This window comes from Bombina bombina, chromosome 2 (assembly GCF_027579735.1).
Source record: "Bombina bombina isolate aBomBom1 chromosome 2, aBomBom1.pri, whole genome shotgun sequence".
Lineage (NCBI taxonomy): Eukaryota > Metazoa > Chordata > Amphibia > Anura > Bombinatoridae > Bombina > Bombina bombina.
In genome coordinates, this window is record NC_069500.1 from 613136673 (window position 1) to 613263594 (window position 126922).

Genomic DNA, 126922 nt, shown 5'->3' on the forward strand with positions numbered 1-126922 from the left:
GGATTTTTTTTAATGTTATCTGACTTCCAGTCCCAGCACATGAAAAGCCTAACGTGTTAGGCCCCTGTTAAGCAAAACCTCAGTATAAACATGGAGAAAATTACACATGTTCCAAATTGTGCAACACAAATGAGTTGCCTGGCTTCATCACCCTTTATCTCCTATCCTCCCTGGTATTATATATCATACATAATGTCTTTCCTTTACCTGACACCTGACCTAACATTGCTAAACTTCAATGTGATAGAAGACCACATTTACTGCAGAAAAAAACATACTTTAAGCAATGACACTAATGCCACAGTGCCCTCTGTGGTGGGAGTACTGCATTACACACAATATTCATAAACTATATACAGACTGAATTAAACAAGGGACAAGCTTAAAAGGCAGGGACAGAAAAACAAAAAAAAGTGACTGTCCTGAAAAAAAACGGGACAGTTTGACGCTATGACATATTATTATGAACCATTTTAATAGTGTTTTATAATTTACTTGGGTTTTTTTAAGGAAAAGGGGTCCCTGCAACTTCAGTTCGAGCGTGTGTTTTTTTTCTGTGTTGCCAGATTGCATGATTCCATGTAAGCCCACAAAATAATGAAAGTTTTACACTGTTCATGTTTTGTAGCCCGGGCCAGTACACAATTTTGCTGCTATTAGTATACTCTTGTTAATTTTTCTTGCCAGCCTATCTAATCTATCACTTGGTTTATCCTTCTAATTTAAGTTACCTTTTGAATGGTTTATATATGCACTTACAGTTTAGTTTACTTATTTGTACTACATTTTTTCAAGGTCGATTTTGTGTTAGGTGACATCTATTTAAAATCCCCACATCATCAGTGTGTAAGGGTCAGGGAACAGCTGGGGATGGAGTTAGGATGAAGCCTTGGTATTGCTGGTTCGGGGCTTAAACTATGGGGTCAATTTATCAATTGCCGGGCAGACATGATTCGCTGCGGACCTAAAAGCTGGCGGACAAGTTAAGGAGCAGCGGTCTTACGAGCCGTAGAAAGCAGCATCCACTGCTTGTTAAATTTACCCCTATGTTTTTTTGGAAGTGGCACTGAATGTATCAATGGGCTGAAGCAGCATGTTCTTTTTGCAGCCTATGCATTTACTTTACATGTAAATCAAACATACAAAATAGTTTTAGAGGCAGTTTAAAAAAAAATTGGAATTAAGATGAAAATCAAACATAAGAACAGAAAAAAAATACTTTTTGAAGACATTCAACTACTTATTAAAATCCTGATTATAGATACTATTTCCTGGAATGGATGCACTCCTACAAAATGTTTTTGTTGCAAAGAGGTAATTGATAAGGTTAAAGGGACAGTCAACACCAAAATTGTTATTGTTTAAAAACATAGATAATGCCTTTACTACCCATTCCCCAGCTTTGCATAACCAACATTGTTATATTCATATACTTTTATATAACATTTAAACCTCTAAATTTCTGTGTGTTTCTAAGGTACTACAGACTTTTTTTATTAGCTTTTCCCAACAGGAGACTTCTAGTTCATGTGGGCAATAAAGACAACATTGTGCTCACGCCCATGGGTTGTGGATGACACTGCACTAACTGGCTAAAATACAAGTCAATAGATTATAAATAAATAGCCATGTTATCAGAGGCCTGTCAAGAGAGGCTTAGATACAAGGTATTTACTGAGGTAAAAAGTATATTAATATAACTGTGTTGGTTATGCAAAACGTGGGAATGGGTAATATAGGAATTATTAATCTTTTTAAACAATAACATTTTTGGAGTTGACTGTCCCTTTAACACATCTTTTTCCAGTTGTGCTTTGCTTGTAGCACTGGGGACTTCTATATATAAAAAGCTGTACTTCATTGCTACACTTAGATTAAAAATGTTCAACCAAGGGAAAGTAGAGCCCTGATTACATGGATATTTCATTATTTTTATTCTATAGATGTGAACTAGTGCATATGAGAATACAATGACATTAGATATTTTTCTATGGTCGCTAGTACTTCTTGCCAGTGTTACAGTTCTGAGTGCTGTCTGCTGGTAATGATGGAATTACAAGATGCATAATTGAATGTACCAAAATATACAAAGAACAAAACTACCAGTTTCTGCCAATTTTCTCTAAAATGAAAGGCTACAATGTTTTATTTTTAGAAACAGCATATATAATTTGCTATAATTTCTAATTAACTTCAACCTTTAATGACGTTAGACGAGACTAGCAATTTCCCTCCTGCCAGAAATCCTCCTCTCTCAGCAGTGATTTTCTTCAGCAAATAAAACTATTGCAAACATATAAAAGAAAATACAAATAGGAGTTTCATAGAAAACAGTAGTGGCACTCCTTTCTACACAGGCCTAGATTACAAGTGAAGCGAAAAAATGGTAGCACTATGGTGCAATAAAATTGCTAGAGTACAATCTATAGTGCTTCCATTTTTACTCCCATATTACAAGTTGAAGGTAAAATGTAAGTGCTGTAGCAAAAGCTTAAGGAGCCCTAATATCTAGAGGTCAGACAGTGTGGGTGCACTAAATCCCTCAATTAACAGACTTTTACAGGGTGCACTGAAAATCAGCAATAACGGTGTATTAAGCCGAAGGTGTGCAAAAACAAAGGAGAAATAGAGGAGTGTGCATATACACATTAATATACATACATATGTACATACATACATACATAAACCAATACAAATAAACATATAGATATAAACCTTTGAATCCTTCCCAGTCCTATATACAGTATATATATATATAATGGGTAATAAAGGGATTATATACCTTTTAAACAATAAGAATTTTTAAGAAGACTGTCTCTTCAAGTTCAAAATATGTCTGTGCCCTTATTTACCTGAAGGCGGGGGCTACAATGAGAAATTTTAAGTGCTCATTTTGCAAGAAAACAAGTAAGTTGTTTGCTGTTCTTTTAAATAATCTGTTTCTTATTTTAGGTTTACTTTGATTTAACATATTTGTTTTTACTGTAGGGGTACTGTTTAATTTCCCTTTAAGGGGATGTTAAGGAGGAGGGTGGTACTGGCTTCAAATTGTTACTCTGTCAGTGGACTAATGTACAGAGAGAACATTGCATGTACTATATACCAAGTCCTGCACTCATAGAAGATAGCATACAATAAATATGTGTTTAATTAATAATGATAATTTTACGCCCATACTTATTTTAATTTTTATAATTAAATGCAATATTAGTTCTCAAATCAGGGCAAATACAACACCTGATAGTGAAACTCCTTGTTTTATTTCAAATGATCTCTCTATGGACCCAATGATCTAATACTCTCAGCACTTGTGAGATTATCTAACTAGTCTCACCAGTGCTTTAGGCCCTTCAAACAATTGTAGAAAGGCAAATTGTAGCTTGATACCTGTTTATCTAGCTATGCAAGGTTTAGGGCATGAAGGAAAGACACATACATTACTATTTAAAGATAAAAAGAGCCTCTAAAGATTTTGCAAGATTTCTATCCATGCCGGTGAGTTTTTGATCATCAGGCACCCAGCTCAATTATTGACTTTTACATTACCACATAGTGTCAGTGGCATACAGAACTATTATTTAACCCTTTTGTTTTTAAAATGTAGGTCTTTAAATAAACTTTGTAGGGTAACCTAAGAATTGATTAGTGAATCTATTATTCTAATGTCTATAAGCCTTGGCTCTGGTGAAGCAATTATTACTTTAGGTCCATTGTATTGTAGGCTGTAGCATATGGAATGCTATGGCGTAACAACAGGGTCTCAACTGCTACTAGGCCCATCCTATTAGGGGGTCCACCTGCTGCTGCTCAAGCAGAATCAGATTTCAGAGCAGCTTGTTTACCCAGCTACAGTTTTTCTGATCACCAGTAGAGGCTGCTAAACTTGTGGTTACTGAAAAACAATCGGAAAAAGAAAGAAAGCTCTAAACAGAGTGCAAACAGCTTGCTGTTGTGTATTATTAGTGCTGAAGTGTTTTTATAGGTGTTTGATAGGCCGTGCATCAACTTCCTCTTGTGTACGTGTGTGCAAGTTCTGTGGGTTTTTATATAGATAGTTATTTATCCTTTTGTTTCTTCTCAACAGTTTGAAATTGTGGATTTTATGGTCCTCTGTATTTATGTTTAAGTATTGCAGATAAATATCCTCTTTTTAGTGCTGGAAGTCATTCATTATTATTACAATCAAAGCCAACATGCTTCCCCTGGAATTGTTTGGATTTAAAGGGATACTTGGAAGCATTTTATTTAGTTATCATTGGTTCTCAAGCAAAAAATAAAAAATAAAATAATAGTCAATATCCATATAAATTCAGCATTAGCAGCCATCTTTTCTTTTTTTCTGTTTTTAAAAAAATATTTTTTGTCATGTAGTCAACATTTTCTATGTTTGCTTCTTGCTTGTGTTATGACTGCTAAACACCAGTGCCTAATATATCTTATAGGTTACCAAAGAAAATATTAGTGGTATGGAAATAACCAATTGCTTTACTAATTGTACATTGGCAGATACTTTCAGTGAAAGACTTTCTGTTTCAATTTCATATTGGCTTCTAAAAAGCTATTGTAATTTTTATCTCTTGTGGAGTCTTTTCCCTCACCCACTAAAAAAAATCACCAGCTGCTACTGGTAGGAGTCAAGCGTAATTATGCTTGATATATACATGTACATACATTTTAAGAACAGTAATAACAGTGCCAACTGTTATTGTCATTATTTAATTTAAAATAACTGGTTTAAAACTCTACAACTCAAACCTAGTCTAATAATTTATCCTATGGTTTATGTATGTATATAGAATATGCAGCAGGAGAGCACTATTACTTCCCAGTTCAACTGCCAGGGTGCATGCAGTATTCCATAATAGACAAACAAAGCAGGCTTGCACTCACTGGACTTTAACAACAGGTGCTTTTAATGTGACATTTCAGGGGAACGTATCACCTTCCTTAGACAAAAGCTTTTGTCTGAGGAAGGTGATACTTTCCCTGAAACGTCACATTAAAAGCACCTGTTGTTAAAGTCCAGTGAGTGCAAGCCTGCTTTGTTTGTATATATATATATATATATATATATATATATATATATATATATATAACCACGGACAAAGAAGGCACTCTCTGGATTTAAAACAATCTTTTACTTACGTAAAAGATTGTTTTAAATCCAGAGAGTGCCTTCTTTTTCCGTGGATATTCATTAAAACCCCCGGTCTCCAAGGGATTACCATGAGTGCTAGGCCCTGCTGTATATATATATATATACATATATACTGTATGTATATATATATATATATATATATATATATATATATATATATATATATATATATATATATATATATATATATATATATATATATATATTATATATATCTTGTCCATTAGCTATGATTATGAAGGGGTGCTGTTCAAATGGGGTGGGGGGGTGGGCTGCCACAGACTTTGCTCTTGGGCCCAGTGAGTTCTAGTTACGCCTCTGTCGAATGCAGCAAAAAATTTACCTTCACTGCTATTTAAAAATCAAATCATTCAAAGTGTTAAGAAGATGGTAAGAATTTACTGTTCCTTCTATATTTTTAAAATAAAATGTTTCATCACTTAAGAGTTTAGTTAAATCAGTTAAGACATTGCATAAGTAATACATTTTAATTGCACTGCTGATGTTGTAAGACCTGAAATTTGAAAACGACGTCAGACTACTTCTAAGTGAGCTACACCATCACAAAATGCAAAACTACTCACATGACTACATTCATCTTATGCTGCACACCCTCACCCCAGCTGCAGTGCTTGGCACAGAATGTCAGTCTATTTTCATTCACTAAAAGCCTACATCGTTAACTCTTTGTTGGCAGGACTCTCATTGAACATTATATTAAATAAAAATTCCATATCTATTAGTATGATGCCGTTCAAAAAAGTGATGCTTCTTTTTAATCCTACTTCTATGTTTATTTTTTAATGATTACTTAGCTATACTGTTCAGTAGATTTCCTGTTTAAGATCTTTTATTTTCCCTGAGTTTGAATTTCATTACTGAAAGGAACCTGGGGGCTAATTATATGCCTGATAAATTCCATTACCTTAGAAGATTAGTAAGTAAGGTCTATCTCATTTTATTTACAAATCCAGTATTTATATCTACTTTTACTCACAGCAAGTGTTTGAGTCAAGGATCTACCTGATTACTGGTAAAATTCAACATATTATACTAGTAATGTTGTGCATCTTTGGGTAAATGAAATAGTAAGCTACAATAATGATTTAGAATCAACACTCAAAAACAACAATTCCAAGTTAGATTAAGGCCTTTCTTCCAGTGGATCTTTTTGTGCTAACTTGTAAATCGCAAGATTATTTTGTCATTTCCCTGCATGCCAGTAGTGATATTTAAGTCACAATTAAATCTGTTAATAGGTTTTGCAAATGTATATTCCATTTTAAATATTGGGCTCATTCTGGCTAGATCCTATGCAATACGCTAAAATTAATGCTAGCTTTTTTTTGTATACTACATCCATTTTAGTGACTAGATCATACTTGGGCCACTATTATTTAGTGATCACTCATTACTAGGGCTCACTTACCGCTGGTAATAGCAAATAGCCTATAAGGGAGTTTATCAAACATATCCCTATAATATTAGAGTGGTACCAGTTTTACAGATCATAACAATGTAAGGGGTCCACCCCATCACAAATAGTAAATCAACCCACCACAATTAACCCTATAGCCTCAAATACTTTTATCACCAAGACCCCACTGCTACAAAAGACCTGCAAATATAATAACCTCTCAAGCGTTAGGACCCCTAAAGCACCGCTAAAAATTGACCCTATCTGAAATAAAAAATTCCCCCAACTGATTTATTCTTAAATGCCCTTAGAACGGGTTTAAAAAAATTGTATAAAAAAAAAGTTTAAAAATTAAATATAACTTTTAAAAAAATAATAAAATTCCACCATAAATTAAATATAAACACTTCCAAATACCTACAGGTCTTCATTACCATTAACAGACTCTTTTTGCAAAGATCCCACACTGCAGTCTGGTTCCTCCTTGGTGCCACTTTTATATACTGTAAGTGTGGACTGGGAAATTGGTGGGTTAATGTTAAAACTTTTTGGGGTTTATGTACCTATAAATACCATCTACTAATTTAAGTACCCAAATACGGTTTTGGAGGAGAAATAAGAATGATGAAACAATAAGTAATATCCATTTAAATAACCACCCCCCCTTTTCTCAGAAAGACAAGCTGTCATGTCAAGCGTATATGCTACACGCTGTCCCTTTGAAAGATGGAGAAATAAGAACTACAAAATAAACAATATAAAAAATAACAACTATTTGGGATTTATATACCTGTAAATAAATAACATTTACTTATTTAAGTATCCAAATATGTTTTTACAAACACAATGTCCCTATAATACCCGCCCTTCTTTCTTCGGAGGGAAATACTGTCAAGCTGAGCGTATACTCTACATGCTGTTAACCAAGTCCCTACTAAGAAACAAACTATGCATCAGAGATAAGTAATAGGAGTGTGTAGAAACATTTGTATATAATGGTGGATTGAGGGTTAATAACCAATGATTGACAATATACATTTGATTGGCTGTTACACACACACACACACACACACATATATATATATAAGCCACAGCCTAGATCCTCACATCTATCATTGATCAAGTGCCCCAGGGCATTAAACGCGTCTGATTCTGAGGGTCTAGGCTCTCTCTCTCTGCCTTTACATTTTTGTTTTTATGGTGCAATGTCTGTGCCCTTTTTGCTTTTAAATCTTGTTCTAATAAAGCTTTATGAAGTTTTACTTGCGTCTATGGATTTTTGAGTGCTGGTGTTCTGTTGAAAACTCCAATTCTTCAAAAACTTTTATCTTCTATATTAATATCTGTATTGCCTCTGTCTGGGGGGGCGCACCACTGATCCTCTGGCATACACCCCAAGTAAACCTTGGGAATGAGGTTTACAAGGGGTCTTCGCCTCCTTGAACCCCCCAGGTGGAGGTAAAATAGATAGTGAAGATAGGCGATTACAGGGCCTATCTGATTTGTTGTGAATCTTGTCACTCACTGGAAACGGACCAATCAGATGTATGGAAATATCGGAAGTGACATCAGATTGGAGTTTTAGATGTATTGGAGTTCTCGACAGAACACAGGGACTTTTGGAAACTATGGCCATTTTATATCTACACAGGGGTGTGTCCCTGAGCACCTTGCCCGACCAGAACTAGTATCCTCCCCTTAGTGTCAATATTGAAGAACAACACAGAGGGGATAGAGCTGGAACATCCTACCTGGTTTTGTTGTATAATGTTAAAAGTTATCCTGGACATTATTCCAAATAGTTATTTAGTGTATTGCAGTAGGAGTATTTGTGGTTAAGAGTTTAGGGGTTAATAGATGTTAATGGTTAAGGCATAGGGAAGTTGGGGTCAGAGAAATTAGAAGTATTTATTGTGGTGATTTCAGGGACATTGCTGTTTGTGGTTAATAGTACTGGGGTTCACAGAAGGGTGGGTAGTGGAGATTTCATTAGTGCTATAGAACTTATATTTTGAGTTTAGCGAACAAACATCTACATTCAGACACATTAGTAAGTCATTATCAGCAACACTGATATATTTATTGTTTGTGTTATGAAAAGCCTTTCTTTTATCATGTTTCCACAATGCATGATTGGAATATAAGGTGAACAATTCCTGCGGCACTAAACGCAGTATGTAAAGTAGGACACATCAGCTGGAAATGGGATCCTAGCTAGCCAAGGCATAAGTATGCAGGTAAAGTAGCAATTAGATTATTATATAAGCTCAGTCAAGTAAATGGCAAACAGGGTAACTGTAGAAAGAGTTACTGAAAGGCTAGAACAAACTGTTGTAAATTGCTATAAGCATTATTCCACAATTAGATCAATGTAACACACAGCAATTCAGACAAGAAGTTAAACTTGTAGCAGCATATAATAAACTCAGTTCAGTATTCAGGCAGCATCAAACACAGGAATGTAACAGCAAACTAAAAGATTATGTTTAAATTACATAATTTGAAAGCCATTGTTTAAAAGTACAGCAAAGCAACTGAAACAGAAAAAGGGGCTAATTCCAAGGCCAGAGAAAGAAACAGTCAGAAATTAAAGAAAGAAGAAATAACATGGTCTTGCTTCTTCTAATAATGGAAGATATTTTAAATCCTTTTTCATTAAATAGATTATTTATACTTGTAATTCTTAAAATACTTAAAATGTTTATCTCACATTAATTCTAAAGTGCTTGTTAAATGATTAAATTAAGCTTTAACCAAACATCACACAGAGATGAATGTATCTCTCTAATGAACTTGGCATCTAAGGAATTAAAGAACCTGAAATAAGCTGCTTATATCCTGCTTAGGTATTGTATTATCTTGTGATTTCTTTTTTTATACAAAGTAGACAATTTTTCCTATATTTGTTAGTAGGGTGACCATATTGCCGCTTTAAAAAGGGACACATATGAAAACTACACGTGTCAGGGCTGTTTTTAGGGCTGATTAAAGAAATGTTTTGTATAAGAACCCTGACATGTGTATTTTTCATATGTGTTCCTTCTTAAAGCGGCAATATGGTCAGCCTATTTGCTAGGCACCTATAAAATGTATGTAAAACACAGAGTAATGCCTTAAGGATCTGTAAACACATTTGACCAAATCAAACCTGTTTTGACAACCAATATCTTTATTAGATTGTATTCACCCCTTGTATTTGGTTCTTTTAAGAGAGAGCAATTTAAAGTGTTATAACATATAAAATTGTAAAGGTATAACAAAAACAAATACTACAATTGCAGGAAGTGCCAAAGGGGGATATCTATCAAGCCTTCAACATTGTTGCATTCGATGGCACCAATACGCTCGCCTAACATCGCGGCTGCGGACCTGAATACGATCTCCATATTTATGAAAAAAGCAGGCAAAAAGCCATGCACCTAGTACGGGGCGGTGAGCAGCGGACTGTTGTTAACTAGCAGTCATCGATCTTGCTGCTATTCGGCTTTTTACCAACTTTATTTATACCCTGTCACTAAACGCTGCCACTATACTAAAATGTTTAACCCCTATCCTGTTTAACCCCGCCACAACTAAATACAGGAACTAACCCCTATCCCGCCGCTCCCAGACCCCACCGCAACTAAATAAAAGTATTAACCCTTATCCTGCCGCTCGCTGACCCCGCCACAACTAAATAAAAGTGTTAACCCCTATCCCGCCGCTCCCAGACCCCACCGCAACTAAATAAAAGTATTAACCCCTATCCCGTCGCTCCCGGACTCCACCACAACTAAATAAAAGTATTAACCCCAAAACCCCTGGCCTCCCACATCACTACCACTAACTAAACATATTAACCCCTAAACCGCCAGCCCCCCACATCGCCATAAACTAAATTAAGCTATTAGCCCCTAAACCTAACAACCTGCCAACTTTACATTAAAATTACAAAATCCCTATCTTATAATAAATTAAATCTTATCTTTAGAATTAAATTAAACTATATTAAACTATTAATTAACCTACCCTATTATACTAAAATTACATTAAACTAGCAATTAAATTAACTATATTACATATTAAAAAAAAACTAGCCCTACTCAAATTATTTAAATCTACAATAAAAAATCACTAAGTTACAAAAAAACCCCACTAAGTTACAAAAACAAACACTAAGTTACAAAAAAAACAAACAAACCACAGTATCAAAAATAAAAACGAATTACACCTAATCTAATAGCCCTATTAAAATAAAAAAGCCCCCCAAAATAAAAATACCCTAGCCTACAATAAACTACCAATGGCCCTTAAAAGGGCCTTTTGTGGGGCATTGGCCCAAAGAAATCAGCTCTTTTACCTGTAAAGAAAAATACAAACACCCCCCAACAGTAAAACCCACCACCCACACAACCCCCCCCAAATAAAAACCCTATCTAAAAAACCTAAGCTCCCCATTGCCCTGAAAAGGGCATTTGTATGGGCATTGCCCTTAAAAGGGCATTTAGCTCTTTTTATGCCCAGACCCTACTCTAAAAATAAAACCCACCCAAAAAAACCTTAAATAAACCTAACACTAACCCCCGACGATCCACTTACAGTTCTTGAAGTTCCGCTTGAAGGATGAAGACTTCTTGCCGGCTGGATGGATCGTCGGGCTTTAGTGTTAGGTTTATTTAAGTTTTTTTTTTGGGTGGGTTTTATTTTTAGAGTAGGGTTTGGGCAGTAAAAGAGCTAAATGCCCTTTTAAGGGCAATGCCCATACAAATGCCCTTTTCAGGGCAATGGGGAGCTTAGGTTTTTAGGGTGGGGTTGGTTGTGTGGGTGGTGGGTTTTACTGTTGGGGGTGTTTGTATTTTTCTTTACAGGTAAAATAGCTGATTTCTTTGGGGCAATGCCCCACAAAAGGCCCTTTTAAGGGCCATTGGTAGTTTATTGTAGGCTAGGGTTTTTTTTTATTTTGATAGGGCTATTAGATTAGGTGTAATTCATTTTTATTTTTGATACTGTGTTTTTTTTTTGTAACTTAGTGTTTGTTTGTTTTTGTAGGGATGTTGTAATTTTAATGTAAAGTTAGCGGGTTGTTAGGTTTAGTGGTTTAGGGGTTTTAGGGGTTAATACTTTTATTTAGTTGTGATGGGGTCCGAGAGCTGCGGAATAGGGGTTAATACTTTGATTTAGTTGTGGTGGGGTCCAGGAGCGGCGGAATAGGTATTAATACTTTTATTTAGTTGCGGTGGGGTCCGGGAGCTGCGGAATAGGGGTTAATACTTTGATTTAGTTGCAGCAGGGTCCGGGAGGTTAATATATGTTACGTAACAGATTTCAACTTTTGCCAGTCTGTAAGCTTTGATAACTAGGTCGAATCAAGCTCGCCACAATTACACTGCGGAATTCCAGCGTATTTGCGGTTGACGGCTTGATAAATATCCCCCGAAGTCTCATATAATGTCCATTCTTGTCTCTTCAGGCAACGAGGACACATTATATTTTCTGCTGCATTTATCTCAGTATGAATCTCTTTAGACAAACTATGCAGTGAGTTTATAGCGGTTTGTGAACTGTTGTCATCTCATGTTTGTTAGCAGTCAGTCTTTCATAGATTACCTGGGTTATATTATTTATATTTGTTCACAGGGCCGCCATCAGGGGGTGACAGGGGTGACTCCTGTCAGGGGCCCAATGGGCTAGGGGGGCCCCATGAGGCAAGAACTAAAAAAAAAAAAAAATTTTTTTTTTTTTTTTTTTTTTTTACATTTTGGCAGCCACCAGTGGGTACTACAGCAGAGAGCGAATTGAGGATGGGAAATGTTATTACAAGGAGTAAAGTATTAGCATTTGAGAGGATTTCTGAGTGTGCACTAAACCACTATGCACAGTGTGAGACAGACTTGGCACTTTGCTTGTAGAGTGTGTGCCTGAGTCAGGCGGCTGATCACTTTCATTTGCAGAGGAGGTAGGAATTACTTAGCAAATGTTTTTTATTTCTTTGTGCAATTTAAGATTGTAACTTCAGTGTGGTAGTAGTTGTATGGTGGGGCCAGGGGTCCATAAAAACACTTTTTTTTTAGCAGCAGTGTATTTATGATTATTTGACAATGCTGTAGAAATTCTATATTTAAAACCATGCAGAAATGTTTCCTCCTCAATACACAAATGATATATATTACATTCCAGTTTACTGCCCCTTTATGCAAGGACTTTCCAGATACAAGGAGGCATTTTATCTAAGATTTTTACATCTACATAACATGTTATACTCTCAGACTAAGATTGCTCAGTGTTGAAAATGAGACAGGTTAGCTTAAAACTGTTCAGTTTACTCTACAGCTGACTTAATTTTGAAATGCATACCAACAAGCTTAAGTCCTGCATTTAACCAGATCTAATTGTATGAGTACCACAGCTTATGGTTCCACCAAGACCATATAGAGTACAGCATTTTCAAAATCCACAAGTACAGCTGACAGATAGGAACATTTGCACACTATATTTAAAGTGGTGCTCTTGGTTGGGGGAAATGGGGAAAATATCAAACAAACATATGTCAACCTTTTAAAAGTACTTTTCTTCATCTAGCCATCTACCCAGATCATTAATGTACAATTTTGAATTCACAGAATTATTTTTGTTTGCACATTTACAAATATGATTCTTTAAAAAGTGATCTCTTAATTTCTGCATTTTTTTTTTATCATGCAATGAGACCTTTCCGGAAGTCACCAATCTACCATTTAACCTTTAAATTATTGTTTAGGCAGTTCAGGGCCCTTCCTTTCAGCCACTGCATGCTGTTGTCATCATTTAGTTGGCATCTTCCTTTACAAAAAGATAATCAAAAATCCATATTTTGTTTTCTAAATCTCCTTTTTTTACAAAACTGTAATTTACCTCATTACTTGTGGTCAATGTAAACAAGTGCTAAGTGTCTGTTTGGGTGTCTGTGTCTGAGTTTCTTTGCGTGTTTGCTAGAGTGTCTATATGTGAATCCTTATGTGTGAGTGTGTTTCTTGGCGTGTCTGCTAGAGTGTCTATATGTAAATACTTATGTGTGAGTGTGTTTCAGTGTATGAGTGTGTCTGTGTGTTTGTATGTTACTACCTTTACAACATTTCCAAGTTTAAATAGACACTTAAGAATAAAGTGCATATACGTTTTAGTCACTTGGTCAAAAATTTCACATGTCAAAGGAGGGGGGGGGGCCCTGATCAATGGTTAAGTCAGGGGCCCCAAAATTTCTAGTGGCGGCCCATTCCCTTTGGAGTATTAAACACAGTATGCAGCTCCTCTAAGACGGGCGATCAGCTTGTCACACAGCTGTAAGAGGTACAGACTGCATTTGTAACACTGTTGATTGTGCAGAAAATTTGTGAATAGTTCCTGGTTCATTTTTAATTCACAGTTTGTAAGATTTAGCAACATGAAGTGCCACTTCTTTTTTTTTTTCAGATTACTTTGCAATGTGCTGATTGTAGTTCCTTATACTTGCCAAGCTTGTGCAGGCTTGTCCCTATAGGCTAGTGAGAGATGGATACCTAGGTATCAGTTTGAAATACATATAAATCTGGCAGCAATATTGTCTGGAATTACTATTAAATAAAAGTGTCTCCTCAAAACAATCCAAGAGGGGGTCAGAAATTCTCTGTCTACTGTGACTTTCATTGTAAGTAATTGAGCAAATATAGGCAAGATGGAGGCACACATAACGAAGCGTCTACGTTTGTTTTATGGCACATATTTTTCATTAGATTACCTAGCAACAGCTATATAACTGATAAATAAAAGTGAACAACTGAGCAATTCAACTATGACTTTTGGAGAAAAAAAAATACTATATTATTTAAATATACCTTTCAAACTTTTGTGATTTTTCTGCCATATAGAATATTTATATAGTTTTCATACAAAGATGCAAGCTATTCATATACAATGTGAATTCATACATAGAATTTATGAGTCATGACTGAATTGTGCACTTGATGAGTAATGTTGCAAATTACATGGGCATTCATAAATGATATTCTTTTAAGTGAGAGTAGGTGTCTATAGTGTCAAACAACGTAAGATCTATGTTTATGTTATCACATGGCAGAGGGTCAAGCACTTTTTTCTTGAGTATAGACATGTGTGATTCGGTTCGGTCCGAATCGAAATTCGGACGAATTTTGTCGAATTCGGAGATTCGGATCGATTCGAATTCCGAATTGCGGTAGTGCCGAATCTACAGAATAAATCCGAATCGATTTGAATTTATTCAGTAGATTCGGATGGATTCGGATGGCCGTGTATTACACTAGTATTGTACAGTATACTAGTGTAATACACAGCACATCCAACTTAACACTGACCGAAATTCCGAATCGATTCGAACCGAATTGAACCGAATCGAACCAAACCGAATTTCCCACGAATCCGAAAGAATCTGAATGAATCCGAAACAAATTCATTTGATTTCTTCCGAATTCGAATCGATCCGAACAGAAATTCGAATCGGTCCGAATCGGTCCGAATCGATCCGAACCGAACCGAATTTTTCGCGGCTGCACATGTTTAGTAAAGTACAAAACAAACATGCACCTCCTGAGTCATACATCTCTTTACCTATAGATACTTTATATTCTATTGATGCTTTATTTGGGTTAGGCAAATTAGTTTGGGTAGGTCAGGTGGATCGTGAACCTCTTAAAAAAAACAAGTGTCACAGATACCTTATCCCTGAATGTTTAATGGGCCATAAAATTGCCATTTTAACTATTATTGTAATAATTTGAAAGGGAATTATGAATTGTGCAATTTTAACAGAGAATGTGGAAGCTATGGGGTCCATTTATCAAGCTCCGTAAGGAGCTTGTGGGCCAGTGTTTCTGGCGAGTCTTCAGACTCGCCAGAAACACAAGTTATGAAGCAGCGGTTTAAAGACCGCTGTTCCATAACCCTGTACGCCTGCTCTGAGCAGGCAGACAGGAATCGCCAGAAATCAACCTGATCGAGTACGATCGGGTTGACAGCTCCCTGCTGGCGGCCCATTGGCCGCGAGTCAGCAGGGGGCGGCGTTGCACCAGCAGCTCTTGTGAGCTGCTGGTGCAATGTTAAATGCGGAGAGCGTATTGCTCTCCGCATTCAGCGAGGTCTTGCGGACCTGATCCGCACTGTCGGATCAGGTCCGCAAGACCTTTAATAAATAGGCCCCAATTAAGCTCTCTGTCTCCAATAGTTGTTTCATGTATTGAGTTAACAAAAAACTGCTGTCAGGCAAACTCAATGTTAAACCTCAAAGTAGGCACTCCTCTGTTTGGCTGGAAAATATTAATTTAGCTCTGTTTTAGCCATTCAGGAGTCAAGAACTGTTGCAGTGGACTTTCTGCTATTGGCTAACTTTCAAATATTGGCTACTAATTGGTCACAATTCCTCAGTTCTACATTTTCAGGCTGCTCCAGTGATCATCCATAGCCAAGAAAGTTGAGTTTTTGTATTATTTTATTACACCTTGATTGCGATATGGAGTGCTGCAATCCTGCAATCCCTCACTAAAAAAAAGACTTTCCAGCAAACAAGTTTTGGCTGTGGGATGAACTGGCTAATGTCACTTTACCTGCCTGATCTAACAACACTGAAGATTCCTGGAACACTGAGAAGGCTGTGACTCACAGTTCTGCACAACAGACGCTGTCCACTGTAGTGGTGCTGACAATAGCTGGTGTCTCCCTGCTGGAACTGGTTCTTTTAAAGGGACAGTCTACACCAGAATTTTTATTGTTTTAAAAGATAGATAATCCTTTTATTACCCATTTCCCAGTTTTGCATAACCAACACAGTTATAATAATATACTTTTAACCTCTGTGATTATCTTGTATCTAAGCCTCTGCAAACTGCCCCTTTTTTCAGTTCTTTTGACAGACTTGCAGTCTAGCCAATCAGTGCCTGCTCACAGATAACTTCTCGTGCACGAGCACAGTGTTATCTATATGAAATACGTGAACTAACACCCTCTAGTGGTGAAAAACTGTTAAAATGCAATCTGAAAGAGGTGGGCTTCAAGGTCTAAGAAATTAGCATATGAACCTCCTAGGTTAAGCTTTTAACTAAGAATACCAAGAGAACAGAGCAAAATTGGTGATAAAAGTAAATTGGAAAATTGTTTAAAATTACATGCTATATCTGAATCATGAAAGTTTATTTTGGCCTAGACTGTCCCTTTAAGGACTCAGAAAGGCCACTCTGACAGCTAGGGTTGCCAGCTGTGCTTCATAAAAATACCGGATGACCTATAGGTGATTGGATATGGGACGTAGCTGGGTTCGCACAATGGGGAGATTTATCAAGCAGCCAATGCTGCTTGCTCCGCCCGATGTTCCTGGCTTGCCAGAAACATAAGTTAAGAAGCAGCGTACGCTGTCGGCATTTAGCGATTTCGTGCGGACATGGTTCGCTATAGCGAATCATGTCCGTCTGACATTTGTTAAACCTACCCCATTGTCTCCACAAAAGCTCAACCTTAGACCCCACCCTTGATCCAACCACATATATATTTCACAACTAAGCAGTCATTGTATCCCCTTGGTTACTAGTAACACATGTAAAAAGCAGTGATGTGACCCCCTTGGCTGCTAGAGGTACACAATGATTGAATACCCCTATGGTTGCCTGTAACACATATAATAGAAATTGCACAGTGTAACTTCTTTTTGAGCCATATTTCTAATGCATAAAGCCCTAGAAGGCTCTTTACATTTAGCTGACACGGTGATGGCCACAACGTGAGAGCAGAGGCTTCCAACAAAAACAGCAGTGTCCGGTGAAGCAGGGAACCCACCTTTTCACTGGCATCAAATTCAGATGTTCCATGGAGCTGTTTGGATATCTGTTAGTAGTGTGAATGGTGAGTTGTATTTTTTTTTCAGGTAAAAGAGTTGATTACTTTGGGGCAATGCCCCGCAAAAGGCCCTTTTAAGGGCTATTGGTAGTTTAGTTTAGGCTAGGTTTTTTTTATTTTGGGGGGGGCTTTTTTTATTTTGATAGGGCTATTAGATTAGTTGTAATTAGTTTAAATTTCTGTAATTTGTTTATTATTTTCTGTAATTTAGTGGGGTTTTTTTTGTACTTTAGCTAATTTAATTTAGGTTATTGTATTTAAGTTAGATAATTGTATTTAATTTAATTAATTTATTTAATTATAGTGTAGTGTTAGGTGTAATTGTAACTTAGGTTAGGTTTTATTTTACAGCTTAAATCATCCCAGAAACCCAAATGGGCAATGGAGATAAATGGTCATCTACCTGACCCCAGAAGGGCAGCCATCCATAACCGACCTCAGCCCCTCACTGCTAACCTAAAGGCTATCGCAGATAACGCCCAAGCGTCGCAGACCATGGTCAGACTGAGGGTAAACCGATATGTAAGAGACAACAGTCTCCAAATCCCTGTAAGATTGATCTTCTAAGAAGATTCCCCTTAACAAGGTATAAGCTGGAAGCCTTGCAGATCCCCACAGGAATTCTGGGGAACCCCTGCACTCCACCTGTCAGAGTAACGAACCCTGAACAAGGAAAAAGGAAATGTACACATTTCCAACCAGATGACCCACCCAGGCGGGAAGGAAGAAGACTCTGCCACCACAAAAACAATGCTGTTAGAGTCAGTATCCGGACAACCGTACGTGGGACTTAACGTTCACCACTCGGAAAACACTAGACCACAGAGGTCCGTCACGTCTCCCGAGGAATGGAAACTATGGTTCCGCATCCCCAGGGACCTGTAAGAACCATGACGACGTCTGACGATTCAGACTCGATCCCAGGCGCGTAGCCTGGAAACATTCTTAGATGGACTCACACTACCTTTCACTGAAATCTACACACAAGGCCTCCACTTCAACATAGGATCCGAGCCCGGAGTCCACATCATTAGGCCGAGTGTCATTCAGAATCCGATAGGATTAATCAGCACCACGAAGGTGACATGAACCTAAGAACAGTTGAAAAACGTCCGACCAGTACCAGCCTGGTATAGAGACACTCCCAGACTGTCTAAGGTCCAAGAAAAATCGACCCGAAGGTTCGATAAATGAAACTAGAAAACATAATGTTGTTATTCAAAAGTGCACAACTTCCGAAGAAGTGTCCACGTGACAAAACGCAAGTATCAGTTCCAGAGAAGAACAATCTTAAAATGAAAATCTAGTAAACATGAGCTTAAGAAAACAAATTAAACACATCCATCTGGATCAAATTAAAGGAAAGGCAGCACCCATCGTGTGAACGCCCAAAGTGAATGAGAAAGCCAACGGGACCAACCGCATATAAGCCCCATTCACCCAAGCTCAGTACTGGAACCGAAAACATTTGAAGAAATAAAATAAAAACGGATAAGTTAAGGAGATTGGCTTCATCCCCAAACGTTGCAACCAGTTTGCCACCTGTCATTTAAGGCCTCGGCCCGCTAAAACTGGGTTCCTCTAACATTGCCAAAACAAGCCTTAAAAGAACACGAAGACATGCCAGCATATAACGGAATGAAAAATCATCCCTCGTCAGATCAACAAAAGACCCCGACCCTGAATGTGGGGCCCCTGAAGCCTCAGGGGCCAACGCTTCCCCAGGAAGACAAACTGAATCAGGCAATCCCACGCCCGAAGGGCCCTAGTTAACCGAACACTAACAATATCTTAGAAATACTTCACTAGGAAGATATAAGTGAGACAGCGCCATAGAAATGGCCATGCGAAACCGTGCCATAACTTCTGGCGGAAACAGGCCATCTTCTGGAGAAGGAGTAAAGTTCAGAGGGACACCTGCTAGCATAGCCGAAAAGGAGTCTAGGTTACGCACCTTCCAGGACATGGACACCTCGGAGGCGGATGGCTCAATGCACTCTAAGCTCCCAGCTTCAGGAGAAGAGAGTACTCTAGAACGGCAATCGGAACATAACTGATGGGCATTGATTACCCGTGCCATTTTGTATTCATTACAAGACGCATTCTCTGTATCAGAGACATATGTGTCTACAATATCAAAATCCTCCATAATTTTAGGATTACAAAATTGACAAAAATTAATTGGCACCCTTTTTATACCCCCAATGGCTGGGGCACTCACCACCTCCTGTGAACCAGACAACCCACGAGCTAGACTCCCTCTGTCACACAGTCAGTACCGGAAGTGAGAAACACGTAACCGCACCCGTCACGAGGTGTACTGTGCCAGTCTCAAAAAGGGCGCCCAATCTTTTTTTTTAAATAATAATAACTAGAATTTATATTGCGCCTTCCTCTCAGTGGGACTCAAAGCACTTTTTCAGCACTCACTCTTGGAATTAACCAAAACTGAATAGTAATAGTTGTTATTATTACCCAATTTAATGGAACTCATTTTATCGCGTCAAAAAAATTAGGCTGTTATGTTCCCGAAAAAGGCCGTGAGCCTAGGATTGCTACACATATACAGATAGAATCATATAAAAAACATGATTAAAGTCCCCCCTGTTCAATAACCCCTCAGGAGATATTAACCCATGACTCCTTACCTTAAGATAAAAGGAGTCCCACTGGGACCCTATCAAGTTTCATTAACATTACATGCATATATCGAATAAAAATGTAACGATCTTACCGGAATCTACGACGTGGAACAGGAACACGGCCCTTCAAGGGTGACAGATAGTAGCTTCGCTTCTGACATGGACTTGAGTGAATAAAGGTAGGCAGTGAAACTCGTCAACGCTGATTACCAAGAGAGAAAAAACAGATATACATGCAAACAGGTGTATAATATGTATTAATACTTTCCCCTTCTGGTGAACCGCAGCCGTCCCACAGTCTCTCCCAAGGTCTGTGTGAATATATCAGGTGTGCTAGCTGGAGGCGCATCAATGCTTTGGTTTGTAAAGCACTTTTTATTGCTCTTGAGAAAGACGGCTGGGACCGTTGAAACGCTTTTGCGTTGAGCCAAATAAAGACAAACTTTTTTACTGAATCCGTGATATTGTCTTTTCATATTGGGAAGGAGCCGGTAACCTGCAATATACACTGTGAGTAGATATTCACCTTTGTATGGTGTATTGTCTGATATTTCAGCACCACTATTTTGCACCTAGAGTTATACAACCGAGGAAGGAAAGGAAGATACCAACGACTGATTCAAGCTGAACCAGCGCCTCCAGCTAGCACACCTGATTACCAAGAAGCTGTTAATATGAGTTGGGATGGTTTTGCAGGGAAAACTCCCCCTGCATCTCCAGACTCTAACTTTCATCCATGCTCTCACTAAGAGGCTGACAGGATTACTTAAAACTCCTGTCCCATTTCGAAGAGTACTGCCCTCCATAAGAGACTAACTCGATCTTCTGACACTTCTCTGCCAACCTCTTGTGACGAAAGGCAAAGAATTACTGGGGAATGAGGGAAGTGGGGGAGGTATTTAAGTCTTTGGGTGGGGTGTCTTTGCTTCCTCCTGGGGGCCAGGTTCTGTATTTCCCAAAACTAATGAATGCAGCTGTGGACTCTTCCCGTTTAAGAAGAAAATAGATATTTTCAGCTTTCTGTCAGTAGTGCAATGCTGTCCCTTCAGCAATGGATAAGAAGAGAATGAAGAAAATTTGATAATAGAATTAAATTGGAAAGTTGTTTAAAATTGTATGTTCTATCTGAATCATAAAATAAAATTTTGGGGTTTACTATCCCTTTAAAAATGAGTAAATTACACAAAACATTTGAATTGATGCTAAGGTTTCCAAATGGTACAATGCCCTACTATTAGGCCAAATAGGCGACCATCTAAGGCCTCACACATGATAGGGCCTCGCAGATGGGAATAGAAAAAATGTGCTTTGTTTATTTCCTTTTTCTGCCCATGGGATGTAGTACAGTGGCTCTTGTCATCAACTCTTGGCACAGCTGGAAAGTCTAACCCTCACGGCCTCTTACACAAATGTAAGTTCTCTGGTTGTCAAGTGCAGACTCCTCACTTCCTTCCATTTTCTGCCTACGCCGTGCTAAAAATTGCACGCAACTAGGTATACAGTGCAGTATAGCAATTGATAGGTCATATTTAAATTTCGCTTAAAGCCGTCTCTGATTGTGTCATTCTAAATATTATAGAAATGCATGCAGTACGTTCCCAACTGTGTTGCATCATTTTTAATGTAAATAAAACCTATATTTTTTTGTTTATACTCACTTGAAAAATGTGCTGAAAAAGAAAACCTCAATAAAAACCCTCAAATTAATACAAAATCGCAGGAATAAACAGTAATGTCATAAATACTTGATGATTATTAATCAGGAAATTAAAGACCCAGAGATCCACTATACTTACCTCATAGGCACAAGTGATCTGCTACCTTGGCTGTTGTCACAATGATTCTAAAACCACCTGTGTGGCTCCCCTTTTTGAAGGGCAGTTTATTGTAAATGTTTGTTGCATCAAATGTTTTCCCAATGATCTATTTTACCTGCTGGAGTGTATTAAATTAATTGTTTGGGAATGATACCTTTACCTTTATTTTGTCATTCAAAATAGCTGATATTGTATCCCCAACAGAACATTTCAGTAATTAATTAATGGTTATAGAAAAAGTACTGTATGTAAAACAAGAAGGTTTAAATGTAATCACAGAGAGCTACTAAAATCTTTATTTTCCAGTGTTCTAAGTGTTGGGTTTTGTGTAAACAATGAGAAATATGATAACGGGACTGTGTGTAAATAATTGCGCAAATAAGATGATACCTGCTCTCCCTGTATCATTAGTCAAATGCATTGGGTTGTGATTTCAATTAGCAGAAGCTGCAATTTCATATACAACAAAAAACACGAATGAACAATTTCTCATATATTTTAAACTCTGCAGCTGGTATAACAAGGCATTAGAAACACATTAAGGGGAAACTAATGTTACAGTACATTGTCCCTTTAATACAACATAGTTTAATTAGGCAACCATATTTTTTAATTACAATCCCGTTTTGAATAGTGAAAATCAATTGTTCTTTAAACCTTTGTGTAATCAATTCATGTTTTCTTCTATTTGATACATTATTTATACTGATAATTAACAGACGATAGACGAGGCAAATCACATAGCCATTTACTCAGTGTAGCTCATTGCATTTTAATACAAATAAACATACAATTTTGCAGAATTGCACATCCATCCTTATATAAAGTATGCTTCATCACACAGAGAGGTGCATAGTAACTGATCCATCATCTTACAATGCTTTTTAACGTCAGCTTAAAGGGACATTAAACCCAAAATATTTCTTTCATGATTCAGATAGAGAATACAATTTTAAACAGCATCCCAATTTACTTCTATTATCTAATTTGCTTAATTCTTCAGCTATCCTTTGTTGAAGAAAAAGCTATGCACATCGGTGAGCCAATCACACGAGGAATCTATGTGTAGCCACCAATCAGCAGCTACTGAGCCTATCAAGATATGCTTTTCAGCACATGATATTAAGAGAATTAAGCAAATTAGATAATAGAAGTAAATTAGAAAGTTGTTTAGCATTACATGCTCTTTCTGAATCATGAAATAAAAAATGTGGGTTTCATGTCCCTTTAACATATGGTGCTGTGTACATAAAATCCTGTCACACCATTACATCAGAATAGAATACATTATATATATATATATATATATATATATATATATAATCTTTCATTAAACAGCTCACATTAATGTTATACGCTGACAGTATACACAGCGTTGTAAACAAACATAATGCCCATCACAGTGTTACCCATGCTGCCCTATCAATGTGTAGTGCTATATACACACATTTTGCATCATCATAAGGTTATATGAATACAACACGCTGTGTGTATTATGTATTCATCCAATCGTCAGCAGACACACAGGTTTTGCTAATCAGTGCAAGTAGCATGTGTTCCCGGATCATGCAATGCGCGCCGGATCACAGAGACGTACAGCAATCAAGTGTGCTCTGTGGCGCCGCCTGCTGCCGCTTCTTTTCTTCACACCCAAAGCGCCTGCTGACAATCCAGCGGTAGCCGCTACTATAAGTAGGAGCGTCTGTGGAGTCGCTTCTAGCTGCACGTCTCTTTTTCCACCGGACCTGCTTCCTCCGCCCCTCTCCTGTCAGGGCTCTGTGCATGCCATCCGCACAGCACCTTTATATCCATCCTGGGATTATCAAGAAAGTGGCTTTGTTTCTTGGCGATTTTGTTCTGTAGAAGCGAATTGAATTAAAGCAGCAACCTGCACATCCCGGATTACAAAGGATTTGTGGTATTTCCTTAGCACCTAGGCTTGTTACTGTGTCCTTCCCCTCCAGCTGGCTCTCTGGAGGGTTGGGTGCTGCTGGGTGCAGCGAGATGAACAGATCCTGGAGGGACTCTATGCTGCTCTTGCTGGTTATTATTTGCTGCTTGCAGCTTGAGCTCAGTTGGGTCCATGGTAAGTACATGGTCAGCCCTCTGTTCCTTCCCGTATATTTTTTTTGTGATTTTACGGCTGCTGCAGAGAGGGAGGATCTCTTGCGTGCCATACAAATATATATCGGTATATTACAATTACTGAAGGTCTACAGTGTAATGGATTTAGTTGTCGTGTGGGTTCTATATGTGGGATTAACCCTGCTTTGTCCATTTTTTGCTCACATTTTTTTTTCCAAGCTATTAAGTGGGTAAGTGTAATAACTGTCACTTTACATATTAATTAACCAGAAACAGCTGATGGACCCCTATCTGGCGTCTATGGGCTTGTGGTGTGTGTGTGTGTGTGTGTTTTTTTTTTTTTTTTTTTTTTTTTTTTTATCGTTTGTAATTCAATAGTTGAGTCCTTTGTTCATAACTCATTTTAATTAATCTGACCCCAGTGCTTGAGCTGGTTGTCTTCTTAGCTTTGTGTGTTAACCCTCGCAACCAGTATATGCAATGCACGAATATAACCATTTTATTCCTAATTATGCCAGTGGTCCTTAATTGCAATATATTCTTGCACTGAGTGGGTTAAATGTCAATGGAGATCTCTAAATTGCCTTCAGCTGCCTTGGGTCCTGAGCAAACGCCAACAATCCATGTAATATATATGGTTTGCGTGTAAAATGTTGTTTAATCCAAATGACTATTACATTTACATATGTTACAAGTATATAAACGGTGTCAATGTTTCCTTATTGACATTGTCCTAATTGCTTCTGTATATTGTCATCTATGTGAAGTAAGGGAGTACTTACAAGTTTTAGCGGTCCTGGCAATTATTGTCTCGACTTGTTTTTGTTGGATTAAAAAAACAGTAATTCCTTATCTAAACGGCTGTTTTTCTCCATCATAGGGACTGCACTATCTATAGCCTTCTCAAATACATAAGTTATTAAACAAGCTCTGCTTCAGCCTCCTTTTAGTTAACAAGGCCTAAAGCCGCCACCCCATATATAAATGTAATGTTTTGAATGCTTTATCTATTGAAATAGTAAGTGATTTAAAGGAACATGTGGTTGCCTGGTGTCAGATCTGTAAAACAGGAAGAGCTAATAATTCTAACTCTGTATGGAGGGAGGGTCCCCCCACTGGGTACCATCCTTGACAAAAAATTGTTTTGTATGCATATATGTTGTACATGTGACTTTATCTTGTGTTGTGCAGCTATGTAGTTGTAAGGCCTATAAAGGGGTACTGTAAATCAGGATTCCCTTTAATGTGCTTACAATGACTGTTATACCTGTTGCAGTTTAAAATGTATGGAGAAATGTTGCTTTAGGTATAGTTTTGTGCATATAAAATAGCAGTCTACTAATTTAAACCACAACCCAATCAAATGGTCTGATCTTTCAGGGAGATCATCTCATTAAATTTTCTATTTACACAATCGCCACCTTCTTATACACAGTGAGACCAATGCTTGGGGCCTGATCTATAGCTCTCCACTATCACAAAATTATCTAAGACATCTTGTTAACTTGATATCATGGGATCTGTCTAGATATGCAGGGTGCTGTATGTGAATGAAGGACACCTACATTGTGTGATATCTTTTAAAAAAAAAAAGCAAGAATTGTGTGGAATCTCTCCATGATGGTTTTTTTTTTTTTTTTTTAAATTGGGCCCTTGGAGAGAACAATGGAAAATGAACATTTTTAGTATGTCATCTTCATATGTACACTTTTTTTTTTTTATTAAAAAAATCGGTTTACGTATCTTTCTATAACTAGTAATCAAGTATTACAATTTGAATTATAGATTGGGATACAGTAGGAAACGGTTATGGCAAAATATAGGTAAATGAGTTATTTGGAAACAATTGAATACGCCCCAGCAGGTAAAATGGATATTTGGGAACACTGTACACTGTCTCTTTAATATTAGACTAGCAACATAAAATCATGCACCTCCTAGACTGTAGGAGTTTCCCAAGTGAAACTTAATTTCTAAAGTACAGACAGCTGACTAAAGAGCATTAGTAAAGACAAATAGGTTTGTGGTGACTATGCTAGAGGAAAGGTCATGTTCAATGCCACTTCATTACTCTGTATTGCTACCATCTGGGATTTCTTACAAATTTGTCAAGCTTTCAAAGAACTGGCTCAAGTAAATACCCCCCCCCCCCCCCCAGACATTGCTTAAATTAGTATCTGGCATCACATGTAACTGCTGACTAGTTGTGGTAGGGGATCAATTCTATGGCATACTGTTAAAGGGACATACAAACCCAAAAATTCTCATCATTCAGAGTAACTTTTAAAAAAAACTTTTGGAAAGATGTAGGAGTGTGCATGTAACTGGATCAATATATTCTAGCACTACATTTGCAAGGATATTAGGTGGCAGAAGTGTTTCTTGTCATGTACTGTTCCAGAAATATGCACGCTACCTAACTAGATATCAATTTAACAGTCTACCGTGAGAATTAAGTAAATGTTAACCCCTTAAGGGACCAAGGCATTTAAGCATTAAATTTGCTCAAAAGACCAGAGCATTTTTGCCATTACACCATTTTAAAGAGAAATAGAGCCATGGTTATTTACCTTTCAAAACTATTTTTATATTTAGTAGCTTACCCAAGGTATTGATCAAGGCCAATTTTGGTATATTTCATGCCACCATTTCACTGCAAAATATGATCAAATAATAAAAATTGTTAATTTTTTTTTTTGGGGACAAACTTTCTGGATTCTCAATGAAATTTACATACCGCTTGTGCAATCCATGGCACACATTATTGTAAAAGCTTTTCTGTTTACAAACAGTAAGGTTAAACTTGGCTTTAGTGTGGATTACCCTGACACCTCATACCCCCTGATCCCTCCCTCACCCCTACTGGTCACCATCAGTCTTAAGTACTGACAGTCTGCCAGTATGCAGTTAATGAATGTGTGTTTGTTTGTTTTTTTTCTTTGTAGGTTTAACCCCCCCCCCCCTTAACTGGTGTTGCTATCTTGGGTACTGGAAGCTGTCTGCCAGTACCCAGTTTAGATACATTTTGTTTGTTTTATTCTATATATTTTTTTTTTTTTCTGTAGTGTAGCAGCCCACCTCTCCCCTCCAAACAATCCTTCACATAGCCTTTCTGTCAAATCTTACTGTATTTTCTCCTCTTACTGTTATTTCTACAGTGTAGTGGCCCTGCCCATTGCTGCCCCCTCCAGCAATGGGCTTCCCTCACAAACGATCGGCACCACCGCTACCTGATGCAGCGAGGGACAGTTTCCCTCTCCATCGGTTACTTTGCAAGTCTATTTCTGCACTGGCTCACTCGTAGGGCATGCAGAAATAGCACAATCTTACCACTTTTAGCGAGGTTGTGGCAGAGAGGCCCATGACAGCAGAGTTGTACAGGGTATGGTGCTGGTCCTTAAGGAGTTAATTCCCAGGACATCCCATTATCTCTCAGATTTGAAGTATCACTGTGGACAAGTTTCCTAAGACCTTTGTTTCAGCTGTACCTACATTTCTACATTCTAAATAATTTGCTCCACAAATTAGATGAAATTGAGTTGGAGCCTGATACCCTTTGTGTGTGAAGGGTTTATCATCCACACCACATGCTGTAGGCTTACAAGCAACAAGGCACTTCTTAGAATCCAGAGGTGTTCACCTTAAACACAATTTGTAATGGAGTTAATTCATTTTGGAAAATCTTTAATTTAAAGGGAGAACTTTGCCAACAGAAATTTTTTGGAAGATAAAAATCCACAAATAGTTTTAGCCAGTAACAATCCTCAGTGATTGATCAGAGGGATTCCAGATCGGACAGTTTCTGATTTGCTGCGAAATCTCAGGTAAAATGATATTAACAGCAGATAAAGATATAAAGAGTGGTGGGGGGATAGACCATCTCTTGTAGCACAGAGCCCCTAATTTGAAGGATAAACTAGTGAGAAGTAATTGTGTAAAAAGCCTAACAGAAAAGGATTGACCTGAGAAACATAAAATAGGATGTTTCCAATGTGGACTTTGCGTTATTTGTAAATATATTGAACTAAGCAAATTTCCACTAGAAAAGATGTTTCAAATCTGGCAATTTATACATTGTAAAACCGAAAATGTAATTTATTACACTGATCATGCCTGATCTATACTGGGAAAACAAAGAATGCTTAAGAATAGAGTAACAGAACATAGAAATGATATAGGCAAAGCAAAAGCTTGTGAAATAAATTATGTGGCTTTGCATTTTAAGTCATAATTTTGCTCCACTGTTGATCTAAGGGTAATTGGCATTGATAACTTTGTTACATGGTAGAGGTAGTAACATTTACTTACTTAACTTATTGCTGAGAAGGGACACAACGTGGATGTATAGGCTGAATACTCTATCTCTAAAATGGCTGAATGAAAAGCTTAAATTTGCTCCCATTCTCATGAAATTGTTGCGATTTAGACTTTTGAGGTAATGTTTCCAGTCATGAAGACTAACATCAATGAGACAAACAAATCTGTAAAAATGATACATTTAGTAATATAAGTGATGTTTTAAATTCTTTGCCTAGATTTTCACCAATCTGGGGAAAAGGGCGGAACATAAATAACTACATTCAGATTAGTTGAGTATTTCGCCCTGAGGAAGCCCCATGACTCTCACATGTGGGGTGAAACTGCAGTCTACGTGTGACGTAATTTTTTCAAAGTAACCATGCATGAGTTGCATTCTAGGTGCTTCATACATCTGATGTAGCTGACTCTCCCTACAGAGTCTGAGTAAATCAAGTGAGTTCCTTACTTGGATGAAAGGAGGATATTATCCTTAGAATCCATTCCTTAAAGGGACAGTTTACTCAAATTTTCTCCCTTTTAATTTGTTCCCAATGATCCACTTTACCTGGTGGAGTGTATTAAATAGTTTACAAGTAGCTCCTTTACCCTTATCTTGGCATTTGAAATAGCTGAGTTAGCATGTGGTATTCCCGGCTATTCTGAAAGTTTGTGGCCACAGGTCCAAGCTATAGATGAGCTTTGTAAACACAGCCAGCAGAAGAAATTGCACTCAAAGTGGGATATAGCAGAGAAGGTAATATGTTGATTTTCCATTGTTCTCTCCAAGTACTGGTGATTGTTTTATGGACAGATATAAGATAAAGAAGCAGGTATATGTACACAATGTGATACAGTAATGAGATCTGATTATACCTACAAGCTCAACCCATTTCATTAGGTTGTGGCTTCTAAACACAAAATCAGAGCTTTAATATACACAAAAACCCTAAAGCTAGTTTTCATACATTTTTTACTCTGCAGTTGGTAAAAAAAAAGCAATTGTAAACATATTAAGGGAAACTATTTTACATTATACTGTCCCTTTAAGGAAAGTATCCCGTGTGATTGGGAGTACCATTGTGAGTCAGGCTGTCCTATAAATTCTGGTGCTTGTACAAGCACTTGCCTGATAATGAGCACTATCCATTCTACTGAAGAGGGCTTTAGGACAATTATATACTCCCTGAATGTATTCGGACTTGCTATTCTCCCTATAACCTTTCCAGATTCTCAAACGTATTGCATGAAGTTTGTTGGGACTCGCTATTAATGTATGATGTTAGAGTGACCATAGATCCTCATAATTAATATCAAGGTAACAGCTATCTGGATGGGTGGTGAAACCAGTGTTCTTTCATCATACAGATAGAGAATACAATTTTTTAAAAGGTTTCCAATTTACTTCTGTTAACAAATTTGCTTAGTTCTTTGAGAGATATCTAGATAAGTAGCGTGCACACTTCAGGGGCAGGAAATAGTGCTGCCATCTAAAACACAATTAACTTTGTGTGCAATTTATAAGCTGGCCATGCTTCATTATGTTTTACTTTGAATTTTGTTATGCTGGTGGCCCATTTGGGTGTCTCTATTGGTGGGGCATGTGTGGAGGCAACCTACACGCAAAAATAAATGTAATTTTATACAGGGAAGAGTCTAAAGGGATACTAAACCAATATTTTCTTGATTCAGATAAAGCATGCCATTTTAAGAAACTAATTTACTCATATTTTTTTTTTAGTTCTCTTGCTATCTTTATTTAAAAATCAGAAATGTAAAACTTAGGAACTGACCCATTTTAGGGTCAGCACGCTGGATAGGGCTTGCTTATTGGTGGCTCCATTTAGCCACCAATAGGCAAGTGTAACCCAGGTTCTGAACAAAAAGGCTGGCTCCTAAGCTTTACATTCCTGCTTTTAAAATAAAGATCGCAAGAGAACAAATTTATAATGGGAGTAATGCTCTATCTTAATCTTGGAACATTTGGGTTTGGTATCCCTTTAAGGATGTATGCCTACTAATAAAAAAAAAGTAATGCTGAATTTTTTTATTTTTGTGAGGGTAAAATTCTGCTCTAATTTCTATTAAAAAGACAAGGGTATGAGAATGAAGGACACCTGATAAGACTAGGTTTTTTTTTTTAAATCCTAAAAATAAAAAAATTGTATGATTCGCAATAATTTGTTTCATGTTATGATTTTGCAATGCACTTATGATGGGTGTAGTAATTTTTTAATCAAATATGCTCCTAAGGTCTTGGATAATTGATTGCATTTGGCCTTATTAAGGATCTGTTAAACATCCATGCAAGACTTTGCTTCATATCAGGGATTTGCAACTGTTGGCTATAACAAGTGTGCTCAGTTGAGTGTCAATTTATTTTCTTAAATTCTCACATACCTCAATCCTTTAAATTCCCTGGCTGGTGCAATGGACTTAAAGCCAGCACCCCCACCAAAATGTTTATGGTTTTGTGACCCTATAGAGCAGGGTTTCTCAATTCCGGTATTTAGGACCCACTAACAATCCATATTGCCTTGGGTAAGACAATGGCATCAGCTTTAATTTACCTGTGGTTCAGATACTGAAACTGACTAGTGGAATTGACAAGCACTGCTAAGCAGCTCATATGGTTTTATATTCACTTTAAAAACCATTTACTGTCCTTAGGGTTCCAAGGAGTTTGGACCGAACAGGAATCCAAAAGTGCATTAAAGGCTTCATTCAGCAGGTCCCTAAAACTTCTATTTGATGGTTTTAGATTGCATAAAATCTCTAGATACACAATTCCCTTAACACTCTAAAGCTACTCACAAACTCTAATATCCTCCACATGAACACCATTTGATAACTGTTTTTACAATTGGGGGAGAGGGGGAGCTTGAGATTTTAAGGTTTTTTTTTTTTTTTTTTTTTTTTCCCCATGTATTCTTTCCTATTGTGTGACCGGCATGCTTGTGTACTGTAGAATTTGTGCATGCAGCTTAGTATTCAATTTTCTACAAACTTACTAAGCCAGTCCTTTTTGTTGCTGCTGATACCTTATGGAAGACTAGGGTGGTTGAAATAAATTGGATGGTACAGAGAGTATGAAATTGGAGTCTATGAACATTGTGCACAATATCTGGTTTGAGAGTTAATACCAGGTCAGGATTGCATTGTGAGTGGAAGAAATCCCCCCCTTGTTGCAGTTATGACTGCATGTAAAAAGTAAACATCAGCTACTTGTATAGCGTAACATTGTTTCTTCAGCTCTCAAGGATTGAAGTGTGTAACCAATTCACAAATGTTTACATTAAAGGAACACTAAACCCAAAATTTTTCTTTCATGATTCAGATAGAGCATTCAATTTTAAGCAACTTTCTAATTTACTCCTATTATCAAATTTTCTTCATTCTCTTGCTATATGTATTTAAAAAGCAGGAATATGATGCATAGGAGCCGTCCCATTTTTGATTGAGAACCTGAGTTATGCTTGCTTACTGGAGTGTAAATGAAAGCATCAAATAAGCAAGCGCTATCCATGGTGCTGAACCTAAAATGGGCTGGCTGCTAAGATTTACATTCCTGCTTTTAAAATATAGATATCAATTTTTATTAATTCTCTTGCTAATAGGAGTAAATTAGAAAGTTGCTTAAAATTTCATGCTCTATCTGAATCATGAAAGAAAAAATTTGGGTTCAGTGTCCCTTTAAGAATGGATTCTTTAAGCAGGGTTTGCCTTCTTCCTTGTGGAGGATTTTCAAAACTCTCATGGCAGCTTATTAAATAATTATTTGTCTTTATGCCTTTCAAAGGCATCTAAGAAATCCATTTTGAACAAATGAACTTTTGGCTTGTGTATGTATAATTTACACACGGGTAGCAAAGCATAAAGTTAAATATAGCTAGTTAAATCTCCTGTGAGTAGCACAACTCTGTAAAATTAAAAGTATACTATTAAAGGGACAGTCAACAAATTGTTTAAAAAGATAACGCGTTTACTATCCATTCCCCAGCTTTGCACAACATCAATTTTATATTGATATATTTTATAACATTTAAACCTCAATTTCTGCCTGTTTCTAAGCCACTACAGTATCTTTATCGCTTTTTTAAATTTGCTTTTCACAAAAGGAGACTGCTAGTTCATGTGAGCTATATAGATAACATTGTGCTCATGACCGTGAAGTTGTGCAGTACACAACACTAATTGGCTAAAATGCAAGTCGATAGATAATGTGATCAGGAGGCTGTCAAAAGAGGGTTATAGCTACAAGGTGAAAAGTATATAATATAAAAAAATAAAGAGTAGACTCATTTTTTTTTTTTTAATCTGCCCTACTCAGCATTACACTGTTAAATCAAGGGCATTTGTCAGATCAAATAGAGCCATGTTATAATGATCAGATATCTACTTCATAGGAAGGGGGTGGTGTTCGCTCATTGTACAGATAATGCATTAGCCCCTTGGCTGAAAGTAAATCAGTAATATCAAATCAAATGCATGTCCCCAGCAGCCTGTGGTGTCGCACTTCTCTCCCCCCCTCTACCTTCCCCTGCAGTGTGCCTCATGTCAGACACAAGGGAAGACTACTACAGAAGTACAGCTTGTAAAGTGGCAGTAACCTTTCACTCTATCCTGCACTGTGTGGTCCATTTGATCCTTGCTATTACTGGGGTCTTTTAAAGGCTTTTTGTTTCATGGTAATGGTGTATGCCAGGTGGAATTTTTTTTATTTTTTATTTTAGATAAAACAAGCTCTACTTGGTAAATATAGAATACTAAATGTTACCCTTTGTATTTCCTTAATTGAGGTATACCATACCCTGTTTCCATGTGTAAATGAGGGTCCTAAAATACTGCACTCCCCCTTTAAAGAAACAACTGATGTGTAGTTGAAGACTATTACCATAATCACACTCTGATTAGAAGGGAATATGGCTCCTTCTTCAATAAGAGAAATACCACTATTACAAGCAAGGTCAAATTCCCCTCTAAATCAAATGGGAAGTAGTTGGTACTAATGGCCCTCTACTCTCTAGACAATGTACCGATTGGTATAGGTAATTGCAGTTCTTATCCTATGGATTCCCCCTTTATCAAATGAAGGGCTCTAGTTGTGATGGGCTCTCCATTAGAACCCCCCCACTAGCTTGATGACTGCAGCAGATTTCTTTTAGTAGAAAGATTTGGGATTGCTGGACAAGTGGTTTAGTTATATCTATCATATGTGCTATTCGCTTCCTGTTGCACACAGGAGCTAGGGGAAATAAAAGCAATTGGCTTCTATCCCACGGCTGAACAGTTTTACCTAAAGGGTTATTAAATAATTACCATGCAAAACCATTTCCTTCACCCTGCATCACTTGACAGCCACCAGCCATTCAAAAATGCACAGTAGGATCTGATGCCTCGGTGTGCACATTTTGATAATGGAAGTGAATTGGTTGTTTACAATTACATGCTAAAGCTAAATAATATATACACTGTCCTTGTTTCTCTCCTGTGTAGACTGATACACAACTCTTGCCTTGGTATTCTTGCAGGATAAGTTTGACAACATCCACAAACTAATTTAAAAATTGAAATTTATTGGGAGTACTTAATATTGATTTGTGAGCAATATTATAGAAGCTATTGTAAAAATAATCGTACTGCTATTTTTGTTTGCTACAGCAGACAATTGGATTTGTATCCTATTTTTGGTTTGGTGTTTATTTACAAAGTATATACAAAATATACCAGGAATTCTTCTTCGTGGTGCATAAGGTATTTGATGACTATGAACAAACAGAATTGGCAGTGTAACAATCTAATCATCAAATATATTCACAAAGTGACAAAAGTGCAATTTATTGTACCAAAAGTGAAATAAGTATTCCTGTTAGCTGTTTTAATACCCTGGGGGGAAAAAATATTCTGACAACTGTTTGTCTGATAGTAAAAACTCAACCTTGGCCTAAGATAAAGATGACTAAAAAAAAAAAAAAATCCAGTGTAAGAGGAATCTACTAAATTCTCAGACTTATTCATCCTTGAATAGTACACGTCCTTGTGAGAATTAAGTTTGTCACCCAATTATAATCCCCTTTTTTTTTTTTTTCCCCCGATCTCCCAATTTAGTATAGTTTCTCCTTTAACTATAATGTAACAGCTATACTATATATATATATATATATATATATATATATATATATATATATATATATATATATATATATATATATATATATATATATATATATATATATATATATATATATATATATATATATAAATAAATTATAGCTGTTACATTATAGTTAAAGGAGAAACTATACTAATATATATATATATATAATATTTTTTTAAATTGCCTTTAAGAAGTACAAACATTGAGACGTTAATTTAAGTAATTTCAAATCCGTTGTCTTTCCTTGGTGCTTGAATTTAAAAAACGGATGCATTTTAGCATACACTACTAGGTTTTGGTCATCCTGTATAGTCAGGTGAATGTAAAGCTTCACAAAAGCAAGAAACCACCTGGTCATAGATCCTAAAATGAGTGTGCTATTAAGATGAGACCTGTTGGATCCTTCTGCATACGTGGTTTTTGGTGGCTGCTGAAATGTCTTTTCTAAAGTTTAACTTTTTTTTTTTTTTTTTAAACAGACATACAATTTCTGCAATTGTGACTGCTTAAACTAAGCATGTTTATTACTATGGCACTTCTAATGCATTGAAGTCATTTTAAGGTTCCTTTTTAAAATAGTTGTAACTGGGTCACTTCAGGTTACTTTGTGCTGGTCTGTAAGCCAGACTGTATCAATAAAACAGTTACTCAGATACCCGTCTGTGTACTAAGTGACTGACCTGCATTTTGTATAAACAATAGCTCGTACATCCCTGTTCACATCTGCAATAACATGGCAAGCTAAAGGGACATGAAAGTCTTGTGATTCAGAGCATAACATTTTGTTAAGTTTCCACTGTTATCAAATATGCTTTATTCTCATGGTATTTTGTTGGTGTTGACTAGGTACCTTTCTGGATCACTACATGGCAGGAGTTAATGCTGCCATCTAGTGCTCTTGCAAATGGGTGACATTCTAGCAAAACTGCTGCCATATAGTGCTCCTGAGCTTGCCTCTCTGCTTTTCAACAAAAGAGAACAAATTAAAATTTAGTTGAAGTAAATTAAGTTCTTTAAAATTCCATACTCTGTGAATCATGAGACAAATTTTGATCTTATGTCCCTATGTAAGGCAACTAATTTTTAAAGGATATATATGTGGTGGGGGGCAAGATAAAATGCAGGCAGCAAAGGGACATGAAACACTGATTGTAGTATAAAATGTGGAAGTATGGGGGCGTGGCTAGGCAGCAGCCAGGAAAGGTCACTATCTGTGGCTCCTAAAGTGATCTGCTCAATCTGCCAATTTAAGCAGTTATTTTGCAATACCTACTGACATCCATCTCATCATTCACTAGATAGAGAAGAGCAGCATTGATCTATACTAATTTTGCAGAACTTATGACCTATAGGACCCGGATCTGGTCCATCTATCTTAGGCAGCGGCCTTTCAGCAGGATTTTGCCCCCCCGTATGCCAGGGTATAACAGTCTTCATTAGACTGTCTACTATTCTAAAGAAGGGAACCCTCTTTCAGGACAATCCACCTACATGTGGGTTTGTTTGAAGAGGAGCTGTACAAGTATTTAAAAAATGGAGGCCCTAAGCATGTGGGAAAGCAAGATGGCGTAGCTAATGATCATTACCAGAGCTTAGAGGTGGAAAAAGGAGACTTCTCCTGAGACCCTCAACTGCAGTAGTCACTCAAAGTAAAAGTGGCTGTGAATCTGCCATCCTGGCCAAACCCGGCCAGTGAAAAGACTTCTAACTCCTGCAGACAAATGGGTAATGCCTGTGACACATGCCTTGGAGAACTAGAATGCAGACAGTCTATAAAGTCAGACGTGCCTGACATAAAGATTCCCTCTCCCTGCACCCAGAAGGGCAACACTAATTTACCCAACAAATAACCTGTACTTACCCTAGACACCCAACGAGGGGGCCGGGTTACTGCAGATGCTTGGTCCTGCGATGTGCAGTCACTTAATCCTGAGCCGCTGTTCGGAACCGCACATGAGGTACAGGTGGAGGCGTTCTATGCCCGAACTGTGGCGATCTACCTCAGTTGAAAGTGCCCAGCCTGTTGCCTCCTTTCCATCCACCCCTGACTGTGACTGGGGCTGGAGGAAAAGCGTAGAAAGCATCTTATCACACAAGGAAATCTGATTTGCTGAAACAAGATGTTCAAAAGTAACCAACTCACGGAATGTACCAGTCATTCAGGACTTTAAGCGCATCCTCCTTTCACAGAACTTAGTGGACCAAGAGCCGATCGACATGGTGTGGGGTAATTATGTCATGAGAACCGGGACTGCCTAACATCCAGACTAAAATCACACTGGTCCTGAGGGCAGCTATTATACCTCAGCTAACATTCACCCTAGAAACTAAGGGGAAATTATGCTCTCTACTTAATGCACCCCCAGTGCTATGGGGCATTGAGACATATGATTTAATTTCATTAAGATATTATATCTGAGTTATAATCGAAATTTGAAAATTGTTTACCCTGCTAATATTCTGTTATAGTTCTGAGGACCGCAAATAAATGCAATCATACTTTGCTAGATATACCCCTATAACAGAATAGTCTATAAATCGTATACCCACTATGTCAAAGACAAATTGTTATGTTCATAGGTTTACTGTATTTGTTTAGTTATTAAGCTAACTCCATTTAAGGCTACAATAATTGTATTTTTGTCTCCCTCTGTCCATACCCAGCTGGCAACATAATGCCAATGATAGTTAAAAATAAAGGCTATATGTAGCATTGATATGCTGGCTTAGTAAACTTCATTATATCTGATAGTTTGAAATAAATTGCTGGTCGCTCCTATGTTGACACAATATAGCCAAATTTGTATCCTCATTGTTTAACCCGCTAGCAAGCTGCTCTAGTTCTAAGGACTGGAAGAAATAAATGTGGAAGTATAGTAAAGTGCATTTATTTTGCTAGCTTTCGTTGGAAAATGCCTTTTGTGTAAAAGTGCTTAAATTGTATATTTAAAGCTTGCTACTGGAACAATTGATCCCTTTAAAACTTAAACTATAATACAATTTATTTATTAATCGTGGTAAAAAAAATCACTCATTACATTTGTGTTATTTAATGGGTGTCAGTGAGGACAGTTGGGGCCCATTCTAAAACAGATGGCGAAGCGTGCGGAAACCATTATTAGATACTTTAACAACCCTATATTTCAACTTCTTGTTGGCACAGAGGCTAATAATTGCTTTAAATAAATCATGTTTGATATCTCTTTTTAATTACACTTGTCTAAGCTGCGCAAGTATCAATACAAAGGGAGAAAACTGCAGGTCTGACTCCTAAGACTTGGGGTCACTATTTATGGATAGCTTGTTAGAGAACCCGCCATTCGGAGTTGTATGTTGCAAAAGGTCAAGGATCTTGCCTCTATGGCTGTCAGTGCTATGCGGTCTGCTTTTGGGTGTTTTTTTTTCTTTTGATTTAGTGTTATAGGATGATAAACAGATGCTAACACACTTGGGGCCTGATTTAAAGGTCCCTATATTGATGATTTTTTTTTAAAACGGGACAATATGAAAAATGTGTTCATAACCTTTATTTAAAAAGTCCTGTCAGAGTTCTTATAATAGAACATTATTCAAGTGTCCTGTTCTAAAGCGGCCATATTTCCACCCTATCTAAAGGCTTCTTGTATTAAGGAATGATCGCTAGCCCTTATTCCCTGGTGGAAATATTTGAAGCCACTTTTTACCCTGAAAACAAGATGTCTCCCTAAGGGGAGTGTACTGCATTGTCATAATGGGAGAAGATGCCTACATAAATATTTTGTTGAAGTTTTGTAAAATCTTGCAAAAGAATTGAGCCATTCACACAAATATGCAGGACAAAAATTGTATTGAGGTGCATCAAAAATCTTATTACAAAATTTAAACTTTAATGTATTATGCAGGAATATTACAATTTACGCTGTGAATATTTAATACCAGTGCCCTGGATGTGTAAAAAATTACACAAATTCAGACTTCTAGGTACAAAATACAAAGCGTATATTCGTGAACATGGGCATATATGAAATTGTCCTGCTAATCTCGGCTTAATTATCACACTACAGATCCATTTCTAAGACTCTGCACTCTACCTCTGATCTCACTGTCTGGCTGTAAATAGCTAATAACATTTACTGTTCACTTGTGCCATATAGATAACTCTAGTGAAGTTATTTAAGATTCAGCACTCATTGCCTGAAATGAAAGCATTTAAAACTATTTGAGATAAGGAGGCTGTCTTCAGGAGCTTAGAAACAAGTTGATCAGAGGTAAAAAGTATATTAAAACAGTGTTGGTTGTGCAAAACTGGGGGATGGTAAAGGGATTAGTTATCTGTTTTTAAAGTGGCAGTAAACCCACCAAATGTAATTCTGCACATAGTGGAGAATTATATAACATTAGCATAGTGCCAGCTTTCAAAAGCAAAGGATCACAGAATTTTCTAGGAAAATGAATTTTACAGAACGCCGCACCTGGCGTTCTGTAAAATTCATTTTCATAGGAAAATATCTGCAGAATTGTATAACATTTGGTGGGTTTACTGCCACTTAAAACTAACATTTTTGGTGTTAACTGTCCCTTTTATTTGCATATATAAAAATTAATCTCTTTAGTTATAAAACTATTAAAGCTCTACATGTAATTCTTCAAAGTAAACAGACCTGCCCTCATAAAACCTTTCCTTATCTCTTGTGACAATTCACACTGACTAGGTTACTTTGTCTACATCTGAGCAACATTATGAAGTAAACAAATTGAAATCCTGCAGTCGTGCATGCAATAGAGTATTCAATTATGGATCGGATCAGGGGGGCATCTCTATGCTAGGCACACCCTCCAGACCCCGCAATCGCATCCAGGAAGAGCCATTGGCTTCAGGACAGCCAAACGGCTAGGACGTTCTATTCCGTCCTAACGCTAAAGCCTGGCGTGGTTAAGACTGAATAGAACGCCATAACGGCCTTAAAAGTGTAAGGACAGATTGTCTAGAATGTACAAACAATGGCTTCCTGGAATATAGTAGGGATGTGCATTTGGATAGTGAGGATCCGAATGTGGAAGTAAGGAACTGATTGTTCCATTTGGATATTTTTGGAACACTATTGATTCCTGTAAAAGATCCCCACTCTAAGAATTATATTTGCACAGATCTTGAAGAGCTGATCTTTTAAAGGAATCCTGCTACAAAAATATCAGAAGGGAATGAGCGGCTCCTTACTTCAGCATCCGGATCCGAATGCACATCCCTAGAATACAGCACTATAAAAGGAGCCTTAAACCCTTTTACCATCGCTCATTTACTAAACCATTTTCAGAAGGGGATATGATGGCCTTTTAAATATAGGATAAATTACTGTATGGCAGTGCCCATTACTTAATAGAAAGTATTTGCAAAGGAATTGTAAAACCCAGTGTTAAATTACAGTGAAATGAGTATACTGCAAAGGTCCCCTCAACCACCCCAGATATGAAGACTTTTGTTTAATGTAACATTCATATGTGGTTTATCATACACCCATAGCAAGCCGTATATTGAACAGATTGACACCTGATAAAAACATAACCCTCACTTCCATGGCATACAATTCATCTAAGATTCTGCAAATATAACTGTGGCAAGATAAGCCCCCCAGTTTCTTTGTGATTGTCCGGCTACCCAACAAAGAATGTTTAATTGAAAACTAAACTGTCTGTGCAGTTTAGTTCTCATAAGTCATGATTGAAAGGTTAGATAACAGACTTCTCTAGGAAGATTCAGTGTATATTAGTTCCCCATAGGTATAAAAGTCTACATTTGACAACTTGTTAAAGGAATGAGCTTTTCATCACTAACATTTTGACACATGTAATAAGATGTTAAACAGTTTGACTGAGGCACAAAAGTATCACGTCTAGGATTTTTTTTTTTTTTCCATGAAGCAGAAAGTAAAGTGCGTATCACCATGTTTAAGTGTGAGAAAATAGTATGCTGTTGCATAAGGAATAACAGCTAGGGGCTTGGACAAATTTGTTTCCGTATATAAAGCTTTCTAGTTGGGGAGGGGTTTCTTGAAACACAAGTGACTAAATCACTGCAGTGTACCTCTTGTGAACGTCCTGAATCACAAATCAAGCAATTTTCAGACCCCGGTAGCACTGATAAAATTATAAAGAACATTAAATTATGTGCACAAATCCTTCTGTTGAATGCAATTTTTATATTGGATACTAGGTAATCATTCATCTAGGTTTAGCCCCCTTTTTGTATGGAATTTATATTTATAGTTATTCAAAATTAACAAGCTTTTGGACATCTTCATTCACAATTGAATATACAGGTAGCCTTCAGTTTATGCCGGGGTTAGGTTCCAGGAGGAATGGTTGTAAATTGAAACCCAGTTTATAATGTAAGTCAATGGGAAGTGAGGTAGTTATGTTCCAGGCCCCTCTCAAAATTGTCATAAGTAACACCTAATACACTATTTTTTAAGCTTTGAAATGGAGACTTTAAATGCTAAACAGCATTATAAACCTAATATAGATTATATCATCAAAATAAGTTTAATGAACAAACGTTTGCTAATTAGCACATAATAAAATAATTACATAACAGACTGCATCATCAAACTAAGTTTAATGAACAAACGTTTTTTACTTGCATTTTTTTTAGCATGTTAGATAATATTGGGTCTGCACCTATTCTATGCATTTCATTCTGCAGTTATTAAGCAGTTAGGCACCCTCACCTCAAGCAGCTGGACAGGAAGATAATAGGGAAGTGCCTGCTAAATTTTGGCCGATAGCTAATGTCTGCTCTGTGTACACAGATCAATTTAAAGGGACACTGAACCCAAACTTTCTTTTGTGATTCAGATAGAGCATGACATTTTAAGCAATTAACTAATTTACTCATGTTATCAAATTTTCTTCGTTCTCTTGATATCTTTATTTGAAATGCAAGAATGTAAGTTTAGATGCCGGCCCATTTTTGGTGAACAACCTGGGTTCTTGCTGATTGGTGGAATAAATTCATCCACCAATAAAAATGTGCTGTCCAGCTTATATGCCTTTTTCAATTAAGGATAGCAAGAGAATAAAGAAATTGATAATAGGAGTAAATTAGAAAGTTGCTTAAAATTGCATGCTCTATCTGAATCATGAAAGAAAAAATTTGGGTTCAGTGTCCCTTTAAGGCTGTTAAGTTGCATAACTTTGCTGCAAAACAAGCTGACGGCTCCACCTACTGGTTATTTTAATTAGTGCATTGCTTTCCAAAAGCTTTTCAATAGCAGTCACATGACTGGAAAAAAGGTTCTGAAATGGTGCAAATTGAACCGGCGTAAACCGAGGGCCACCTGTACTGTGATATAAGGAACAGTAAAATATAATCACAAAGACTAAAGTGGCAACAAAACATTTAACTTAGTTCCCCAAGCAGATTAGCAAGTTCTATTTTATATACAGGTTCTGTCCAACCACCAACAGGTGGTTACGGCCCCCATTAAAAAACATGGGGGAAGTCTCCCTCTCTTCACTCCACCTAGTGTCTCCCTCTAGCAGTCTCCTTGCCTATGCCCTCCCCTCTTGCCACCCCAAAGACTTGGAAATCTGCCTTAGATCAGATATGTTGGTATTGCCATAGTAAAATGTATGGAATTCTAGTACTCCTGGGTCCAGACCTGCAGCTCCAGTTTTACAACATATTACTGGCTAATTTCTAGGGATCTCTGTTAATGGGACAGGTTTCCCAATGTGTGTGTATGTGTAAATATATAATCTGCATGTAATGCCCTACTACTGTATACTATAAGGAATATGCACAGATCTGATCTAAAAACTCAGTATCTAACTTTTAAAAAGTTAGAAGCTCCCAGTTTAGCATGGTTAGGTTTAGGCTGGGATATCCAGTGAAAAGGGGCTGGGAAATCAGGACAGCAGACACCCCCACGTATGACAAGGCCTATTAGACAAACAGGAGCTACAGGAATCTGTAGACATCGGTATACATCTAACACTTTGGAGCTTAGTTAGGAGTCTTAAAATCAGTGTTAAAAAAGCAAAACTATATCCATTTACACAGCCCATCTGGAAGTGTTTTTGTAAAATGTATAATCTGTAGACTACAAAACATTTATGCAAAGATAAATTAAAGTCCCTTAAAGGGACACTAAACCCAAACCTTTTCTTTCATGATTTAGGAACAAAATTAAATTTAAAAAACATTCCAATTTACTTTATCTAATTAGCTTCATTCTTTAGATATCCTTTGAAGAAATAGCAATGCACATGGGTGAGCCAATCACACGAGGCATCTATGTGAATCTACCAATCAGCAGCTACTGAGCATATCTAGGTATGCTTTCCCGCAAAGAATATCAAGAGAATGAAGCAAATTAGATAATAGAAGTAAATTAGAAAGGTTAAAATTGCATGCTCTTTCTAAATAATGAAAGAGAAAAATTGGGTTTTATTCCCCTTTAAGTTGCACTCTTTTCCCCCTTATAGTTTACATTTTAAATCTGTTACTTCATTGCACTTATTTAAATTTTGAGATGCCTGTTTAATACATTTGACAACTTCTGCAAATCAATGGGAATAAGACCTTAAAGGGACAGTATACTATAAAATTATTTCTTCTGTTAAGTGTGATCAGTCCACGGGTCATCATTACTTGTGGGATATTAACTGCTCCCCTACAGGAAGTGCAAGAGGATTCACCCAGCAGAGTTGCTATATAGCTCCTCCCCTCTACATCACCTCCAGTCATTCTCTTGCACCCAACGACTAGATAGGATGTGTGAGAGGACTATGGTGATATATTTAGTTTTTATATCTTCAATCAAAAGTTTATTTTATAATAGCACCGGAGTGTGTTATTCCTTCTCTGGTAGAATTTGAAGAAGAATCTACCTGAGTTTTTCTATGATTTTAGCCGGAGTAGTTAAGATCATATTGCTGTCTCGGCCATCTGAGGAGAGGTAAACTTCAGATCAGGGGACAGCAGGCAGATTAATCTGCAAAGAGGTATGTAGCAGTTTATTATTTTCTGACATGGAATTGATGAGAAAATCCTGCCATACCGTTATAATGTAAACTCAGCCTTGAATGCAGTAGATGTAGCTGATATCAGGCTGTCATGTATGTATATTTTACACTTCAGTTTTCTGGGAAATGGTACTTCTCTGGCTTTTAAACTGTATACATAGACTTAACCTATTTTGCAGGGACTTGCAATAGGTTTTAAATGACAATTAATTATTGAGGTAAAACGTTTTTTTCTCTGAGGTACTGGGTGAAAAAATATTTTGGGCACTTTTTTTCCACTTGGCAATAGTTTTGATTTAAATTAGAGCAGTTCACTGATCCCTCTCACTGTTATGTGTGTGGGGGAGGGGCCATTTTGGTGCTTTCACTACGCATCAGAAAAAACTCAGTCAGAGGTTCATTTTCTTCCTGCATGATCCGGTTCATCTCTACAGAGTTCAGGGATCTCAAAAGCCTTTTTTGAGGGAAGTAATCATTACAGCAGAGCTGTGCTGATGGTATTGACTGTGATATAAAAAACGTTTATTTGTGTATTTTTTTCTGCTGCCTGGGTTAGTTATCATTTGCTGAGGGGAACAATCCTTTGCTAAAACTGTATATTTTGACAAAGATTGATGCTATAACTTAATTATTTTATCTGTTATAATATTTTTCTGTGCTTCTTAAAGGCACAGTTCGTTTTCATATTTGTAAATTACTTTGAAAAGTATTTCCAAGTTGCTGTTTATTTGCTAGTGTGTTAAACATGTCTGATTCAGAGGAATATCTCTGTGCTATATGTGTTAATGCCAAAGTGGAGCCCAATAGAAATTTATGTACTAAATGTATTGATGCTACTTTAAAAAATAGTCAATCTGTACAAATTGAACATATTTCACCAAACAACGAGGGGAGAGTTATGCCGACTAACTCGCCTCACGTGTCAGTACCTGCATCTCCCGCTCAGGAGGTGCGTGATATTGTAGCGCCGAGTGCATCTGGGCGGCCATTACAAATCACATTACAAGATATGGCTACTGTTATGACTGAAGTTTTGGCTAAACTACCAGAACTAAGAGGTAAACGTGATCACTCTGGGATGAGAACAGAGTGCGCTGATAATGCAAGGGCCATGTCTGATACTGCGTCACAGTTTGCAGAACGTGAAGACGGAGAGCTTCATTCTGTGGGTGACGGTTCTGATCCAAATAAACTGGACTCAGACATTTCAAATTTTAAATTTAAGCTTGAGAACCTCAGTGTGTTACTAGGGGAGGTATTAGCGGCTCTGAATGATTGTAACACAGTTGCAATCCCAGAAAAAATGTGTAGGTTGGATAAATATTTTGCGGTACTGACTTTTTTCCTATACCTAAGAGACTTACTGACATTGTTACTAAGGAGTGGGATAGACCCGGTGTGCCTTTCTCACCCCCTCCTATATTCAGAAAAATGTTTCCAATAGACGCCGCCACACGGGACTTATGGCAAATGGTCCCTAAGGTGGAGGGAGCAGTTTCTACTTTAGCTAAGCGTACCACTATCCCAGTGGAGGATAGCTGTGCTTTTTCAGATCCAATGGATAAAAAATTAGAGGGTTACCTTAAGAAAATGTTTGTTCAACAAGGGTTTATATTGCAACCTCTTGCATGTATTGCGCCTGTCACGGCTGCAGCAGCATTTTGGTTTGAGTCTCTGATGTCATCTAGTGTGGATGATTGAAGTGTCTCTTCCACACACAAACTTAAATTCCTTAAGTTAGCTAATTCATTTATTTCAGATGCCGTAGTACATTTAACTAAACTTGCGGCTAAAAATTCAGGATTTGCCATTCAGGCACGCAGAGCTCTGTGGCTAAAATCCTGGTCAGCTGATGTTACGTCTAAATCTAAATTGCTTAATATTCCTTTCAAAGGGCAGACCTTATTCAGGCCCGGCTTGAAAGAGATTATTGATGACATTACAGGAGGTAAAGGTCATGCCCTGCCTCAGGACAAGGCCAAAGCCAAGGCTAGACAGTCCAATTTTCATTCCTTTCGTAATTTCAAAGCAGGAGCAGCATCAACTTCCTCTGCACCAAAACAGGAAGGAGCTATTGCTCGCTACAGACAAGGCTGGAAACCTAACCAGTCCTGGAACAGGGGCAAACAGGCCAGAAAACCTGCTGCTGCCCCTAAGACAGCATGAATTGAGGGCCCCCGATCCGGGACCGGATCTAGTGGGGGGCAGACTTTCCCTCTTCGCCCAGGCTTGGGCAAGAGATGTTCAGGATCCCTGGGCGTTAGAGATCATATCTCAGGGATACCTTCTGCACTTCAAATCCTCTCCCCCAAGAGGGAGATTTCATCTGTCAAGGTTGTCAACAAACCTAACAAAGAAGGAAGCGTTTCTACGCTGCGTACAAGATCTTTTATTAATGGGAGTGATCCATCCAGTTCCGCGGTTGGAACAAGGACAAGGGTTTTACTCAAAACTGTTTGTAGTTCCCAAAAAAGAGGGAACCTTCAGGCCAATCTTGGATTTAAAGATCCTAAACAAATTCCTAAGATTTCCATCGTTCAAGATGGAAACTATTCGAACAATTTTGACCATGATCCAAGAGGGTCAGTACTTGACCACAGTGGATTTAAAGGATGCTTACCTTCACATACCGATTCACAGAAGTCATTACCGGTATCTAAGGTTTGCCTTTTTTAGACAGGCATTACCAGTTTGTAGCTCTTCCATTCGGACTGGCTACGGCTCCAAGAATCTTCACAAAGGTTCTGGGCACTCTTCTGGCGGTACTAAGACCGCAAGGAATTTCAGTAACTCCGTACTTAGACGACATACTGATACAAGCTTCAAGCTTTCAAACTGCCAAATCTCATACAGAGATAGTATTGGCATTTCTAAGGTCGCATGGATGGAAAGTGAACGAAGAGAAAAGTTCTCTTTCCACTCACAAGAGTTCCCTTCCTGGGGACTCTGATAGATTCTGTAGAAATGAAGATTTACCTGACAGAGGACAGGTTAACAAAGCTTCTAAATGCATGCCGTGTCCTTCATTCCATTCAAGAGACCAGAAATTCTCTTCTATGGTGGCTTTATCGGCCACATCTGTCCAGGGGAATGCTATTCAGCAGGCCAGACTGGTCAATTGTAACAGACGCCAGCCTACTAGGTTGGGGCGCTGTCTGGAATTCTCTGAAGGCTCAGGGACTATGGAATCAGGAGGAGAGTCTTCTTCCAATAAACATTCTGGAATTGAGAGCAGTCCTCAATGCTCTTCTGGCTTGGCCCCAGTTAGCAACTCGGGGGTTCATCAGGTTCCAGTCGGACAACATCACAACTGTAGCTTATATCAACCATCAGGGAGGGACAAGAAGCTCCCTAGCAATGATGGAAGTATCGAAGATAATTCGCTGGGCAGAGTCTCACTCTTGCCACCTGTCTGCAATCCACATCCCGGGAGTGGAGAACTGGGAGGCGGATTTCTTAAGTCGTCAGACTTTTCATCCGGGGGAGTGGGAACTTCATCCAGAGGTCTTTGCCCAAATACTTCGACGTTGGGGCAAACCAGAGATAGATCTCATGGCGTCTCGACAGAACGCCAAGCTTCCGCGCTACGGGTCCAGATCCAGGGATCCGGGAGCGGTCCTGATAGATGCCTTGACAGCACCATGGACCTTCAGGATGGCTTATGTGTTTCCACCTTTCCCGATACTTCCTCGATTGATTGCCAGAATCAAACAGGAGAAAGCATCAGTGATTCTAATAGTGCCTGCATGGCCACGCAGGACTTGGTATACAGATCTGGTGGACATGTCATTCTGTCCACCTTGGTCGTTACCTCTGAAACAGGACCTTCTGATTCAGGGTCCTTTCAAACATCAAAATCTAACTTCTCTGAAGCTGACTGCTTGGAAATTGAACGCTTGATCTTATCAAAGCGTGGTTTTTCTGAGTCAGTTATTGATACCTTAATACAGGCTAGGAAGCCTGTTACCAGAAAGATTTACCATAAAATATGGCGTAAATACCTATATTGGTGCGAATCCAAAGGTTACTCTTAGAGTAAGGTTAGGATTCCTAGGATATTGTCTTTTCTACAAGAAGGTTTAGAAAAGGGGTTATCCGCTAGTTCCTTAAAGGGACAGATCTCAGCTCTGTCCATTCTGTTACACAAGCGTCTGTCAGAAGTTCCAGACGTTCAGGCTTTTTGTCAGGCTTTGGCCAGGATTAAACCTGTTTAAAGCTGTGGCTCCACCATGGAGTTTAAACCTTGTTCTTAACGTTTTACAGGGTGTTCCGTTTGAACCCCTTCATTCCATTGATATAAAGTTGTTATCTTGGAAAGTTCTATTTTTAATGGCTATTTCCTCGGCTCGAAGAGTCTCTGAGTTATCAGCCTTACATTGTGATTCTCCTTATTTGATTTTTCACTCGGATAAGGTAGTTCTGCGTACTAAGCCTGGGTTCTTACCTAAGGTAGTCACTAACAGGAATATCAATCAGGAGATTGTTGTTCCATCCTTGTGCCCAAATCCTTCGAGGAAGGAACGTCTTTTGCACAATCTGGATGTAGTTCGTGCCCTTAAATTTTATTTACAGGCAACTAAAGATTTTCGACAAACGTCTTCCCTGTTTGTCGTTTACTCTGGTCAGAGGAGAGGTCAAAAAGCTTCTGCTACCTCTCTCTCTTTTTGGCTTCGTAGCATAATTCGTTTAGCTTATGAGACTGCTGGACAGCAGCCTCCTGAAAGAATTACAGCTCATTCTACTAGAGCTGTGGCTTCCACTTGGGCCTTTAAGAATGAGGCCTCTGAACAGATTTGCAAGGCTGCAACTTGGTCTTCGCTTCATACTTTTTCCAAATTTTACAAATTTGACACTTTTGCTTCCTCGGAAGCTATTTTTGGGAGAAAGGTTCTTCAGGCAGTGGTTCCTTCTGTATAAAGAGCCTGCCTATCCCTCCCGTCATCCGTGTACTTTTGCTTTGGTATTGGTATCCCACAAGTAATGATGACCCGTGGACTGATCACACTTAACAGAAGAAAACATAATTTATGCTTACCTGATAAATTCCTTTCTTCTGTAGTGTGATCAGTCCACGGCCCGCCCTGTTTTTTAAGGCAGGTAAATATTTTTTAAATTATACTTCAGTCACCACTACACCCTTGGCTTCTCCTTTCTCGTTGGTCCTTGGTCGAATGACTGGAGGTGACGTAGAGGGGAGGAGCTATATAGCAACTCTGCTGGGTGAATCCTCTTGCACTTCCTGTAGGGGAGCAGTTAATATCCCACAAGTAATGATGACCCGTGGACTGATCACACTACAGAAGAAAGGAATTTATCAGGTAAGCATAAATTATGTTTTTTTCCCTTAATGTGTTTCAAATTTTTTTTTAACCAGCTGCAGAGTATGTGTGAAATTGGTTTTTTTTTAAGGTTTGTGTTTTTAAAGCCACAACCTAATAAAATGGGTTGAGCTTGTAGGTATAATCAGATCTCATTTGTCACATTATGTATTGTACATATACCTGCTTTATCTTATATCTGTCCATAAACCAATCAATACTTGGAGAGAACAATGGAAAATTAACTTTTTATTACCTTAATCTCTTCTATAACCCACTGGGAGTGTAATTTCTAATGGCTGTGTTAACTCATTATAAGGGTAAGGGAAATACTTGTAAACAATTTAATACACAACAGCAGGTAAAGCGGATCATTGGGAACACATTTAAAGGGACAGTCAACACCAGAATTTTTGTTGTTTAAAAAGATAGATAATCCCTTTATTACCCATTCCCCAGTTTTATGCAAAACCAACACTGTTATATTAATACACTTTTTACTTCTGTGACTAACTTGTATCTAAGCATCTTCTGACCGCCCCTAATCACATGACTTTTAGTTATTTTGCATATAGTTGCATTTTAGCCAATTAGTGCAGTGTCTGCCACTAGCCACGGGCGTGATCACAATGCTATCTATATGGCCTACATGAGCTTGCTCTCCCCTGCTGTGAAAAGTAAATAAAATAGAGGCGGCCTTCAAGGGCTTAGAAATTATCATATGTGCCTCCCTAGGTTTGCTTTAAACTAGAATACCAAGAGAACAAAGCAAAACTGTTAATAAAAGTAAATTGGAAAGTTGTTTAAAATTACATGTCCTATTTGAAAAATGAAAGTTTTTTTTTGGACTTGACTGTCCCTTTAAGGGGAGAACATTTTTGAGTAAACTGTCCCTTTATGCTAGAGTGAATGAAGATTTGTATTCTGTAGAATTTCCTTTTTTCGTAAAATTTGTTGATTCCTTAGTCTCCCTTTTCTTCAAAAAGTCAGGAACCCTAGCTTGCAGACTAGTAGTGCTTAGACATGACACCCAAAATTGTTTTTGATTCAGATACTTGCTAATTTACGTTGATTAAAGGGACAGTCAACACCACAATTTTTTTTTTTAAAAGATAATCCCTTAATTACCAATTTCCCAGTTTTTCATAACCAACAGTTAAAGGGACACTGGACCCAAATTTGTTCTCTAACAATATATTGCAGCTTTTTAATGAATTTCAAGTCACATCTGATCACCAAATGTAGAGAAAAGAATCTGATACTAATATCCATGTATATGTAGTGTGCACCTTTAGTAATCCTGGAGATGGTACTACCGGAGTGCTTGAGAGCTGGTATATGTTCATTGATGCTTGCAAGGAGTGTGAAGGCTGGCTGTACAAACCCTAGTATAAATTGCCATAGCATCCTCAGTAAAATGAGGTTGGCAGAGAACTCGTGAAATCTCGGCTTTCTGTACTGCTTAGTGATGTGGAGCTCAGACTATATACTCTCTCAATTTGCCACTACAGATTATGCTGAAGGACCATACTAAGCCTAGTTCTGTAAATGCTGTATGCAAATGTTTCTTGTATCTGCAGTCCCAATGGCTCAGTCGGGAACTGTATTTTATAAGCTTAAATTGAATTTGATTTTTGCTAAACAAGGTTCACTTAATCAGGAAGCTGTAAACACAAGATGTCATTCTCAGAGTGCATGGTTTTAAAACAAACGCCATAGCTTCTTGTGGGATCTCATGTCTAACTGCTTTTGTGAATGCAATTTGTCTACTTGCCAAAACTGGCTTTTAATATACTTCACTTTATATAAGTTGCGTCTGAAGCACCCGCTTGGCAATCCTAGATCAGTCTTACAGGAGAAACTAGGTGTAAATGACATGTGGTTATAAACTTGGTTTTGATGCTAAATCTTCACCTAACCACAAATTGTAAAATTAAAGCTCTTGATTTTGTAGATAAAATTGACCTTTTCAATTAGGCATCAAGTAATTCTGCCAATCAAAACTATGCTAATAAAGTCTCTCCAAGGAGACCTTTTAATTGACCCTTTATTTACTCTTGAAAGCTCCTTAGAATTCTAGTCAACATGGCAGTGTTCTATACATGTACCACTGTCATGCTGTGCCTATTGACATAAGCTCTTTATACACATTCAAATTTGTCTCAAGACTGGCTATCTCTGGGAAGTAAATATTTGCATGGGAATGATGTTTAGTCTACCATGGAGTGTTGACTTCTGTTCACAGCCAAGGTGCAACAAATTAATATCTTAATTGATACTGTCTAAAGAGCTCAAACCCTACTGTTAACCACTATTGGTTTATGGTGCAAGTTTAACACTGACACAAAGTATTTAGGGTTTGTTTCCTCCCGGGTCTATTTCACTGATTTGACAGCAGTAAGTATTTAAAGGGACTGTCAACACTAAAATTGTTGTTTAAAAAGATAATGCCTTTACCACACATTCCCCAGCTTTGCACAACATTGTTGTTACTTTATAACATTTAAACCACTAAATTTCTGCCTTTTTTCTAAGCCACTCTAGACATGCTTTTATATTTGTTTTTCACATGAGACTGCTAGTTCATGTGGGCCATATAAATGATTGTCAACGCCAGAGGAGTTATTTATGATTTAGCACAGCACTAAATGAAAGTTGATAGATAAAGCCATGTAATTGGGGGCACTGTCAAAAGATGTTTAGATAAAAGGTAATCCGAGGTTAAAAAGTGTATTAATATAACTGATTATGAAAAACTGGGAAATGAGTAATGAAGGGATTACCTATCTTTTTTTTTAAATATACATTGTATTGTAGACTGTCCCTTTTTTGAGTTGGTCTGTGCATTTACAGTCTTGTCACCCATAGCTATAGTGCATCTTTTGATAGAGTTTAGGATTTTTAGTATTTAAGATAAAACTTTACAATATATTTTGTAAAAACATTCTGTGCATAGGAAATTTGGCCTTAAAAATTGGTTACACAAACACTTTATGGATTGTGGTCCTTTCATTGAAAGGGATACTAAAAAATTTTTTTTTTTTCAGAGCATGTAACTTTCTAACTTACTCCTTCCTATACGTTTTCTTTCTATCTTTATTTAATAAGCAGGAATAGAAAGTTTAGGAGCCAGCCTACTGGCTACATTTAGCAAACCAATAAGCAATCATTAACCCATGTTCTCAACCAAAAATGGGCCAGCTCTTGAGCTTTACATTCCTGATTTTTAATTAAAGCTAGCAAGAGAACAAAGAAATTAATAGGAGTAAATTAGAAAGTTGCTTAAAATTGCATGCTCTGACTAACCAAAGAAAATTTGGGTTTAGTGTCGTGTTTGGTTTTTTGTTTTTTTCAGACAAAAAAGATTGCAATATAAGACGTTTAGTTATGCATAGTTGAAAATCCATACAATATACTTTAATTTTGCCCCATTTTTCAGAACTGCCAACATCTGGGGGGGAAAAATTCCAGGACACTTTGCAGCAAAGCCAGGCCCATTTATGGTTTGATAGCTCCTCCCACTCAAATGACAAAAATAAGCACATACAATACTAATAGTATAATTTAGCCATACTAGTAATTTCATAATTCATGTAAATTATAATTTTTACTTATATTAAATTTGTTCTCTTGGGTACTTTAAAAAAAAAAAAAAAAAAAAATTAAAAAAAAAAATGTACAGATCCTTACGGAAGCAATGCATTACTGGGAGCTAGCTGTTTGATAGCTAGACACTTGTTATTGGCTCACCAGATGTGTTCAGCTAGTTCCCAGTAGTGCATCACTGCTCTATTATATCTAATCCCTTTGCAGTGATTAAACACATGGTTATATGCAAACCGCGTAATTATAACTGCTCTAACATTTTAAAGCATTTTCTTTTTTGCACGGTTATAGCACTTTAATGCATGTTAAATAATCAAGCTTCTCATCACCCCCTTACACTCAAGCACATAATTGGCATATGATAAATACATTTACAGCAAGTGTTACATTTTGAACCCTTCAGCCTCTGTATAGCAGAACACCATACACTAGTTTAGTTTCGATGTTGGGTTTTTCACACTGGAGTAATTTGTCTAGTTTCAGACTATTGGGGCTGCAGTAATGGAGATATAGAAAATTCATATATGTGTCAAGAGTCAATGAGCTGTTACTGATGGGATATACATTCCTACCAGGAGGTAAAGTTTTTCAAACCTCAAATGCCTATAAATACACCTCCCACCTACCTCAGTTTTAAAAAATTTGCCTCCTTTATGAGTTGGTGAAGCATGTGCTTGATTCTTCAGTAAAACTTGCTTCTAAGCATATTGAAGCCCAGTTCCCCTCATAGTACAGTGATTGTCAGAGGGAAGTGAAGGGGGTGTTGCCTGACTTATTTTATTAACATGTATTTGTATGACGCTGTGGAATCTGGCGCTCTACAGTTGGTATACAGGATAATATTTATAGGGATGAAATGGGTAGAGGGCCCTGCCGAGATTTGCACTTTCATAGTCGGCTCTTATGAAGGCTATCTATAAACAGCTGGACTCATAGGCTTACATTCTAAGTGGTTCAGGAAAGGTTAGTGTTGGTTGTATGCATCCCTGAATAGTAGTATTTTGGGAGTGCTTGAAGCTGTTAAAACTAGGGGAGTGTCTTAAGGAGCGAGGCAGGGAGTTCCACAATATGGGGGCAAGTCTGGAGAAGTCCTGTAAACAGGAATGTGAGAAAGTAACAAGAGACTGTGAGCAGAGCCAAGGGGACGGGAGGTAGAGTATCTGGAGACGAGGTCTGAAATGTAGGGGGAGCAGTGCAGTTGAGGGCTTTATGTCAGCGTGAAGATTGTGTTTAATCCTGGAGGCAAGAGGAAGCCAGTGAAGGTATTGGCAGAGGTGTGCAGCAGATGAGCCTGGCAGAGGCATTCATTATGGATTGTAAAGGAGCTAGGTAGAGCAATACAAACGGAAAGCGGATCACAGGTTGAAAAAACAAATGAGCATCTTTATTGGTCAAACATGAAAAATTAAACAAAGGTGATAAAACTACATGTAGAGAAAAATGGTCAGACTTGTTTCGGCTCACGCCTTCATCTGGTAGCTAGGTAGACCATAGAGGACAGTTGCAGTTGTCAAGACAGTAAAGGATGAGAGTTGATTAGACATTTCCTTACACAAGACAATATTTTAATTTTAGAGATTTTTTTTTTTTTAAGGTGGAAGCAGCAGGCTTTAGCCAAGGACAATGTGAGGAGTGAAGGAAAGGTCTCAGTCAAGTGTGACCCAAAGACATCGGCATGCTGGGTAGGGGAAATTATGGCATTATCAACAGTTATAGAAAATTGGGGGTGGAGATTTTGGAAGAAGGGGGGGTGGATAAGGAGTTCAGTTTTGGAGAGATTTAGCTTAAGGTAGTGAGGACATCCAAGATGAGAGATGAGACAGTGACATGGGTTAGTAAGGAAGTAGGTAGGTCTGGTGCAGAGGTAGATTTGGGTGTCATCGGCATACAAATGATGAAACCTGTGGGACTTTCAGTAACCTAATGATGATGAATAGATTGAAAGAGAAGGGCAGAGCATTGAGGTACCCAAGCAAAGTGATAATGGGGCAGAGGATGCTCCGGAGGAAGGCTACACAAAGTATGGATAGATAGGAAGAAAACCGCGAGAGCTGTGTCGCAGATGCCGAAGGATTGGGTGGTCAAGTGTCAAAGGCTGCAGACATATCAAGGAGGATAAGCAGAGAGGTGGCCTTTGGATTTTGCTGGCAATTAAGGAGGAAGAACAGCACATCTGTTTGGGGGGCACAAAGTAAGATTTGCCAAATCTTTTCCATCCATGCAATCATCCATCCAAGCACTTCAGCCACCAGAAGAAATCTTTCTTTAAAATATCTTTATTCTCAATTAGTTGGGTCCAAAAGTTTACAGGAACAACGTTTTGAGCCTACAATAGTCTGTCATGTACATGACTAAGACTATTGTAGGTTCAAAACGTTGTTCCTGTTAACGTTTGGACCCAACTAAATGAGAATAAAGATATTTTAAACAAAGATTTCTTCTTGTGGCTGAAGTGCTTGGATGGATGATTCTTTGGATTTTGCTGTAAGTAGGTCATTGGTAACCTTGACAATTGCTGTCTGTCGAGTGATGTGGATGAAATCCAGATTGCAGTGGGTCAAGAAGAGAGTATAGTGTAAGGAAATGAGACATGCATATACTAGCTTTTCAAGGAGCTTTGAGGCAAGAGGGAGTAGGGAAATAGGACAGTAGTTGGATGGGGAGGTTTGATCAAGTGAAGGTTTTTTGAGGCTAGGCATGACCAGTGCATGTTTTAGAGATGAGGCAAATATACCAGTGCTGAGGGAGAGCTTGAAAATGAGAGTATAGGGGTGAGGGTAGGATAGGGAGGGGATAGGATCAAGAGGACAGGTAGTGAGGTGGGAGGACAGTATAATGGCAGAAACCTCTTACTTGGCAACGGGCAAAAGAGCTACATTTTAAGGTTATGTTGGGTTTTGGATGCTGGAGATTTAATTTCTGATGGAGTCAATTTTGTTATTGAAGTGGCTGGCAAAATCTTGAGCTGAGAGAGAAGTTGTATTGAAGGTGGAAAACCAACATTTTGGGTTAGAGGAAAAAGTAGAGATGAGATTCGAGAAGTATTGTTCCTTATAAAGATTAAGGGCAGGATAGTAGTTCAGGATGAACTTGTAGTGAAGAAAGTCAGCTGAACTCCAAGATTTCCTCCTGTGTCACTCAGCAGTACAGGAACATCTGCGTAGGTACCATGTCAGGAGTATGCCAAGGCTGAGGTTGAGTGTGGTTTCTGAGCTATGGTAGGAGGGGCGAGAGTGTCAATGACCAATGTAAGGGAGTTATTGTGGCAGATTGGGAAGGAAAAGGAGGTGATGTGATGGAAGGGAAGAGAAGTTAGAGAGAGCTAGCGAGCTGTTGCTGATCTAATGATTTAGTGCTTCTGTGAAGTTTGGTGTAAGGGGTAGAGGAAGGGGTGGGGTTGTAGGGAGAGAAGTGATGTTGCAAGTTAGGATATAATGGTCAGAAGGGGGAGTTTGTGAAATTTGAGAGTGCATCGATAGCTGAAAATAAGAGTGAACATCTTTGAGTGGGAGAGTCAGTCCATTGACGGGCCGAAAAGAAGTGAGTTGCAGTGGGATTGTCGAGAGGGATGTTGAAGTCACCAAGAATGAGGGCATGGTGTCTCCTTAAAGGAAATAAGGAAGCCAGGCAGCAAAGTGATCTAAAAATTGAGTTGGGGAGCCAGGGGACGGTATGACTGCAACACGTGTAGAGTGGGGAGAAAATAAAATAGTGTGCTTCAAATGAAGAATATGTGGGAAGAGAAGGTCTGTATTTGTTGAAAGTAAAAATACCACCACCTTGTCTATTGCCAGACCTAGGGGAGTGGCTGAAATGGAGACCCCCATGTGACAGTGCAGCAGTGGATACTGTCTGAAGCAGAGAGCCAGGTTTCTGTAAGAGGCAAACATTTACGAGTGGGAGATATAGATCATGGATAGAAGTGAGCTTGTTGCAAACAGAGCCAGAGTTCAGGAGTGCACGGGGGTGGTGGTTTTAGATTCAAGAGAAATGAGATGGTTACCAGAGTTTTGTTTTGAAGTCTATTGAAAGTCACACATGGATGTGCAAGGCTAGGAAGTTGTGGGGGACCAGGATTAGGGGAAATTTCGAGAGCAGCTCGTATGAGCAAGAGGGAGAGTGACATGAGATGCAGCGTTTTTGGGCTGAAGTGCAAGGGGGAGAGAGTCTCTAGGAATGTGTGAAGTTCATGAATACAAAAGTAAGATGAGGTTAAAGGGACACTGAACCCAATTTTTTTCTTTTGTGATTCTGAGCATGAAATTTAAAGCAACGTTCTAATTTACTCCTATCAAATTTTCTTCTCTTGGTATCTTTATTTGAAATGTAAGTTTAGATGACGGCCCATTTTTGGTGAACAACCTGGGTTGTGCTTGCTGATTGGTGGATACATTAATCCACCAATTGAAGTGCTGTCCTGAACCAAGAAAAAAGTTTAGATGCCTCTTTCAAATAAAGATGGCAAGAGAACGAAGAAAAAAATTGCAGTAAATTAGAAAGTTGCAAAATTGCATGCTCTAGCTGAATCCCGAAAGAAAAAATTTGGGTTCAGTGTCCCTTTGAGAGAGGGACTAATAAACAGTGCAGGTGGTAAGCAGGAAGGTGTAATAGAATAAAGTAGTTTGAATATATTGAGCTTTTTTTCTTTTACACATTCCTTTTGTCTCTATAACAAACTAAGCAAACAGTGGGTAAAACAGTGTTGCAACAGAACTTGCCTTATCCCTTGTCCAATCCTTGTTCTATTCTTGTATAATTCTTTTGCCCAATTGTTAATGTCTAACTTATAAATGTACACTTAAGAGATGAACATATATTACACTATTTCTATCTAACCTGCATTGCTAACCCCTATTATAAAATAGTGGCAAAATAACCTGGTCCGAGACAAAGCCCTTATGATGACCATATCAAAGATGGTAAGCATTAAGTAAACCTAAGGGATTCATCTATGAACTGTAAGAACTTTTTAGAAATAATTAGAATATCGCATGGGCTAACCCTACATGTGCATAAATAAGGGTCTTTCCCACATGTAATAAAACATACATAGAGGTCACAAGTATAGATATTACTGAAGTTTGTAATGGCAAAGAAGGAACACATTTAAAACAGAAATGAACAATGACTTGTCTCAGAACAAAATTGGCATCTCACAATAGATAAACCTGAACATACCATTACAAAATTCTTGGAGGTAGTGTCTGGTATCTTTGCATTTATAGGCACAAACTTGTGGGAAGGGGGAATACAGAGCTTGGGGCCCTTGTTTCCAGCGAGCCGAGAAGTTTTCAAGAAGTTATGAAGCAGCGGTCTAAAGACCGCTGCTCCATAACTTGTCCGCCTGCTCTGAGGTGGTAGACGGAAATCAACCAGATTGGGTTGATTGACACCCCCCTGCTAGTGGCCAGTCTGTCAGCATTTACTTCGTATCGTCAGCTCGCACATTGTTAAATATGCCCCTATGGCTCATATTTTCAATGAATGCAGCTGATGCCAAATCTATTGTGTGTTTTTTTTTTTTTTTTGTTTAGCGATTATCCCTAAAGCGAACCATAATTTAGCTTTGCCTATGCCTAAGCATGACCAAAGTAGAAGGGACCCAAAACATAAATACCATATCAGTTACCAATATGTCATAGGAAACTAAGAACCTAGCCAACCAAATGAGTGCAATCCCACACTAGATTATAAACTGGCCACTAAACGCTCTCCTATCTGGGCAGAATAGTATACCACAAATTGATGAGATGGAAGTCCCTAAAGAGTTAAGTTGACTGGATAGAAAGGATGGAGCCAAAAGGCACTTAAATTATAGCAATGTGCTAGGGGGCTTCCTTCAATGTTATATAAAGGTATACAATCTTTAAACCACTTTCCAATTTGCTTTGTTCTCGTCATCCTTTGTTAAATCTCATACCTAGGCTGGCCTAGGAGCTGCATTACTGGGAGCTAGCTGCTGTTTGATAACTGCGCATATATGCCTCTTGTGATTGGCTCATCTGAGGTGTTCAGCTAGCTCCCAGTAGTGCATTGCTGCTCCTTAAACAAGGAAGAAAAGATTGTTTATGGTCTATATGAATTATGAAAGAAAAAATAAATTTTGGCAATCTTGTATGTAGTTAGTGAATTTAAATATAAAAAATGTAATTAGTCCAAAATGGCATTTTGAATGGCTAAAATGTAAAAATAACCAGAGAAAGTGAGAAGAGCAGATATGGATAGTCTGCTCAGGCAGGATTTCACTGAAGCAGAACATTACAAAGAGCACATCAGGTCTCTTGCTTTTCATAGCATACAGTACCCAGATCTGAGCTGCGTGGGGGATGGAAGAAATGCTGAAGCAGTTCTTAGGTGTCTAGGCAAGGACAATATCAAACTAGTGTCTACTGATAAACTACAGTTTAAAGGGACATAAAACCCAAAAAGGTTCTTCCATTATTCAGATGGAAATAAAATATTAATGTCCAATTTATTTCTTATCAAATTGCTTGATTCCCAGGTTCTCTGAAGAAATATCTAGATTGGAAGTGTGCAGATGCCTGACCCTACATTACAGGAATTAGTGCTTTTGTTAATGTATAACATTGTTGCAAAACTGCCACCATATAGTGCTGCAGACACGTGCACACATCGGCTTACAGGCCTGCTTTTAAACAAAGGATATTGAAACAAAGAATTTAATCGAAGTAAATTAAGTTTATTGCTCTATCTAAATCAGAAAAATGTTGGGTTATGTACTCTGCCCCATTCTCTACAGCCAGGCTGTTTGACCTCTAATCAGTTAGCCTATCAATTTGACCAATCACACCAATAACATACAGGCATATCTTATTGCACTAGCCATAGTTCTATCACAATATAGGTGTCTCTCCTTCACATCTAGAACACTCAAGCCCGCAAAGATTTTGTGATTTTTCTCCATGCCGGCGTGTTTTTGATAATCGGGCCTTAACTCATTAGTGAGTTTTGACCCTTTAATGCTGACCTTAGAATGTGTTAAAGGGATATATTCTACTTTAAAACCCTTTTTGGTACGTACTTTGTTAGTGATATGTGGACCTCCTCTGATCAGTGTAGTATTTTGCAAAGACTACTGCAGGATAATTTGTTTACAGGACACTACATAGAGTCCTAATATTGTCAAACTCAAACAAAACCTGCAAATACATCTCTCTACATGGAATCATGTTGCAGGCGTGGGAATCTAACATATAGAATTGAATTTTCTACTATTTCAACAATGAAAGGGATTTACATAAATCTAGCAAATCCAGATTAATTGAAACTTTCACTTTTCGTTAAAGTGAATTGTTTCAAATTCCTCAAGTATGTCTTGTTGCCAACAACTCCTCATTCTGCTGCCAACTGTCTGCATCAAACAATGCAAGAAAGAGGTCCTCTTTTTCCTGCTGTATAAAAGTAGATTAATAATGCTGCATGTGACTTTAGGATATACTGGTGGTAGAATAAGTCACACAATGACTAGTTGGTTGTGTAAAGATACTCTTATATATCATTACCTGTACTGGTTTGGCATCTACTTTATGTAGATGAGTATCTTTTGGTAAGTGTTTTATTTATGACTCTAAGCTATGGTTTGGCACTATATGTAATGTTCTAAATATGTTCAGTTTTATACTTATATTTGCCATGATTCAGGTTTATCGGTATATTTCCTTCTTACAGACTGTCTTTCATTTTGGGAACTGCATATGAGAATTATTTTTCATGTAATTGGCAAGAGTCCATGAGCTAGTGACATGGGATATACAATCCTACCAGGAGGGGCAAAGTTTCCCAAACCTCAAAATGCCTATAAATACACCCCTCACCACACCCACAATTCAGTTTTACAAACTTTGCCTCCTATGGAGGTGGTGAAGTAAGTTTGTGCTAAGATTTCTACGTTGATATGCACTTCTCAGCATTGTTGAAGCCCGATTCCTCTCAGAGTACAGCGAATGTCAGAGGGACGTGAAGGGAGTATCACTTAATTGAAAAAGATTTCCCTAACGGGGTCTTTCATAGGTTCTCTGTCATCGGTCGTAGAGATTCATCTCCTACCTCCCTTTTCAAATCGACGATATACTCTCAATTTATCATTACCTCTACTAATAACTGTTTTAGTACTGGTTTGGCTATCTGCTATATGTGGATGGGTGTCTTTTGGTAAGTATGTTTTCATTACTTAAGACACTCTCAGCTATGGTTTGGCACTTTATATGCATTTATATAATCGAAATATATGTAGTTTCATATTTGGGGAATTTAAACATTTTTAAGTTTTTTTTTTTCTTACCTGGGGTTTAGTCTGTTTTTTTTTTTTTTTTTTCAATTGACTACTTCTTGCTATTGTGGGTATTAGGGCCGCGGGTGCGTCAAATACTAAACTTTATTGCGTTATTCTTGGCGCGAAAAGTTTGACGTAACTTCGTCATTTCACCGAGACCTTTCACACGGCGGCGTCGGTGACGCGAGTCATTTCCAGTTCTTTTATTTCAATACCCCTTGTATGTTTGCCTCTTTTTGCTATCAGAGGCCTATGCTATTGCATTTTTTTGCCATTCCTGAAACACTCATATAAGGAAACAGATAACTTTGCTTTATGTGTTTTTTCTTACATTGTGCAAGATGTCCCAATCTGATCCTGCCTCAGAAGTTTCTGCTGGAACATTGCTGCCCGACATCGGTTCTACCAAAGCTAAGTGCATTTGTTGTAAAATTGTAAATTATTCCACCGAATGTCATTTGTAATAGTTGTCATGATAAACTTTTACATGCAGATAGTGTTTCCATCAGTAATAGTACATTGCCAGTTGCAGTTCCTTCAACTTCTAATGTGCATGAGATACCTGTAAATTTTAAAGAATTTGTTTCTGATTCTATTATGAAGGCTTTGTCTGCATTTCCACCTTCTAATAAACGTAAAAGGTCTTTTAAAACTTCTCATTTAGCTGATGAAATTTCAAATGACCAACAACATAATAATAATAATTTATCTTCTGATGAGGATCTATCTGATACAGAAGATCCTTCCTCAGACATTGACACTGACAAATCTACTTATTTATTTAAAATAGAGTATATGCGTTTTTTATTAAAAGTGTTAATTACTTTGGATATTGAGGTAACCAGTCCTATTGACGTTCAGTCTAATAAACGTTTAAATGCTGTTTTTAAACCTCCTGTGGTTTCTCCAGGGGTTTTTCCCATTCCTGAGGAAATTTCTGATATTTCTAGGGAATGGAATAAGCCATGTACTTTTATTCCTTCTTCAAGGTTTAAAAAATTGTATCATTTACCAGCAAAATCTATAGTTTTGGGGAAAAAAATCCCCAAAGTTGATGGGGCTATTTCTACTCTTGCTAAACGTACCACTATTCCTATGGAAGATAGTACTTCCTTTAAGGATCCTTTAGATAGGAAGCTTGAATCTTATCTAAGGAAGGCCTATTTATATCCAGGTCATCTTCTCAGACCTGCTATTTCTTTGGCTGATGTTGCGGCTGCATCAACTTTCTGGTTGGAAAATTTAGCACAACATGAATTGGATTCTGACATATCTAGCGTTATTCGCTTACTGCAACATGCTAATCATTTTATTTGTGATGCCATTTTTGATAAAAAAAAATTGTTAGATCCAAGACTTTAGCTGTATTAGCTAGAAGAGCTTTGTGGCTTAAGTCTTGGAATGCTGATATGACATCTAGATTAAATACCAAAAGAGAAATTGCAGTTCTGAGTGTTCACTATACGTGGCTATATCCGTGCTGTAAACCAGTTCCCATTAAAAGAATGATGTAAAATATACACAACTTGTTGCAGTGTCACTCTGCTATTAACACTTAAAAAATCTAGATTACTCTTTCTTTCCAAGGTAATTTATTTGGTTCTCAGTTGGATTCTATTTCAACTATCACTGGGGGGAAAGATTTTTTTTATCCTGAAGCAAAAAAACTCAAGGCTTCTAACAGAGTTTTTGTTCCTTATTCTGAAGAAAGGAACGAAAACTATCCTCCCCCCAAGGAATCTGCTTCCAATTAGAAGCCGTCCTCAAATTGGTTTCCTAAATGGCTTGGATTTATTCCAAAGTCAGCCCCTAAATCTGCATGAAGGTGCGGCCCTCATTCCAGCTCAGCTGGTAGGGGGCAGATTAAGGTTTTTCAAGGATTTTTGGATAAAATCTGTCCAAAATCATTGGATTCAGAGCATTGTCTCAGGAGTATTGAATAAGATTCAAAGTAAGACCTCCTGTGAATTTTTTTTTTTTTTCCGCTCAGGCTTTTCTGAAGTGCGTTTCAGACCTGGAGTCTTCAGGGATAATCATGCCAGTTCCTCCTCGGGAACAAGGTTTTTGGTTTTATTCAAACCTATTCATTGTACTAAAGAATTTTATTCAGACCAGTTCTGGATCTGAAAATTTTGAATCGTTATGTAAGAGTACCAACTTTCAAGATGGTGACTAAGGACTATTCTACCTTTTGTTCAGCAAGGACATTTTTCCACAATAGACTTGCAGGATGCATACCTTCATATTCCGATTCATCCAGAACACTATCAGTTTCTGAGATTCTCTTTTCTAGACAAGCATTACCAATTTGTTGCTCTTCCATTTGGCCTAGCAACAGCTCCAAGAATCTTTTCAAAGGTTCTTGGTGCCCTACTATCTAATCAGAGAACAGGGTATTTCGGTGTTTCCTTATTTGGACGATATCTTCGTACTAGCTCAGTCTTTACGTACTGCAGAATCTCACACAAATCAACTAGTGTTTCTTCGGAAACATGGTTGGAGGATCAATTTACCAAAAAGTTTCTTGATTCCTCAGACAAGGGTCACCTTTTTAGGCTTCCAGATAGATTCAGTGTCCATGAGTGTCTCTAACAGACGAGAGACGTTTAGTCTGTCATTCCCTTCAGTGGCTGTGCATGGAAGTTTTAGGTCTCATGACTGCAGCATCGGACGCGATCCCCTTTGCTCGTTTTCACATGAGACCTACAGCTTTGCATGCTGAATCAATGGTGCAGGGATTATACAAATATATCACAATTGATATCCTTGAATCCCATTGTACGACACTGACATGGTGGATAGATCACCATCGTTTGGTTCAAGGGGCTTCTTTTGTTCGGCTAACCTGGACTGTGATCTCAACAGATGTGAGTCTTTCAGGTTGGGGAGCTGTTTGGGGATCTGACAGCACAAGGGGTTTGGAAATCTCAAGAGGCGAGATTACCAATACATTTTTTAGAACTATGTGCAATTCTAAGGGATCTTCAGTTTTGGCCTCTGCTAAAGAGAACCGTTCATTTGTTTTCAGACACACAATATCACAACTGTGGCTTATGTCAATCAGGTTAGGACTTGCAGTCCCCAAGCTATGAAAAGTATCTCGGATACTTGCTTGGGTGGAATCCAGCTCCTGTCTAATCTCTGCAGTCCATATCCCAGGTATAGACAATTGGGAAGCGGATTATCTCAGTCGCCAGACTTTACATCCGGGAGAATGGTTTCTTTACCCAGATGTGTTTCTTCATATGTGGGGGCTTCCAGAAATAGATCTGATGGCTTCTCATCTAAACGGGAAACTTCCCAGGTATCTGTCCAGGGATCCTCAGGCGGAAGCAGTGGATGAGTTGTCACTTCCTTGGAATAATCAACCGGTTTGTCTTTCCGCCTCTAATTCTTCTTCCAAGAGTGATTTCCAAAATCATAATGGAACGTTCATTTGTACTGCTGGTGGCTCCCGCATGGCCACACATGGTCCATTTTTCCATCAGGATCTCCATACCTTCAAATTTAATGATCTAACGCCTAGTGCTTAGTCATAGAGGTTTCTCTGACTCGGTGATTAATACTATGTTGCAGGCTCGCAAATCTGTGTCTAGAAAGATTTATTACCAAGTTTGGAAGACTTACATTTCATGGTGTTCTTCTCATAAATTCTTTTGGCATTCTTTTAAAATTCCTAGAATTTTTAGTTTCTTCAGGATGGTTTGGATAAGGGTTTGTCTGCAAGTTCCTTGAAGGGACAAATCTCTTCACTTTCTGTTCTGTTTCACAGAAAAATTGCTAATCTTCCTGATATTCATTGTTTTGTACAGGCTTTGGTTCGTATCAATCCTGTCATTAAGCCAATTTCTCTTCCTTGGAGTCTTAATTTGGTTTTGAGGGCTCTACAGGCTCCTCAGTTTGAGCCTATGCATTCTCTGGACATTAAATTACTTTTTTGGAAAGTATTGTTCCTTTTGGCCATCTCTTGTGCTAGAAGAGTTTGCGTTATCTGCTCTTTCTTGTGAGTCTCCTTTTCTGATTTTTTTTTCATCAGGATAAGGCAGTTTTGCAGACTTCATTTAAATTTTTACCTAAAGTTGTGAATTCCAACAACATTAGTAGAGCAATTGTCCGTTCGTTGTGTCCTAATCCTAAGAATTCTTTGGATGTGGTAAGAGCTTTGAAATATTGATCTTACTAAAGATTTCAGAAAGACTTCTAGTCTATCTTTTCTGGTTCTAGGAAAGGTCAGAAGGCTTACGCCATTTCTTTGGCGTCTTGGTTAAAGCTTTTGATTCATCATGCTTATTTGGAGTCGGGTAAATCCCTGCCTCAGGATTACGGCTCATTCTACTAGGTCAGTTTCTACTTCCTGGGCTTTTAAGAATGAAGCTTCTGTTGATCAGATTTGCAAAGCAGCAACTTGGTCTTTGCATACTTTTACTAAATTCTACCATTTTTATGTTCTCTTCTTCAGAAGCAATTTTTGGTAGAAAAGTACTTCAGGCAGCTGTTTCAGTTTGATTCTTCTACTTATAATTTCAGTTTTTTATTAAGATTAAAACTTTTGATTTGGCTTGTGGGTTCTTTTTTCAGTGGAATTGGCTGTCTTTATTTTTATCCCTCCCTCTCTAGTGACTCTTGCGTGGAGTTCCACATCTTGGGTATTTGCTATCCCATACATCACTAGCTCATGGACTCTTGCCAATTACATGAAAAAACATAATTTATGTAAGAATTTACCTGATAATTTCTTTCATATTGGCAAGAGTCCATGAGGCCCACCCTTTTTGTGGTGGTTATGATTTTTTTTTGTATAAAGCACAATTATTCCAATTCCTTGTTGATGCTTTCGCTCCTTATCACCCCACTTCTTGGCTATTCGTTAAACTGAATTGTGGGTGTGGTGGGGGGTCTGTCTATAGGCATTTTGAGGTTTGGGAAACTGTGCCCCTCCTGGTAGGAATGTATATCCCATATGTCACTAGCTCATGGACTCTTGCCAATAGAATAACATAATTTATGTAAGAATTTACCTGATAAATTAATTTTTCATGATATAAAGAAATCCTTGTTTTTGGAAAATCTGGTCTCTGTAAATATGTAGCTTGAGACCTCAAAATATGCTTTCACTTGAGCCACACATTTGGACAGGAAAACAATAGTCTCTATTGCTGTGTTTTTAATTAGCAGTTGAGTATATAATTATTGCCCACTCCATGTTCTTGTATTGAGTCTCATTTGCTGAATTTAGTTAGATTTTTTTTTTTTATCAGTTATGTATTTTTAGCTCTGAAAATTGAGCAATGTCCAATTTTGCTACATATCTCTCCCTAAATAGCAATTATCCTATAAAGCCAAACTATGCACTAACCAAAATAAGTCTTTCAATGTGAGATAAATATATATATCAAATGTCCTCTGATAAATGATTCTCGTTTTAAATGCAGGTGTACTGGGCATATGCTCTATGCACAACAAAAGTGACTACTGTGTTGGTGGTATGTTTAACCATTCAGTGCATTGCAAAAAATTAATAGCTTCTGCATCATTGAAATGTGTCTAATGCTCTTAATTAAATTTCTGACTTTTTATATAGATCGGTGGTAGGTCTAGCATTCTGAAAGGAACTACTGGTGTTATGGTCAGCTTGCACTGTGATTTGAATCTGCATATGAAATATAAGGTTGTAAACTTTCAAATGTTCTATTTAAATCTTGCAACTGTCTCCTAGGAACAAAGGTACTGTGCGACACATCCCAGTTTCAATGTGCTAATGGGCGCTGTATAACATCAGTATGGCAATGTGATGGTGATGAAGACTGCTCTGATGGGAGTGATGAGAGCTCATGTGGTAAGGGTAGTAATCGGTATATTCCACTACAGTGTAAAGGTCAGGACAAACCTTTTTTTAGTTTTTCAGTATTTTGCATATTAATGCAAAATAACTAATGTTGGTCTAAACTTTAAACAGCTTCTGTCCTTGATGCAGGTTACATTGAAAAATACAGATATCAGACTGGTTGGAATATAATCTATTTAATGTTTTCTTTCTGTCTTGTTTCTTTTCCAAGGTAATCGGAATCCAGCTTTGTAAGGGTAGCCGTCTGAGCTTCAACTGCTCTAAGACTTTAGACAAATTTTAAAACGGAGTAAAATTATCTGTTAGGCTTTTAGATCCAGGGGTGGAAATACTATTGGTGCCGCAGCGTCACTAGGGCTCAAGTGTTGAGGGAGCCCATAGCAGCAGCCTATACCTAGGCATTTGCAGAATATGTACTGTCCTTATGCAGGGGAGCCTTATTAGTTCATTTTGCAGGTCCATCTATCAAAATCCTTATACAGAGCAGCATGTATATTACAATTTACCTTTGGGGGTAGGTCTGCTATATTTTGGAAATGCCTTTTTCTATAAAGCAAAAAAATCCCTTTGGTACATCTTAATTCTTTTCTCATAAGTGTTTTGTTTTAGTTCAGAACAGTTTTGTACTCTTCAGTGGAAAAGTAATTCTCTTTATTGGTATATCCCAGTGTGTGCCATTCTTTAAATCATGGCTTATTGGCACGTCTGAACAGCAGTAAACTGATTTAGAGCAGAGATTTAATTTTAAATCAAGACCTCATTTCTCAAAAGTCCTCATGAGACCCTATGTTTACCCCAATATCTGCAGCCTGGTAGCTGCTGAAAACTGTTCATAGCAGGTCAAAGCTACACAAAACCAGACATTAATTTTACATTCAGATTGCTTTTTGAATGAAACATAAATTTTTAAAAAGGGACTTTTATTTCTAATTAAAAAGTTAGAGGGACAATAAATCACATGTGATACTGTAGTCTACACAGCTAGTTTTAACTTTTTTATTTTTTTGTCCCCCCCTCCATCCCTATAGTAAAGAAAACTTGTACGGAATCAGATTTTGTCTGCAGCAGTGGTCAGTGTGTCCCTAGTCGGTGGGAGTGCGATGGAGACCCAGACTGTGAGGATGGATCTGATGAGATCCCCCAGCTGTGCCGTAAGTAGTATAGATTTCCTGTTTAGACTTCTGTGTGGTTTTTTTTATTGTATTTTACTAAAGTGAGATTGTCATACACATTCTACAAATAACATCTGGTGTGAAATTCAAAAACATTAAAGCCTCCATGTATGATAGGCAAATTGCCTGGTTTCCAGCGTTAGTCTATCAGCACTAGCGTGTCAGTGGGATGTGACATTTCTAAGCTTAGTTTATTATGAAACTTCTCTGAAGGATACTTGGCTGTTTGTGGGTTTTTTTTTTTGGTTTTTTTTTTTGCTGCTTGTGGCTATACAGCTTTTATATTAAGCAGTGCCACAGAACGTCAGTGTCTACATTTTAGCAAATTAATGTCTCGCGCCCCCCCAACCCCTCTACTTAGAATGCAAGCCACCTAAGGCCTGTCACTCTGGGCAAGCTACCATACTGGTCACTCAGCCATCTGTCCATCTAGCAGCGGAGTTTGTAAAGGCATTCTGTGCTTTATTTGTGATATCCTGATGAGATTGCTATAGAACATGATTAGGTTGGAGGTCTGGAATTAACACAAGTTTTCTTTTTTCAAGGACTGCATGGAATAAACCTCAGATGTGTGCTTTAAAAAAGGCTACAATTTGTCTTATGGATCATTACGCTTCAGTGTATTAAATTTGGACTTTTATAGTAGTTTAAATCCTGTGTGCAAGAGCTTGATCTGAATTAAGATATATCCGCTATTAAGCATGGCAAAAGAATAGTTTAAAAAAAATAAAAATTGCATGCTCATTGTTGGCCCTGTTTACAAGTACTTGCAAATTGTTTAGTGATGCCTCTTGAAATTCCTGGTGGAATCCATGTTCCTGATCTCCTTTTTTGTACAGATGTGCAAGTTTTTTTTTTTTGGGTGCGGGGGTCTCTTTACACTTTATATAAATTTAAATAAAAATTATTCCTGACTAGATGTGCTCAGCTAGCTCAGTAGTGTACTGCTGCTACTTCAAGTGATATGAAGTTAATGAAGCAGATTTGATAATAGAACATACAATTTTAAACTTCTGTCTGCACCTAGACCATACCTCCCAACATTTCAAAAGTCAAGAGGGACACACACCCCCACCACGGCAAAAAAATTTGAAATGTGGTGGGCGGGGCTTAAAAAATTATAAGATTAAAGTAATATAAATAAAATTCTAAATAAAGTCATATATTTTAACACTTAGGCAGCACATTAAACACAAGCTCAAACCATTGGTATGGCTATGTATTAGCCTTTGCAAAGACATTGCTAAATATTTTTATCTTAATTGGACATTTAACAATAAAATTCTTTAAAACTGCTCTCTGCATTCCCCATTAATCTAGATTCTGGCCTTTAAAGTCGGCAAAAATGCACAGTAGCACACTACATAGAACACACACTACATAGTATCCACTTATACATGCAGACACACTACATAGCATAAACTTATACATGCAGATGCGTGCACACACTAAATCATATGGGCATCTGTAATTCATTGTATAGGGTCCTAAGGTTGGCAAGCACATTAGCTGGCAGTCTGCGGCTGCCACTGTTCGTTATCCTGGTATTAGCACTGCTCATTGTATAAAACTGAAGGCATGCTAGTATCACCAGGGGTTAGACATCATCCCTACTAGAGGTAGGTTAGAGAGGTCACCATTACCTGTGGTCAGAGTGTATACAGCCTTACTCCTGCTTAACCCACACACCATTCCTTTTCCACAGGGAATCTAACAGGTTTCTAGCCCTGTGAGAGCAAAGCCAGCTGCTTCAGAGTATGGGCCCAATAGAATTTAAAATAAATATATATTTTTTTTAATGCATGGGGCAAATCGGGACAGATGGCTAGCAACCCAGGACAGGGGGACAGACCCCTAAAATCGGGACTGTCCCGCAAAAATCGGTTGACAGTTGGGGGGGTATGACACATGTAGAATCCTTAAATAACTTGTGTATACATAATGGTTTAATTTTAATTAAGTGTTGCAGTCTGGTTTCATTTTCCGCCATTACTTATGGTGTGGTTAACATAACACAATTTTCAATAGTGAAAATCGTTAACTGTATAAAACATTTGATATGCCTTTAACTTTCAAAGCTCAAGTGACATGCAGTGTGAGGCTTCAGGATCTAATTGCAGTTTGACATTGATGCAGAAAAGGAATCCATAACGTTGGATTATACCAAAACATAGGAGCAGTGTATAATGTCCATAGAAGCTGAGAAAATTCTGGCCTCTAAAACTTGACTGATTTTGTCAATCCTGGTGTAGATGTGGATCATATAGGAACTTAATATTTCTGATGTGTAGTTTATTTTATATTTTTTTATGGGCTGCCAGGTTTATAAATTGACTAATTTCTCAGCCAGGCCTGAACAAAATCTTTAGTTTTCCATCAGAAAGGCCCAAGATTGCCTTTATCTCAACTCATTCTCAGATATTCTAAAACTTCTAGTCTTGTGGTGTCAGAGCTATGGCTTAATTTTACCATCTACAGGGGGGGGGGGGGGCCTTCTCAATAGACAGGTTTTCAATTAAGAGTGGAGGATTTCCAGATGTCCTGCTGAAATGTACCCATACTAGAGCAGAGACCAGTTTTCTCAAGGTTTTAATTGCAATCTTACACAAATTATACAGCATAATCCAAGAAATGGTGCATATAAAACTAATATTTTCATGACCAAATTCTGACTTTAGAACGTCATCTGTTTTTACACCAGGGGCCTGCCTGTTATCCCTATCTGGAACATCTGCAGATGGCATACTTACTGAATGAACAATATTTTGACTTATAAATTATTTCATGCAGAGGGTAAAATGCTTTACATAGAGGAAACCTAGTGTGCAAACGGTACCAGAGACTAGAGGAAGTCAAACTGAACATTAGAAGTCAAGGATGTCAAAGGCTATGCTATTTCTTGAAGGCTAGTGCAATATATTTTAAATAACCTTCAATACAACGTTCCTTTTTCAAGTAGGGCTTAGACTTATTCCACTAGAGCTGGACAGCTAAAGCAGACCTTTGTCAAGAATTGGATTGGAAGTAGACACCATTGCTTGCTATTACAAATTTCTAATTTAATAGACTGCACCTTTTGGATATATCTATTATAATGCAGTCTTAGTGAGCCAAGAAAACCAATGAAATACAAAACGGTTCTTTCCGTACCTTGGCAATTCCGCAGACTAGATTCACCAGGATCCCTGCTTTGTGTGATTTATTTTTTTTTTCGCATCAAGAGGCAGTGATAAGGATCTTAATTTTAAACAAGATTGGGTAAATGTTAAAGGGACAGTCTAGTCAAAATTAAACTTTCATGATTCAGATAGGGCATGCAATTTTAAACAACTTTCCAATTTACTTCTATTTAATTTGCTCAATTCTTTAGATATCCTTTGGCTCACACATGTACATTGCTATTTCTTCAACAATCACACAAGGCCTTTATGTGCAGCAACCAATCAGCAGCTACTGAGCATATCTAGATATGCTTTTCAACAAGCAATATCAAGAGAATGAAGCAAATTAGATAATAGAAGTAAATTAGAAAGTTGTTTAAAATGACATGCTCTTTCTAAATCATGAGAGAAAAATTGGGTTTCATGTCGTTTAACATTGAGAAAATAACAGTATTTTGGTTTTAAATTGTGGTGTGTTTTTGTTTATGTAAAAATTATAACCCATACTAACTTTGAGAAAGCTTTAACCATAGTTGCAGATTTGTAAAGTATTTTGGGAAATGCATGGGTATATATTTAGATTTGCCTTAATTCCTGTAACGTGTAAAAACAAAATTGTTCTGCATGGTTTCAGACAGTTGTTTGATTTGTATTTCTGCCAAGGGAGATAGCATTAAGTATTCCACAAAACTTAAAAATAAAATGTCCACCTCCCTCAAATTTTGGCTTTTTTTGTTCTGTTCTTTGTAGATGTGTTTAACCGTATAACTTTGGAAAAATGGTTGACGATAAATAACTGATGGTACAGGACTTAAAATTATCAATGTTAAAAAGTGAACAGAAATACTTTGTGTTTTAGATATGAGGACATGCAGAGCCACTGAAACAAGTTGTGGTGCTCGTTCAACACAATGTATCCCTCTTTCATGGCAGTGTGATGGAGAAAATGACTGTGATGGTGCAGAAGATGAAGAGAACTGTGGTAAGTAGTTCTAGGTTTTTTCAGTCTGTTCTGACTAGTGCTAGACGTGGGTTATTTTTGTGGAGAAGGACATTTTATACTTTCCTATCAATGTTTTGAAATTGTTGAGCTTGAATCAAGTGGATGGGTGGAGCTAAGAAGCTGTTTTTTGAGGGGGTGTAATACATGTTATAGCTATTTAAATAGATGGCTTCTTAAAGGGACTCTCCAGTCAAATCTTTAAATGCACAATTACATCTTTTGATAAACACATTTACAATATACATGTGTTGCAAAAAACTTTTACTAGAAGATGAATTGCACACAATTAGTTATCCTGGACAGCACTATTCATGTTCCTCCCTGCAGTATGTGTAATACTTAAGTGTCCAGGAAAATATGGCCAAGGTGGGCAACCCTGCTTGTAGAATGTCTGCAATGAACAAATTTGAGTCTTAGCCAGATGGTACAAGTACCTTTTGGCTCTCTGAACAAGTGCTGTATTTAAGTATGCACCAGCATTTTATAAATACATTTTTCAAATGGCTTTTGTAAGAATAATTTTTGCTATAGCTAATGTTTATTACAAAAATGCTGCTTTTCAAAACTGAAGTGCATCCATGTGTATTTCACTTTTGGCTGGGATGCCACTTTAATACTAGTTTCTACCTCAGTTACCAGAGCTGTATTGTGACTGCTTCCAGACTGCATGTCATTAATCTGCATTTCCAGCAGGGTCATGATGTAGCAGTGAAGTGTAAAAATGATTTTGCTGACTGCTTTAAATTTTTATGAGCCACAGCTGACTTTGCGATATCTAATACGTAGTTGTGCCCCTCAGGGAATTGTATCTATCCAGGGTTAGAATGAGGCCATCATTGCAGGAGTAAACTGTACATGCACCAGATTGCAGAAGATAAGAAACACACTCCCTGTAGTTCTTGATATGAAATCTGGCAACTGCTTTAGCAAAATTCATTGTTTGAAATACTCGTTCTAGGTAGTAAAATCCTACAGCAATATATAAAATAGAACAAAGCAATACGTATATTTGGCTTGTATTATGCATCAGGTGGTGTGGCCATTATATGCAATTAATTTTTTTTTTTTATTTAAATGTAGGATTAAGCTCTTCTGGAAACAGTCTTACTATATAGAAGCAGTCCTGTATAGGCTGGGGTTCATCTTAAAGGGAGATAAACTGCAAATCTATTCATTCTTCAGATAGAGAATAACATTTTAAACACTACAATATACTTCTATTTAATTTGCTTCATTCTTTAGATATTTTTTCAAGAAATAGCAAAGCACATGGGTGAGCCAATACAAAAGGCATCCATGTGCAGATACTGAGCATATCTAGATCTGCTTTTCATCAAAGGATATCAAGAGAATGAAGCAAATTAGAAGTAAATTAGAAAGGAAACTTTGGGTTTCATGTCCCTTTAAGTTTGTGAGCGAATCATCATTTTAGATCTGTTACAAGGTTCCTCACCAGAATTGCAGGGAGTTAAATATAGTACCCATGAAGTCAGAATTGTATTTCAATAGTGTCAGTGATTTGGCTGACTAGTGGTGTCTCAGTGAAATTAATTTGTTAAAAAAAATTCTTCAGGTGTCAATTAATAAGCTATTTGTATTCTGTTGAGATCTATAGAAAATATAAATACCCAGAAGCAGGCAAGCTTGGGTGCAAAGCCCACAGAAAATGTTATATAAACTGTCCAGCACTTGCATGCACACAGGTAGATTAAAAGCTCTTAAAGGGACACTGAACCCAAATTTTTTCTTTCGTGATTCAGACATAGAATGAAATTTTAAGCAACTTTCTAATTTTATTTCTATCAAATTTTCTTCATTCTCTTGGTATCTTTATTTGAAATGCAAGTTTAGATGCAAGCCCATTTTTGGTGAACCTGGGTTGTGCTTGCTGATTGGTGGATAAATTCATCCACCAATAAAGTGCTGTCCAGAGTTCTGAACGTAAAAAAAGCTTAGATGCCTTTTTTTCAAATATAGCAAGAGAACAAAGAAATAGATAATAGGAGTAAATTAGAAAGTTGCTTAAAATTGCATGCTCTATCTGAATCACGAAAGAAGAAATTTGAGTTGTGTCCCTTTAATTGAAATTAGAAGATACCTGAGAGAACTTAAGTCCTGCATAAGTGAGTTTGTGCAAAAGCTTTTGCGTGTTTGGATAAGTTGGGCATACCAATAACTGCATTTGCATTGTGGTTTTCTCCAACATAGGTGTGTCCGGTCCACGGCGTCATCCTTACTTGTGGGATATTCTCTTCCCCAACAGGAAATGGCAAAGAGCCCAGCAAAGCTGGTCACATGATCCCTCCTAGGCTCCGCCTACCCCAGTCATTCTCTTTGCCGTTGTACAGGCAACATCTCCACGGAGATGGCTTAGAGTTTTTTAGTGTTTAACTGTAGTTTTTCATTATTCAATCAAGAGTTTGTTATTTTCAAATAGTGCTGGTACGTACTATTTACTCAGAAACAGAAAAGAGATGAAGAATTCTGTTTGTATGAGGAAAATGATTTTAGCAACCGTAACTAAAATCCATGGCTGTTCCACACAGGACTGTTGAGAGCAATTAACTTCAGTTGGGGGAACAGTTTGCAGTCCTTTGCTGCTTGAGGTATGACACATTCTAACAAGACGATGTAATGCTGGAAGCTGTCATTTTCCCTATGGGATCCGGTAAGCCATGTTTATTACGATTGTAAATAAGGGCTTCACAAGGGCTTATTTAGACTGTAGACCTTTTTTGGGCTAAATCGATTGAATTAACACTTATTTAGCCTTGAGGAATCATTTATTCTGGGTATTTTGATATAATAATATCGGCAGGCACTGTTTTAGACACCTTATTCTTTAGGGGCTTTCCCAAAGCATAAGCAGAGTCTCATTTTCGCGCCGGTGTTGCGCACTTGTTTTTGAGAGGCATGGCATGCAGTCGCATGTGAGAGGAGCTCTGATACTTATAAAAGACTTCTGAAGGCGTCATTTGGTATCGTATTCCCCTTTGGGTTTGGTTGGGTCTCAGCAAAGCAGATACCAGGGACTGTAAAGGGGTTAAAGCTTAAAACGGCTCCGGTTCCGTTATTTTAAGGGTTAAAGCTTCCAAAATTGGTGTGCAATATTTTCAAGGCTTTAAGACACTGTGGTGAAAGTTTGGTGAATTTTGAACAATTCCTTCATGTTTTTTCGCAATTGCAGTAATAAAGTGTGTTCAGTTTAAAATTTAAAGTGACAGTAACGGTTTTATTTCAAAACGTTTTTTGTACTTTCTTATCAAGTTTATGCCTGTTTAACATGTCTGAACTACCAGATAGACTGTGTTCTGAATGTGGGGAAGCCAGAATTCCTATTCATTTAAATAAATGTGATTTATGTGATAATGACAATGATGCCCAAGATGATTCCTCAAGTGAGGGGAGTAAGCATGGTACCGCATCATTCCCTCCTTCGTCTACACGAGTCTTGCCCACTCAGGAGGCCCCTAGTACATCTAGCGCGCCAATACTCCTTACTATGCAACAATTAACGGCTGTAATGGATAATTCTGTCAAAAACATTTTAGCCAAAATGAACCCTTGTCAGCGTAAGCGTGGATGCTCTGTTTTAGTTACTGAAGAGCATGACGACGCTGATATTAATATCTCTGAAGGGCCCCTAACCCAATCTGAGGGGGCCAGGGAGGTTTTGTCTGAGGGAGAAATTACTGATTTAGGGAACATTTCTCAGCAGGCTGAATCTGATGTGATTACTTTTAAATTTAAATTGGAACATCTCCGCATTTTGCTTAAGGAGGTATTATCCACTCTGGATGATTGTGAAAATTTGGTCATCCCAGAGAAACTATGTAAAATGGACAAGTTCCTAGAGGTGCCGGGGCTCCCAGAAGCTTTTCCTATACCCAAGCGGGTGGCGGACATTGTTAATAAAGAATGGGAAAGGCCCGGTATTCCTTTCGTCCCTCCCCCCATATTTAAAAAATTGTTTCCTATGGTCGACCCCAGAAAGGACTTATGGCAGTCGGTCCCCAAGGTCGAGGGAGCGGTTTCTACTTTAAACAAACGCACCACTATTCCCATAGAGGATAGTTGTGCTTTCAAAGATCCTATGGATAAAAAATTAGAAGGTTTGCTTAAAAAGATGTTTGTTCAGCAGGGTTACCTTCTACAACCCATTTCATGCATTGTCCCTGTCACTACAGCCGCATATTTCTGGTTTGATGAACTGATTAAGGTGCTCGATAGTGACTCTCCTCCTTATGAGGAGATTATGGACAGAGTCAATGCTCTCAAATTGGCTAATTCTTTCACTCTAGACGCCTCTTTGCAATTGGCTAAGTTAGCGGCTAAGAATTCTGGGTTTGCTATTGTGGCGCGCAGAGCGCTTTGGTTGAAATCTTGGTCGGCTGATGCGTCTTCCAAGAACAAGCTACTAAACATTCCTTTCAAGGGGAAAACGCTGTTTGGTCCTGACTTGAAAGAGATTATCTCTGATATCACTGGGGGTAAGGGCCATGCCCTTCCTCAGGATCGGCCTTTCAAGGCAAAAAATAGACCTAATTTTCGTCCCTTTCGTAAAAACGGACCAGCCCAAGGTGCTACGTCCTCTAAGCAAGAGGGTAATACTTCTCAGGCCAAGCCAGCTTGGAGACCAATGCAAGGCTGGAACAAGGGAAAGCAGGCCAAGAAACCTGCCACTGCTACCAAGACAGCATGAAATATCGGCCCCCGATCCGGGACCGGATCTGGTGGGGGGCAGACTCTCTCTCTTCGCTCAGGCTTGGGCAAGAGATGTTCTGGATCCTTGGGCGCTAGAAATAGTCTCCCAGGGTTATCTTCTGGAATTCAAGGGACTTCCCCCAAGGGGGAGGTTCCACAGGTCTCAGTTGTCTTCAGACCACATAAAAAGACAGGCGTTCTTACATTGTGTAGAAGACCTGTTAAAAATGGGAGTGATTCATCCTGTTCCATTGAGAGAACAAGGGATGGGGTTCTACTCCAATCTGTTCATAGTTCCCAAAAAAGAGGGAACGTTCAGACCAATCCTAGATCTCAAGATCTTAAACAAATTTCTCAAGGTCCCATCGTTCAAGATGGAAACCATTCGAACTATCCTTCCTTCCATCCAGGAAGGTCAATTCATGACCACGGTGGATTTAAAGGATGCGTATCTACATATTCCTATCCACAAGGAACATCATCGGTTCCTAAGGTTTGCATTCCTGGACAAACATTACCAGTTCGTGGCGCTTCCTTTCGGATTAGCCACTGCTCCAAGGATTTTCACAAAGGTACTAGGGTCCCTTCTAGCGGTGCTAAGACCAAGGGGCATTGCAGTAGTACCTTACCTGGACGACATTCTGATTCAAGCGTCGTCCCTCCCTCGAGCAAAGGCTCACACGGACATCGTCCTGGCCTTTCTCAGATCGCACGGCTGGAAAGTGAACGTGGAAAAGAGTTCTCTATCCCCGTCAACAAGGGTTCCCTTCTTGGGAACAATTATAGACTCCTCAGAAATGAGGATTTTTCTAACAGAGGCCAGAAAGACAAAACTTCTGGACTCTTGTCGAATACTTCATTCCGTTCCTCTTCCTTCCGTAGCTCAGTGCATGGAAGTGATCGGGTTGATGGTAGCGGCAATGGACATAGTTCCTTTTGCGCGCATTCATCTAAGACCATTACAACTGTGCATGCTCAGTCAGTGGAATGGGGACTATACAGACTTGTCTCCAAAGATACAAGTAAATCAGAGGACCAGAGACTCACTCCGTTGGTGGCTGTCCCTGGACAACCTGTCACGAGGGATGACATTCCGCAGACCAGAGTGGGTCATTGTCACGACCGACGCCAGTCTGATGGGCTGGGGCGCGGTCTGGGGATCCCTGAAAGCTCAGGGTCTTTGGTCTCGGGAAGAATCTCTTCTACCGATAAATATTCTGGAACTGAGAGCGATATTCAATGCTCTCAAGGCTTGGCCTCAGCTAGCGAGGACCAAGTTCATACGGTTTCAATCAGACAACATGACGACTGTTGCGTACATCAACCATCAGGGGGGAACAAGGAGTTCCCTAGCGATGGAAGAAGTGACCAAGATTATTCTATGGGCGGAGTCTCACTCCTGCCACCTGTCTGCTATCCACATCCCGGGAGTGGAAAATTGGGAAGCGGATTTTCTGAGTCGTCAGACATTGCATCCGGGGGAGTGGGAACTCCATCCGGAAATCTTTGCCCAAGTCACTCAACTATGGGGCATTCCAGACATGGATCTGATGGCCTCTCGTCAGAACTTCAAAGTTCCTTGCTACGGGTCCAGATCCAGGGATCCCAAGGCGGCTCTAGTGGATGCACTAGTAGCACCTTGGACCTTCAAACTAGCTTATGTGTTCCCGCCGTTTCCTCTCATCCCCAGGCTGGTAGCCAGGATCAATCAGGAGAGGGCGTCGGTGATCTTGATAGCTCCTGCGTGGCCACGCAGGACTTGGTATGCAGATCTGGTGAATATGTCATCGGCTCCACCTTGGAAGCTACCTTTGAGACGAGACCTTCTTGTTCAGGGTCCGTTCGAACATCCGAATCTGGTTTCACTCCAGCTGACTGCTTGGAGATTGAACGCTTGATTTTATCGAAGCGAGGTTTCTCAGATTCTGTTATCGATACTCTTGTTCAGGCCAGAAAGCCTGTAACTAGAAAGATTTACCACAAAATTTGGAAAAAATATATCTGTTGGTGTGAATCTAAAGGATTCCCTTGGGACAAGGTTAAGATTCCTAGGATTCTATCCTTCCTTCAAGAAGGATTGGAAAAAGGTTTATCGGCAAGTTCCCTGAAGGGACAGATTTCTGCCTTGTCGGTGTTACTTCACAAAAAACTGGCAGCTGTGCCAGATGTTCAAGCCTTTGTTCAGGCTCTGGTTAGAATCAAGCCTGTTTACAAACCTTTGACTCCTCCTTGGAGTCTCAATTTAGTTCTTTCAGTTCTTCAGGGGGTTCCGTTTGAACCCTTACATTCCGTTGATATTAAGTTATTATCTTGGAAAGTTTTGTTTTTAGTTGCAATTTCTTCTGCTAGAAGAGTTTCAGAATTATCTGCTCTGCAGTGTTCTCCTCCTTATCTGGTGTTCCATGCAGATAAGGTGGTTTTACGTACTAAACCTGGTTTTCTTCCAAAAGTTGTTTCTAACAAAAACATTAACCAGGAGATTATCGTACCTTCTCTGTGTCCGAAACCAGTTTCAAAGAAGGAACGCTTGTTGCACAATTTGGATGTTGTTCGCGCTCTAAAATTCTATTTAGATGCTACAAAGGATTTTAGACAAACATCTTCCTTGTTTGTTGTTTATTCAGGTAAAAGGAGAGGTCAAAAAGCAACTTCTACCTCTCTCTCTTTTTGGATTAAAAGCATCATCAGATTGGCTTACGAGACTGCCGGACGGCAGCCTCCCGAAAGAATCACAGCTCATTCCACTAGGGCTGTGGCTTCCACATGGGCCTTCAAGAACGAGGCTTCTGTTGATCAGATATGTAGGGCAGCGACTTGGTCTTCACTGCACACTTTTACCAAATTTTACAAGTTTGATACTTTTGCTTCTTCTGAGGCTATTTTTGGGAGAAAGGTTTTGCAAGCCGTGGTGCCTTCCATTTAGGTGACCTGATTTGCTCCCTCCCTTCATCCGTGTCCTAAAGCTTTGGTATTGGTTCCCACAAGTAAGGATGACGCCGTGGACCGGACACACCTATGTTGGAGAAAACAGAATTTATGTTTACCTGATAAATTTCTTTCTCCAACGGTGTGTCCGGTCCACGGCCCGCCCTGGTTTTTTAATCAGGTCTGATAATTTATTTTCTTTAACTACAGTCACCACGGTACCATATGGTTTCTCCTATGCTATTATTCCTCCTTAACGTCGGTCGAATGACTGGGGTAGGCGGAGCCTAGGAGGGATCATGTGACCAGCTTTGCTGGGCTCTTTGCCATTTCCTGTTGGGGAAGAGAATATCCCACAAGTAAGGATGACGCCGTGGACCGGACACACCGTTGGAGAAAGTAATTTATCAGGTAAACATAAATTCTGTTTTTATCCTCTACAGTGCAAGGTGTTTGGTGTTTTTCTTGGGTATATAGCAAAGCAAAATCACTAGCCTACCAAACACCAATTTTAGCTTTAATCTTGATTATATGTATTCAGAGTGCACATCTTGTAACATAAGCAGATATTTTAAGTGTAATATGGTACAGTATACCCAGAGGCGTAACTAGAAACCACAGGGCCCAGGTGCAAGAATCTAAGGGCCCCCTACCCCACCCAAATAATTTGTCAGAACTTACCTGAAATTGATTTCTTTCATTAATTGGCAAGAGTCCATGAGCTAGTGACGTATGGGGTATACTATCCTACCAGGAGGGGCAAAGTCTCCCAAACCTCAAAATGCCTATAAATACACCCCTCACCACACCCACAATTCAGTTTAATGAATAGCCAAGTAGTGGCGTAGGCGTAAAAAGCATCAACAAAGGAAATTTGGCAATTGTGCTTTATACAAAAAATCATAACCACCGTAAAAAGGGTGGGCCTCATGGACTCTTGCCAATATGAAAAATTAATTTATCAGGTAAGTTCTTGCATAAATTTTCTTTCATGCAAGAGTCATTGAGCTAGTGACGTATGAGATAGCAATACCCAAGATGTGGAACTAGAGAGGGAAGGATAAAATAACAGCCATTTTCTACTGAAAATGAATCCACAACCCAAAATGTTCTCATGATGAAAAGAAAAAACTTAATCATAAGCAGAGAAATCAAACTGAAACAGCTGCCTGAAGAACTTTTCTACCAAAAACTGCTTCTGAAGAAGCAAATACATCAAACCGGTAGAATTTAGTAAATGTATGCAAAGACCAAGTCGCTGCTTTGCAAATCTGATCAACTGAAGCTTCATTCTTAAATGCCCACGAGGTGAGACTGATCTAGTAGAATGAGCAGTAATTCTGAGGCGGGGCTTGGCCCGACTCTAAATAAGCCTAATGAATCAAAAGCTTTAACCAGGATGCCAAAAATGGCAGAAGCCTTCTGACCTTTCCTTGAACCAGAAAAGATAACAAATAGACTAGAAGTCTTTCTGAAATCTTTAGTAGCTTCAACATAATATTTCAAAGCTCTTACCACATCCTAAGAATTCTTTGGAAAGATCCTTACATTCTTTGGATTAGGACACAAAGAAGGGACAACAATTTCTCTAATGTTAAAATTCACAACCTTAGGAAGAAATTTAAATGAAGTCCGCAAAACTGCCTCATCCTGATGAAAAATCAAAAAAGGAGATTCACAAGAAAGGGCAGACACTTCAGAAACCATTCTAGCAGAAGAGATGGCCAAAAGGAACACTTTTCCAAGAAAGTAGTTTAATGTCCAAAGAATGCATAGGCTCAAACGGAGGAGCCTTTAAAACCAAATTAAGACTCCAAGGAGGAGAGTGATTTACTGACAGGCTTGATACGGACCAAAGCCTGTACGAAACGGTGAATATCAGGAAGCTTAGCAATTTTTCTGTGAAATAAAACAAAGAGCCGAGATCTGTCATTTCAAGGAACTTGCAGACAAACCTTTATCCAAACCATCCTGAAGAAACTGTAAAATTCTAGGAATTCTAAAAGAATGCCAGGAGAATTTGAGAACACCATGAAATATAGGTCTTCCAAACTCTATGATAAATCTTCCTAGAAACAGATTTACAAGCCTGTAACATAGTATTAATCACTGAGTCAGAGAAACCTCTATGATTAAGCACTAAGCATTAAATTTCCATACCTTCAAATTTAATTTGAGATTCTGATGGAAAACCGGACCTTGAGACAAAAGGTCTGGCCTTAATGGAAGTGGCCAAGGTTGGCAACTGGACATCCGAACAAGATCTGCATAACAAAACCTGTGAGGCCATGCTGGAGCTACCAGCAGCACAAACAATTGTTCCATGATGATCTTGGAAATCACTCTTGAAAGAAGAACCAGAGGCGGAAAAATATAAGCAGGTTGGTAACACCAAGGAACTGCTAATGCATCCACTGCCTCCGCTTGAGGATCCCCCTGGACAGGTACCTGGGAAGTTTCCTGTTTAGATGGTAAGCCATCAGATCTATTTCTGGAAGTCCCCATATCTGAACAATCTGAGAACACATCTTGATGGAGCGACCACTCCCCCGCATGTAAAGTCTGATGGCTGAGAGAGTCCACATCCCTATTGTCTACACCTGGGATATGAAGCACAGAAATTAGACAGGAGCTGGATTCCGCCCAAGCAAGTATCCAAGATACTTAATCATCAGGGTGGGACTCAGTCCCCAAGCTATGAAGAAAATATGCCACAGTTGTGATATTGTCTGTCTGAAAACAAATTAACAGCTTTCCAATAGGGGCCAAGCTGAAGAGCCCTGAAAATAGCACAGAGTTCTAAAATATTGATTGGTAATCTCGCCTCTTGAGATTTCCAAACCCCTTGTTCTGTCAGATCCCCAGACAGCTCCCCAACCTGAAAGACTTGCATCTGTTGTGATCACGGTCCAGGTTGGAAGAACAAGAGGCCCCCTGAATCATACGATGGTGATCTAACCACCAAGTCAGAGTTGAACATTAAGATTTAAGGATATTAATTGTGATATCTTTGTATAATCCCTGCACCATTAATTCAGCATACAAAGCTGGAGAGGTCTCATATGAAAACGAGCAAAGGGGAGCGCGTCCAATGCCGCAGTCAGACCTAAAACTTCCATGCACATAGCCACTGAAGGGAATGATTGAGACTGATGGTTCTGACAAGCTGAAACCAATTTTAATCATCTCTTGTCAAAGACAGTCATGGACACTGAATCTGTGGAAACCTAAAAAGGTGACCCTTGTCTGAATCTGTGGAAACCTAAAAAGGTGACCCTTGTCTGAGTAATCTAAGAACTTTTTGTAAATTGATCCTCCAACCATGTCTTAAAGAAACAACACTAGTTGATTTGTGAGATTCTGCAGAATGTAAAGACTGAGCTAGTACCAAGATATCGTCCAAATAAGGAAACGCCACAATACCCCGTTCTTTTATTACCAAGAGAAGGGCACCTAGGACCTTTGAAAAGTTTCCTGGAGCTGTGGCTAGGACAAACGGTAGAGCGACAAATTGGTAATGCTTGTCTAGAAAAGAATCTCAGACTGATCTGTATGAATCAAAATATGAAGATATGCATCCTGTAAGTGTATTGTGGGCACATAATGCCCTTGCTGAACAAAAGGCAGAATAGACCTTATAATCACCATTTTGAAAAATTGGCACTTTTACATATCGATTCAACATTTTTAGATCCAAAACTGATCTGAATGAATTTTCTTTCTTGGGACAATGAATAGATTTGAATAAAACCCCAGACCCTGTTCGTGAAACAAAAATGGCATGATTACCCCAGATCTCCAGCCCTGAAACACACTTCAGGAATCCTGAGCCTTACTGGGTTTGCTGGAATGAGTGAGAAAAAATCCTCTCACAAGCGGTCTTACTCTGAATCCTATTCTGTACCCCTGAAAGACAATACTCTGAATCCAATGATTTTGGACTGAATTGATCTAAACATCTTAGAAAAATCTTAATCTGCCCTGTACTAACTGAGCTGGAATAAGAGCTATACCTACATGCTGGCTTTAATCTCTTAAAGGGACAGTCTAGGCCAAAATAAATAGAGCATGTAATTTTAAACTATTTTCAAATTTACTTTTATCACCAATTTTGCTTTGTTCTCTTGGTGTTAGTTGAAAGCTTAACCTAGGAGGTTCATATGCTAATTTCTTAGACCTTGAAGCCCACCTCTTTTCAGATTGTATTAACAGTTTTTCACCACTAGAGGGTGTTAGTTCACGTATTTCATATAGATAACACTGCTTGTGCACGTGAAGTTATCTGGGAGCAGGCACTGATTAGCTAGACTGCAGGTCTGTCAAAAGAACTGAAAAAAGGGGCAGTTTGCAGAGGCTTGGATACAAGATAATCAGAGGTTAAAAGTATATTAATATAACTATTGGTTATGCAAAACTGGGGAATGGGTAATAAAGGGATTATCTATCTTTTAAAACAATAAAAATTCTGGTGTAGACTGTCCCTTTAAAATAGCTTGGATTTATTTCAATTTGAAGAAGGCTTCCAATTGCAAACAGATTCCTCAGGGAAGAATTAGATTTCTGTTCCTTATTTAAGAAAACAAATGGTTAGAAGTTTTAGATTTACCCTTAGATCTTAATCTTGAGGCAAACTCTTTTCCCCAGTGACAGTTGAAATTATTGAATCCAACTGTGATCCAAATTTATTACCTTGGAAGGAAAGAAATAGCAATCTCAACATAGAAGTCATATCAGCATTCCAAGATTTAAGCCACAAAGCTCTTCTAGCTAAAATAGCTAAAGATCTAGATTTAACATCAATCTTAATATCAAAGGCATCACAAATCAAATTATTTGCATGTTAATAATGCTAGACAAATCATGATCAGATACTTGTTGCAGCTTCTTCAACCTTTTGGTTGGAAACATTAGCGCATCAATAGCCAAAGACATTGCAGGCCTAAGACCTGAAAATAAATAAACTCTCCTTAGATAAGATACAAGTTTCCTATCTAAAGGATCTTAAACGAAATACTATCTTCCATAGGAATAGTAGTACGTTTAGCAAGAGTAGAGAGAGCCCCATCTTTATGGGTTTTTTCCCAAAACTCCAATCTTAACTGCTGGCAAAGGATACAATTTTTTTGAAAACCTTAAAGAAGGAATATTACCAGGCCTATTCCATTCCTAAGAAAACATATCAGAAATGGAATTAGGAACTGGAAAAACCTCTGGAATAACAGGAGGTTTATAAACATAATTTAAACGTTTACTAGTTTTAATATCAAGAGGACTAGTCTCCTCATTATCCAATAATTAACACTACTTTAATTAAAATAGAGTACATTCATTCTTGTTAAAGTAGATTTGTCAGTGTCAATATCTGAGGAAGGATCTTCTGAATCAGATTTTCATCAGAGGAGGATAATTCAGTATATCGTCAGTCATTTGAAATTTCATCAACTTATGAGAAGTTTAAAAAGACCTTTACATTTATTAGAAGGCAGGATGGCAGACAAAAGCCTTCTGAATAAACAGCAATAAATTGTTCTAATGCACAAAATATAACTGTGAATTTATAAGTTTAAAGAACAGGCAATGTACTATTACTGTTGGACACATTCTCTGCATGTAAAAGTTTATCATGACAACTTATTACAAACCACAGCATTACAACAAATGTACTTAACTTTAGAAGAACTGATATCAGTTAGCAGGATTCCAACAGTGACTTCTGAGACAGGATCAGAATGAGACATCTTGCAAATGTAAGAGGAAAAAACAACATATAAAGCAAAATTATCAATTTCCTTATGTCCGTTTCAGGAATGGGGGGAAAAATGCAAACAGCATAGCCCTCTGAAAGAGGGGGAAAAAAGGCAAGAGGCATATAGGAATGGGGTTTAAAATGAAAATATGTCTCCAAGTATGATGCACAAATTTTTTGGCGCGAACATCCGGAAATGAGACATGTCATTGAAGACGCAACCTTGTAAAATGACTCGGCGTTAACAGACGCCGGAAATGACATTTGCGTCATCGAACGTTAATTCCCGCCAAAAATGACGCAATATATAGTTTGGCATTTTGCGCCCTCGCAAGCCTAATTCTGCCCACGAATTTAAAATGTCAGTCAATTTGAAAAGACTATACCCCAGGTAAGAAATGTTTTCCTAAAAAATGCATTTCCCAAATATGAAACTGACAGTCTGCAAAATGAAATATACTGAAACTTGAATCATGGCAAATATAAGTACAATACATATATTTAGAACGTTATATTAATCCACCAGTACTGTATAAAGTGAGTTAGTGACAGTCTGTAATCTGCCGGTGAGATGGCTGGCCTGACCCTATCTGCCCCAGTACTTTAAAGTGACCACAGTAGTCAGTGACATGGTCCAGCCCCCCCGTACTGTATATTGGGGTTACCTCCTGTCTCTTAAAATACAGAACACTTATAAGTTACACATGCTGCAGGGAGGAGTATGAATAGTGATGTCCAGAAACACAATACATGTTCCCCTCTGCACACCCTGCAGCATGTGTAACTCATAAGTGTCCAGGAAAACATGGCTGAGATTACAACCCTAACTCTATATAGTGACACTGTTTATCCCTGCCCCCCATGCTGTAGTAACAAGGTCTGTAATTTGCTGTTATACACGCATAGTCGCATACTTACAAACACTAACCCCTGTAGTCAGATGCTAGTAAAGCATGTCACATCAGTGGCAGGTCAATATTTTTTAATAAAAAAAAAAAAAATTAAGCTGGGGCCCAGTCGCAGTTGCGACCTCTGCACCCCCTGTAGTTTTGCCCCTGAGTATACCTTTAACAACTTTAAGTCCTCTCACTGAAAATCCTAGTATAAATGTGTAGATATTTTTGTCAATGCACCTAAAATTATAAATGGTTTAAGTCAGTCAGATCATAACTATTTTTTTTAATTTTTTTTTTTTTAAGATCTGTAGAGCAGGAAGAAGCAAGCTTTGAACTTTCTGTCCCCACCTATTGACAATAATTCAGTAATGAAGTTGTCTCTCTCTGCCAGTTGTAAAGAGAACTTAGTAAAGGCTTCCTGCTGTGCTAGAACTCAAGCATGTTTTAGGGAATGCTGTGGGCTAAAAGATTAAATTATATATTTGTGTGTGTTTTAACCCAAGTAAGAAAATGGTAATATGGGACAAACCTTTAACCTTCATTCCACCAGTTAAATAAATCAACATACCAAACGGAGAAAAGGTCTGCTAAAATAATGCATGGAGATCACGCGTGCTTGGCCCTGGAAGCCCACTTCAAGATTATTTAAAGGGACACTAAACTCTAAAACTTGTCTAAAAAGAGTCCCTTATTGCACATTTCCCCCAGTCTTGCACAGAAAATTTGGTTACATTATCCTTTTTACCTCTGATTACCTTGTATCTAAGCCTCTTGACCCCCCCCCCCCGATCACATGGCTATTGACTTGCATTTTAGACAATTTGTGCCCACTCCCATAAAGTTGTGCATAACACGGCAAATAAAAAAAGCACGTGGTAAGAGGCTGTCTATAGTGGCTTAAAATTAGCCAGAAATTTAGAAGTTTAAATGTATAAAGTATATGAATATAACAATGTTGGTTGTGCAAAGCTGTGGAATGGGTAGTAAAGGCATTATCTATCATTAAACCATAACAATTTTGGTGTAGACTGTCCCTTTAAGTACTTGGCCCTCTGTGGCTTAATCAGAAAAATGCTCAACGTTGCACTAGTCGTTTGTATTAGTGTTTCAAAATGATTACTATGGGTGCAGTTTGCAGACACCATAGTGTACTGTTATAGACTTCTATTTTGCTTTTTTTTCCAGGGAATATAACGTGTAGTCCAGCAGAGTTCACTTGCTCAAATGGACGCTGCATTTCTAGCAACTTTTTCTGCAACGGCCACAATGACTGTGGGGATGGAAGTGATGAACTAAATTGCGCTCCTGCTACATGTGGTGCCCATGAATTCCAATGCAAGAACTCCACCTGTATCCCTCTCAGTTGGGTATGTGATAATGATGCAGACTGCGCAGACCATTCAGATGAGTCCATGGAACAGTGTGGTCGCCAACCTCTTCCTCCCCAGAGGTGTGGGATCAATGAGATTCCCTGTGGTTCTGGCGAATGCATTCATAAGAAGTGGCGCTGTGATGGAGATCCGGACTGCAAGGACAAGAGCGATGAGATCAATTGCCGTAAGTCTTAATATAGGAATATCTTAAACAATGAGGTTTTAAAGGGATATGAAAAACCTCTGAATCGCAAAAGAAAAAAACAGACTAAGCTTTTTTTTTTTTTTTTTAATAAAGCTTCCAGTTTTCTATTCAATTTGCTTTGTTCCCATGATATTCTGTGTTAGAGATACCTGGGTAGGCATCTGGAGCACTACATGTACTGCCATCTAGTGCTCTTGCAGATGGATAACATTATTGCAAAATTGCTGCCATATAGTGTTCCAGAAATTGGCTGGTTCCTAAGCATATGTCCCTGCTTTTAAACAAGTTTCTAAGAAAAAGGAAAAAATTATAATAGCGCATGCAATTTTAAACATCCAATTCACTTCTATCTGATTCATGAGCGAAAAATTGTTTCATATCCCTCTTACGTGTCAACTAACCAACCAGATTGTGACTCTAACCAAAGGCCTGTGTTTCTTCATAATCTTCTAATGGTTATCTGATATAGAAACTATTATCCACTTGACCAAAAACACACTATTTCCTAATTATTAGATATTGGTTTTGGTCCTTAGAACTTCCCAGTGGCACTTAATTAAATAGTGCACTATTTTCTGCTTCTTAAAGGGACAGTAAACATTGTTATATATAAAATATTTTGTGATGAGTAGTAAAACTTTGTTATATACGTTCATGGCTTATTTTCCTCCTTTATCATGTAATTCAGCTCATTTTATTTTTCTTGCAGTTAACTCTGTAGATTAATTTGATACACATGCTAATTTTTTTTTGCGTTTAAAGATGTTAAATTGTAAGCAATTTTTTTTTTTTTTTTTAATGCCCTTTTTTATTTCTTGGTAAAGGGCATCCATAAATTCTTTTTAAAAACATTGCCCCCAGAGTTAAGTTGTGGAAAAAGCAGATTAAATTTAATAGCCAAATTTTACTAGACAATATAAAATTGAAATTTTTTTTTGTGTTTTGTTTAGTTATACCTCAAATGTAAAACTTTTTTTTTTTTATTCCTATAGCTTCCCGTACATGCCAGCCAGACCAGTTTAAATGTGTGGATGGAAACTGTATTCATGGCTCAAGACAATGTGATGGCGTGAGAGACTGTCTTGATGGCACAGATGAAATCAACTGTAAAAATGGTGGGCACAATAAATTGGCATTATTTGCAGTATGTCTGCAGCAAAAAACAATAAGCTCCTGTCTCATGGTTCTTCCTCATTTTCCTTATACTGGCTGTCTTCAGTCAATCAGTGCTCAGGACCTGGTAAATTCAAGTGCAGATCTGGCGAATGCATCGAAATGCATAAGGTTTGCAACCACGAGAGAGATTGCAAAGACTGGAGTGATGAGCCTATAAAGGAATGTGGTAAGTTTGTCTAAGATCTAATTGCTTGACTCTGATGAGCCTTTGAAGATCCGTTAGTGAATAGTGATTTTTTTTTTACATAGATACATTTATAGATATCTTCTTTTTGTCATGTTAGCACACGCCTCACTTAAGCTCCACATGCCTAAATTTTTCTAAGCCATACATACCCATTTATGAATATATAAATGGAGACCTTTACATAAAAATGCACATTTTAGGTGGATGCATGGTTGTGACTGCGCAAGAAGCGGAAGTTTTACAGTTTATAACCGTTAAGTAGCCGCTTATTAAAATGATGAAACTGAGACCCCTTCCTGTCCCTCTACTCTATAGCTTGTGTCTTTGTTAGATTGTCTAAAGTTTGGATACACAGCTAACATCCGTACTCTTACGTGCAAGGGTCTTGCTGCTGTTAGTATTAATTTTTTTTTTTGTAAAGTATGTCACATTAGTAAGTGCGCTGCAAAATCCTACTTATTAAATTATTTTGGCAATAATTGGGTTAAAATTTCTAAAGGACAGACTGAAGCCTTATGTAGCCAGTGCAGTCATGTCAGACTAAAATAAGTTATTGATTTAATCAAAGTCTAACTCAAATGATTTGTGCACATCAAGGGATCTTGAGATGTTGCTGTTTAAGTGTATACCTCTTCATAGGTCATTCAGCTGTGGGACACTGCTTTTTGCACCATAGATATCAGAATATCATCTAGCCAATCACTTTCCTGGTCTTCCATAACCCCCAACAATTACCTTAACAGTCCTTTTAGTATCCACTTTATTCAATAGGATTGTAAACATTTTCTAGTGATTTTCTTCAATTGTGAGTTGAAGAACTTTGAGTAGGTGTCATTGAGGGCAATAGAATAGTGTCAATTAGTACAGTTGGAATTTGCAAGGTCAGTCTCTTCACCCCAACTGAAATTTCTCGACTGTTGCCAATCTTGGTCAGTCTCCCCTTTTTTTTTTTTTTTTTTTTTTTTTTTTTTTTCCCCCCCCTAGCTTTCTTACTGGCAGGACATAGTGCTGCCATCTAGTGCTCTTGCAAAACTGCTGCCATACCAATGGTACTCGACAAGGGTTTCATTGACCCCACTTATTTTCACCATGGAAGTGCTTGCATCATGTATCTGATCAAACAATCTGAGGGTATAAAAATGATAGGGAAAAAACTAAATTAATGATGTATGCAGATGTGCTGTTATCACTCGCCTTTACTCCATTGTCTCTCCGACACCTTATGAAAGAGTCAGAAAAATATGAGAATCTTCCAAAAGTGTCTCTTAATGCCCAAAAGACAGAAATGCTTAATGTATCTATGGCTCCTTCTGATTTTACTCTAAAGAAAATATTACCTTACAGATTACATCCATCACTAAGATTTCTAGGAATAGAACTTGCAGGAAACCACCATAGCTTGTTTGTATATTGAGCAATTTTTGATAGTTTAGATCAAACACTAAAAAAATGGTCATCCAAAAACCTATTGTGGTGGGCACGAATCCAAACAATCCAGATGACATCTCTCCCCAAAATTGTATTCCTGTTTCAAGCCATTCCCATCTTTGTCATCCAAATGCATTCATAAGTTACAAGCTAGCATTAATACATACATTTTGGGGATCAGTAAAACCAAGAATACAGAGCAAGACATAATATAAATATCTTTACAAGGGTGGGTTGGGCTCTCCCAATATTAGAACGTTCCACAAAGCCAATGTTTTGCAAAGAGTCAAATTGGCATACTGGTGCTAAATCAAAAGCATGGGTAACAATAGATTCCTATAGTCTGAATTTTCCACAAGTGGGGGCTGCTTTGATAAAAATCTTAGACCTACCTCAGATTATATAGCAATATATAAACCTATTTAATTATTGGGATAAATTGCTAAAAAAAAGCAAGGAATATCTTCTCTCCTTTTGTCTCCTATATTTTCTAAATAGTGAATTTTTGGGAGCCGCTTTCTCTAAAATTCTCATCAACTTTGTGGGGAATCAATCCCCCATTGCAAAACTATTAGAATAGTAAACTCTAATAAATGACACACTGAATCAAATTGAGCATATTTTAACCATGAGCTGAAGAATTCTCCATTGTCTGGGACAGACATCTGACTTCCTTCATTCTCAACACAATTTGAAAGGTTATGCTTAGACGGGAAACCTATAAGGGGCACACTGTTAGCTAGACGATGCATGTTAGAAACTCATACCAGTAACTTACCTACATAGACAAATGGAATGCTGAACTCGACAATCCTATTTATAAGACTAGTTCTCTTTAGATGCATTCACAGATGTTAGAATTAAATTTCAAAAATTTTGACCCGCTGATATTTGACGCCAGCTCGCCTTAAACTCGTATACCCCCATAGTACAAATGCTTGCTGGAGAGAATGTGGATGTGTTGGAAATATGATGCATGTTTGGAAGTACAGGGGAATACAGCCTTTTGTGGAATGCTTAGGGAAATATTTGTTCGGAGACGGCTATGTTCTTAGGTTCACTCAAGCAGTTCAGAATGCCAGACCACCTAGTACCTGTAAAATAAGAATGGCTCTTTCAGATTGCCATAAACTGAGCTAAATCTATTGCACAACACTGGAAGAAAAGTTCCTCCCACTAAACAATTATGGACAGCTAGAATAGAGGAATTGATACTGGAGGGATATGGTTATTTTAGCAAACAAGATTTCTTCCATATAACATTTTTTTGGGAACAATGTAATCAAAGGTTTAGTTGCCAAGCTGAGAATACTATGGGGATCCCCATCCTTCGACACTATGTATGACTTTAAATTGATGCAGAAAATGTTATGAAACACTAATTTTTCTTTTATTGTCTTGATGACTTGTAATTCTGAAAATCTTAAAGAATCTATATAAACAAAACTGCTTTCATAGACCATTCCAAAAATGGTCTGGCACATAAGCATATTATGGCCCCCCCTTTTCAACAAGAGAACAAAAAATTTGTAGTAAATTAGAAAGTTGTTTAAAATCAAATTCTCTATCTGAATCATGAGAATTTTTGTTTTCATGTCACTTTAATTGGGGTTTTAGTAGTGGTGATTCAAAATCATTCCACTGGCTCCAATATGGCTGGAAAGTCAAAATTGAAACTTTCATTTTTCTGATAGAGCATGTCATTTTAAACCACTTTCCAATTTACTTCCATTAACAAAATGTGCAGTCATTTTTATATTTAGACTTTGAGTCACCAGCTCCTACTTATGTTCAAGAATTCACTGAAACTTGTATGGATTTGTGATTGGCTGATGGCTATCACATGGTACAGGGGAAGTGGAAATAGAAAACTTTTAAAATTGTCAGTCTGAACTTCAAATGAGTTTTTTTTGTTCTGATCATTTTAAGTTGTCTATTTCCACTGCCCCTGTACATGTGACAGCCATCAGCCACTAACAAATGCATATACACATATTCTGTGAATTCTTGCACATGCTCAGTAGGAGCTGGTGACTAAAAAAAAGTGCAGTCTATTTAAACTTTGAATCGGAAGTTAATTGGAAAGTTGTTTAAAATTGCATGCTCTATCTGAAAAATGAAAGTTTAATTTTGACTTGAGTGTCCCTTTAATTTATTCTGAGCATTGACTAGTTAGCGCAAACATGGAAAGGCTTCTTCTGTGATCTAAGGCATCACTGAGTAGTATGGCCATATTGAAGTGTGCTTTCTACTTTTGAGAGATTCTAGAACATATACTAACTTTACACAAGACTAACCTAGGTGGAATCATTGGTCATCTCAGCAGGTCCTATTCCAGCAGTGGAGAATGTAACGGCTGTAGTAGTTTGCTTTCCTAGAGTGGTCTCTCCATTCCTCTAAACTAAGTGCAAGTGTATTCCTTCTGTGGCATGTAATTTAAAAAAACTTACAACAAATAGGCCTTGCTTAGGACTTACTCTAGATGGGATGTTGAGAGAATATCCTCATTCAAATGCCTTTCTGAGTGTTGGCTTGATAATTCAGTGGTCACCAGTTTCCACCATTAAGTTCTTTCACAGAATGAACATGTTTCATATAACTTCATGTAATAGACACTAATAGATTTTTAGTGCATATTCTTTATAAGTATAAAAGCTTTTAAAAACTTGGCAATCTATTTATTTAGCACTGTTGAAGAGGTTAGGCTGGACACTCACTAAAAGTGGCTGGGAAAGCAGGAAGAGTAGACACTCCCCCTACCCTGCATGAGAAAAGACTAATTACACAAACAGGAGAGAGCCGGAATCTAGACTCCTAACTAAGGCCCAAAGTATAAGATGTAGACTGGAGTCTGAAAATCAGCACAATGTTTGGGGAAACACTCCCGGATGGGCTATATAAATGCATTCTCTACAAAACCTTTATGCAAAAAAATCTAGTGGACAATGTCCCTTTAACTGTACACACAGCACTGACCTTTATTACCATTTTAAGGTTTGCTGCTATGCAGTAATTGTCTAGAGCTGGTTAAAAAAAAAAAAATCTTGTCTTCCAGATTTGCATGAATGTCTGGTGAACAACGGTGGGTGCTCTCATTTTTGCAGAGATCTACCTATTGGGTATGAATGCGATTGTCCAGCTGGTTTTGAGCTGATTGACCGGAAAACATGTGGCGGTAAGTCCCTTGTTGATGAAGGTGCAAAGCATAAACTTTCATTTTACAAAAAGTAATACTGCTAATGACTTGCTTTTACCCTAGATATTGATGAATGTCAAAACCCTGGTATCTGTAGCCAGATTTGTGTGAATTTGAAGGGAGGCTACAAATGTGAATGCAGCAAAGGTTATCAAATGGATCTGTCCACTGGTGTTTGCAAGGCTGTAGGTAAGTTATGCATTCAGTTTCTATGTTTAAAGCAAGAACCATATACATGTAAGTAAACGAATGAGGAAAAAGGAATGCTGAGGCTTGAAGTAGATGAAATCAAGTTTTATTCAGGAGCAGGCTTATCAGACACTTGGTAGGCTCCTATCTAACGCGTTTCGCGCATGGGCACATGCGCTTCATCAGAGATAATGGTCTCTGCTGGTCAGGATCCTTATAAAGGTGTGGTGGCCAATTAGGAGGGATATCTTGTTAACCCTTTTGATGGTTGTAAACTTTCTCAGATTTGTTTACTATTAATGTCGTGCACAGCCGGTTTAATGATCCTGAGCAGCAGAGTACATAAACAGATGGTATGTTAAACAGATATTTGAATACACAGTACTTGTTAACAAACAATTTTCCAATGATTGATTTTGGAATTGTTCCAATGCTTTTACATTGCCTTAAAGATTAGTAAAAAATAATAATAATAATAATGGCTTGGTGGAAGGGAGCTACAAATAAAAGTGGGTGTTTATAGATGGATAGGTATTTTTCATATTTTTAAAAGATGAAACAGTTATAAAAACACCTTAGACTTTGTCTGCTTTTAGGTGAACCAAAGCGGTCACATGCAATAGAAGACTTTGTATGTCTCTCTTTAAAACCACAGCGATGTGTTTCTTATTGTATTTTAAGGATGGCATAGTTACTCTAGAGTGTGGTAGACTTTATCTGCTAGTGTTAAAATAAACAAAAATAGTCACTAGCAGGGAGAAAGCATTATGTAGCTCTCTATGAATCCACAGTTGTATGTAGCAGCTATTGTGTAACTTACTCTAAAGCAACAGCTATGTACAAAGCATGATTATTCGTTAAAATGATTAATAACATTTCTAGGACATTAAAGAAGTATCTAAATAAGCACTTTATTGGCTATGGAATCTATATGAAACCCCTATCTATTGTGATGTTATATATAGTATATTTCTCATATTTTGTTATGAAACTATAAAAAAGTTTAAAAGTGTTGGTTACTACTGTACTTATAAATCTAACCCTAAAGAAAAAATATTGGGTTAGTTTAAATAGTTGGTTCATAACTTAATGGTTTCAACATGTAAGTAAATGTGTATAGTTTAATGTACTCTTCAGTGTAGTTGCAATCTTTTAGGATTGAGAAGAGCATAACCAAACTCACCTTGATTTATTGGTGTCCACTCCAACTCTTCTGGAGCTCTGCACCAAAAACTACTGCCGTTAAACATTGTCCTAGCTCAAGTCAACTTCTGCTTCTTGAAACATTAACTTTAGCAGCCAGATTTTCAACATGCAGCTTACAAACACTTGCTTCTTGGGGCTATGGTGTTGCTGGAAAGTTTAAATTAACAATGGAAAATACCAGTAGGCCAGTTTGTGCGAGGGTTTTTTTTTTTTTTTTATATATAGCTTTGGCTTAAAGGGACAGTCTAGGCCAAAATAAACTTTCATGATTCAGATAGAGCATGTAATTTTAAACAATTTTCCAATTTACTTTTATCACCAATTTTGCTTTGTTCTCTTGGTATTCTTAGTTGAAAGCTTAACCTAGGAGGTTCATATGCTAATTTCTTAGACCTTGAAGCCCACCTCTTTCAGATTGCATTTTAACAGTTTTTCACCACTAGAGGGTGTTAGTTCACGTATTTCATATAGATAACACTGTGCACGTGAAGATATCTGGGAGCAGGCACGGATTGGCTAGACTGCAAGTCTGTCAAAAGAACTGAAAAGGGGCAGTTTGCAGAGGCTTAGATAAAAGATAATCAGAGGTTAAAAGTATATTATAACTGTTGGTTATGCAAAACTGGGAAATGGGTAATAAAGGGATTATCTATCTCTGGTATGCACAGTGGATAATGCTGCAAGATAGGGTCTTAATTGTTCCTATTTTGTTCTAATAAAACATCTGTAAAAAGAAGTCAGGGTGTGTATAGCAGGCTTGCTATGCAAGACCTTAGTGTTTATTAAAATGGGTAGACATTTCTCTCCTAGCTGGAATGTAAATGGTCTAGAATATGAATTGCAGATAAATAAGAATGCATTCCTTCTAAAGAGATTGCATTGATTTTCTTAGATTTATTTTCTTAGAAAATTTTTTAGTTTTCAGAAAATAAATCTGACAAGGGATAACTGCACTATTACACCAGGAGCAGAGCTTATCATACACTTGCATTGCAAGCAGTAGTTGAAGCAAAACCAAATATAACCAAAATATTATGACTGTCACTATACAAAGCATGCTCATTAACAGGACAGGATTTTTTTTCTTCTTTGCAATGCCTTTTTAGCTGAAACAATTTTGACTTTTTTTTTTTTTTTTTTTTTTTAAAAAGCTTCAAACCTAATCTAAAATAGGCCTTTAAACGCACAGGACGAGATTACATATGCGGCATAAATTTCAGCGCAACTGCTGAAACCCACGCTGCTCGTAAATTCATCTTGTGAATCACACATACTGCACCGGCAGATTATCAGATTTACAGCAGTTTATGAACTGTAGAGGTTAAGAAATGTGTGGAAATGCACATTTCTAGATTCTATTGGAGAAAACTAATGGCACTACCTTTTGAAAAAGCCTTGACGGCGAAACACGTAAGAGGCGTCTGTCTATTTTAATAGGTAATTGGGGACAATATTTCAATACTAAGAGGGAAATATGTTTAGTTGGCTTAATCCACTTTGAATCGTGACCCCAGCAACACAACCAATTCTTTGGCAATAATATAGTGGTAATGGGTTTTCGAAACCCCCACTGGTTCATTTCAATGTTTTGCCTAGAACATAATTATGCTTCATGTATTCAAACACGCCCAGTTGTGAAATTTCATAACCTAACTGTTCTCCAGTAGCCCAAGTGTTTTACAAACTGTTTAGCATTACTTGGGGAAATATTTAACCCTATGCAAACTATTTCAATACCCTAAATTTGTTAACAGTGCTACACAGCAGTTGTGACATTGTATTTTTCTAATAACTATTTGTGTTTTTATCACATCACCTATTTTTAGTTTCTCGACTTTGAATAAATAAAAGGTAAAGTTTTGACAATAGATCAAAAATACTGTTACACTGAAGTACATCTGTGTGCAATATGTGTCTTTCTTTTCAGTTAACTGAAAAACCCAGTTTGAACATTTCTGGAGTTGCCAGTTACGGCAGTTTAACTGCCGGCACCTAAGTAAAAAACAAAGTTAAAATCGCCCATAAAAATCTAACTCGCCTCCCAAAAATTAGACACTTTAAAATCCCTATATCTGCCCCCACATCGCAACTACTAAGTATTAATACCTAAACCGCCAACCCCCCACATCTCAATCCACATAATAAAGGTATTAACCCCTAAACCGCCAACCCCCACAATGCAAGTATTAAACTAATAACTAAGCCCCCTAACCTAACACCCCCTATGTTAACCGCAATTACACTAATCTAAAATTAAAAAATACTAGCTACTTAAAAATTTACCAAAAATAAAAATGCTAAATTTTAAAAACCTAACATTATGGAAAAATAAACTATTATGCAAAATAGTTATTCCTAATCTAAGCCTTCCCAAAATTCAAACACCCCCCCCCCCCACCCCCAATCTAAAAAAACTACCAATAGCCCTATTGTAGGGAATTATAGGTTTGTTTTCCTTTTTTTTTTTTTTTTTTTTTTTTTTTAAACAGTATTTTTAGTGTAAAAAAGAACTAAGTACAACTCCCCCAAATTAAAAAATCAACTATAAAAAAAACCAATTAGATTGCCCCTAAAGGGGCATTTGCCTTTAAGAGCAGTGCCCATTAAAATAAAAAAAGCACTAACCATGAAATAGGTTTATGTAACCTTAGTTTTTTTTTTTTTTTTTTTTTTTTTTTTTCATGTAAAGAGGATTTTGTATAATTTTCAAAATTTTTTCAAGTAGTCTTTATATTTATGTAATTGTAGATTAATTGTGGTAAATTTAGGGGGCTTAGTTATTAGGTTAATACTTTGCATTGTGGGGGGTTGACTGTTCAGGGGTTAATAAAAAAAAAAAAAAAAATTATTGCGGTGGGGGATGGCAGTTTAGAGATATTGCTAGGGGGTTATGGTTCTTATATACTCGGCACAAGGCTTGCTGTGCCTGCCTGTGTGTGGCAAGGTGAAAATTGAGTAAAATTTCTCAATTCTCACTGTAAGTCTCTGCGCTGAATGCGATACCAACTTGCAACAATGGTTCTGTTTATGGGAGTAAACTGTGGCCAACGGGTAAAATATACACGCTGTATGTGTGATCGCTAGATTTGGCGACACCGGCTTTTGCGCCCGACACCCTATAAAACTTACTAATTTTTTGGGGGTAATTTTGGCAAGACAAGAATCTTTAGAAGCTCAGATTTAAGCAACAAAAATCTTTAGTATTGCAAGGTCCCTTGACATGCTAGAATATTCTACCTTGAGCGGTTTCTCACTATGCAAGGCACTGGATTACAAGGAGACTCCTACATTACAATGTAATGCAAGCAGTATTTTGTTTAAGAAATTTCTCTCCATGATAGAAACTTTTTTTTTTTAATTAGGTCTACGATATTCTCTTGCTTCACCCCTTTCTGCATTGTAATGTGCAGGACCTTGCATTGTATGTGTCAAACCCATTGATTCTCTTAACTGAGGGCAGTAGTTTTTCATGGCTGTTTATAATTTGAAGTTTACATGCTTTAGATATTTTAGAGGGAAGACCTAAACATAACACTAATTCTCATTTCCTTGCAGGAAGAGAACCTTGTCTAATATTCACAAACCGAAGAGATATCCGAAAAATTGGACTTGAAAGAAAAGAATACATACAGTTGGTGGAGCATTTACGGAACACTGTAGCATTGGATGCTGATATAGAAGGGCAAACTTTATTCTGGGCAGATACTATTCAAAAAGCAATATTAAGGTTTGTCTCTAGTTATAATTTGTTTTACAATGGGAAATACTAGATTGGCATTGAATGTTAATGTGATTTTTTTTTTTTTTTTCCCCCCCTCCCCTCTGGCTATGCAAGCTTTGGGGAAAAAATTTATATAGCATTTAGTACAGTAAAGCTTGTTTTTCAAACTGAATTATTTCCATAGGCAGTACTGTAGTTTGTCATCACAGCAAAGTGAATGTAGTGTTGCAGGTTATGAATGGGTGCAATACCTGAAGTCTGGTGCTTAGAATGTCCTCATTTCATATTCACTGACTAGCTTGAGTAATTTTTGTGTAGTGAGATTTTATTGGCTTTTGCAATCCTCCATTAATAGGGCACAAACCCAAACTAGATAGGTAGTGTGCACTACATGAAAGGAAATAGTGCCACCATCTAGTGCTCTTGTAAATGTGTAGTACTTTGCCTCAGGTATGCTTTATTTGGGTGCAACAGAAGTGTTACTGACTGATACAGTCCTACTAGTAGACAGGGAGCATGTTATACACAAATGGGTTTCCTGCCAGTTTCAGTCAGTTTAAACTATTTTTTGTCTGCATCTAACATTACAAAGTTAAAGCAAACAATGATTTTGCTTGATGTGCAGCAACACTGACAATTCACAAAAATGGCTGAGAGCTGGGGGGTCCAGGCATTTTACAGTAAAGGCAGGCAAAATGTGTTGTCTTTTTCCAATCAAAAATTAAAGGTTTTATGGACCCTATATTTTATCTCTGGGCTCTGTACTTATTGTCAAGTGTCCAGGAAATAAAGTTCAAGCCATGTAAAGGAAAACTTCTATATGGGGGGGGGGGGGTTTGCACACAGTGATACAGGCAGCTTCAAAATATTGAATAAATCTAAGGTTTTTTTGTTTTTTTCAAGTGTTAACAATGAAAGGGAATACAAATTTTGCTCAATCATGCAGTACAAAAATACAAAGCAGTATACAAATTAACATATAGTTATAGCAGCATAGTAAATTCCCCTTCCAACTGAAACTTCCCTTAGGTAAAAAAGAGAGGCCTTTTGAGTTTCAAGTTTTCTTCCCTTTCCTAATTGTTAAAGCTTGAGCTCTCTCAACTCAATAGGCCACTTTTGGATCTAGCCTAAATATTCAAGATGAGAGACCACTTGTGGGCCTAATTTGTGGGAGTCAAGAAAGATAAATATAAAAGTAAATAGATCTTGTGTATATACATTACATCTTTGAGCTACATTTCAAACATAAGTTGTTGTAGGTTTAGCATTTGAAGCAAAAATCTTTACATGACACTTGTGTATATATCAATCAACCTGTAAGTTTAGGCACCAATGGTGAGGAGATGGGAAGCTTCCTTTAATATTATAAAGGGAATAAAAGATAAAACCTGTTATCTCTGAAGTTATCAAACCTGAAGTTGTCATTGATAGATAATAGAGTATCATACCTTGAAAGAACTATGCGAAAGGGTGGGATCTCCCCTGATGGAAACAATACAATAAGTCTTAACGTGTTTTTCGGATTTACCGTTTCATTTAATGGGAGTAGAGTTCACTGCTTCATTTGTAGGAAATAAGAACCTGGCCACCAGGAGGAGGCAAAGGCTTAAATACCTCCCCACTCCCCTCATCCCCCAGTCATTCTTTGCCTTTCATCACAGGAAAAGAGGTCTGGGGTATTCAAACTTTTTCGTGGTCCCAAAGAAGGGCACATTTCGTCCAATTCTGGACCTAAAGGCCCTAAACAAGTTTTTGTAAGTCCCATGGTTCAAGATGGAGACGATCAGGTCAACTTTGCCCCTGGTTCAAGAGGGACAATTAATGATTCTAGACCTGAAAGATGCTTACCTTCATGTTCCAATCCACAAGGATAACATTTCTAAAGTTTGCCTTCCTGGACCAGTATTCAAGTTTGCAGCCCTTCCATTTGTTCTGGCAATTGCCCCAAGAGTCTTTACAAAGGTTCTGGGAGCTCTTCTCGCAGTAGCAAGAGCCAGAGGGATTGCAGTGGCACCATATCTGGATGATATCCTGGTCCAGGCTCCATCCTACAGTCTGGCAGAGGATCACTCGAGACCTCTTCTCCTTTGGTCCCACGGGAGAAAGAAACTAAGGAAAGAGTTGAATGGTCCCCAGCAACAGGGTGGAGTTCCTTTGTACGATAATAGATTCTTCAGCAAAGCAATGAAGATATTTTTGAGACTAGAGATGTTGCAAGCTCGTGTCCAACTGTCTAGTCCTGCAGACATCCTCCAGGACATATGTGTCCAGGTGTATGGAGGTAATCTGGCTCATGGTATCCAGCATAGATGTCATTCCATCTCAGACCTCATTAGTTGGGAAAAATCTGAATGATCGCTGTTCCATTTTCTCAACAGATATCTCTGGACAGTCCGGTGAGGGAGTCCCTGTCTTGGTGGATCCGATCGGGCAGTTGTCCAGGGTAACATGGATGTGAGTCTCAGTATGGGGCGTTGTTTGGGGTGCCAGAAAGGTACAGGGTAGATGGACTTGAGGAATCAAGTCTACGTATAAATATTCTGGAACTTCGCGCGATATTCAACGCTCTGAGGGCTTGGCCCCCTCCTGGAGTCGTCCCAATTCATCCGATTCCAATCGGACAACATTACCTCATTGGCTTACATAAACCACCAGGGGGGGACGATAAGCCTCCCTAGCAATGAGGGAAGTGTATCGGATTCTGGAATGGGAAGAGACTCACAATTGTTCACTCAGCAATCCACATTCCGGGTGTGGACAACTTGGAAGTGGATTTTCTGAGCAGACAGACGTTTCATCCAGGGGAATGGTCTCTCCACTCCGAGATGTTTGCAGTGATCTGCAGCAGATGGGGGACACTGGAAATAGACCCCATGGGGTCCAGACTAAATTAAAAGCTACCCAGTTTTGAAATCAAGTTTTAATAAGTTTGACAAGGAATTCAGCACTTTACAGTCATATAAAACCATACCTTGGTTTTTAGTATTTCACAAAATAGTGCACACAACATACATTACTCGTGTAACTTATACACTCTATAAATGTCCCAGCATGTGGAGAGCCTGACTTCGTTCCAAAGACAATCCAAGTAATGGTAAGTAAAGGTTAGTTCATGCATGAAGCAGTTAGCAAGCTTTATGTACACTGCGGTGTTAGCAAGGTTAGGATTTGGAAAGAACAGCCAGTAATCCACTATGAATGCATTTGCAGCTGGGGTATATAGAGCAGTCAATGAAATGCATATGCCTACGTGCAGGCAATTTTAAGAATGTGTCAAGTTGTTACATATTATATCTCCCAAACTGACATATAGATAAACAGGAATTCAAACTTTAGGGGCTTACAGGGTTCTCCATCTGATAGACAGACTTTTTTTTTTTTTAAATCCCATGTACCTCAAATACAGCACGACTTCGACTGCAGCTCTCACCTGATTTTTCTCAGCTGTTGTCTCAGGCTCCTGGTGTATTTTCAATACTTCGGATCTTTTCATCAGGGATAGTACTTTCAACTTTTGAATGTAAGTGGATTTGATCTCTCCCACAGCCTTAGTGCAGGCCTGCTTACACGGCTACAAGAGGATCTATTGCTGGTCAATACATTTGCTGACATTCTTTTCACCCATAATGCTCTTCATAGCTTTGGTTTTCATCAGGGCTGCAAACCATTTAGATTTGCCATCTTTTATTGCACTTTTTTGAGGCTCCTCCCATCACTTACATTTTGTTAGAAAGAAAAAAAAACGCCAAGAAGGAGACTGCCGTAACTCATCCTCCAGGGGACATGCAATCAACTTATGCACTTGTTTGCTCTAAGATCTGTTTGAATTACACATTTAGCTTAAAGTAATGGTGCTATGCATTACACAAATATAAATTCTCATTAAAACCTACATCAGCAGTATCACTTTAAACAGTAGATACAAATATATATGAAGTTACCAAGAATATTTCACAATTAGTTACTTTTCATTTCAGCATAGTATCAAGACAACCTGTTATTGGTAATCAAATTACAAACTTTAACAAAAAATATATTCTGGTACTATGAATTAAATACATGTATGGTGTAAATTCTCTTTTTCAGCATTACATCAAAGCATTTTATAAATCAGTTTTTGTGACTTGCAACATGGTGATTGTAACCTAGTAGTACTATTTTCTTCAAGGCTTCATTGAGATGTTCCCCCAATAATCTTTTGTCATAGGGATATTTATTTTCCCTGTATGTTTAAGTGGGTGCAGATCATATATTTTACTAAAGAAGGCTCAGCAGTTACAAATGGCTTCCAAATTCTAGTTTTTAATTTAGCCCTCTAGGATATAGTCTGCAAGGGGAACATCCAGCTTGCTGCTTTTTGTAAGAGTAATTTGTCTTGGTCTCCTCCTCCCTGACGTTATAAATCTATCAATACCTACTATTCTTAAACGGTCCGGATTTGCTTCATGGGATTCAGAGAAGTGACGAATCACCCTTGTATCTCTTCTACTGTATATCATCTGTTCTCTTACGCTGTCCTTTTTTTGTTTTCCCTTCATAGAACTTTGGGCATGAACAAGATAATAGGCAAACTACCCCAAAAGTGTCAGTTATTGAAATGTTGTATGTAGTTTCTTCCCTGTATTGAAACATTTTGTCATACATAAACGGGCAATATACACATTTCCTGCAAGGATGGCTCCCTGCAGTGCATGTGCTGTAAGCCAATTCTATTTTTATTTTTATTTTGTGATTCTTGCAAGGGAGTCTTTCAAACTAGGTGCACACCTAGCTGTTAGGGATGGGCATTCTCCCACTACCTCTGATTCCTTCATCTATTGCCAAGAAGTGCCAGTTCTTTAGAATAGAATACAAATTGTCCAATTATATTTATATATCTTATGGAGTTTTTAGTCCCCCCCATATAATAGGTCTGCTCTATCCATTCTATTTGCTCTTGCCCTAGCATTTACTAAATTTTATGAGTACCCTCTTATTCTTTTTTTCCATGAGTTCGGAGTGTTCAAATGTAGAATGGGATGATGTCAAATGGGAATCCCATTTTTTGTTGGTGCATACTTGTTGCTTCCAACAGGCTATTTGTGGCTGTAGACTTTCTATAGTTCTCTGTGGCTTAGTACCTTTTTTATTTTTTTTAAGGAAGCTCAGCTCTTTTTCCATTTACCTCATGTGAGAAGAATGTAAAATGTTAAATAAGAAAAAACGTAAGGTTTTTAAATGGACCATTCCAGAGGAGGACTAGGATGTCGTCCACCTAACTTATCCAAAGATCCACATGTTTGGTAAACATGGAGACTTTTCTTGACACACCATCTCCCATGCCGCCAAATGTAGGCATGCATATTGTTGTATATACTAGGTTACAATATTATCTAGGCAGTAACTTCCAATTATGTTGATAAATCTCAGGAGTTCCTCCAAAATGCCCTGAGGTAAGAGGCGTGCTTCAAGGGCTTAGAAATTAGCATATAAACCTGCTAGATTTAGCTTTACACTAAGAATACCAAGAGAACAAAGCAAAATTGGTGATAGAAGTAAATTGGAAAATTGGTTTAAAATGACATGCTCTATCTGGATAATATAAATTTTTTTAAAAAAGGGACAGTCTAGTCCAAAACAATTTTCGTTTAAAATTGAAGTTTAAGCCCCAGTACCAATTCAGTTGGCAGTGTCTTTCAGACATTTTGTGTGGGATTTTCAGAGGAACTCCCATTTGTATCACACAATTGCTAATTTCTACATCTGCTAAGATTCAGCTAGCTTCAAATGTCATCTCAGACTGAGCGACTGTCCTTGCATGGTGTCTATTTGGACCTTTTTATTAGGGCAAATATTTAAGTCATAGATTTTGATCTGAGCAAAGGTATTGAACAGACTTTGTAGTTTGGGACAAATGTTTCTTTAGATGTCCTGTCTAGTGAAAATCTGTACAGCAGGTCTGAGTATACATACATTCTTATGTATTGGGACATGCCAGGCTTGTAATGTGTCTCTAACAGGAAGGGGGGTCGACATCACCCATTTCAGTGTTAACTACAATGGTTCATGCAGAAATAAAAATTGATATCAATAGCTTCCTGTATGGATGAAATAATCAATATATGTGCACATAGCTTCCAATGATATCTCACCTTTTTGACAATTTGGGGGGACCACAAACCTCCCCCATTGCAGTTCCTTTTAACTGACAGTAAAGCTGTTTGAAATTTATTCTGAATGTCTTAATGTTTGACAAAAGATTTCATTAAGAGGCCAAGATCAAATGAAGAAAGGAAACCTTTTCTAAAGATGATGCACACGAAAGCCTGCGAACAGTTTGCTGAAGACAAGCAGACTAAGGACATGGATTACTGGAACCATGTTCTGTGGTCCTATGAGACCAAGATAAACTTGATTCAGATGGTGTCAAGCATGGTGATGGGAGTGTCATGGTCTGGGCCTGCATGAGTGCTGCTGGCACTGGAGAGCTACAGTTCATTGAGGAAACCATGAATGCCAACATGTACTGTGACATACAGAAGCAGAGTATTATCTCTTCCCTTCGGAGACTGGGGTTGTTATGTTGGAATACTGCCCTGCGGCCCAAACACACCTTCAAGACGACCACTGCCTTGCAAAAGAAGCTGAGGGTAAAGGTGATGGACTGGCCAAGCATGTCTCCAGACCTAAACCCTATTGAGCATCCTCAAACGGAACATGGGGGAGCGCAAGGTCTCTAACATCCACCAGCTCTATGATGTTAGTCATGGAGCAGTGGAAGAGGCCTCCATTGGCAACCTGTGAAGCTCTGAACTCCATGCCCAAGAGGGTTAAGGCAGTGCTGGAAAATAATTGGGCCCAAAGTGTCAATTTTGTGTCGCCACCATTTGGACATTTCCAATTAGGGGTGTGCTCACTTTTGTTGCCAACGGTTTAGACATTAATGGCTGTGAGTGTAAATTTGCTGTCCCCTCAAAATAACTTATACAGGCTGTACACTCGCTACTTTACATTGTAGCAAAGTGTAATTTCTTCAGTGTTTTCACATGAGAAGATATAATAAAATATTTTCAAAAATGTGAGGGGTGTACTCATGTAAGATACTGTGTATTAGCTCAGACATTTAAAGTTTCTAAATCCTGACTAAAAACATACTAGCAAATCAGCTAGTGTTTGTCCATTTTTTAAATTTTAGATGTACAGAGGGGAACAGATATAAAGCATACACCTACAGTTATGTAGGGAATTAGCTACGTGTAGCCTTTGCCTCTCAAATGCCTGGTGGGGTTAGGAGTACAAACTGCATTTTATAACTTTCTTTAAATGCACATTAAAGTCTTTCATAAAGGTGGTGAGAGTCCACAAATCGTCATTACTGTGAATTTTACTTCTGGCCACTAGAAGTAGGCAAAGATTAAAGGGACAGTCAAGTCCAAAAAAACTTTCAGGTTTCAAATAGGGCATGCAATTAAACAACTTTCCAATTTACTTTTTATCACCCATTTTGCTTTGTTCTCTTGGTATTAGTTGAAAGTTAAACCTAGGAGGTTCATATTCTAATTTCTTAGACCTTGAAGGCCGCCTCTAATCTAAATGCATTTTGATCAGTTTTCACCACTAGAGGGAATTAGTTCACGGGTTTCATATAGATAACATTGAGCTCATGCACGTGAATTTACCATGGAGACGGCTCTGGCTAAAATGCAAGTCTGTGAAAAGAACTGAAATAAGGGTGCAGTCTGCTGAGGCTTAGATATAAGCTAATTCGAGGTAGAACATGTTATAATTATAACTGTTGGTTATGCAAAACTGGGGAATTGGTAATTAAGGAATTATCTATCTTTTAAAACAAATTCTGGTGTTGAGTGTCTCTAACAAAACTTGGAGCACTTATACCTTCCCACCTCATAGGAAAGCCAGCTCATCTTTGTCTCCACAGGAGGAAGGTGAAGAATTGAGGTACTCCAGGTTCTCAGTTGAGGCTCATTTTCCCACTCAGAGCTGCTGTTTGGGACAGAGGGGAGATAAGAGTATTTGGTAGTGACAATCATTCCCAGTGAGGAGTTATTCACAGGCCGTGTCACAGGGAATGGTCCCTTAGCTGCCTCCTTTTGGTTTGCCAATATACTCCACTTGTGACCTATGTGGTCACATATATAAATCACTGGTTGGGCTATCTATTGGGTGCAGTTTTTCTCTGTAGCTTATAAGTAGAATTGGTGCTTGCCTGGTAAGTGGACACTTTTCTTGCACTCATAGCCCACACCTTTTTAGCATGTACATTTAGAATAAACACATCATAGCCAGGGGACATCCTGTTATAGACTTTTACTTTGGGCATACTTTTTGGTCAAGGTTTTTTTTTTTTTTTTTTTTTTTTTTTTTTATTTAAGCATTGGCCCTTTTAGGTTTTTATATTGGGCACTTTAAATAGGTTAGTGCTAGCCTGCCCTTGGTTCCAGGCACTCCTATTAGCACGTGTTGGCTTTGAGTGTTGGGCCATGTCACATGGCATGCTAACACTTAAGAGGATGTGCACTAGCCTGACAAGTATTTCCGCTGTGCTAATTCAGATACTTTCTATTACTACTTAGTGCGCTTGTTTTTTTTAACCACTTTGGTAGTAGAGATCCTTGAATACATATACACTGGCTCATGGAGTTAGGCAAAGTCTGTACTATTGCTCATTTAAGCAAAATTAAAAAAAAAAAACCTGACTTTGTATACTGTATTGTGGTGGTTTCCTGCATGATTGGGCGTACTGAAAAAACACAAGACAAGTACCTGATGTGACGAGTACCTGATCATTGTTTCTAATTGACCTAGCCTGTAGGTGCACCTAGAGGGATCTTTTAACAGTGTGACATGTGTTTCTTGGATTTTAATCTATTGGAATTAAGTCTTATTTTGATGAGCCGGTCTGGATTTCTACTTTGTTTCAATGCTGCTCTTGTCTCCCAAGGAAACTTTTTTTTTTTTTTTTTTTTTTTTTTTAAATCTTTGGTGTGACTATCTGAGCAGTTTTCAGATTATGTGCATCACTTTAATTTGTGATGCTAGTCTTTGACCTTAAGATGAATGTTTTGACCAGAAGGGCCTTGTGGTTGAAATCGTGATCAGTTTATCCTTAACTCTTTCAGAGATTTTGTTTGGGTCTGGATGCCATTCTGATTTTAGTTTCTACTGAAGTGCCTTTTGGCAGGAAAGCCATTAAAGTGAGTGTCAATCCTAGCATTTGTGAAACCATGGATTGTATTTTACACCTCATTAAATGAAAGTCCCCTTTATTTGTTCCAATGGTCAAACTGTTTTGTTTTAATGTGTTCTTTTCCTACCTTCTCCTTGCTTGGCTATACATCAGACTGGTCTTCCAGTGAGGTGGAGGGTTTGTGCTCTGAATTTTTGGGAATGTGTGCTACCTCCTAGTGGCTGGGTATAATGACAAGTGGACTGTCACAACCAAATCAATTTAATCAGTTATTTTATTTATTTTATTCTTCCCACAAGAGCAAGCTTGTTATCTTATGCATTTTACAGACAATTTAGTGTATTTTCAAAATTAAAAATTCATATAGAAAACTGGAGTCCTTAAATATTAAAGTACTTGTTAGTCCATTTAGCTCAAATTTAAATGACTAAATGTCTTGTAATCCTAAATTATCATCATAACTAATTTTTATTTTTTTCCCCCTTTTTAGTGCCTCTGTAGATACACGTGACAAAGTAGGTAATCATGTCAAGGTCATTGAAAACTTGCACAACCCTTCAGCAATTGCTGTTGATTGGATCTACAAGTCTATTTACTGGGCAGATATTGGATCAAAGACCATCTCTGTATCAAACTTTGTTGGATCCAAAAAGCGAGTCTTGTTTAATACAGGCTTGAAGGACCCTGTCTCAATTGCTGTTGATCCAATAGCTGGGTAACCATTTTATTTGATATATTTAAAAGCATATACTTTTTACTGAATGATTCATTATTTAAGGGGTGAAATTATATTGTACTGTGTAAAATAACTAGGTTAATTATCGCCTCTGGGAACGAACATTTTTAGATATGGAGTACTTCAGTTATTCAAGGGAGTCTGTTATAAATGGAAATATCCTACAATGGCAGAATATAGCTTAGCTTTACAATTAGACATTTGATCATTTTTATATTTTATTTCGACAATCTCTTGTCAAGTAAAGGTAGTAACACATGTAAGACCGTTTACATGTTTAACAAGGGTACTTGTTAAACATACCAAAATTTAATATGCCTTAAGCATTCCATTTAGGCATCTTTAGAATAGTCTTTTACTGTCTCAAATGTTTGAAATCTTACTTGAATGTGTTCAATTTAAAACATTATATTTCAGGTTTATTTACTGGTCAGATTGGGGTGAACCTGCCAAAATTGAGAAATCAGGAATGAATGGAATAGACAGACAACAGCTGGTGGTATCGGATATTGAGCGGCCAAATGGAATAGTGTTAGGTATGGGGCTTCCTTTTTACCTCCTAAAATATTTATAAATTAAATGCCTGTATTCCATTAACAAGGTAACATGTGGTGGGTTTTTTTTTTTGGGGGGTGTGGGAGTGTTTCTAAATCTGTCCACAGAAGATTAGCTTCTTTTAGACCAATTATGCTTTTGCAGAGAAACTTTCCTGAAGTGTCAGTCTGATCCTGCCCACCAAGGTCAGTCCAGCCCTGAAATGGCACGCAATTCTACTCTGAATAAGGGAAATGGCAACCGTGTGTGTAGTTTTGGTGTGTGTAGTTTTGGCCTCCTTTGGGTCTAGTCAGTGAGGTGCAGCCATATCCCTCTAAGCACATTGGGCACAGTCCATGTCTGGTTCCCCCCAATCACTCTTGAGTAGAATTTCCCCAGGGTCATAATACAGAGAGAAGCAGTCTGCCAGGAATGAACAGCTCAGGGGTTTGCCTGGTATTTCGGGGCTGGACTGATACTTCAGGATTTTTTTTTTTTTATTTTTTTTGGGGGGGGGTTTTCCCCCTCTGTAAAAAAAAAAAAAAAGCACTGTTGTGCTAAAAAGCTACTCGCAGGTGGTAACTGGCCCATAAAACGAGCCCCTGAGCCAATCGTTCCTGTCAGACTGCTTCTATTTTTGTCTAAAATTAGATATACAGCTGACCAACAAACTGGTCCCCATAAATTATTATTTTTTTTTTTTTTTAAACTTGACTCTTTAAAAATTTAAATAAAAAATAGATGCACTATATATGCTTTTGCACGATTACACTCCAAGATTGAAAATTTTGCTAGTAAGGGATTTTTTTTTTTTATTAAAACAAATCTTCAGTATATATCTTTACAAATATACATTTTGGATATAGTTGGAAAATGTGCAAAGCTTCCACTAGTTTCTAACTAGTAGATTGCTTCATATTGTAAATAAATACATTAACGTATGAATGTCATCCTTGTAGTGAAAACTGCAGCATCATTAGTTTGTATTAACAAAAATACAATTTTGTTTGTAATCAGACATGGTAAAAAGACGTCTGTATTGGCTTGATTCCAAACTGCACACTCTATCTAGTGTTGATTTCAGCGGCCAGGATCGTAGAGTCATTCTAAAGTCTCATGAATTCCTTGCTCATCCTCTTGCACTTACAATATTTGAGGTAAGTTTTTTTTTTTTTTTTTTTTTTTTTTTTTTTTTTTTTTTTTATTTATGCTAAGGAATCTTAATATATAAAGCACTGCTTTGGTACATGAGCCCATCTAGGTTTACTCTTCATCAAAGTATACCTGGGTAGAACTTTTATATTTTTATGTCTTATACATTTTTCTGAAACTTAGATTTACTCCGTATTTAAAAAAGTATATTCTAAATCAATTGAGACTATTTAAAAAATACTATTTTGCAAATGCAGTAAAGTTACTGAAAGGAAAAAATAATTCTAATCAAATACATGCAGTGTTATGCTTAATAAAGAGGAAAACATTTCATATACAAACAATGACCCTTTCAGCAACCAAACAATCTTTATGAATTGTGTGCCTCCTTGGAGCCAGGGAGAAATGTTTATCCATTTCTACAGCTTGTTGACAAGCTGTACCCTAAGCAATCTCATAACCTTGAGCTAAAATATAACTAGCATGTTTCTTTTTGTTTTTTTCCTTTTCCATATTTTATTTACTCCTTTCATTTGGAACCAATGCAATATTTTAAAGATTCAGGAAATGAGTTTTTTCTTCCTTATGTGGTGCAACTACACCTGCAACAAGAGAATAAAGTAAACTGAAGTAAATTGGAAAATTGTTAAAAATTTCATGATTCAAATACAGAACAATGAGTCTTAAAGGGACCGTAAAGTAAAACTAAAACTGTGCTCTTTCATCCCCCTTCAATTCTCAATTTGCTTGAATGTTTTTATAAGCAATGCCTCTATTTTGTAGGATCGTGTATATTGGATTGATGGTGAAAATGAAGCAATCTATGGCGCTAACAAATTTAATGGACAAGAACTAACAACTTTGGTAAACAACTTAAATGATGCTCAAGACATCATTGTGTATCATGAACTTATCCAGCCACCTGGTAAGCAAAACCATAAGAGCAGAGTTGTTTGGATTCTCATGAACAAATTCATGCATGGATTAGTCATTTTTGCAGGGTGGTAAGTGTTCTAATATGGGACTGTGATCTTCTGTTAACAGGTAAGAACTGGTGCAATGAAGGTGCTGAAAATGGAGGCTGTGAATACCTTTGTTTACCTGCTCCACAAATAAATGAGCGATCTCCTAAATATACCTGTGTGTGCCCCAGTGGTTCTGAATTGTTTGATGGTCGGAGATGTATAGGAGGTATGAAGCAGCTAATTAAGCTGTTAACATTTAATAAAAAAATTTGAGGTTTATTTTAAAAAAATCTTGCTAACTTAATTTATTTTCTACTACATTTTTTTAACATCAGTACTAATTAAAAAGATAACTGGTTAGCTTGTGTACATTGTATCCTCAAAGGGATATAAAAAAAAGTTTTTTTTTCAGATAGCATTTTTTAAGCAGCTTTCTAATTTACTCCTATTTTTTTCTTTATTTGAAACGTAGGAATGTAAGCTTAGGAGGCAGCCCAGTTTTGATTCAGCTTCCTGGGTAGTGTTTGCTGATTGGTCCAATCTGAATCATGAAATTAATTTGTTTCATATCCTTTTAATGATGGCATCCTGATCATTTTTGGATGTACATAGATGTCTGGAGTTAAATTAGAAAAAATTAAATTTTTCTCAAGACTAAATAACAAATGTACATACTTTCCACTTGGAAATGAAGCTTATTTGTACAGCTCAAGCCTCATGATTTATTGGTCTGTGTGATTATGTCAATTTACTTTGTTTCAACTGTCCCCTAATGTCATTTATGTGACTCCTAAAGCAGTGTCATTGTTTGTGTAAATGTAGTTTTACTTATAGCGCAAATAGAAAAGTGTGGGGGGGGAGTTTTAAATATTGTCATTGTCAAATCTTTAAAAATACCTTTCTCTTTTAAGGCGGTAAAAGTACTGTGGACTCTACACACAACCCTACAGGATTAACCCTTCTAAAACCACTAACAGTTGGTAAGTTTACAAATGTGCATATGATATGTCTGCAATCTATATTTATAAACTTTATTTTTTTATTGCAGAAACATTACAGCCAACTTACAGAATCATAAATTGCACATTTTAAATTGGCTTAATTAGCATAGAATCTAGTTAACAAAAATTGGGATTATTTGAAGAGAAACAATTAGACACTGAACCCAAAATTTATTTCGTGATCCAGATAGAGCATGCAACTTTCTAATTTACTCATATTAAATTTTCTTAATTGTCTTGGTATCTTTATTTGAAAAGCAAGAATGTAAGTTTAGATGCTGGACCATTTTTGGTGAACAACCTGGGTTGTCCAGGGATCTGAACCAAAAATTGTCTGGCTTCTTAGGTTTAGATGCCTTTTTCAAATAAAGATAGCAAGAGAACAACAATGTATAATAGGAGTAAATTGGTTGCTTAAAATTGCATGCTCTATCTGAATCACAAAGGAAAATTTGCGTTCAGTGTCCCTTTTTAACTAAAGAAAACTTTAAGAAAAAAAAATCTACTTGTCACATGATGGCCATCAGTCAATCAGACTTGTATACCTATATAAGGTGTGAATGCAAAGGATACCAAGAGGATAAAGTCAATTTAATAAGGTGGTTTAGCTGCTTATGAGCAAAATCATTGTTTGCAATAGCAGTGAGGACACTAGGTGGTTTACATGCAGACCTTACTATAGGACATTTGGCCATAAATATGCAGTGATTCACAACTAGTAGGCTGACATTTTAGCACCTTTTGCATGGAGGTTGTAGGGATATGTTTTTGTATTTATACATAAATGTCACTACTTGTGTATTTGAAAGAGCTGCAGCTAAACATGTAAAATAAAAAGCCACATTATTTGAAAGCTTATAGAACTGAACCAGTGAGCAATAGATACCTATGTATTTGTTGCACTGACATTTATTAGCAAAACACAATTGTGGGAACTGTTAAAAGTAAACACTATCAAAAGGCAGGTAGTATCAGATGCATGATTAGAACAATCCATTTTAAATTGAAGTTTATGAACCTTTAAGGCTCATATCCAGCCTTGATATATTCATAGAGAATTTGGTTATTTCAAACTATATTGAGAACAGTTTTCTCACTTTGTTGAGAATCAATAGAAAGGTTAATGCTGACTTTTTTGGGTTAACCCCCAATTTCTTTAATGATTCAGGTGGAGCATACCATATTAAACTATTAATTTTACTTCTATTAATGTGTTTCAATCTCTTGGTATCTTATTTAAAGGGACAGTCTAGTATAAATTAAACTTTCATTATTCAGATAGGACTTTTAATTTTAATCAACTTTCCAATTTACTTTTATCAAATTTGCTTTTTTCTCTTGGTATTCTTAGTTTAAACTAAACATAGGTAGACTCGTATGCTAATTTTTAAGCCTTTGGGGGCTGCCTCTTATCACATGCTTTTTAAATCTCTTTTCAACACAAAGACATAGTACACGTGGACCATATAGATAACACTGTGTTCAGGCACGGGGTTATTTAAGATCTAGCACAAAACGGTGCTAAATTTAAGACAATAGATAACAAGTCAGTCATGTGATCAGGGGGCTGGAAGAAGGTTCCTAGATACAAGGTAATCACAGAGGTAAAAAGTATATTAATATAACTGTTGGTTTTGCAAAACTGGGGAATGGGTAATAAAGGGATTATCTCTTTTAAAACAATAACAGTTCTATGGTAGACTGCCCCTTTAAAAGCATACCTAGGTAGGTTCAATGGCAGCACTGGTTATTAAAGCCATGACACTGCACTACTGGAAGCTGCTGATTGGTGGCTGCACATAGGTCTTGTGATTGTATCGCCCATTTCAAGGTAGTGCACTGCTCCTTCAACAAAGGACACAAATACAGTACATAGCATTACTTAGTCAACCTTGTTTACCCAGTCATCCAATTGTAACACGTTTAAACCATTTTATTCTGTATCACTGTTAGTGTTGTATACATGGCCAGGACAGCTCCAATCTTCACCCAGGATTTACTTCAATGTGCATTGTGTGGTGAAACTTTGAGCTGTGGTGTGCTTTTTAGAAACCTCCCGCAGTGCCTGGCAGTTTAGCCAATCAGTGATAGCTCCCAGGTAACTTCATGAGCACAGTGTTATCTATATGAAAAACATGAACTAACACCCTCTAGTGGTGAAAAACCTGTTAAAATGCATTCTTAAGAGGTGGCCTTCAAGGTCAAAGAAATTAGCATATGAACCTCCTAGGTTAAGCTTTCAACTAAGAATACCAAGAGAACAAAGCAAAACTGGTGATAAAAGTAAATTGGAAAATTGTTTAATATTACATGCCCTATCTGAATCATGAAAGTTTGTTTTTGACTAGACTGTCCCTTTAAAAAAACATTAAACTGCAAAACTGAAATCCTTATCAAGCCTAGTAAACCATGCTTTGAGTTACTACTTCGGACTGATGTTTTAACATCCACACAACAGACTGTAGAGCATAGTCAAGCATGGAAAAAGATTTGCAATAAGTTGGCCATAGAATAGTGTCTCGAGATATATCCCATTTCTGGGGAACCCTCAGTTTCAAGCAGGACTACATTCAACACTTTTTTTCTAAAATGGAAATCTGTAGGCTTTTCCAATGTATGCCAGATACTAGATTCGGAGAGAAGTTGTGTCAAGTCATTTGATTCTCTTAGAATAGAATTCAATCTCCCACATAGAAACTTCTTTGCATATCTTCAGACGAGACATTATGCGTTTAAACTCACAAATTACTATGGCTGGAATTGGTCCCTAGGGATTATTGATAATTGGCTTGCCCTAGTCAAAAATGGACATGTCAATCACCCCTTGTTACATTATCTTGGCATTTGACAGGGGCATTATTAATCTTGATAAGACTTGCATCAAATGGGCTGCATTGTTAATGCAAGAACTGGATCCTAAACTACCCTACTCTTCAATCCAAAAAGTTATTAGAGTACCTCTGTCAGCTTCAAATGAGACTCCCTCCAAGAAGAGACTATACATGTCTTATTTTACTCAAGAAAAGGGACTTAAATGTGGAAACATTAATTTCAGTGTTTGCCCCAAATGCCCTTTCCCTTCGGCGAACCTTCTGCACATGATATGGACCTGCCCAAAAATTAGAATTGTTTTGGTTTAAAGTGCAATTTTGGCTTAGCAAAATATTGCATACCCCCTCTTTGATTCTGTCATCAATAAACAGTCTTTCTTCGGCCTAATTTAGAGAATAAGCAAGCTAACACTAAAATTAAAATTATTATGGCCATATTGGCCGCTAGATCTCATCTTCAAAAAAATGGAAACTGCAAACAGTTCCCAGTATATTGGAAATTAAGAACGGCTTACGGAAACAATCTATCCTTGAACAGTTTGATACTAATCTAGATAATGATCGGCCTATAAGCAGGTTTTTTTCTCAAATGGTCAGCGTTTATAAAAGCACTCCCTCCCAGTGAAATTGAATATCTAATATACCCTTTTAGAAACTCTGATTTGGTTTTGCTCGGGCTGTGGTAAACTAGCCTTTTTCTCTTCCCCTCCCCCCCCATTTCTTTTTTTTCTCTTTTTTTTTTTGTCTATTTGTTAATTTTCTCATATTGTAAAACATAAAATACCAACAATGTGCAGTTAAAATCAGAAAGATACATAACTAATTTTATGTGTGTGTATATTCTATTGCACCCCATGCAGGGCTTAAAAAATATAGAATTATATAAAAAAAAATTGTATTCTCTATCTGAATCGTGAAATAAAAATTTGGGGTTTCATGTCCCTTTAAGGCACGTTTTAAAAGTGTTTCTGCTACAATTATATCTGCAATATCTGGTATTTTTTCATATATATATTTTTTTCTTTAAAGATGGTAGTGCAAATGCATCTGTTCTTCAAGCAAATCAGTCTGCCAAAGGGACGTCAGCAGCATGGGCTATTCTTCCACTCGGTAAGTGTAAGCATTGATGCAGTGGAAATACAGCGCAGTTTGTAATATCAGAACTTCCATAAAAATAGTTTTGGCTTTGCCCACCTGTTCTGCAAGAACAGAAGTTTACTGCATTGCGTTCTAAGTAGTCGGAAACTTTTTTCTTTTTTTTTTTTTTTTTTTGTAGAGGGATTTATATGTATTTTAAAGTCTGCTAGTGCAGAGTCTTTGTACTTTCCCAAAAGAACCTATTTTGTGAGCTTTTATGATAAACATTAAATGGAAACTAGCCGTTAAATTGCCTGTTCTGCATGTTTTTATTCACTAACTATTGCTACTTCAGACAGTTTTAGCTTTGATTTTGAGGAAATGCAAGTCTTCAGGTTACCATTAAAGGGACAGTATACAAATTTTTATTTAACTGCATGTAATGGACACTACTATAAATAATATGCACCAGATACTGATCTAATATTACATTATAAAACCATTTAAAAACTTACTTAAAAGCTCATAGTATAGCACTGTTAAAAAGGTTACCTGGAAAACCCCACTGCAAATTGGTTCTATTGCAAAAAAGCAGACCCCCCTTCCTCTGCATATGAAAAGACCCTTTACACAAACTGGAGCAGCTACACATCAGTATTCTAAAACTTTGTGGTTTGGTTAGGGGTCTGAAAATCAGCGCAATGTTATTTAAAAATAAGCAAAACTATATACTTTAAAAAAAAAAAAAAATCTGTATAGGCTATGTAAATATAATATCTACAAAACATTTATGCAAGGAAAAATTTAGTGTATGTCCCTTTAAGACTAGATTTACAGATAAAATGAATATTCGTGTAGTGTTAAGTGTGTGTTATAGGTTTTGTTCCTATCATAGTTATATTGGCCATGGCAGCAACTGGAGGATACCTGATGTGGCGCAACTGGCAACAAAAGACTATGAAAAGTATGAATTTTGACAATCCTGTATATCTAAAAACAACTGAAGATGACCTCGCTATAGATATCGGAAGGCACAGTGGAAATGTGGGGCACACTTACCCAGCAGTAAGCATGTTTAAAACTTGCTTTTCTAATTCATTTTCTTTTTGTTTCAATTTTGGTTCTGTACAAATGTTTTTGAAAATCTCAATAGCAACTGAGATAAGGGGGCTGTCTGCAGAAGCTTTAGATGCAAGGAAATCTAAGGTAAAATGTGTATTGCAAAACTGGGGAATGAGTAATTAAGTGATTATCTATTTTTTTTAAACAATGGAAAGCTTCAAGCAGAGTTCTTGCAGGTCATATTGCAATATATAGACCTACAATGCATTGTATTCAAAAGGCACATCTTCACATTTAATCTTTGTGATACTAGGGTGAATGAAGAACAGCAGATTAAATCCTCCTTACATATGAACAAAGATATTTACATTTTTTAATTAACTACCATTTTTGTTCCTCTTAAAGGGACACAACACAAATTTTCTTTCGGGATTAAGAGGCAAGATGGCTATTCATTTAACCACCAGCTTATTTATTTTTTTTGTTCACTTTTAGATATCGGTTGTAAACACAGATGACGATCTTTCCTGAGCTTGGTTATTCTTGGTTGGCATTCACCATTCTCCTTCAGTTTACTACGCTTCAGCAGGACTTATATTTTTGGTTCTGGATGGTAACCAGGCCAGTGGCTGAACATCTCCCACCCTCCTCCACCCATGGATGTATGTGAAGAGACTATTTTGTACAAGATTGTGTGGACAATGCCTTCAACTGAAACCTCTTGTAAATATTTCTTAACAAGCATTGTTCAGCTCTTGATATGGTTACCATTTAATTTATAACCCCCTGAGCCTTTTTTTGTCAGTATTAATATCTCCCTACCCCCACAGGTCAAGTACTGTATATAAAGCACTTTCCATAAGAAGCCATATCCCAGGAATTTAACTTGTGCTATATATAGTGACGTCACATGTACATACTTGTATAGAAAGTTTGTACATATACTTATAAAAACACAATCACTATTCTTAAGCACTTTGAACTATTTCAATTGTATATATTTGTTTCTGTAAACACTTTGGGTTGTTTGGATTTTTTTTTTTTTTCCAAATGGTTGGGGCGATGGCAATAGACAAAAAAAACGGGTTATTCATATCAAGTTGCCAAATAATTTCTTAACTTAAATGAAATTTTGTATGTGTGAATGCTGTAAATGTCTTGACTGACCTTTTTTTATAGAGGTATGCAGAGGGCTATGTCCCCTAGCAAAAGAACCACTGTAGACTTTTTGAGAATTAAAAAGGAAACCCTGTATTTAATTTAACATGTGTGTTTTTTTTTTTTTTGTATTTTTTTTAAGTCATGTTTGTCTTATATTGGGTGGTGCCAGTTTACTACTCAATGGGGTCTTGTCACAAGCATAAGTTAACCTAATGGTTATTGCATCAATTGAAATAAATCTGTAGGTTTCTTGTGACTAGGGAATGATAGGCAAATGATGCCTATAGACTGTCAAATAACCCTTACTGATTACCACTTACCATGCCTAGAAAATAATTGGTTTAAATAATTGTGACATACAGAAGATCCACTCATGCTAATGCTGCCTAGAACACTTTTTTTAAATCTCATAACAAACCATTAGTATTGGTCAGAGCACACAGACTGGATACAAGAATTCATGCAAAAATTTTTTTGATACGTTGGTGCATTGTTTTAGACAAACCTTTCTTCTGTTAAGTGTGATCAGTCCACGGGTCATCATTACTTGTGGGATATTAACTGCTCCCCTACAGGAAGTGCAAGAGGATTCACCCAGCAGAGTTGCTATATAGCTCCTCCCCTCTACGTCACCTCCAGTCATTCTCTTGCACCCAACGACTAGATAGGATGTGTGAGAGGACTATGGTGATATATTTAGTTTTTATATCTTCAATCAAAAGTTTGTTATTTTATAATAGCACCGGAGTGTGTTATTCCTTCTCTGGTAGAATTTGAAGAAGAATCTACCTGAGTTTTTCTATGATTTTAGCCGGAGTAGTTAAGATCATATTGCTGTTTCTCGGCCATCTGAGGAGAGGTAAACTTCAGATCAGGGGACAGCAGGCAGATTAATCTGCAAAGAGGTATGTAGCAGTTTATTATTTTCTGACATGGAATTGATGAGAAAATCCTGCCATACCGTTATAATGTAAACTCAGCCTTGAATGCAGTAGATGTAGCTGATATCAGGCTGTCATGTATGTATATTTTACACTTCAGTTTTCTGGGAAATGGTACTTCTCTGGCTTTTAAACTGTATACATAGACTTAACCTATTTTGCAGGGACTTGCAATAGGTTTTAAATGACAATTAATTATTGAGGTAAAACGTTTTTTTGCTGGCATGTAAACGTTTTTTTCTCTGAGGTACTGGGTGAAAAAATGTTTTGGGCACTATTTTTCCACTTGGCAATAGTTTTGATTTAAATTAGAGCAGTTCACTGATCCCTCTCACTGTTATGTGTGTGGGGGAGGGGCCATTTTGGTGCTTTCACTATGCATCAGAAAAAACTCAGTCAGAGATTCATTTTCTTCCTGCATGATCCGGTTCATCTCTACAGAGTTCAGGGATCTCCAAAGCCTTTTTTGAGGGAAGTAATCATTACAGCAGAGCTGTGCTGATTGTATTGACTGTGATATAAAAAACGTTTATTTCTTTCATGTAATTAGCAAGAGTCCATGAGCTAGTGACGTATGGGATATACATTCCTACCAGGAGGGGCAAAGTTTCCCAAACCTCAAAATGCCTATAAATACACCCCTCACCACACCCACAATTCAGTTTTACAAACTTTGCCTCCGATGGAGGTGGTGAAGTAAGTTTGTGCTAGATTCTACGTTGATATGCGCTCCGCAGCAAGTTGGAGCCCGGTTTTCCTCTCAGCGTGCAGTGAATGTCAGAGGGATGTGAGGAGAGTATTGCCTATTTGAATGCAGTGATCTCCTTCTACGGGGTCTATTTCATAGGTTCTCTGTTATCGGTCGTAGAGATTCATCTCTTACCTCCCTTTTCAGATCGACGATATACTCTTATATATACCATTACCTCTGCTGATTCTCGTTTCAGTACTGGTTTGGCTATCTGCTATATGTAGATGAGTGTCCTGGGGTAAGTAAGTCTTATTTTCTGTGACACTCCAAGCTATGGTTGGGCACTTTTGTTTATAAAGTTCTAAATATATGTATTCAAACATTTATTTGCCTTGACTCAGAATGTTCAACTTTCCTTATTTTCAGACAGTCAGTTTCATATTTGGGATAATGCATTTTGATTTGACCATTTTTTCTTACCTTAAAATTTGACTTTCCCTGTGGGCTGTTAGGCTCGCGGGGGCTGAAAATGCTTCATTTTATTGCGTCATTCTTGGCGCGGACTTTTTTGGCGCAAAAATTCTATTTCCGTTTCCGGCGTCATACGTGTCGCCGGAAGTTGCGTCATTTTTTGACGTTATTTCGCGCCAAAAATGTCGGCGTTCCGGATGTGGCGTCATTTTTGGCGCCAAAAAGCATTTAGGCGCCAAATAATGTGGGTGTCTTATTTGGCGCGGAAAAATATGGGCGTCGCTTTTGTCTCCACATTATTTAAGTCTCATTTTTTATTGCTTCTGGTTGCTAGAAGCTTGTTCTTTGGCATTTTTTCCCATTCCTGAAACTGTCATTTAAGGAATTTGATCAATTTTGCTTTATATGTTTTTTCTCTTACATATTGCAAGATGTCTCACGTTGCATCTGAGCCAGAAGATACTACAGGAAAATCGCTGTCAAGTGCCGAATCTACCAAAGCTAAGTGTATCTGCTGTAAACTTTTGGTAGCTATTTCTCCAGCTGTTTGTATTGATTGTCATGACAAACTTGTTAAAGCAGATAATATTTCCTTTAGTAAAGTACCATTGCCTGTTGCAGTTCCCTCAACATCTAAGGTGCAGAATGTTCCTGATAACATAAGAGATTTTGTTTCTGAATCCATAAAGAAGGCTATGTCTGTTATTTCTCCTTCTAGTAAACGTAAAAAATCTTTTAAAACTTCTCTCCCTACAGATGAATTTTTAAATGAACATCATCATTCTGATTCTGATGACTCCTCTGGTTCAGAGGATTCTGTCTCTGAGGTTGATGCTGATAAATCTTCATATTTATTTAAAATGGAATTTATTCGTTCTTTACTTAAAGAAGTTCTAATTGCTTTAGAAATAGAGGATTCTGGTCCTCTTGATACTAATTCTAAACGTTTAGATAAGGTATTTAAAGCTCCTGTGGTTATTCCAGAAGTTTTTCCTGTTCCTAATGCTATTTCTGCAGTAATTTCCAAAGAATGGGATAAATTGGGTAATTCATTTACTCCTTCTAAACGTTTTAAGCATTTATATCCTGTGCCGTCTGACAGATTAGAATTTTGGGACAAAATCCCTAAAGTTGATGGGGCTATTTCTACCCTTGCTAAACGTACTACTATTCCTACGTCAGATGGTACTTCGTTTAAGGATCCTCTAGATAGGAAAATTGAGTCCTTTCTAAGAAAAGCTTATCTGTGTTCAGGTAACCTTCTTAGACCTGCTATATCTTTGGCTGATGTTGCTGCAGCTTCAACTTTTTGGTTGGAAACTTTAGCGCAACAAGTAACACATCGTGATTCTCATGACATTATTATTCTTCAGCATGCTAATAATTTTATCTGTGATGCCATTTTTGATATTATCAGAGTTGATGTCAGGTTTATGTCTCTAGCTATTTTAGCTAGAAGAGCTTTATGGCTTAAAACTTGGAATGCTGATATGGCTTCTAAATCAACTTTACTTTCTATTTCTTTCCAGGGTAACAAATTACTTGGTTCTCAGTTGGATTCCATCATTTCAACTGTTACTGGTGGGAAAGGAACTTTTTTACCACAGGATAAAAAATCTAAAGGTAAAAGCAAAGCTAATAATCGTTTTCGTTCCTTTCGTTTCAACAAAGAACAAAAGCCTGATCCTTCATCCTCAGGAGCAGTTTCAGTTTGGAAACCATCTCCAGTCGGGAATAAATCCAAGCCAGCTAGAAAGGCAAAGCCTGCTTCTAAGTCCACATGAAGGTGCGGCCCTCATTCCAGCTCAGCTGGTAGGGGGCAGGTTACGTTTTTTCAAGGAAATTTGGATCAATTCTGTTCACAATCTTTGGATTCAGAACATTGTTTCAGAAGGGTACAGAATTGGTTTCAAGATAAGACCTCCTGCAAAGAGATTTTTTCTTTCCCGTGTCCCAGTAAATCCAGTAAAAGCTCAAGCATTTCTGAAATGTGTTTCAGATCTAGAGTTGACTGGAGTAATTATGCCAGTTCCAGTTCAGGAACAGGGGATGGGGTTTTATTCAAATCTCTTCATTGTACCAAAGAAGGAGAATTCCTTCAGACCAGTTCTGGATCTAAAAATATTGAATCATTATGTAAGGATACCAACGTTCAAAATGGTAACTGTAAGGACTATCTTGCCTTTTGTTCAGCAAGGGAATTATATGTCCACAATAGATTTACAGGATGCATATCTGCATATTCCGATTCATCCAGATCATTTTCAGTTCCTGAGATTCTCTTTTCTGGACAAGCATTACCAGTTTGTGGCTCTGCCGTTTGGCCTAGCTACAGCTCCAAGAATTTTTACAAAGGTTCTCGGTGCCCTTCTGTCTGTAATCAGAGAACAGGGTATTGTGGTATTTCCTTATTTGGACGATATCTTGGTACTTGCTCAGTCTTTACATTTAGCAGAATCTCATACGAATCGACTTGTGTTGTTTCTTCAAGATCATGGTTGGAGGATCAATTTACCAAAAAGTTCTTTGATTCCTCAGACAAGGGTAACCTTTCTGGGTTTCCAGATGGATTCAGTGTCCATGACTCTGTCTTTAACAGACAAGAGACGTCTAAAATTGATTGCAGCTTGTCGAAACCTTCAGTCACAATCATTCCCTTCGGTAGCCTTATGCATGGAAATTCTAGGTCTTATGACTGCTGCATCGGACGCGATCTCCTTTGCTCGTTTTCACATGCGACCTCTTCACCTCTGTATGCTGAAGCAATGGTGCAAGGATTACACTAAGATATCTCAAACAATATCTTTAAAACCGATTGTTCGACACTCTCTAACATGGTGGACAGATCACCATCGTTTAATTCAGGGGGCTTATTTTGTGCTTCCGACCTGGACTGTAATTTCAACAGATGCAAGTCTCACGGGTTGGGGAGCTGTGTGGGGATCTCTGACGGCACAGGGAGTTTGGGAATCTCAGGAGGTGAGATTACCTATCAATATCTTGGAACTCCGTGCAATTTTCAGAGCTCTTCAGTTTTGGCCTCTTCTGAAGAGAGAATCGTTCATTTGTTTTCAGACAGACAATGTCACAACTGTGGCATACATCAATCATCAAGGAGGGACTCACAGTCCTCTGACTATGAAAGAAGTATCTCGAATTTTGGTTTGGGCGGAATCCAGCTCCTGTCTAATCTCTGCGGTTCATATCCCAGGTGTAGACAATTGGGAAGCGGATTATCTCAGTCGCCAAACGTTGCATCCGGGCGAATGGTCTCTTCACCCAGAGGTATTTCTTCAGATTGTTCAAATGTGGGAACTTCCAGAAATAGATCTGATGGCGTCCCATCTAAACAAGAAACTTCCCAGGTATCTGTCCAGATCCCGGGATCCTCAGGCGGAGGCAGTGGATGCATTATCACTTCCTTGGAAGTATCATCCTGCCTATATCTTTCCGCCTCTAGTTCTTCTTCCAAGAGTGATCTCCAAGATTCTGAAGGAATGCTAGTTTGTTCTGCTGGTAGCTCCAGCATGGCCTCACAGGTTTTGGTATGCGGATCTTGTCCGGATGGCCTCTTGCCAACCGTGGACTCTTCCGTTAAGACCAGACCTTCTGTCACAAGGTCCTTTTTTCCATCAGGATCTGAAATCCTTAAATTTAAAGGTATGGAGATTGAACGCTTGTTTCTTGGTCAAAGAGGTTTCTCTGACTCCGTGATTAATACTATGTTACAGGCTCGTAAATCTGTATCTCGAGAGATATATTATAGAGTCTGGAAGACTTATATTTCTTGGTGTCTTTCTCATCATTTTTCTTGGCATTCTTTTAGAATACCGAGAATTTTACAGTTTCTTCAGGATGGTTTAGATAAGGGTTTGTCCGCAAGTTCTTTGAAAGGACAAATCTCTGCTCTTTCTGTTCTTTTTCACAGAAAGATTGCTATTCTTCCTGATATTCATTGTTTTGTACAAGCTTTGGTTCGTATAAAACCTGTCATTAAGTCAATTTCTCCTCCTTGGAGTTTGAATTTGGTTCTGGGAGCTCTTCAAGCTCCTCCGTTTGAACCTATGCATTCATTGGACATTAAATTACTTTCTTGGAAAGTTTTGTTCCTTTTGGCCATCTCTTCTGCCAGAAGAGTTTCTGAATTATCTGCTCTTTCTTGTGAGTCTCCTTTTCTGATTTTTCATCAGGAGAAGGCGGTGTTGCGAACTTCTTTTGAATTTTTACCTAAAGTTGTGAATTCCAACAACATTAGTAGAGAAATTGTGGTTCCTTCATTATGTCCTAATCCTAAGAATTCTAAGGAGAAATCGTTGCATTCTTTGGATGTTAGAGCTTTGAAATATTATGTTGAAGCTACGAAATCTTTCCGTAAGACTTCTAGTCTATTTGTTATCTTTTCCGGTTCTAGAAAAGGCCAGAAAGCTTCTGCCATTTCTTTGGCATCTTGGTTGAAATCTTTATTTCATCTTGCCTATGTTGAGTCGGGTAAAATTCCGCCTCAGAGAATTACAGCTCATTCTACTAGGTCAGTATCTACTTCCTGGGCGTTTAGGAATGAAGCTTCGGTTGACCAGATCTGCAAAGCAGCAACTTGGTCCTCTTTGCATACTTTTACTAAATTCTACCATTTTGATGTATTTTCTTCTTCTGAAGCAGTTTTTGGTAGAAAAGTACTTCAGGCAGCGGTTTCAGTTTGAATCTTCTGCTTATGTTTTTCGTTAAACTTTATTTTGGGTGTGGATTATTTTCAGCAGGAATTGGCTGTCTTTATTTTATCCCTCCCTCTCTAGTGACTCTTGTGTGGAAAGATCCACATCTTGGGTAGTCATTATCCCATACGTCACTAGCTCATGGACTCTTGCTAATTACATGAAAGAAAACCTAATTTATGTAAGAACTTACCTGATAAATTCATTTCTTTCATATTAGCAAGAGTCCATGAGGCCCGCCCTTTTTTTGTGGTGGTTATGATTTTGTATAAAGCACAATTATTCCAATTCCTTTTTTATATGCTTTCGCACTTTTTTATCACCCCACTTCTTGGCTATTCGTTAAACTGAATTGTGGGTGTGGTGAGGGGTGTATTTATAGGCATTTTGAGGTTTGGGAAACTTTGCCCCTCCTGGTAGGAATGTATATCCCATACGTCACTAGCTCATGGACTCTTGCTAATATGAAAAATGAATTTATCAGGTAAGTTCTTACATAAATTATGTTTTGTGTATTTTTTTCTGCTGCCTGGGTTAGTTATCATTTGCTGAGGGGAACAATCCTTTGCTAAAACTGTATATTCTGACAAAGATTGATGCTATAACTTAATTATTTTATCTGTTATAATATTTTTCTGTGCTTCTTAAAGGCACAGTTCGTTTTCATATTTGTAAATTACTTTGAAAAGTATTTCCAAGTTGCTGTTTATTTGCTAGTGTGTTAAACATGTCTGATTCAGAGGAATATCTCTGTGCTATATGTGTTAATGCCAAAGTGGAGCCCAATAGAAATTTATGTACTAAATGTATTGATGCTACTTTAAAAAACAGTCAATCTGTACAAATTGAACATATTTCACCAAACAACGAGGGGAGAGTTATGCCGACTAACTCGCCTCACGTGTCAGTACCTGCATCTCCCGCTCAGGAGGTGCGTGATATTGTAGCGCCGAGTGCATCTGGGCGGCCATTACAAATCACATTACAAGATATGGCTACTGTTATGACTGAAGTTTTGGCTAAACTACCAGAACTAAGAGGTAAACGTGATCACTCTGGGATGAGAACAGAGTGCGCTGATAATGCAAGGGCCATGTCTGATACTGCGTCACAGTTTGCAGAACGTGAAGACGGAGAGCTTCATTCTGTGGGTGACGGTTCTGATCCAAATAAACTGGACTCAGACATTTCAAATTTTAAATTTAAGCTTGAGAACCTCCGTGTGTTACTAGGGGAGGTATTAGCGGCTCTGAATGATTGTAACACAGTTGCAATCCCAGAAAAAATGTGTAGGTTGGATAAATATTTTGCGGTACCGACGAGTACTGACGTTTTTCCTATACCTAAGAGACTTACTGACATTGTTACTAGAGAGTGGGATAGACCCGGTGTGCCTTTCTCACCCCCTCCTATATTCAGAAAAATGTTTCCAATAGACGCCGCCACACGGGACTTATGGCAAATGGTCCCTAAGGTGGAGGGAGCAGTTTCTACTTTAGCTAAGCGTACCACTATCCCAGTGGAGGATAGCTGTGCTTTTTCAGATCCAATGGATAAAAAATTAGAGGGTTACCTTAAGAAAATGTTTGTTCAACAAGGGTTTATATTGCAACCTCTTGCAT

The 126922-nt window shown here is 37.8% G+C and overlaps 1 protein-coding gene across 1 annotated transcript; it reads left to right on the forward strand.

The window, feature by feature from the left end:
• The first annotated feature begins 23561 nt into the window (after positions 1 to 23561).
• Positions 23562 to 118588, forward strand: VLDLR (very low density lipoprotein receptor). The gene is made up of 19 exons (XM_053702541.1): positions 23562 to 23974; positions 66363 to 66482; positions 67520 to 67642; positions 71684 to 71806; positions 87284 to 87655; positions 88669 to 88791; positions 88896 to 89018; positions 93523 to 93642; positions 93727 to 93852; positions 98614 to 98785; positions 108457 to 108681; positions 109120 to 109238; positions 110254 to 110393; positions 111172 to 111313; positions 111433 to 111579; positions 112265 to 112333; positions 116215 to 116295; positions 117158 to 117327; positions 117820 to 118588. Exons 1-19 carry the CDS (start codon positions 23893 to 23895, stop codon positions 117853 to 117855), a joined length of 2613 nt encoding a protein of 870 aa, XP_053558516.1. The 5' UTR covers positions 23562 to 23892; the 3' UTR covers positions 117856 to 118588.
• Positions 118589 to 126922: the final 8334 nt, after the last annotated feature.

Bases quoted from the DNA above. Each gene is read 5' to 3' on its own strand.
- VLDLR (XM_053702541.1), top strand. From the start codon at position 23,893: ATGAACAGATCCTGGAGGGACTCTATGCTGCTCTTGCTGGTTATTATT. The intron at 88,792-88,895 runs GTGGGCACAATA...GGCTGTCTTCAG, and splicing joins TGAAATCAACTGTAAAAATG to TCAATCAGTGCTCAGGACCT. The intron at 93,853-98,613 runs GTAAGTTATGCA...ATTTCCTTGCAG, and splicing joins TGGTGTTTGCAAGGCTGTAG to GAAGAGAACCTTGTCTAATA.